Below are 144,179 nucleotides of genomic sequence, written 5' to 3' on the forward strand. Positions count from 1 at the left end.
TATGCATTTTCTAAACCCTCACATCATTTTATTTATTTTTATAATTAAATTTTCAATCCATTTGGAGTTTATCTGTTAGAGTGTGAAGAATAGATCAGTTTTAGTTTTTTTTCAGATGACTATCTGTTTAAACAATGATTAAAAAGTCTATTTTTTAAGCCACAGATTTGAGATGCTGTTCTTTTCATATACTAAATGTCCATATACAATTGAGTATACTGTTGACTTTTCTATTGTGCTACATTGGTCTGTATGTCTGTTTATGAACCAATAACAAATTATTGCCTATTTTAGAGTTTTTAATTTATGGTAGGTTTATCAGCATGTCTCTAACTATTTCTCTTTTTCAGAGGTTTCCTGACCATTCTTGTTTACTCTCCCAAAAGAATTTTGATTCAATCTAATGCATTTTTTAAAATCAACTTTCCCAATCTCAGGGGAAAAGAAACGTGACATATTTTTATGGAGATTATATTAAGTTTATTAATTAATTCAGGTATAACTGACATAATGCTGAATCTTCTGCTCTAAGAATATTGTATAACTTTTCATTTGATTCAGCCTACTTTTTAAAATCTTTCAGGAGTAGTTTTAGTTGTTTTCATTTAGATTTTGTACATTTTAGGTTATGTTCATACCTAAGAATTGTATTATTTGTTTTTGGCTACTGACAAGGGGACTTTTCTTCTATGACAACTTCTAAATGATTTGTTGTTAATTATATGGACTAGTGATTATGTGATATTAGAGTTAAAAACCACTACTTTAGTAAATTCTGCTTCAGAGATTTTCCAGTTATATACTTGTATTATATGCAAATAGAAATAGTTTAACTTTTAAAATTCTTTTGACTATGATTGATTTCTGTTGCTCAATTGAATGGCTATTACTAATAAGACAGTGCTCAGTAACTGGAGATTTTGGTCATTCCTGTCTTATTTCTGATTTTCTTTTTTAAGCATCAAATAATTCTCTATTACATAAAGGTGCTAACTTGTGTGATATATATGATATATATACTAATATAATATAATATATATAATTATATATTTTTATCCTATTTTATTTAGTAATTTTAATGTGAATGGTATTGGTTTAGTGTTGCCAAATGCTTTTTCTGCATCAATGAAGATGATTATATTATTTTTCTCTTAGTTCAATCATACTGATAGAACATGTTAATGGATTTCCTAAAATTTAATTTCTGAATAAACTCCATTTAGTCAAAGTGCATTGTTTAAAAGGACATTTGGATTTTGTTTACTGCTACTTTAATTTCTTTACATCAATTTTCACAAGATTTGTCTGTTATCTCTCTCTTTTTGTCTCCTTCAACCTCTCCCTTATATAATCTGTTACTACATATAGCCATTATATAATAGTTTCTCTGAGACTATCAGGTAGTCTTAATTTCATAGGTAACTGCCTATGTAGTACTGCCATCATTGGGTTTGTCTAAATCTTATTTCCTGGTAAGTTTCTAAGGGAGGGCTTATGTAATAATATTCTCTGGCTTTTTGGATTCACAAACTCTTTTGTCTGGAACCTTTGTACATGAAGGTTAGTTTAGCTGGATTCAACAAACTTGGTTCACATTTTCTTTCTTTGATTATCTTAAATATTTTACCTAATTGTATCCTCACATAAAATTCATTGTTGAAATTGGCATGATCTTTTTCCTACTAGCAAAAGATATTTTCTTCAAGTCCAATTGTTTAGAACAGGTTATTGCATTGTCCATTCTGGATTGACTTTCTCCTGTGTAATTTTATGATACGTATTTTCAAATCTTTTTGGTTTTGTTCATTTTATTTTCAAACATTTTCTTAAATTATTTTACTTAGTGGGTTTATTGTTCTTGTCTTTGTTGTTCCATAGTTTGAGTTTCTTATTTGGGGAAAACTGTTATAAACTTGTTGGATCTTCTTTTCCTATTTTCTGTATTTATTATTTTTCTTGAACTCTTTTTACTCATTTCCTTATATCTTCTTATTTATTGAATGCCCCTCTTTTTCATCTGATATTTCTCCAAAAGCATTATATGTTGCTCTGTTTTTCTTTCCAATTCAGTATCATTTCTGAAATAATTTTTCTTTTTTTAAAAAAAGATTTTATTTATTTATTCATGAGAGACATGGAGAGAGAGAGAGGCAGAGAGACAGAGGCAGAGGGAGAAACAGGCTTCATACAGGGAGCCCAATGTGGTACTCAATCCTGGACCCTGGGATCACGCCCTGAGCCAAAAGCAGATAGATACTCAACTGCTGAGCCATCCAGGCGTCCTTGAAATAATTTGTCTTGTCATCGTTTTTTTCTTTCAGATCTTTCTTTTCTTGAAACATATATTAGAGTTTGTCTAATTCTGTTTTATGATATTCTTTCATAGATTCAATTTTTAAAATTTCCTTTATCATGTTTTAGGAGATTAGTACACTGTTTTGTGTGTTTATTGGAAATTGCTTTTTGGCTATTCTAGTACTTATTCTCTTTTTTCACATATTAAATTTGCACAGGACTGGGCCACAATCTTCTTTTATTGCTTATTTTTTAAGTCAAGTAAGTTTTTCTTTGCTGTTCAAGAGAGGATTGGGCCAAGATAACCTTTCCAGCTACATTGCTCTAGCACTCCCCTTCTACTGTGTTTATAGAGCGATTTAAGAAATGCCCTATATTGTTGATATGTACTTCTTCCCTTTGCTCATTTTCACCTAGGCTTTTCTTTTTGTCCCAATTGTTCCTGGCCAGCTCAATTTGGATTCTATTTCCTAAGTTTTTCTTCATTGTGGAACTTTGTTATTTGATTTAGAGGCTGCAGCACCCATTCCTTCCTGGTTATGTCTACTGTTCTCAGATTGGCTGTACTCTTGCCAAATAGGACCTGATGGAGACTTTGGAGTTCTCTGTTTTTAGAGCCTCATTTCTTCCCTCAAAGTCAGTTTTCACAGAAATTGATATTGTGTGGGCCTTATATCGCTTGGTGATTTTGTTCACTCAGCTTATTGCCTGATTTTGCTCTAGATGTCACCTGTGAAGTTTATTATTGTTGTGGTTGGGATGGTGGTTGGTTTGTTTGGTTTGGGTTTGGTATTTTAAGTGTCTTTTTTTCTGGTTTTGTATAGCAGGAGTTTGAAAACTATGCCATCATATATTCCTAGACTCTACCTTCAAATTTTTACCTGTAGGCTTTTTGAAGAACACTAACCCCTTGTGTGAGGGCTTATTTGTTTGATGTTTATTGCAAGCAATAGAACATGGGACAAAATCAGGACAGAGTGAATGAAGAGGGAAGCAGCTTGTTGAAGCACCATTTTAGAGAGCCAGGAAAAAAGATGCAAATATTGTTATGGTGGTAGGCAGTCACAGAAGCTAAAAGAAGGGTAAGAACTGAGGTCCTGGGATTTTGTTGCAATTTTTTTTCAGCTAGGCAGAGACAGTTTGAAAATAAAGTGGTAGTAAGATTAAATTGTGTGGCTCATTTCCAAAGCATTCTGCACATTCATTAGACTATTCATAACACTGTTTATCTGCCTTTGTTTCTGAGTGGTTTGGAAAAGTTTTTACAGTAGGCTTTGTTGCCACATAAGCAACCTCTGCAGGACGTTAACAAAGAGAGATGGCTCCTGTATGGAGTTGGGTAAGGGAGAACTTTTGTTTTTGTTTTTAAATCCTTGCAAACTAGGAGTAAGAAGTATTACAGCATCTGCATGGGAAGAATAGATGAATTCTTTTGTCAGGTATCTCCCACTCAGTTAACATTGGTATAGGAAAGGTCTTTAAACAATTTTCTCCAGAAAAGTTATTTTGTAATAATCTCTAATTCTTCATCTTTCTTACTATTGATAAGTATACATTACTGCCCTCTGCTGCATGAACTTAGACTTTTTCTAGTCTTTGGATTTTGATAATAACTGTGTAAGATCACTGATTTTTTTTTAAATCCATTTCTAATAGTTGACAGGAATTCTTCTCTTGTCAGAGAATAATATCATGATGGGTCACAATTTGCATTCCCCATATTTTTGGATTTACTTAAAGACATTACTTAGAGTGGTTTCCTTAGAGACATTTTCGTATTAAATGGCCATTGAAAAAGAAAAGCAGATGATCATGTCTGCTATATTCAGAAAATGGTTTACAAATGAGTGTCAGATAGTATACAAATTAACTTATAATTAGCGGTCTTAGTATCTACAATTGACTAAAAAGAATGAAAAGTGGTTGATTTTCATAAGCATAACTTTTAACCAGAACTTACAACTGTGGGCTTTTTAAATGAATCATCTCCTGGAATTATGCAAATATGTAGAAAGAAAATCAGATAATTCTGTAAGTTTGAAAGTAGTACTCAGGAGATTAGAATTGTATCTTGCCTTTTCATGTTAGAAAGGGACCATGTTAGCTCCAGTATTAAGTAGAGGAAAGAAATATATTCAATATTGTAGAAAAAAAGGATAGTTTTCAAAATTTAAATAATTCTATTCCATGCTAAGATCTTATTTATAGAATACATGAGAAGAGACTTGAGAATTTCATTTTCTTATTAATTAAAATACAACACTGACATTGGAAAATAAGGCTAACCGAATTTTAGAATATGGAAATAGTTGTTATGTTCTTAATCTTATTCGATTTTAGATATATACAAATCTGCACATATATTCTTGACACTGACAACAAAAATAGCATTTAATGGATTTCAGAAAGAACAATAACCAAAACTAAACCAAATCTGAGCTTATTCTCAGATTTCTTGATAATTTAAAAGCTAAGTGGTCAAAGTGCACATATATTAAAGTATGATTTCATGAGCAGTTTCAGTGAAATTAGATATTCCCTCTGCTTCCACATATTTAGCACTGCCTTGAATTAATTAAAGGTACTGTGATTCCAGCTGACTATTAATTTACTGAGTAAATGGAACAAATCAAATTAAATAAATGGACAAATTAAGTTAGTAACAGAACAACTTGCTGATTGCTAGACCACTCTATTTTTGATTGCCGCTTCCTTTTTCTTTGATCTACAATGATTTCATTTTTGTATCATATACTCCTGTATCTTATTGTTTCCATCTTTCATTAACAAAGTGCTCCTTTTGAATGTAAAAATGACCTTATCTTCTTGGCAAATAGCTTGTATTCTTTGTTTTCTTTTTCAGGGCCCCAGGGGAATCTTGACAATCATATTCAAACTCAGTCAGCTGGGTTCATATTCAGCCATAATTCACACACAGAAGGATGGTGAGGAAGTTAATATCATTAACAAGGCCAAAGGTAAAATGTAATAGGACAAATTTAAATAACATTTTTAAGTAGACCTATGACACATCTCCCACATTAAGTTTAGGAACTCTGGTAGAGTTCCAGAAATGTTACTCCTTCCCCAAATGTTTTAATATGCACTGTGTCTATAAATCCATCTGTTATGGGCTGAATTATGTTTCCCCCACAAATTTGTATGATGAAATCCTGACCTCCAGTACCTCAAAATGTAACTGCATTTGGGGATAACGTCTTTAAAAGTGTTGTTAAGTTAAAACGAGGTCTTTAGGCTAGGCCCTAATCCAATGACTTGTGTCCTTTTAAGAAGAGGAAATCTGGACAAAAGAAAAAATGGACAGCCATTAGAGGACACAGAGTGAAGGTGACCAACTGCAAGCCAAGGAGAGTGGCCTGAGAAGAAACCAAGCCTACCAATACCTTGATCTTGCACTTCTCACCTCCAGAATAGTGAGAAAATAAATTTCTATTGTTTAAGCCATCCAGTCTGTGGTATTTTGTTAGAGCAGAAGACTAAGTGCAAAATAAGACACCATCTTTAGAGGAGAGAGCCTTTTCTGGTTCTCTGATAAATGATTACTCAGTTTCCAAACGGCTTTACTACATTGGACAAAGCTGCAATGTATGTGTTCATCTACTTCTATTCTTGATGTTATTTGTAACCATGTACTAAGCTCAGCTCCTGCAGAGGAATCAGTGTTAAGTTCTGTTGCAATGATAGAACTTTCTCCTTTTTTAGGTGTGCTCCACATTGTTGCCATAACTGGGCTTTATATCTAAAATGAGAGTCTGCTGTGCTGCCAGTTACTCTGCTCAGTATTATTTTAATATTGGACATCGTTTTAAAGGCATGAACTAAGGGACCCAAATAAGAGATAATACATGGAATGCATGTAGAGTACTTAACAAGCTGGTACTTAGTAAACATTTAATATATTTTGCTTATTACTGTTGTTTTTATTACTACTATATATTCCAAGACAGTTATCTATAAAATGCCTAAGCCAATTGTAGTTTAATATCTTGACTTTTCACACCTCAAACTGTTTTTTGAACATTGCAGCCTATTCGTACAGTATCAAAAGGTATGATCTATTACAAAACGATCACCCAAAAGTAAACTAAACACAGTTTACATTCTCTGTGACCAAATCCTAGTTACGCTTCAAACACAGGTTTTAAATTGCCCCTTGGGAACCTGTTTTCTTATTTTTTGCAAATAGTCTTCACATTATTTTTCAATCTGTGCCACAATTTATTTTATAGCTGAAGTTTTTCCATGGTCATTAGTCATAGGTTCAGATAACTGACAGGAACAAACACACTGTACCATGCCTGGAATAGCTACCCTGCCCTTCCATTTTTTAATACTCTCTACTTAAATTAACCAAGTCGTTTCTGACTGAATATATCACCAGATTTTCAATAGTTTCCCCCATTTGAGAAATGTTTGTTTTGGAAATAATCTGTAATGATAACAGGGTAGAAATCAATCCATTTTGTTGTTGGCAGGTTGAGGGTTCATAGGATATTTTGCTTAACTCACTGTGGCTTCCAAATCATAGCAGTTAACAGTTGATTAAAACTAACGAATCAACCAACACATCTCTCCCCCCCCCCCCAAAAAAAAACTATAACAAAAGCAGACATTTAAAAAGTCATGTTTCTGGACCCCTTTCTGTTAAAAAAAAAAATATGGCAGCTTTAACTTCCTAGAGCCCTGGAGACCTAAAGAACAGAGTTTGGAAGCTCCTGGTCCAGATTATTGGGAAGTTGTTTTCTTGCTCATCAAGATGAGATTTCTTACAATGAACTTCTCTTAAGAATTAAATATGTTTCTCTTTTACAGCCACATGTAGTAGTTACCAAAGACAAATCTTGAAACAGCCTGCCAGAATTCAGCAGTGGGAATAAGTGGACCACCAAGAAGGATTTGCGGTGTATAGGACCAGCAGAAATTGTGCATCGCAAAGGGAAGGCCTGGTGTTCAACTTTTGGAGAAGGTTTCTAGTTTCCATTTCACCAAAGGTCTCTCACATACACAAGAATCAGAATTTTATCCCCTTGAATTTTTTGCTATAATATTTATGCACTTTTTATTAGTTGGGTTCAGGTGCTAGGGGAGGGATCTGTTTAATAATTCTCTCTCCTTTGAGTGGCAGATAAAGTATTGAGAAGATGAGTAGTATTTCAGGGATCAAAAATCAAGCCTTTAGCTAACTAAGGAATTATGTTTCTGACTGTTTCACTGTGAAATACCTTAAACCCTCTCACTTGTGTGTGTTTGTGTCAAGTATAGCCAGTGCCTCAACTGTGAGTGATTGAGGCTTTTCCTCATTAGCTGGTCTTGTTATCCAGGAAATCAATATAGAAAAGAGTTAATAGCTGAAAATATGGCAGAGATCAAATAAGAGATATTAATTTCATATATGGTATGGAAATTAGGCTTATCAAGAAAGAAAAAATGTTCACAATACCAGTGCTACTTATATTTACTAGAGGTTATGTAAAATGTGATTGTTAGCAATACATGGTACTATTATTTCATAATAATAATGAATAATAATTTCAATTTTACAGAGAGCAGAGAAACATGAAATTCTAATGTGATAAGATCCAAAGTGTAAGTACTACTAGAATAGAGAACCAGGTATCCTTGTTTACTGTGGAGAGAGGAAATCCTCGTAACCATATTTTCCAAATCTTTTAACATCCAACAAGAAGAAGGTATATCATGTCCATCCTGTGTGGACAAGGTGATTTGAGATTCTAAGGAAGTTACTAAACTATACTCTCCCTTCCCAAATTTGCCATAGTACCATACTTCTATAATTACTAACCTAAAATGACCACGACTAGTGGCATTTCTTTGGGTTCTACTACAAATGTAGGAGTATTTGTCTCCTAGTACACTACAAAAGTGTACATGTAACTTATGAGAAAAGAAAAAGCTATGGGGGACATCTCTAATTTCTTTTATTTGTGCAGTCACATGAATTCAGTCCAGTTCAGAAGTTCTAGATACCCTGTGAGAGACCATGATTGGCAGGATTTAGTAGCAGATGAGAACAGAGGAAGGTTCCTGACAGGGGTGAGAGGCAGATTTCAGTAAGGTAAGGCCTTGACAGTGGACCGCAAGCCTCTCCATAATCAAGGCCCTGACTTACACACTTTTGTATTCTCAAGACCCTAAACTTAATAAATATACAGTGAAGTTCATGAAGAACTGTTGAGCAAACTTATGTAAGGAGTGGTTACATACAATGTATATGCACTTAGCTCACCTTAGGGCTAAGTAGTCAGAAGGAAACAAGGATCCAGAAACAACTACTGAGACAGTTTGTTTTGTTTTTGCTTTTGGATGGAAGCAAGATGATTGGCAGAGCACAGAGAAGAGGGAAAATATGGCCAAAGGAGAAAATGTCCATAGAGGTACTTTCTTTTGAATAAGAAAACCGGATCCTTACTTCTGTACAGTTTTGTTGCTTTGATGTATTTACTCCCTAATGATGTTATTGCAAAATGCATAAAAAATGTTTTCCCAAGGAGAGTATGAAGTTTGTATCTTCATGCTTATAAAAACATACATGAGAAAACACATGTGTGGCTATGACAGTAATCCAAGGATTATGTTTATTTGCAATTAGTTGATTTTGTGTATGCATATCTACTTGTCTACATGTGGGTTACGTGTGTCTGTCTCTGTCTGCTGTACAATTTTACAGAGAGCATTTAGATCATGAATGCAATTAGTTTTTACCTCCTTTTCAGGTGTAATTGTGTATGTTGTAACATCTGATTCCATAGTGTGATTTAGTTTTATGTATGTGGAAGAATGTTAGTGCACACAGAAGTGAACTTTGACTTTCAACTTTGATTTGGAAAAATTTGCTTGTCAGGTATTGTGTAAGCCTCTGCGATAATCTCTATCATGATACCCAGAGCTGAGGGGTTTCTTGAGAGTTTGCTGAGCTTGACATCATTTTTCTTTTCAGCAGAGCATTGACAGGAGTTAGGTATGACTATATGGCAACTTACTCTGGTTGGAAATAAGGAAAGAGGGAACTGATGGAAATAGGCAAAGACTTTTCAAATTCTCTCTTGGTTCATTTGTTCTTTCTTTAGCTCATGGTGGATAGTTACAACCTCCAAATGGATGTAGAGTGTTTTTTTGCCCACATATATAGCTCTCTTTTGTCTTTTCCCTTTGCTTTAAAAGACTTTTGAAAAGTCCCAAACCAATAGATTCCTAATCTAATTTTTCTCCTTTTCTCTAATGTTTTCTGATGGGCATATCACAAAGAAGGCAAAAAAAAATATATATATATATATACTTTCTTTAAGGTATAAACCATGAATCACAAGTACTTATTAATAGAGTTTCCTTGCCCTCCACTTGTGCCTGGAATGCTTCCTTTGTCCTTACAAATCCATTCCTAGGCATATTTTTAAAAAGTAGGAAAATATTGAGCGTGAGAATCTCTATCCTAAGAAAGCACAAAGGCAATTCAAAGATAAGAAAGATGCCAGAGGGTTCTTTAAGTTTTAATGCCCTTTTGCTTGTGTTGAAAGAAAGAAAGAAAGAAAGAAAGAAAAAAAGAAAGAAAGAAAGAAAGAAAGAAAAAAGAAAGAAAGAAACAGAGAAAGAAAGAAACTGAAGCATTCCAGGCCAGAGAGATTCACAGATCAGGGCAGGAAATACGCAAAGCTGGTGCTGTCTGGGAGAACCCTGGCATAAATTCACACTTCAGAACTCGGTCCTTTCTTGGGGGAAATGAAGAGTCACTATCATTCTCCCTTAGCGACATGTTGAATGTATACTCCTGTACACCCTGGGGTGCGTCTGCATCGGGTATGGAAACTGAAGAACGAGGGTCCCAAGATCAGATCTACAGTGCGGTTCGGGAGATCAGCCCCGTTCTCTAGCTGTTAGCCGCCAAGTTGTGGCACTGCCTCAATTTCTCTGAGCGCAGGCGTTAGAGCCTGAGAAGGACAAATACAGCAACTTCCAAACAACCCTCCTCATTGCATTAGAAACACTGGCGCTGCACGGCCGAGCCGCTCCACACCCGAGCCTCGGGCTTGCCTGGAACAGCCAGTCTCCTGCCAGGACCTCCGCGCCCCGCCGGGCCGCTGCCACTGGCGCCCCCAAGCGCTGCGCGCCCGCGCGTCCCGGCCCCTCTCCGCACCTCCTCTCATCTTCTCAGAAGCAGACCCGACCTGGGGAGTCGGGGGCGGGCAGGAAAGGCTTCCCTTGGAATTCCCAGAGGCTAGGAGGCAGGAAGTTGAGGAAGGCAGGACCTCAAAGGCTCCCCTTCGCCTCAGTTCATTCTCATTTGGGATTTTCTCTTCGCAAAGGGGCCAGTTGCCTGCCATGGTAAAGATGCCCAGTAGAGCTGTAAGATCGAAACCCTCGGAGCCTACTAAGGGCACCCCATTTCTCCCAACTCCTGGGAGACAGAAACTTACCAGGCGGGTGTGGTGGGGGTTCAAGGGTTGGGGTGGGGGGGAAGGAGTGGTACAAAAGGCGTAGCCTAGAAAATCCTAAAGTTCTTTCTCCCTTTCTCTCGTCGTCTTCTCCCCAATTCCAAAGCCCCCATCCGCGTCAGTTGGGCACCACGCGGCGCAGCCTTACACACCCCCTGGAAGGCACAGCCTCGAACCCAACCTGAGCACTGGGCGTCCACAGACCACAGCCTTAACGCCCAGATGCTCGCTTCTCCCAGTCTTCTCTAGGGCTTATCTAGGAGTCAGGCACTGGAGATGGGGGGTGGGGGGGGACTTCCAGAAGTCGTGCTGGCGGTCCCCAAGGGCGGGGGCAACCTGCTCCGCTCCACTTCCACTTTTGCCCTCCATCTGTTTCCAAAGGTCTTTCCACCTCCGGGGCTGCTGTCTGGAATCTGGAGGCCTCGCGTTCCTCCGGGAATGAATCCCATTTTCCCAATTGTTGTGGAGAGCAGAGGGGTGTGGGAGGGGGACAAGAGGGAGAGGGGCAGGAGGGGGAGCCGCAGAAGGAGCAGCCGCAGAGGGAAGGAGAGGAGTGGGGCGGGAACGTGGGGGGTGAGAGGAACGTTTTCACTCTTTGTCACTCTTGAATTGGGGGCGGAGGGAAAAAAAAAAAAAAACAACCCCACTGTGGGAAGCTATAAAAAGCAAAGGGGGCGGCGGCGAGAGAGCAAATGCAGAGAGCGGGACGGCGCGGCGCGCACGGCCGCTGCTAGGGCTCTGCTGCGTCCCGGGCAGCCCCGGGCTGCGGGGTGGGAACCGCGAGCATCTGCGCCGAGACGGTGCCTGCGCGCGCGGGAGACCTCTGCTGGCCTCAGACTCCGGGCCGGCCTGGGGCGTTCCCGGTCCCCGGTTACGGCGCCCGCTGGCATTGCGTCCTGCAAAGGTTGAGACGGGGAAGGGAAAGAGGAGAGAAAAGCAGCTGAGCGGAAGGGAAAGAACTGGTGTGGCCCTGCAGAGCGAATTAGGAGACTTGGAGCGCGGAGACCGGCGGGAGCGCGGTGGTGCGCGGGGCAAGGAGCCCCCGAAGCGGTGCGGTCCGCGGGGCTGGGTCTTCTGGCACCTCGGGTCACGCCTCCTTGGCCAGAAGGCGCCTCGCCTTTGATTGCTTCCAGTTACCGCAGAACTTCCTGCCCTGGTGGAGAAGCGGGTCTTGCTTGGGCCGCTCTCGCTCCGGGTCCCAGGCGTGAGACTGAATTCACACGGTGCTGGGCGCCCCCCCGCGAGGCCGTGTGGGGTTGGGGGGAACAGCCGCCTCGCCCCCGCGCCCCGAGAGAGGGGCCTGGCGTTGGGGTCCTCCGTCGCCTTGCGTCCAGCCGCACACCTCCGGGCTCTGCGCCTCCCGGGGACCCCTCGCCGGGAAATGGCCGCGTGGATGCGGGGCAAGGACTCGTCCCGCTGTCTGCTCCTCCTGGCCGCGGTGCTGATGGTGGAGAGCTCACAGCTCGGCAGCTCGCGGGCCAAGCTCAACTCCATCAAGTCCTCTCTGGGCGGGGAGACGCCTGCCCAGGTCGCCAATCGATCAGCGGGCACATACCAAGGACTGGCTTTCGGCGGCAGTAAGAAGGGCAAAAGCCTGGGGCAGGTAGGAAAACACTCCGAATACCCTCCACAGCCAGAGCGGTAGCTGCCAGCGCTCCTGAGCGCGTCGTTTGCCTTTGCACCCCTCAACCTTCCAAGGGCGCCCCCAGGTGGGGCGCGTCCCACGGCTGGGGAGGGGTTCCCAGGAGCAGATCGCCCTGGGTGGGGGTGGGTGGCGGTGGCTGGTGCTGGAGGGCTGGGAGCCGGAGGGTTACGGTGCCCCCACCTTTGCTCTGGTGCGTGGGCATGCACAGGATCCAGTGCGTACTGGTGGGGAATGGTCCTTCTCCCAATTTACCACGGCAGCGCTCAGGAGAACGGGAACCGCAGCCAACGTAGAGCAACGATTATGTGTCAGGCGCCGGTGTAAGCGTTCACCTCTATTTAGTCTTCACAGCCCTGCTGTGAAGGCGCTTTTCCCCATTCTGCCGATGAAAAACTTGAGTTACGGAGTGATTAAGCGCTTTGCCCGAGGCACGCAAATTAGGGTTTAGTGGGAGTGGGATTCCAATCCGAACCGTCTGGGTCCAGGTGCTGGTCTCTTAACCGTTACGTTTTACGATCTTGAATTGAAGGGGCAGTTTGCCCCCTTTGGGTCCTGTTTCCGTCCCGACCACTTTCTGCTTTCAAAGGAGTGAGGTCACAGACAGAAAACTTCAATAGACGCGCCATTTCTCACTTCTGTAGCCTAGTGACTAAGTCATCCAGGAGGCAGCGACATGATGAAGCCACAAGCACAGCATCAGATCAGGGTGTGTGTGTGCGACACAGCAAGGTGGATGCTGGAGGCATTTTTGCAAGAGGGAACTTTCGGAGCGCTTCTGTCCCTCTGTCACACAGACAGATTGACAGTCGCTTGCAAAGAGTTATGCAAACCTACACACAGGGTAAAGGGAACGTGGACATTGGGCACGCAATGACCGGGGTGGGGTGGGGTGGGGGGGCTTGTGGGCACCGGGAGCTGTGACAGCTCCCCCTTTCTGCTCTTTTTTGTAGGAAGCCAAACTGAAAGCTAGCTCGCCAAACAGCACGCGCACCTCTCAGCACAACTGTCACCCCGGGAAAGTGGTTCATTGCCCCACAGATCCTGGGATTCCTCGTTTCATCAGAGGAGAGCTCGCTGCAACCTCTGTTCAGGCTCTTAGTGCCTTCCACGGCCCTACCCCTAGCGCGGGCGGGAGGCAGGGTGAAGGGTGAGAGCAAGGGACAGTCCTGCGTGGACAGCGAGGGAAAAGTTGGCCAGCGCTTGGCCCCCTACTGCCCTCTCACGGGGACAGTTTTGTTAGTTTTGTAGTTCTAGAATGCTTTTTTTTTTTTTTAAGATTTTATTTATTTGTTTATTTATTTATTTATTTATTTATTTATTTATTTATTTATTTATTTATGAGAGACACACAGAGAGAAGCAGAGACATAGGCAGAGGGAGAAGCAGGCTCCTCTCAGGGGGTCCAATATGGGACTGGATCCCCAGGCCCAGGATCACGCCCTGAGCTGAAGGCAGACGCTCAACCGCTGGCCCACCCCGGCGTCCTGCTTCCTAGTCTTTAAAATGGTAACCATTTCAGCTATCTTTTCAAAGGAATAAAAAGTCTATAGTCAGGTTTTTTTTTTTTTAAGGTCTCGAGGGAAATAAACTATATATACTATATACATACATACTACTTGCATGCACATCCTGCACATTCTCACACAAGTGCACATACCTCCGTATGTATGCAACCATTCTCATTCCGTTTTACTCTTCCCTCTGAAACACCCTGACACTTTCGATAGTAATGGGCATAACGTTCAATTTTTAGATATCCATCATGAGATGAGGCAAAGGTTAGAAAAAAAGGATGCTGTCAATCCAAATCATAAGACTTTCCTCTATTGCTTTTGACTTCAAATTCCATCTCATCAGTTGTTAAAGAGAGCTAGATGTTTCTTTAGTTTAGCTAAGGACAGAGGGATGGATCCAATGATCTTCTGAGGTTTCTTTCGATTCTAATCCATGTACAGTCTGTGAGTTTCTGTAAAAGACTTTCTCTTTCTGTCACCACTGGGCCCCAGCACTTGATGTTCCTGAATCAAATTATCGGTTATGTCAGAACTGTCATTGGCCATGGGGTTACATGGACTAAATTTAGGGTTGCATCCCAAAATCTAGCTTATGCCTTATGTTTTGATATGTCTATTTTGCTCTCTTTCCAAATATCTGCTCCTTCAAGAGATTGCAACTCTATTTGGATGTCTTCAAATGAAAAATGTATTTATTTTACAAATGAGTTTAATGTCTTTTTCTTTCTTTCTTTCATTTTTTTCTTTCTTTTTGAGTTGAATTTCTTATACACTCTCCATAACTTAGTGGTTCTGTGGAATATATTTCATTGTATTTACTTTACTGTAACACCGTATCCTTCAGATTTGATGCTGGATCTGTAAGAAAATTGTAATTTATGAGAGATAATGGTAACATAAAATAAAACACTGAGTTGAATAGAAGTAATATAGCTGGAGAATGAGAGGATTATCTTTTTTATTTTCTGGCTTCTTGCTTTCATAGCGGGTGATCTATAATGTATGCTATTGAGAAGAAACTAATAGAAAAAATCTATCTTCTATGAAGGAGAAAGAGGAATTCTTTGAATGTTTACGGGTCTCTTTACCTTCGTTATTCTACTAGTTATGTGGTTTCTGAAATTCTTAGGACCCTCATTTTCAATAACTGAATGGAAGCTAGAAAGACTATTCAAACAGAAAGAAGCTGCATCCTTTTTTGGAGAAAAAAAAATCTAGAAGTGTATCTTAGTTGACTTTTTATGCATCAGAATAGAAAAATATGATTGATTGAGAAGATTGGAAATAAAGTGCCAGCTGATCAAACTAGCTAATTAGGTAGTATTATCCTGAGGACTGTTCATTGGATTTTTCTCTCTCTCCCCCATCCTTGATTGCTGATGCTAAAATGTATGTTTCTGAGATATAGGAACAGGAACCGTAGGATACAAATTCAAGTAGGCATTTTAGAAATTTAGTCTTTGTTCTTCTTGAGTGAAAATGGAATAATTGTCTATTTTTTTCTGATTTACTTTCCAAATACAGAATTAAAAGTTTTATTGCCATTGCAGAAAGATAAATTATTGAAGGAATTTATTAATTCATTAATCTACGAAAAGTGAAAATGAGATAAAATGGGCCCAAGGTTTTCTTGATTCAATGTAGTCTGTTTTCATTTGAAGAAAGCATTCTTATTTATAGGAATTCTATTTGTTCTGTAGGCAAGGTGGATTATTTGTAAACCACTCCTGAAAAAGATGCCTTTGAGTTTCAGGAAAGACTTAGCCCAGAAAGAGAATGTACTGTTCTCCAGAGGTGCTACAGTTCTCATTTTTAGGTTTGCTTTCAAAGACGGTTATAAGTTATGATGGAAAATGACATAGAAAATTGAATATGGCAGTATTCAGGTGATTGAAACAGAAGCAGTGAAAATGATTTTGCTGAATTATTCACATATGTGTTTTCGTCTGACTTTCTGTTTTCATCTATTGCTTACGAGTTTTAAAAGATAGTGTATGAACGTATATATATATGTGATAAATTAAGTTGTGGACTGTTACTAATGTATATATATGTCAATATATTTCAATTTCTAAAGAGATTATTTCAAACATTCTAAATTAAAAACAATTTTAAACAAAATCTTCAATAACACATGGATACATATATTCTGAATAAGTACACTGTTGCTCGACATCACCTCTGGAGTTTGAGGTAATGAACTTTTATGGGTCACCCTTAAGAACAACTTAAAAAACAAGCAATTTAAAAAAATCAATTTACCTTTGCGGTTGTCACTCTCTCTCTCTCTAAATATATATATATATATATATATATATATATATATATATATATATATATATATATTTTATAAATGGAAAAAGACCTTTTGGATTTTTTTTTTTTTTTTTTTTTTTGTAAATAGAAAACCTTTTGGATTTGTGCTTGTAATTACTTCTTATAGTCTTGTTTACTCCTTGCTTTATCTTTTTTGAGACAAGGTTAATTTGAATGCAATGCTATAGGGTTTTAAAATATTTTTAAAAGTTATGATTAGGACAGTAGAAAATAATTATGTTTTACATGTAAATAAGCTTCCTGGAAGGTGTCTCTACAAAAAAAGTTGGAAACTGGTATAACATAAATTTAGATTTCTTGATTTTCTCATATAACTTGGACATTGAGACAGGTTTGGAGGAAGTGGTGCTGTAAAAAAAGAATGCTTGAAACACATTGAAACAGAAGTTTGAGGGAGTTGGTTAGAAAGTACTAATATTTGTGTATTGCATTTTCTTTAATAAAAGTGCCACATCTATTTGTATGTGTTAACACTCATGGAAGTGCTCACAAAAATCAACTATACATAAACTAGATAATCTATTTTCTATAGATAATCGCCTCACTTTTTGAAATTATCCATGACTTTTTTTTTTAACCCCAGCCCAACTTTCTCCTGCTAGAGAGTAAATATCTGTGATTTCCTCTGGACATCAACTGATGCTACGTGTAATCAGAAAAGCAAATCATTTTCAAAATTTGGTATTTCTAAAATAGATTTTGAAACAATCCACAGTAAGATTCCTCTTACTTCACTGTGAATAATAGAGAATTGATAGTTGATACAAGTGGAAGGTGACCTTGTGAATAGCAAGAAAAGTATTTTAACGATAATATAACTATGAGCATCCATCATTTTATTTTTGTGCTAGAATAGAGAGAGCAAGGGACAAGTTTACTTAAACTCACTCCAGCTGTGACTTTGACCCTACCAGAGTCTTCTTTAGTACTCCCCTCTAATGCAAACTCCTTCCAGGATGTTTCAAATCTTATAGTTTTTAAAGTAGAGAAAGTAATGTAATAGAAAGGTAACTGATATATTCTGTTCTAGGAGAATACTGCCATTTCTTCTTTTCCCCACACAATAATTTTGAATGGATATTAAAGCAACCTGTTATATATAGAGGTTTTTATAACACTCAACATATTTACCGTTTTAGATTTATTCTTCTCTGGCTTAGATTTATTCTTCTTTGATATTGATGTAACATCAAAATGAATTACAATTTATTTCTATTGGTGATTCCCTGATAGCCCTTTAAAGTCATTTTACTTCGTTAGACTTCTAGTTACTTGTACTCATCAATAAAGGAAATAAAGCTGCTTGTAGTTATTTGTTTGAATATTGAAAAGATTTAAGCAATAACTGTGTCTGTCCATGACTCTTACGGAGTCTTTTTTTTTTTTTTAATTTGAGGCAGAACCCAAGAGGAAACAAAATTAATAATAGTTAATGGATAGATTTTTGCATTGTGTAGGACTGCTTTAAGACAATACAGAAAAATTAAATATGGAATGAATAATGAAAATTTAGTATTACCATGTAAGGTAAGCAGAGGTTAATTTTCTCTTCCTTCTCTGTCCACTCTTGCCAGGAACTAGAGAGCAGCAACATATTTTTCTCTAATTGTTGTTTTTTTTTTTTTCAGGACAAATATAAATCATTCTCCCAAACGAAGAGGTCAACTGATATAAAATATGGGAGATTTTTTTGATAGGAACATCTGTCCACAGGAAGAAAAGTCACCACCCAAATATTTTAAGTAGTTGTTTCCCAACAAGTCTCTCATGCTAGCAACTTTGGGTCACTGCCCACTTCTTTGGGTTCAAACCAATGATGGAAGGTCATGAATGATACCAACATCTAATCAAATGTCCCTAGGGAGAGCTCATCCCATAAATCCTTGTAAACTGAATCAGAGAAAAATTTAATGCAGAGGGAGTTCAGTATCAGATCTAAAACGCTGTATTTTAACTCAAGTAATTAGCTTGTGTAGCACTAAAAAACTGAATTATCACTTCAATACTGATTCCACATTTACTGAATCTATATAACAGATTATATTTGTGGGATCTCAATACAACTTTAAGTTTATCTATGTGCTCCAAATAATAAATGTAGAAATGAAATCAGAAAAAGCACAAAAGTAGTAAGTTTGTTAAAACCCTGTTACTTCTCTCTTCTACAAATAAAAGGGACAAATGTTCATCAGATATCCTTTTAAATATATTACAATCTAATTTAATTGATTCCACTTATGTGCTATAATTTAGTATAGAGAATAGTTACATATTTCATAGTTGTACATATTTTAGCTATCTCACCCTATCTAAAACAAACAAGTATATAAAATCAATGAGTGAATAAGTACAGTATGTGGTAAAACAAATCAAAGCATCATAATTAGGAGGATTGATTTCTTAAAATGGTAGATCTATCCAAACATTTCCTAAAAGATGTTAGTTCTCCATCTTATGCTTTATCATTCCAAGTAAGAGTATTATTTTTTCTTTCTTCTTTTTAAATTTTATTTATTTGAGAGAGAGAGAGAGAGAGAGAGAGAGAGCACAAACAGGGAGAGCAGCAGAAGGAGAGGGAAAAGCTGCCTCCCACTGAGCAGGGAGCCTGATGTGGGGTTCAATCCCAGGACCCTGAAATCATGACCTGAGCCAAAGACAGAGGCTTTAACCAACTGAGACACCCAGGTGCCCCACCATGTTCTTTTTTCTAGGGACTGAAGGAAGTGTGTGATCTTCAGAGATATTGTTTCCTTAACTGGCTTACAAGTACTTATGAGCACACATTAAATTATAGTAGGAGGTTCCATTTATTATTTACTCTGTGGCATGCATTGCTCCAAATGTTTCATTTTAATTAACTATTTTGAACCTCTTAACATCCCTTTAAAGAGCAAGTCCTATTATCATCCTTATTTTTAGAAATGATGAAATGTTTTTGAAATGATAAAACAATAATTTTCCTGAGACACAGAGAGGTTATGCAGTTTGCATAAGTCACACAGCATTAAGGGGAGAAAGGCAAAACACACTCCCCAGTATCCATCTCTCTGCATCTGAATGCCACCAGGTGCCTGCTGACAACAGGCAGGGGCCTTCTCAGTGACTTCTGTACAGGTGGACTGTGAGGTATGGCATCAGTCATACTCTGCTCAAATAGATAAAAATTATTTAGGGTGAGAATCTACTATTATTTTCACTTTTTCCTTACTTTTGGCTCCGTCTAGCTGCCTTTGAGAGAATCAGATGATCTGTAGCAGATAGTGGTAGTTTCCAAATAGGTTCTCACCTCTGACTTTCTACTAACCAGCTTAATGTTTTTAGAATAGTCATTTAAATATCTGGTTCTTTTTTCTTAAAAATATGTCGAATAAGATACAATAATGATAGCAACCATAAGAGTAATAATACTAATGTTATTGAGTCAAAGGGAGAGGAAAGTACACTTATTTACTGTGCTAACGTCATTATCACTACTACCATTACAGAAATAGGTAAGGTGAAGTGCTCACGCACAAAATAGGAAGTGGCTGCTCAATATTACCCCCAAATTGGGAAGGGGTAACTAAATAAATGCATGTAATGTACATGAGGGAAGCAAATGAACTCAATTTTACCAAGGCCAGGAATTGTAAGACAAAACAAGACAAAATAAATACACACACAAATATGTTAATCAATGTTAATTGTATCGAATGTTAACATTAAGAGGGATGGTGAGTCAGTCCTGTCTTGTACAAAGTAAGAAAAATAGCATATAATTGGGTAATTGGTAAAATTACACAAAAGCCAGGGTACAGCAGACATTAAAATATAATCACAGTAAGTGAAGGTCCTAACTGCCATGGCAATATTAGTTATTTAACCACAGGAACCAAAGTAATTGAACAACATGTTAGAGCCTGCTGCCAACAGCATTAATTTGATATTCTCCAAAGTAAGATAGTCCTTGCAAGGGCAAGTTTCTTGACACTTTCTGCACAACTCGGGGCTCAGAGAGCTTACTGAGAATTTGGAAGGTTTACAACCCTCTCTGAGTGTCAGCTGTCCTGCTAGGAGGACTCAGAAATTTGGGGCTCATTATTCCCATTTTATTCCCTCACTTTCTTTGTTTTATCTGAGCTATTTCTTTCATGATGCAGGTAATTTGGAAATATTTTAACAATGTTAAATGAAGAGTGAAAGTCATCTCATTGAAGTATGTGATAAATTTCTTTTAATGTATTAGAAACAAGCTGTTTGCCAATAGGTGTTTCTGATGATGAGCTAAAAAAACTGCATTCAAATGGGAGGATGGGTGAGGGAGAATTGTCACTTAAAACCAAATGACAGCTCACATTCAAATAATGGTCTTCATTTGCTCATTCTAGCTTCATTTCATCTTAACCCTTTGAAACTTGGCTCAACAGGCATTGGATTAATTTATCTCTTGAAATCCAAGATCATCCTTCCAACAGTCATCCTCTATACTCTGTAGTCTTTGTACTTAATTTACCCCTTATTTCTGTTGCTACATATTTATTTCCATGTTCCTTTCTGGGTTATTCCTTTCTCTCTGTTTCTTTTCTGTCTCTCTTTTCTTTTCTTTTCTTTTCTTTTCTTTTCTTTTCTTTTCTTTTCTTTTCTTTGCTTCTTTTCTTTCTTCTTTCTTTCTTTCTTTCTTCTCTTCCTTCCTTCTTTCTTTTTCTTTCTTTCTTTCTTTCTTTCTTTCTTTCTTTCTTTCTTTCTTTCTTTCTTTCTTTCTTTTTTTTCTTTCCTTCTTTCCTTCTTTCCTTCTTTCCTCCTTTCTTTCACTAGCCCTTCTACAAACTTCTGACCGTAAATGTGGATATTTCCTCAAGTCCTTTCCTTAGTCTTCTTCTTTTTCTGTTCCACTTTCTCTCCATTGCTGATATGACTTCCCTCTTTGGAATCATTTGCCACATAGGCAGAAATCTACCCTTAGTTTGTTTTGATAGAACTCCTGAGCCCCTTTACCTGCTCTGTAGTTTTAGAAGACTTTCCAGAAACAAACAAACAAATCTCCATAAAAAATATACATTTTGTGTCTAACTTTCAATTGTCAGGAGTTAGGCAACCAATTCTTTATGATTTCTCATAGCTATCAATAAAACCTGGTAAAAATTGCCTTAGGTTAGCCTAATGAAGGCCACAAGAATTGAGGATGATGCCCAAATTCTTCTCATACTCTGGTCTGTTCATCACTCACTGGTGATGAAAGAAATCAGTGTAGGTTCCCATGAACCCTACATATTTAAATGTTTGAGATTTAAATAGCTTCCACTTTTTTCTCTGTGATAGACCTGTTGTTAAAACAACTCATGTCTGATTAGAATATGCATAAATCTATAATTTACGCTTATAAAACATTACATATTATGATATGTACATACACATTTTAAGCAATATATAATGTTTATTTTTATAGCTTGAATACTTACCACAGTAATTCTTTGTCATTGTTATTTTAGAAATAATTGTTAATTTTTAGTGTGGAAACACTTCCTTAACATTTACTTTCAACCTGGCAAATGTTCTTTCATAACTGTGTAAGAGGATTCTTTAAACATACCTATTCATTGTTATTCAAGACAGAGAACTTTATAGAAAGAACCAAGAGAACCTTTTATCATCTACAAATTTCAAGACCTTGTACAACAGACTAACGTGGGCATACTTGAAGCTGGCAGATACAGTAAAAATCACCTAATTTAACTCATTTTATGTATGAAAGAACCACACTAGGTTCCTGATCTGCTCCCATGGACTACAGTCAGTGCCTGTGACAAAAGAACTTCTCCTGGAATTTGGATTTTCTGACTTCTAACACAGGTCTTCCAAATAATCAAAAGCAATGTTTTCTGTTAAATACATAATAGCAAAGCTTTACAGAAGAATTAAATTCAGTTGATTCAAAGCTAGTGGAAGATAAATTATACAGGAAGCTCTTTTTCAGCTCTGAATTTTGTATGTCAAAATGTATTATCAAAGAATACGATGTAATGATGACAACTGTGTCAGTAGGATTTAAACAAAATTAATGAAAGGGAGTGGCTTTGCATGTATTGCCCTTGCTCATTTTTTTCAGCCATGATACTTAGTGACATGATTAGCAAGAAGCCTGGCTGAAGAGAGTTTGTACTGGAACAGCAGGAGCATATAAAAAAAAAGGAGGAAAATAATGGGCCGCTGAGAACACAGATTGCTTGACCTTTGTCCAAGCATCATCTAGGATAGAGGCCAATGCCTTTAAAACTTCTGACAGCGATGCACAGAAAGAGAAATACTTAATGTTGTGATCCAGTACACACAAACACACACACACACACACACACCCCTGAAAAAAAAAGTTTCAAAAATAAATATTCTTATGATGAGTAATGCAGGGAGACATTTTAAAAATATTAGTCCTTTCCTTCTGTTCTGTTCTATGCTAGTCCCTTATTCTGTTCTATTCTCTTTCTTTCTCTGTTTCTTTAAAATGCTGGTCATGACTCACTGAATTGATTGATCAAAACCTGTGGTTTGAAAACCTCTCAGTCATTTGATACTCTGCCCTGAACTCAAGGTACTATGCTTGAAGATCAGCAGTACTTTAGGATCAGCTCCAGTGAGGGGATGTAGAAAGCAGACAGGTAGGTCTTCATGGACAGAAGCATACATTATCTCAGACCACTCCCACTTTCTCTTCTGCAACAGCGTGTCAGCCTCTGGCCTCAATGAGATCTCTTCATTGGAGATGTGCTTAACCTCTGCCTCCCTCTCCACTTCCAGGAATAGGTGACAACTAAAAATGCTGTACATGGTACTTGGATGTTATAGACATGTTTACTCAGAATCTGTTATCCTACATTAGTATTGCTCTTTTGGGTGTATGCCATGTGCACCGTCTTACTTTATTTCTAAGAAAATGCAGTTGAAGATGGTTACATTTTCTACATGGGACAGCAGGTGAACCTCAAAGAGCATGGGATATAGATTCAGAAGACCTGGTTAGCCTATCTTTGTATATACTTGCCCTTGAAGAAATTCTGACACTTTTAAACCTTAGTTATATCATCAGTAAAATGTTAGTTCATATCATATTGTATTTTCCTCACTCTTTACAAAATATATTGCTTATTTAATTAACATCATTAGAGGCTATTTTATTAAAATTAAGACCTTTCCACTCTGAATTTATGAGGGACAAATATGAATTAGTAAGAATCAACCCAAGAATGAAGTAATCTAATTGGATGTTATGATTCTGGAATCACAAATTCAATTTTTGTCTTCATAGATTACTTTTTTTTTAATAAGTGGGAGGATTGAAAGTGGAAGGTATTTTTTGGTTTGTGTTCTTTTTCCTATTTGTTTTGATTTTCTTGGATTTATTTAAAAAATTTAGTGCCAGTAGTAATACTTTCACCTTTCTGCTTAAAACTTAGTTTTTGTTTAATCCTTGCATACCACAAACTGTTCTCTTGCTTGCTGTTAGAATATCCTTTCCATGATATTAAAGGAGAGCTCTCTCCTTTTTTTTTTCCTATCACGGTGGAGATGTATTACTATTTATATGTTTTTAATACATCTTTAAAGGCATGATAAGGGTCTTAATAATAGAAGTGGGTGTATTTTTAAAGCTCTGAAACTAAACTTGTGGGTCATATTTTGGACATATTATAGGATATAGGGTTCAGAATGGATAAAGTTCAGGGAAATAACCAATTGTAGTCAAGTTGTATGATGTGAAATCACAGGGACTGTGACAGAGGAAATGCATTTTGTCAAAATTCTTCAAACAGGAAAATGGGTATTTTCATAGCTGTTAGAAGCATATTGTATTGCTAAGGAGGCATTTCCTAGTGAACAATGTAATAACTCTGATCATTCATGTTACAAGGGCTGGAATCTCACCCAACCATTTGTCCAAGCTAAGAATAGTCTAGACTTCCTGCTTTCTATCCCTGCTCCAAAGCAATTATTCCCTAATTTATAGAATTCTACTTCTTCCTTAATATTGATCTCTTTTGCTGCCTTATTGCCATCCAATTGTCATTGTTTTGACTCAGACCATAATCATTTCCTGATGGACTATTACAGTATTGTAATAGTTTTGTACTTCTCTAAGTCATCCTCTATATTACTTCTAAAGTGAGCTTTTTAAAGTAAAAATCTAATCATCTCATGTCCATTTCTAGAGCATGAAGTCTAAACTTCTTGACATGGCATACAATGTCATTTTTTTTTTTACTTTGTCCCTGAGGCCACACAATTGTTGAGTGGAAGAACTGGGATTTATACCCAAGCAGTCTTACTGGAGTCTGTCTACTCAATCACTGTGCTGTATGGTTGCCTCATATAAATTGGAAGCCAGAAACCAACTAGGGAATTTTTATTGGTCCATTTCAGAATTCAGATGTGACTAAATTCTTCAGACTAACTTGCTAATTGCTTACTTAAATGTACTAGATGCTATAATCACAGTAAACAAATATTTGTTTGACACATATGCCATGCTCGGTCCTTGGAATAGAAAGCCATAAAAACAAATATGGACTTCTTGTGGAATCAGTTGGAATTTTAAGATTGGAAGAGTTATCCAAAAATTATACAGTTCATTCTTCTATTTCCAATGCAATGTTAAAGTTGGACAACTTGCTGTGCTTTCCTTTTTATAAAGAGTTCTGAGAATGAACACTTGTATTGAATTGCTTAGTTATCTCATTATCTTAACTTTAATTATGTTAAGAAGGGAAACATTCTGAATTCTGTTTTAAGTGAAGCATGAATAAAACAAATGTGGATATCAATTTCTATGTAAGATCCCTTCCTTATTAACAGAAAATGTAATCAAATTATTTTAGTCATTCTTCACAGATTACACTCTGATTCTCCTGATGGACAGTCAGGCTGACCTGGAAGAGTAAGACCATCTCTATAAACAATGAAGAAAAAGGTCTGTTCATGCTGGACATTATGGTGATAATGTAAAGAGGTGGAGTCTGCTTTTTCTTTTCTAAATATTTTAGAAGGAATTAAATTTTTATTTTTTTCCTTTGTAAATGCCTCACTATTCCCTGAGGAGGTCTGATCCTAATTTTATCACTTGTAAAGCACTGAAGAAACATTAGTGGGAAGAGGCAGGCTTAGGAGGAATTAGAAGAATGGTAAGAAATAACAAAGTTGCCCTAGTTGGAGGGTAGGAGTCTGATGACCTAAAAATGGAGTTACAGAGGGAGTGTGTTCATACAATAGACAAGATCTTACCTCAGGTAGGGAAAAGGAATGGAATTTGTTCTAACATACATCAAAGAAAGAAATTAGATAAAGATACAAGTTTAAAATGATGTTGTAGATTTTTTTAGACAACCATACTTGAAATATTATTTTTCCAAATTAGTCACTGCAGAAAACTCATTCTTTTGATGTTGTCACTTAGATTTTATGTTGGAACTAACTTCAGAAGTAGTTTACATGTTTATTTTAAGCTATAACTTTATGACCACAAACAATGTTATACTTATTGTTTAACATACCACATTTAAAATACTTGGCTCTGAATGACTTTATGTTGTTTTCATAAACCAAAAATCCCACAGAAGGTAAGGATGTCAAAGAAATGTGGTGTAGTTTCTGAAAGCAATTCCAGAAAGTTCCAAAAGACATTCTGAGTCATGGAATCAGTATTGTGGTTTCAATTGTAAACCCTTCAATGTTGATTACTTTAAGGTGGAAAGCCATTAATCGGGTTTATGGACTTAAAATTAAAATATATATATATATGTAATATTATCTTGTAATTAGGTCTTCTCCATTAGAAGAACCTGGTCAGAATTTATGTAATATAGTTACTGTTTCTCAAAGGAACATGGTGTTCAGGAAGCTGTTAATGAGTGTGAGCCAGCAGTACATTCTCCACCTAAAACCCACTCTTTTCCTGAAAGAAGAGGCAGGAACAAATCAAACCCAGGGCAATTCCCTAGAGTCCGTCTGGTGACACGCATTACTTTATATGCCACTTAGTTAAAGTGTGTGCACTGAAATGAGAAAAACAAAAAGGACTGTCAAAAGTTATTTTTTAATGCAAACATATTCTATTAAACTGAGAATAGCTAAACTGCTTAACTCAGTAAAAATGTTTTTGCAATTGTTCAAATTAATCCAATGCTTCCAAAATGTTTTTTGGAAATCCTTGTAAATTTCCTGCTTGCCTATTTGCCCAACTGCTATCTTCCCAACACTTTTCAGAGGGAAAATTTTCTTTTTAACAAGAAAAATCTTTTTGAAATTACATTTCCAGTGAGGTCCTGGCCACACCAGCTGCAACACATTGTAACTGAATTTTAGTCTCTGATGGCTCTTATTGTTAGAAGCACAAGTGACCAGCACTCAGGTCTTATGCCACTGACATCTGAGTGATTGATTACAAATTGGATTGGAGTGTGTGCTGTGAATTTTCCTGTTAGTAAAATACAAGCTTTCAACACAAAAGAGCAACTACATTTGATGGCCTGGCACTTAAAAAAATTAAGTTAGACCAAAAAATATAATTCTGGTTCTTAGTAAACATCAATAAAGAAGAATGTAATCCAACCTCACCAGTAACTTTGTTGTTATTGTCGTTTTTTAAATTCACTTCTGGGAGAGTCAGAGACTAACTGGACGGAATGCCCTGATAGTTGGGGCCAAAATGTTCTGAATTTTCAAGGGCTGTTTACAATGTCTTAGGGAATCAGGGCAGAGTGATCAAAGCAATGAACAAAGTATTGAATTTGAATACGTGCTATCAGACTTAAAGACTCTCACACTCAATGATGAGCCCATTGCAACCATCATAGTGAGGTTTAGTATAAGGATTTGAAAGAGTGATGATCTGCATCTAAAAGGCATGAAAAGAAAGAGCACAACTCAGCTACTTGTGACTCACAAAATCAAGCAGCAAAAAAGGTTGACCTTTCAATCATAGTCATTGCCTATCCATGGATAAGGTAGTCTGATATTAAGTGTAGTATTACTATACTTCTACAGTATACTCCTAGCAATATCCTACAGCCAGCATTAGTGAGATCAAATAGCTAAGCAATACACGATACCTTACTTCTAGAAGATAGGACAACTAACATTTGATAAGAACCTACTTCATGCCAAGAACTTTATATCATCTCACTTAATCTTCTCAATGCCATATGAGCTTCTGTCATGTGCAGAGAACTCAGTAAATGTTTGTGAAAGGCAGTAAGGCAAAAAAAAAAAGTGAACATTTACATTGTGAGCAAGCTCAACATATGGTATCTGTGGTCCTGTGATGGTTTAGCTTCAAATTCAGAGTTATTTGATTACAGTTTTACTGTAGAAAAGTTCTGCCTTGCTGAGTTAGTAGGGGGGAGATCACTTAATTTTTTTAACGAATGAGATTTAGATGGCTATCAGGTTATCAGGCCATTGTATACATAGCCAAAAAGTACATAAAAGGTGCCCAACATCATTAATCATCAGGGAAATGCAAAACAAAATCACAAGGAGTTATCCCCTTATACTTGTTAAGATGGTTATTATTTAAAAAGGCAAGAAATAACAAGTGTACATGAGGATGTGGAGAAAAGGGAACACTTATGCACTGATGGTGGGAATGTAAATTGATTCAGCCATTATGGAAAACAATGTAGAGGTTTCTCAAAAAGTTAAAAACTGAACTATCATGTGATCCAACAATTTCACTTCTGGGTATTTATCCAAAGAAAACAAAAATACTAACTCAAAAAGATATATGCACCCTATGTTTAATGCAGCATTATTTACAATAGACAAGGAAACAACCTAGATGTCCATTGATGGATGAATGGATAAAGAAATTGTGATATATATATATATATATATCATACATATACATATATATATTTATGACATATATATATAAAATGAAATAATAATCAGCCATCAAAAAATGAAATCCTGTCATTTGTGACAATATGGATAGACCTCAAGGGCATTACGCTAAGTGAAATAAGTCAGACAGAGAAAGAAAAATACTGTATGTTATCTTTTATATATGGAATCTAAAAAAGAAAGAAACCAGCAAGCATACAAACAAAAACCAAGCTTGTAGATACAAAGAACAGATCGGTGGTTACTGGGGGGTGGGATAGGAAAATATTTTAAAAATTAAAACACATAGTCCAATCACAGGCTGGAAACTGGCACAACTCCATATGCAATTAGTTTAGCAAGTGTGTCTGATTATTTTTTATGTGCTTCATTTCTTGTATAAGATATTTTTTAATTATACAGGAACAGATTAGCATGTTTTACTGTAACAGGCCCTACATGGACTGAGAAAGAAAAATAGTCAGTGGCATTAAATCTGAATTGCAAATAATTTCTCAAGTCGATCTACATTATTAGTTTAGTTAAGATTATGAGTTGGTTCCTGTGCCTGAAATTTAAGATAAATGCTCTGATCTGGGCCCAGTTGGAATCTGTCAAGTAGGTTTTGTAAAATCCTTGTTATAGTTACTGCATTTTCAAGATGATGCTGCAACTATTTTTGTAACTATATTATATGTTTATAACTATATTATAAAATTTAAGCTTTCTTGCCATTTTCCTAACAATCTTGTAAAAAAGTGAATGATTTTATTTTGTCTTGTTTTAGGAGTTTAATAACTTTATAGAGCTCTGCCTATAAACTCTAGAAACATTATCAAAGTGCTTGTCTTCTCATCTGAAGAATAAATCAAAATTGCCATAATCTTTAAGAGGAGTAGACTATAAATATTAATTAAAGGAAAATAATAAATGTTTAAAATTATCTGATAATTACTAATGGCTGGTGAAAGGTAAAGGATTGCTAAACAAGTACTTAATAAAGATAATTTGTGGGAAATCCAGTCCCCCAAATTTCAGAGAAGTGTTAATTTATATTCTTTTAAACGTCAGTTTTATTGTGGGGGGGGGGGACAAAGGCAATTAATACTAATTGTTCAATAGATTCTGGATTATCCATCATATTTTTTCTGACTAGATTTTCATTAATGATCAGGAAGTCAAGGTGTGGGCCAAATGTCTCATTATGTTTCAGAAAGACTAGGGAAGAGAGATATTCCCTTGTTGGTCTGATTGTTGCAAACCCAAGGACAAGAACATAGAGCATTTTTGGAATGTGCACATGCTTAGCACCTGGAATTTTCTGAGAGTTACAGTCATACTTCATCAGTCACCAGAATGAAAAGCCAAATGCTGATCTGAAGGGGAACTTCTGAGGCAATTCTTCTGGAGCTAGCCATATACCCTACTTGTCATCTCTCAGACATAAGCCTTTAATCCCCTCTTCCTAAAATTGTTTATTTTAAAATGTGAGAAAGGCTAAGGATGTCACAGTCGAGCTGTGAGCTTCCTCTTTAAAGAATCCCATCCTTCAAACCCATCTTCGGCAAAGGAACTGGCATTCCATGTGCTGAGCAGATGGCGTCCTGCAGCCCTGGCCAGCCCACATGTGCAGCTGGGCCTATCTGGCACACAGGTGTCCTGATTTGGACCTTCTTGAAATTCTGACACCACACTTTCCTCCATGGGGAGGTATGACTTGGCTATGCTGTTTTCCAGTGACAACAGATATACTGGCCTAACAATAACAGCTCTGACTAAGGTGATAACATAACCCTCTAACTCATATTTAGCTGGGACCCAGGACATAGGGTTTGTTCTAAGAGTTTGGGCCAACTTTTTGGTTTTGATTTCCTCTTTTATATTGTTTTTTTGTCATTCATGTCTCCTCCCTTCACCTCTTCGAATTTTGGGTACTTCTCAGAAGGGTGGGAAAGTCCCTTGGAGGGGAAAATGCTGTTGTAATAAGCAAACAGAGCTAAATGTTCTACATCAAATGGGTGGCTTTTCTAATCATTGGCAAATATCAGGCAACCACATTCCAGTGTTAAGTAATCTTCAGGGTTTAAAAATGACAAAAACTAGACACATTCATTAAACTTTTCACAACATTTGACAAAAACTACTGTGAAAGTAAAAGGCAATTTCAAAACTGTAGGCAACAAAGAAGTTTGGTTGATGTTCCTTCTGCATAATCTCTTACATAATCATTTTGGTCTCACCAAACATATTTGTCAGTGCAGAGCCCAGATGTTTTGAAGTTTGTTTGTTTGTTTTTAAAAGAAAGCAATATTTAAGAACTTTCCCATTTCTTTCCATCTTAGTAACAGCTGCCTTTAGTAACTGCTTATAATGAATATGGCTAGGTAGGAAAAACATTTGGGGAAATAATAAAGGAAGTAGGTGATATCACATTATTGAGCTTTAGATTGTGTTCTTGTTTTCTGTTTCACAAAACATAATTTTGAAATTTATGTCTCATTTATGAAAAGCTACTCATCTTCACTCAAGTATGCCCTATAAAATGGATTGGCCTTGCCTTTAGATAAGCAGATATAATTATGCAGCTCAAGGGGGAACTAAAAATGTATTACCTAGAAGTGATTTTATTCCACTGTATTAAGACAATTCAACCATTCCTGTTGATCTAAAAGGGATAATATAATATGGAAGAGAGATTCTGATTTCCAAGAATTAAAGGCTTATTCTGTAAGGATGACTGGTTTGATCTTGATTCTGGACACATTACAAAGCAGATTGTGAAACTCAGTACTTAGGGAAATAGATATACTCAAGAAATAACACAGGTTACTTAGAAAATATCATGGCAGACTAATTTTATTATTTCTTGAAAAAGGGAGCTGGTCTGGTATCAGTATGATGTTTAATCCTTACCAGCTACAGTCATTCTGTTCGTGATTTAATGATTTTAGGATGTTACATACCACTCTATGCCAATGCCTCTTATATTTGTATCTCTAGGCAAAACCGCTCTTGAGCTTTGGAATAATATATCCAAATGCTAAGTTAACATTTCTACTAACAGATATTTCATACTGACCGTGTCAAAATCCCATCTTTTACCTCTTGCTAATCTGTTGCCCCCATGAACTCCTCATCTCAGCTGATGGTAAATCCATTTTTCTAATTACTCAACCAAAGGTCTTGGATTCCTCTGTAACTTATCCCTTTCCCCCATACATCAGGAAAGTTCCTTAACTGTATCTTCAAAATATATCCATAGATCAAAACAGGCATCTCAGCAAAGGTATGAGTTAATAGCAGTTCACAGAAAAGTGACTTAGGAATTTAAATTCAGCTGAATAAGATACATACGGGGCAGAGCAGACCTTCCAAGGAAAATAACTTCATACAAATGTGAGAAACATACTTATTTTATATTCCAGGAGGTGTTTTATCTCTGTAAATTCAGAACTTTAGAAAAATTTGGAAACCAGGGTGCCTGGGTGGCTCAGTCGGTTAAGTGTCTGCCTTCAGCTCAGGTCATGATCCTGGAGTCCTGGGATCGAGCCCTGCATGGAGATCCATGCTCTCAGCTGGAGAGTCTACTTGTCCCTCTCCCTCTACCTGTACCCCAACTTGTGCTCTCTTTCTCTTGCCCTCTTTCTCTCACTCTCTCTCTCAAATAAATAAATAAAATCTTTATAAAAATTTTGGGAACCAATTCAATCATCAAATCTGCCTTTGCCAGGGCAGGAAAAATTACTCAAGTGGCACCTATTAGCTACACCCTATAAAAAACAAATACTTTGTAAATACTGTTCTTTGTTAGTAAAACTGGATACCTCAATAATTTTTTTAGTGATTATATAAACACCAAATTAGAGAACATATATAAGCTATTTTGTCTTGATATCTTCCAAATGTTCTTGTTTATTTAGTTTTTCTCTTCACTGAACTACACATATAGTTAGCAGTAGACCCTAAACAGACCAGGAGAATGATTTCTTAGATTGGCCATGATGTGCTCTGTGGTATGTTCCAATGAGAGATGAAATGGTTACTTAAGAGTCCAATATCTTGGAACAAAGAGAGGCCCGAAGGGGTTACACTGTCAGGCACCGCCAAGAAGTGCAGGTGCCGAGGTGAAGCCCAGAGTCCGGGTTGGCTCTAGGTTTTATTACTGTAGGCTATGAAGTATGTGGAAATAAGGAAGGAGAAACAACTCAAGAAACCAATCACATGAGGGAACTGCATAGGTGACTATCAACACAGGTCTCAGAGGAGCATTAACTAGGGGGTTGCGGGGGATGAGAGAACTGACCCCAGCAAGCCTGGCTATCTATCCACTATCATTGCTGTTTTCATCATGTACTGCTATCAGTATGGACGATAGCAGGAATAATTGGCTTTTGTCGCATGCATAAAGCTGTTGCCATTTATGCGGGTCCCTGTTCTTATTGTTTCTTTTCCCTACTGAGGTCTTGCTCTCCAGCAATGATGTTCTTTTTATATTGAGATGCGACTTAGCTTCCCAAACTCAGAGTTTCAAATCACTTTGCTTTAATGAGGCTTTTTGTGAGGGCAAAGCTTATTTATTGTCTAGGGAAAGGGGAAACAATGTCACACAAGTGGTGTTATGATATGGTCACACCATTTCTCACAGTCCCAATTCTTATCATGAATATAAATATTTCTCCTTTGTTGTTCACTTGTATTACCAATATGATTTATCTGTCACACTCACACACAGACATTTGAGGAACACTGTGTTTCATTTCAGCAACTAAAAGTTTCTTCTGGGCAGCTCTGGTGGGTCAGCGATTTAGTGCTGCCTTCTGCCCAGGGTGTGATCCTGGAGTCCCCGGATTGAGTCCCACGTGAGGCTCCCTGCAGGGAGCCTGCTTCTCCCTTTGCCTGTGTCTCTGCCTCTCTCTCTGTGTTTCTCATGAATAAATAAATAAAATCTTTTTTTAAAAAAATAAAAAAATAAAAGTTTCTTCTTTGGTCTAAAATTCAGGTTATTCTGTAATCCCATTTACAGGATTTAGTATCTGTGTCTCAAAAAAATAAAAAACTCAAAATTAACATTGTGGTATTGACAAATTAACGAAAGAAACAGACACTAGAGCCTAGATACAGATTGGAACATCAATCATTAAGAGAAAGAGGGACTATTTAAAAGCTAATGCTGGAAAAATCAAGTATTTATATGGAAAAACCCTGATATTGTAATACTACCTTACTTCATATAAAAATCAATTCCAAATGGATGAGAGTTTATAAATAAAAAAGAAAAAATATATAAAAATTATAGAGTAAAATACAGTAAATATCTTTTAAACCCTAAGAAGAGATTTTCTTAAGGCAGTAACCAAAAGGAAAAAAAAAAAAGATAAATTTGGCTGTATTAAAAATAAGAACAGTGGCCTACCTAATGACACCATAGAGAAAGTAGAAAACAAACCATTGGCTGGAAGATATGTGAACATATACATCCAGTAAGGATTGGTGTCTGTATTAATCAACAAAGAATTAAAAGGGAGGTAAACTATACTGGAAATTAAATTAAATTACATTAAATTAAATTAAGTTAAAAAATAAAAGAAAAGGGAGGTAAACAATCCAATAAAGATAGGAAAAACACATGAACAGGCAATCGACAGAAGAGTAATAAAATGGCCAAGAAATATTTGAATAGATCTCAATCTTATTAGTTGAAAAGAGAATGCAAATTAAGATATTGACTTTCCATTTGATACACATTGAGTGATCAAAAATTAAGACCTTAGTGATACCAAATGTGCAGAAATATATGAGGAACTTTATTCTATTGTTCATGAGAGTATAATTACTACAACTACTTGGCAAGACATTGTTAATTCTGAACATTCATACATGCTCCAATCTAGTAATTCCATTTCTAAGACTCTCACTCAGAGAAATGTTTTTTTTTTCACTTCCATCAGAAGATATGTATAAAAAGAATCATAACAGAATTGCTTATAATATCAAAAAACCAGGAAACAACCCAGTTCATCAACAAGAGAATGCATATATAAGTGATGGGAGATAATTGGAATGTTATAAAGCAGTGAAAATATATAAATGAACTATAGCTAGAAGTAAGCATGAATGAAGTTTTGATATATGATAGTGACAGAAAAAATGATATAAGTAATATTGAAGATGCTGTTTATTTTGAAGGGAATCAGGGAATCAGTATATCAGGAAGACAAGTTATTGATATTGTTCTAAATCTTGGGTTGCATGATGGGTTTACAGTTGTATTTGATAACTTCCAAGTACTTAAATATATTTTGCATGTGTCAAACATATTTTAAACTATTTAAAAACAAAACATTAAAAGACAATACAAAGGAAAAATGAGAATCTTAATATAACTTAAGGATTTTCCGTTCAAGTAGGATACCTGCAGATGAAATTCAAGAGAAAGCTAGACAGACATCTTTGAGCATGTCCTCTGAAAAGTGTTATTACTCTAAAAGTAACTTTCAGAGGTCAGATGTTGGCAACACTATGGTAAAAGTAATAGGGAAAGTTGTGTAAGAGTGTTAAGCTAAGTGAAATAAGTCAATCGAAGAAAGACAATCATATGGTTTCACTCATATGTGGAATATAAAAAATGGTGCAAGGGATCATAGTGAATGAGGGGAAACTGGAGAAAAATCAGAGAGGAAGACAAACCATGAGGGACTCTTAACTCCGAGAAATAGAGGGTTGCTGAAGGGTTGCTGAAGGGGAAATGAGTGGGGGATGGGAGAACTGGGTGACAGACATTAAGGAGGGCATGATGTGATGAGCACAGCATGTTATACTATATGTTGGCAAATTGAATTCAAAGGGAAAAATAGAGTAGGACTCACACCTTAGAGAATGTAGATAAAACTTTTGTGAATTTTCCTCAACTAATGATGAACCCCTTTCCAACTCTCCATATCCCTATCTCCTAGAATATGCCCCTTATGTACAAGCTTGGATATACAGCTTACTCATCCGTCTTTGAAAACATCATGGTTTTGGACATTCTCCCCCAATTCAGAATGTAGAGGGTTTTTGTTTGTTTGTTTTTTCAGAAAAAGCAATAAACACCCCTTCAATAAACCCTCCTTCTGTAAAACATATCTCTATCTTATTGCTGTCATTTCCAAGATAGTCAATAGAGATGAAATTACTTATAATGAATGAGAAGAATAATGAATTTTAAGATCTCAGCCTGGAACTAAAAATACTAGATGATATTTATTTTAGCCACATTTACAAAAAATTGTTGCTGAATGGTTCTACTGGGAATGTTATTAAACTTATTCACTCCTTGGGTACCTTGCTTGTAAAGTAGCTTATAATTCTTAAGCTGCAGTAAGACAGGTTAAAATTGCTTTAAAAGCTGTGTGTAAACCTTCCTACAGCAATATATATGCTGGGATATATATCCTATATATGCATGGGATATGAAATCTTTCAGTTTAGCTTTTGATGCAGTCTGTATCTTGGAGAGAATAGTTTAAATGATATGTTATTTAAATGGTAAGTTATATCTAGTTAGCAACTTCTTGTTCTAAAGATGATGGGGATGCTATAACTCTTCTTTAAGAGCAAAATAGGAAATTAATTTTTCTAATTTATTGACATAAAAAATTGCTTTATGCCAGTGGTGGTTCTCCAAGTTTGGTCCCTGGATTCCTGGGTATGTCTCAGGACCCTCTCAAGAAGTCTAAAAGATCAAAACTTTTTTCATAATAACACTAAGATGTTATTTTCTTTTTTCACTATGTTAACAATTTGTTATTGACAGTACAAAAACAGTGGTGAATAAAATTGAAGGTACTTTAGCATGAATTATGATAATAGTAGCACCAAACCGTACTAGTAGCCATTGTATTCTGCATCAATACCTTCATAATAAAACTATATGTACATAAATACATATGCCCCTTTTCCTTAGGAATGTTCTTGATAAAGCAGTAAAAATTAATCAATTTTATCACATTTGGACCCTTGATAAGCCATCTTTTAAATATTCTGTGTGAAATATGAAATAGAAAGTATGCATAAAGTACTTTTGCTGCATACCATGATATGACTGCAATATATGAGTTGCAAGTTGAACTAGCTGTTTTCTTTTTATGAAATATTGTTTGTTATTATTATTATTTTTTACCTAGAAGAATGACTGAAAAATCAACTGTGGTTATTCAGATTTAGCAAGTATTTGGCAAATATTTTCTCAGAAATAAACAAAGTGAACCTGTTACTTCAAGAAAAACAATTCATGATATTTGTTGCCATGATAGCAGAGCTGTCAAAGACTGCATAACTATACAAACTAACATTTTCTAAGTGATCAAATGGATAAAATTGCAAAAATCATAATGCAAAATAGACCAAAGGGTTTTAATATGATAAAGTATTAAAGGTTCACTGACATGGTTTCAAATTCCATACTGCAGCTATCCTTTAAGAAACTACTGTCAAGTTCTGGTGTAGTAATCAAATAGTCACAATTATATGAAAAAACTATTAAAATACTCCTCTTTTTTCAAATTGCATATCTGTGAGAAGCCAGATTTTTTTAAATGCATTTCAACCAAAACAACATATCACAAGAAATTAAATGCAGAAGCAGACAAGAGAATCCAGCTGTCTTCTACTCAGATGTTAGATTTTCAAAAATATAAAAATGATGCCATGCTTCTCACTACACTTTTCTTCTGTTCTGAAAAATACAGTTATTTTTCATTAAGTATATAATGAGATTATTATTATTGGTAAATGAATTAATAATTTTTAAATATTTAATTTCAAATATGGTCAGTGTGGATAGATACAACAAACATTAAAAAAAGCTTTTTGAAGACCTCAAAAGACACCAGTAGAGTCCTTAAACTGAAAACTTTGAGAACTTTCTTATGTAAATTCTCGGTTAGCAGCAAAGTAAACAGAATACTTTCAGGAGTGTCAGAATTTAAGAGGAGAACCCAGAAGACAACTTGATTTATTCTCTTTAACATTCTAGTTTCTAAGGCTTAATGCCTTTTACTTAGGTTGAACCCCACATTTACTCTCTTTACCAAAATTTATTGAAAAACTTCTATGGCTTAAGTATTGCCCTAGAACTGGAAATACAGAAAAAAAAATATAAACACTCCTGTACTCTCCTAGAAAGGATGTTTAGATTCAATATTGGGTTTAGCTTTAATTGATAAAAGTAAAAGATTGAATTATATATTTGATTTAACTTAAACTAATAACAGTGAAATATTGTGTTAAAACATTGATATGTACTTAGTAGATTATTTCAAGTCAGAAACTAGGAATAGAAGTATTTATCTTTTTTTTATTGCCGACCCATTATTATGTTTAGCTGTGTTAATAAAGAGTTAACCTATAACTCTAAAGGGAATCATTAGACATTTTATATTTTATTTTTTAAAAATATTTTATTTATTTATTCGTGAGAGACACAGAGAGAGAGAGGCAGAGACATAGGCAGAGGGAGAAGCAGGCTCTCACAGAGAACCTGATGCAGAACTCAATCCCAGGGCCCCGGGATCATGCCCTGAGCTGAAGGCAGACACTCAACCACTGAGCCACCCAGGCCTATCTCATTAGGCATTTTATAGTTTTAGTAGATGGGTCTTTAACCAAGAATCATGCTGTACTCTAACTCAGAGTATATGTACTCTGAGTATAGACACCATCCAGTTACCCCTTTCCCTTGTAGTTACCCCTTTCCCTAGCCTACTTGTAGGTAAATAATTGAACTGGAAGGGGAAAAAAACCCACAAGTTTGTTTTGTTTTGTTTTAGTGTAAAAAGCAGCTCCTTTAAGTCTATAATATGATGGTAAACTTTACAGATGGCAAAATGCTTTGGGATCCTGAGGGGAAAATAAATCCTTTTGAAGTACAAATTTGAGGAATTGAGGAACCCTCACCTGGGGCCAAATTCTTATTCCCTGTAATTCAAGATGAAGTCCCGTAGAATTAAAGAGATTTAGAAACTGGTTAGCAAGTACTCATTTAAAGAAAAATATCTATTAGCCAAGGAGCCTACAATTGTTTTTTGCGTAACAAAATGCCTTATTCCACTTTGATATTGATTCAAGAATGTCCCTTCCAATACTATGTCGAAGTGAGGGCTTGCATATTTTATTAAAGTGACTTACTTGAAAAATATTGCTGTCCCTTTGCCCTCCCCCAGCTGCAAGTTCCCCTGCTGAAGCATGATTTCATAAATTTATTCTGAAACAAAATTTTATTTTTCCTTTGCTCTATCCCTTCCAGCTGCAAACTCCTACCTGCCTTTGTGAAATAATTAATACATATGTTTAAAATAAGAACTCATCTTCTCCCCTCTACTCTTCCAGCTGCACATTTCTAGCTCTTTCGTGGTTTTTTTCAGTTTTTTACTTGTAGTAATATTTCATAAATACAGAACAAGTTCAGATTCTGCGGTACCTCATTCCAAGCCTACATGTTGTCCTGACTCTCAGAGGTTCTGATTCTTGCCAGGGAAGAGGAGCCCAGGCTCTTCCTCAGTCGCAACATTTCTTTTAAATTCCACTATTTCTTATTTTATTTTTGAATCTTTCAGTCCTCAAAACATTGGCTAAATGAGTGTTAGCCAAGGAAGGGCATGTTATAATATCCTAGTTTTGAAATTAAGTGGAATTTTTTGTCTGTGCTTGAAGACAATGGACATCCTACTTTTTAAACTAATCCTATAGTAGGCAATCTATATAATTCCTTCATATTAAAATTTTAAGTATATGAAAGCATTTCAGTTGTTGAGAAGACATGTTTGGTTCTACTTTGATAACGCTTGATGTTTATGTTTGTTTTCACTTGTCAGATTTGCAAGTATTCTGTTGCTTGGCAGTTTATGAAAAAATATTACAAATAATCAATGTTCTTGATCATGGAATAATAGACTGATATTTCTTTTTTACAGCCCAGTTTTGATTATATTTGTCATCTTTCTAAGTATCTTGAACATTTCTGCTTAGTAAAATATCAAGTCTAGAAAATCCTTCTATATTATTACTATATCATTACTATAGTTGACCCTTGAACAACAAGGGTTGGAACTAATGGCTTCACACATATGTGGATTTTTTAAATAAATACAATACAGTACTGTAAATATATATTCCCTTCCTTATAATTTTTTTAATAACATTCTTTTCTTTAGCTTACTTTATTATAATAATACAATATATAATACATATAATATACAAAATATGTGTTAATTGGCTATGTTCTCAGTAAGACTTCTGGTCAGCGAGAGGCTATTAGTAGTTAGGTTTTGGAGAAGTCAAATGTTATGTGTAGATTTCTGTGTGAGTGTTGGCACCCCAATCCCCATGATGTTCAAGGGCCAACTATACTATTATTTTTATTTGGCTTATAATTTTCTGAGGCTATTAAACCGTAAACACTTGGAAATAAGTGTAAACCTAATTAGACATTAAATAAATAATTTGAAGTCTAGAGAATTTTTAATCTGCATGTGTGTTTGTATATGTGTGTGTGTGTGTTTGTAAGATATTGCGTGTATGAAACATTAAAAGAGCTTTGACTTTCTCCCTTTGCTTTTCCACTTCATGGCTGGTTTGAGCTTTCCAAATTACAAATTTGATGGTGCCTCTTCCCTTTAATATAAAGTTCTAACAGGACTCACAAGCCTATGATTTACAGGAGCACTTATCTTTACCTAGTATGTGGTACTTCCTTTTTTTTCCCATTACATGTTTTACTTGGATAACTTAGTTATCTTTCATGCCTTACTGAACTTCTCAAGAGAAATAATGTTACTAGGTTCCAATAGCACCCTATTTATGAGTATTTATTCTCACTGTAACTGTTACTATTCTGAGTATCTTGGGTAGTATTATCTCTCACTGCCCCCATTCCCACCCAAACCAAAAGATCCTATCTTTTCCATCATTGTATACCCAGTGTCTAGCACAATAACAGACACATAGTGGATGTGTAGCAAATATTACTTAAATGAATGAATGTTGAATTATAAATCCTTTGAAGTCCCTCTCAATCCTATGCAGTGTGATTCTATATTGCTTTTTATGGAGTCCATTTAGCTTTTAATGGTGGTAATTAGAGAATACTTACTTTCTTTTGACCCTATCTTAACAGAGACTGAAATATAGGTAGGGACATAACTAATGGAGCGTTTTGGAGTTGAATCAAAAAGGTGCAGCCAGAAAAGGAGAAAGATAAGGAGATGATATGGGGGTCTAGTTTGGGAAGTTTCTCATTTTGAGAGCTACTATTTCCCAAGGAATTAACAAAACTGTATAATGACATGCAGTTGCCTCCTGCTGTTTACCTTGAGTCTTAACAATATCAAATATGCCATTATATGTCTATACTTAGCATATGGCATGACTTCATCCACTCATACACCAGTTCCTAAACTTAACTATACACTAAAACTAGCAGATGCTCAGGCTCCCCTTCAGACTAATTAAATCAAATCCCCTGGGATCCCTGGGTGGCTCAGAGTTTTGGCGCCTGCCTTTGGCCCAGGTTGCGATCCTGGAGACCCGGGATCGAATCCCACGTCGGGCTCCCGGTGCATGGAGCCTGTTTCTCCCTCTGCCTGTGTCTCTGCCCCTCTCTCTCTCTGTGTGACTATCATAAATAAATAAAAATTAAAAAAAAAATCAAATCTCCTGGTGTAAAATCCAGACATTCTTAGTTTTTCTTAGTAAACCTCTTCAATCAATTTCAGTGTGAAGCCAATTTGAGATCCATTGTCCTTGAAAATGATGACAACAGAAATGTTGATTTGGAATCACTGTAAACTCCATGTGCATGCTCAAGGAAAGGCATCTGGGTTAGAAAAGCACCTCTAGGAGTGAGCCATGGCACCAGCGCATGAAGGTGTTTGATTTCTTAACAAAACATTTCTTTTTTGTAGTGGTACAATTTAAACTTATGTTTATTTTAAGATACTAATGAAGCCTCAAATGAAGTCACTTTAATTACTTTCAGGAGTGCTGAAATATATTGCTACGTTGGCAAGGAAAAGCAATACATCTGAAAACATAATCTGCTTCCTTACTGCCACCTTCCTTAAACCCACGCTAAAAAAGAACTTCAATTTTCTGTGACTACATAAAGAGGAAATAGAGCTTCTGTTACTCTTGAGTCCACAGACACAGAAAAGATATTGAAGCTCCATGCAGGAGCATCAATTTAAGCACAAACTTAAAAATCAGTGCAGACCTCCTATTTTTAAAAATGAATTCAGGATTATTCTACTGGGGAAAAATCATTAAGCTCAAAAAAGTAAAGTTACCATGATAGCCATTCTCATAAGAAATTTTACCTATTTATTTTATCCATTAGCTATGGACTTTGGAAGTGAAGTTTTATTTTAAAGATTTTTTTCTCTTTACAACATTTAAAACACTATCCCTTTGAAAAGTTTTCACAGTCCATCAATATTTGATGTATCTGTCGTATTAACACTCCTTATTTCCGTCCACTTTCCCCTTCAAAATAATTACAATGAAGAAACTTAAGATTTCATTTCAATTCACTCTCAAAATGCTGTACTTCTCAATCAAACTTAAGAACAATATTTTTGCCAAAAGTTTATTTAACAGTTACATGTTTTCTTAATTTTCATTTGGTTTTGCTTTGTACAAAAGCAGGACACAAGCCAGAGATTGTCACTGGCTCTTTCACTTTTCTCTCTGGGGTCAAATTGGCAGGTACACAGTTTGAGTGTGGGGTAGGGGATGAGCAGAGATTAAAAGGAAAAGTACAAACCACTTGTACCCAATTCAGGCCATCTAATGAATCATATAGAATTTAACACTTGACAAATACTGTGCACTTAACATGATCTGGGAATCACTAAAGATTTCAACCTGATCCCCGAAATTCGACCCAGACAAACAAACTTTCTTGGTTACTGAGAGATTGCTGAAGGTGTTCTTTTTTGTATAACCAGCTGCTGCTAAGCATGGAAAGAGGCTCTGAAACCAGAGAGGATTTCCTGCCCAGAGTTTGGTTAGATATATAGAAAAATCAACTGCTTTGAAATTACTGAGACATTGAAATTTCTCCATCTGAATTACACTTTAACACTCTTACATCACCAAAGTTATAGATTCAAACATGATTATCATTAATAACAGAAGAAAACTGTTTTTTTAAAAAAATCATAATGTGAGCCCTCAAACCATTACCTTCTAGCCCTTTAATTTTTATTTCCAACATTTATCTTCTAGCTCATTTAGCTACATTCTAGTTTTTTGATTACCTTCTTAGCTCTTTAGTTTTTATTTCCAAAATTCTCTTATATGTTGGAATTGCTCTTTGAAGCCACAACTGTTTTGTTTTGTTTTGTTTATGCAGAAGGGTGCTATTTATTTTAAACTCCCATTGGCATTGTGATTCTAGTGTCCGTATAGTTAGTGCTGTTTTAAAACGGGAGCCTGGGGCAGCCCGGATGGCTCAGTGGTTTAGCGCCGCTTTCAGCCGGGGTGTGATCCTGGAGACCAGGGATCGAGTCCCACTCGGGCTCCCTGCTTGGAGCCTGCTTCTCTCTCTGCCTCTCTCTCTCTCTCTCTCTCTCTCTCTCTGTGTGTGTGTGTGTGTGTGTGTGTGTGTCTCATGAATAAATAAATAAACTCTTTAATAAATAAATAAAACTGGAGACTGGTCTTCCCCAAGGAGTTTCTGCAGTGATTCTGGTATGCTGCCAGATTTGAGAGCCACTGCTCTAAAAAACAAAGGTGTTTCTTAAATGGGATTTAAAAACTTCGTGTAACTAGTGTGCTTTAATCACCGGAAAGAGATTCTTCATGGAACTCCACTAATTGTATGATCATGAATATAATTTGTTTAATAAGGAGCTATGTGTCCATAGAAAATAAAACCAAAATAAAAAAATAAACCTCTGCATTTTATCTCCCCACTTACAAAAATCTTTGAAAATACCCTCTACCTCTTTAACTGCAAGTTCAAAATAATAATGCAAATGAGATGCATGGGGTGTATAAGCAAATTAAGAGTGTGGTGGACACCAACTACCATGTAAGGAAGAAAGAATGAAATGGTAGCACATCATCAAAATATCTCCACCTATTTCAGGAGAACTATGTTAAAGGCATTGAGATGGAAGAAACAGATCTCCTAGGTCTTTCTGCTGTTTCACATTTTCAAATTTTCACTTTACTATTTTTTTGTTTTCTCTTACTGCCATAACAAATGAACAAACTTAGTAGCTTAAATAAACATGTTAATTATCTTACAGGTCTGGAATTTTGACATGGTCTCATTGAGCTAAAATCAAGGTGTCAGGGCACCTGGGTGGCTCAGTGGTTGAGTGTCTGTCTTTGGCTCAGGTGGTAATCCTAGGGTCCTGGGATGGAGTCCTGCATTGGGCTCCCCGCAGGGAGCCTGCTTCTCCCTCTGCTTATGCCTCTGCCTTTCTCTCTGTGTCTCTCATGAATAAATACATAAATCTTAAAAAAAATTAAAATCAAGGTGTCAGTAGCCCTGATTTCCTTTATGGAGCTCTGGGGGAGAATTCATTTCCTGAACTTTCCCAGTTTCTATAGACGTTCCACATTCCTTCATTCCTGGGATCCCTTTCCTCCATCTTCAAAGCCAGTATCAGAAAGTCTACCTTTCACATTGCATCTCTCTGACCTTCTTCCTTAGTAACAAACGTCTTTAAGTTTTATAGTCCTTCTGACTCTAGCCTGGAAAGCTTTTCCAGTTTTAGAAGCTTATAGGATTGGATTGGGCCTGCCCAGATATTCTAGAATAATCTTCCCATCCCAAAGTCTGCAAAGTCCCTTTTATCATGTGAAGTAATATATTCACAAATTCCAGAGATTAGGATGCAGACATTGTTGTGGGCCTTAATTCTGCCTACTACAGCATGTATGACCTTTAGGCAGATGTATACCATATCTTCTATAATTTTATTGGATTTTAAGAATTGTATGGTGAAGTAAATTTAAAAACGTGATTAGAAGTATATTTTGTCAACTGCCGATGATTTGTGGCTAATGGTAGAACAGATGTTAATAGATTCTTAATTGGGGCTTTGGTCTAAATCATCCTTGAAAATTTCTAAGGAATACATTATTGTAAATCCTAAACTAGGTCTATCAATAATAACCAATATAATCTGTTTTTTATTCACTACTGGAATAGATCACCAGCATTGTGATCTAAGTATTGGGTACAGTAGTTAGTAGATGAAAACTGTATATTTCTAAACATTTGAATCACAATGAAATGAGACACCATCATATCACAATATAGAGGAACTTTGGAACTGAATGAGTAATCCAATAACATATTCACACACCAATCCCTCACTCACTCTGATTATGTGGTCTGGAATGGTGGGCTTAATTTAAATTGCTCTCTCTTGCATTCTATTTTATAGATTCTCACTGTCTCCCTCAATACACATAGTATCATAAATACAAGTTATATTGAGCCATGTTGCTTCATCAATTTTAATTTTGGCCATCGCTCATAAGAAAAGAAATAAGTAAAACAAATAGGGAATATGAACTCCATCCCTGTGAGTTTTTCCCTGTTTAATAGTTCAGTTTGGAATAGACTTAAGCAACTTCTAAAGAAAAAAAAAAAAAAGACTTGCACGACTTCTAGAGCTGTGCTTCCCAAATTATAATGTGCATACAAATTACCTGGGGATCTTATTAGGATACAGATTCTGATTCAGCAGATCTGGAGGAGAGCCTAATATTTTTTTATTTCAACAAGGTCCCAAGTGATGTGATGATGATGATGGATCCAGTTTGAAATATATTAGTTGAACCTTGTTAATGATGTGTTGTTGTTATGGTAACCCAACTCTGTAAGAAAGGAAGCTGCAGGTACATGTATTTGGTGTACATGGTTGACTGAGGAGCCACAGGGGCAAAACTACCATCTGTGGGATTAGGACTGAATGCCTCTCAGTCAGAACCCAACCAATGCAAAGTTTAGGGCAGTGTCACCAAGCCTTATATAGCTCTTGGCTCAATGATAGCGAAGGCCAGTGGCATTGCTTTCTGAGATGGAATCTCAAGGCCTCTCCATTTGGCGAAGGGCACCTAGGTGATCTGGGAGGGAGGGGGCAGGGTGAGGGACTGAAGCATGAACACTTCTATTTGGACTGGAATGATGGCAAATGATACCTGGGCGGAGCGAAGCCAGAGGAAAGTCTAGTGGAGAACAATAGCAAGTTCTATGCAGATCCCTCATTTGACCTGGGCAAAGGGGAGAAAGATTGAGTCACCTAGTAGTTGGTTCCCTTCTAATTTTCCCTCAGGATAGCAGGTACCATGGAGACTGCCATGTGAAAAGGAAAGCAGAGATCTACAACCCAAGGACTTTAAAGATTGCCAATAACCATCAGAAGTTATTGGAGAAGCAAAGAGCAAATTCTCCCTCAGCACCTTTGGAAGGAACGAACTCTGCCACCATCTTTAAGTAACAAGATTTTAGTGGATGTGAGCTATGAAGGATCTTACCTTCAATCTATTCATAATCCTGTAGTTAGTGTGTGACTTATATCCAATAACCATTTATGGACTGTGATAAGTTATCTAACCTATACTAAGCATTTAGTATGTTATCTAATTTAATCCTACAATGGTGCCAAGATATAGGCATTATCTCATTTTAAAGAAAAGGAAGCAAAAGGTAAAAAAAAGTCAAATTATTTGTCCAGGATCACACAATTTATAAGTGGCACATCTGAATTCAAACACCTCTATATTTTTCTAGGATCCGGAATTTTAATCACTGTGCTATGGTAAACATTTCAATAGGGAGTTGACCCAGAACTCCAACTCCAGACATTAGAATATTAGAACGAGATTGATTTTTAATTTTTTATAACATTTTTAGGCCATATCAACTTTGCTGTTGGCTCAACATTTGTTCAATGACTAGTAGTTTTCTCTTCCTTTTTCTTTTCTTCTTTTCCTTTTTGGCAGTAGAAATCATTGAGCCAGCAAAGCAGAAGCATGTGAAGCCCTCTAGCAGATAAACATTTTCCATTCACATTTTGAAGAGAATAAAAAAGCCAAATAAAAGAACCCAAATGGCAAACACTGTAAAGCTATTCCTTCATAAAAATAAATTTTTGGTGAAGAGGTCTTTCATTTGGAAATTAGATCCAGCTTCTGCTTATGGAAAAAGCAAGTAAAAGGCAGGGAGAACCAGTAGGTCTGCTAACTGTATAGCCACACGGTGATACTTAGAGTTCCAGAATGCAAAAATGTAGACTTAAAAGATTTGAACAATTTGTTTGCATATCTATGCACTGTGAAATCAGGCATTGTAAAGAAACAGTGTCTTGTAGCTAGTTCAGAATGATATAATTCAGGACAGATTTTTTTTTCTCTCCAACACATGGTTTTGAAATCGAAGATTTCTTTTCTTTGAAGGAAGATGGAAAAGTCATTATGGACCAAGTGCAAAAAATTAAGCTCAGAGTAAGATTTTCATGGCACGTAACATTTCACTTCCTGCTTATCTTTGATTGGATGGGCATATTTCTTGTCAGCAAAGACCAGTAGGTTTTCCAGAGCTGAGGTCTGGTAAACTGGTAGTACACTGAAGGTGATATAATGATAAGGCTTTCCTGTTCCTAAGGACAATAATGATTTTTGTCTGTTATGAATTTGAAATGTTTTCCTAATTATTCTAGCAATTGTCTTTTGCATTACTATATGCCTTGCCTTATGGAAGACAAGTAGCTTTTCGTTCTTTTAAGTTAAAAAAAATAGTTCATTTTCTTGTGTGCATAAGCAAGACAAGGCACTGAGTGGTGCCTTGACCTCTGCCCTCTAGGACTTAAAACCTGCAAATAATCTAAGTTAAGAGAAATGAAAGAGAATGCATTACTATTCTTTACTGAGCACAAGACACTTGCCAGATTTGGGGCTAAGAGCTTTAAATATATTACTTAATCCTCACAACAATCAGTACTAATTGATTTAAACCCCAGTTTGGGGGCATCTGGGTGGCTCAGCCAGTTGGTTGTCTGCCTTGGGATCAGGCCATGATCCCAGAGTCCTGGGGTCGAGCCCCACATCAGGGAGTGTGCTTCTCCCTCTGCTCCCTGCTTGTGCTCTCTGTCACTATCTCTGTCTCTCTAAAATAAATAAATAAATGAAATCTTTTTAAAAATACATAAACCCCAATTCATTGCCTCAAAAGACAATTTCCTTAATTTAGTCTTTAAAGTATAAATACCATCATATTAGAGTTACATTGTTTATTTAGAAGATTCTTGGAAGACAAAAGCCTTAGGATTACGAAGATCTATCTATTCATTTCTTAGGACAGATGTAACAAAGTATGACAAACTAGGTGGCTTGGAACAACAGAAACATATTCACTCATAGGTCTGGAGGGGAGAAGTCTGAAATCAAGGTGTTGGCAGAATCATGTTCCCCAAGAAGGCTCTAATGAGGCATTCTTTCCTGCCTCTTCTTAGCTTCTGACTTGGCAATTCTTGGCATTCCTTAGTCTTCTATGGACCTTTGCATGTCATTCAGGCTGGGAATGCTAGAGAGTTATAACAACCACTGGTCTCTTTGGGGCTTTATGTTTCTACACTGAGAATAAGTTTTTATTTTTACATTTTTGTTTGTTGCATCTTTAGCAGAGAAAAGATCCCTGTCTATATGATATGGGAGAAGAAAAGAGAGGTCAATCCACAGGCCAGTCATACCTGGTTTCTCCTCCCAGGAAGCTTCAAGTCTACGATCTTAGAACCAGTTGCAGTTACTACAGATCAGGTAGTTGTGGGACTAAGAATAACTACTTATGTCAACGTATGGATCTAACCTTCCTAGTTGTGTTACCATGGATAAGAGACTTAATTCAAATTTCAACTCCTTCATCTGTAAAATGGAGATAATATGCATGGAATACGGATTTTATGAAACAATACATTTAAAGGGTCCAGTATCATACCTGACACATAATGGGCCATAGAAGTTTGTTCTCTTTGACCTTTGGCTTAGGTGGGTACAGTATATCTCAAAGGGATCACAGTGAAGGAACTCTGATACAGGACACCTTTCTTACCATATAGAAGGAGGATAGAGGTAAAATGAACCACGATTAGCATATAACACAACAGAAGATACTGAATTGTGACCAAATAACAAATTGATCTACGTGGGTCCAAATGCCCTTTTGGTCCTTGAATAGAAGCCTCAATTAGGTGCAAAAAGTAATGACGTGTCCAGTGTTACAAAACTGATGGTGTACATTTTACGAAGATTGAAAAACCCATAATTATTTTATCCAATATTGTAAAGAGAATTCTTTATTCTAATTGAAATAAGTGCTATACCATTGATGAGTTAAACAGAAACACTGTAATTTAATCTCTAGGCACTAACATCATTTCAAATCTATTGAGCTGTGGTTTTGCAGTTTATAACACTAGCAAAAAAAAATCCATATAAAAACAAATTTCCCATTCAAATAGGAGACTACTCTTCTTAAAAGAATTTATGAGATGTATAACAATACATGTCTGATTATTCATAAAACTGTGCATTGTTTTAAATATTTTAGTCTGTTGATCTTTAGATTTCTATTTTATCAGCCCTTTACACACTTTCCTTTTCTCCAGTTACATATGTGTTATCATCCCTTTAGGTATTTCTTTTTACATTACGTATTTCATCATCACACTTATTCATTTTCAGGCGATAAGATTTCAAAACATTCTACTTCCATTCACAGACACCATTCTTTCTACCATAATTATTTGAAGGGTTGAAATCTTACCAATTTAAAATACCCCAGTTTATACTTAAACTTCCATGATACATTTGTCTACAGAATATTAAAGTTAAAAAGATGAAAAAATACAAAAATTTGAACTTAGAATTTTTTAATTAGCTATTTGTCTTTCATGTAGCCATATCCTTTCTAAGGAAAGGAAGATTGAATTAGGAAAAGAAGTACCCTTAAAAATAGATATATACATATATATGTATGTTCCCATACACCTACCCTTCACAAAACCCTTCATAAAGTAGGGTGACATCTAATGCATTCTTAAAACCCTACAATCTGCAGTGACTCAGGTCTTGTGCTAGGTGATTCACATATTTCGGTGATTATTCTTATAGCAAATCTAAACAGTATGCATAGGATTATTATCAGGAGAGTAAAGTAATTTGCCTAAGAACACAAAAGCTAAGCACTGAGGTCCAGATATTAATACAAGTCTTTCTGATTCCAAAGTTTCTTTTTTTCTTTTTTAAGATTTTATTTATTTATTCATGATAGACATGGAGAGAGAAACGCAGAGATACAGGCAGAGGGAGAAGCAGGCTCCATGCAGGGAGCCCGACGTGGGACTCAATCCGGTGTCTCCAGGATCATGCCCTGGACCAAAGGCAGGCGCTAAACCACTGAGCCACCCAGGGATCCCCTGGTTCTAAAGTTTGTATGCTTCCATGTAGCCAATTCTACCTATTTTTCCCCCAAAAGAAACTTAGATTGGATGACTTTAAGAAGCCACTTTACTGGCATTTTGGTTAGGTCAATGATTCCCATTTTTTAATGCTTCAGTTGTTCCTCTGAAAGTTTTTCACATAGTATTCAGGAAGCTATTTTTATTAGTTGAAAAGTTACATGCTTATTATAATAGGATCAATTTATGTGACAACAAAATTACTTGGGATTTTATTGCCTCAAACATAAGCTTTTTAATATGGTCCTCAATATGAACTACTATTTAATGCTTTCTGTAATTTGCATAAATAAATTGATTTCTCTTTTAAACAGGATATAGGGTAATTTTTCTGATTAGCTATAAGCTATTTGATACAGCTCATCTTAAATGCTGACAACAAATTTATCGAATACATTCTTTTAGGAAGTATTATTGATAGATTTTTTAAAAGATTTTATTTATTTATTTGACAGAGAGAGAGAGAGAGAGAGAGAGAGAGCGCGCTCCTGCGTGCGCACAAGTAGAGGGAGCAGGAGAGGGAGAAACAGGCTCCCTGCTGAGCAGGAGGCCAATGCAGGGCTCTATCCCAAGACCATGAGGTCATGACCTGAGCCAAAGGAAGACCCTTAACTGACTCAGCGCCCAGATGCCTCATAGAAGTATTATTGATATTTTGGGTAGCTCTGGTGGCTTAATGGTTTAGCGCTGCCTTCAGCCCAGGGCGTGATCCTGGAGTCCTGGGATCGAGTCCTACATCAGGCTCCCTGAATGGAGCCTGCTTCTCCCTCTGCCTGTGTCTCTGCCTCTGTCTCTCTCTCTTTCTCTGTCTCTAATAAATAAATCTTAAAAAAAAGTAAAGATCTTTATCTTTTAAAAAATAAGTATTATTGATATTTTATAGAACTGTTCCTTTTATGGGAGAATCCACTGAAGATTTTCATTGAAAATTATTATTATAATTTTTAAAATCACTGTTCTTTTTTGACAAGAGCTATTGAATTAAATGAGATTTATTGTAAACTGCTGCTGGCATCCACTCCAGAGATTGCTTTTGGAGGACACATTGACTGATTGTCTCTGCTCAAGTAAAGGAAGGGCTGAAAATATACCTTTATGCCCTTGTATAAGCCAAATTAATTATAATAATTTGACAGAAAAATGTGGATATACTTTATGTAGTCTTCTTCCAGAAGAAATTTAAGCAAAATAATTTGTTTGGTGGCCAGATGGATGGCCACCACATTGTGAGATTGAAACAGAATGGACTAGAAAACCCAGAACATTCAAAATAGCTTAGAAAATATGATTCATTTTATTTTGTGGGAAAACAGGATGTCTTGACAACTGAGAAGAAAAGAAAGTGTCCCTTTGCTTGGATGTTCAAGTTCTCTATGCCAGTTGCTTAGCATTCTCCTGCCTCACCTACTTAAATGTTCACAATAAAGGTGTTTCATATGCCGAAGGAACTCCATATCATTCTTATTCTTGAACAGTCCTGACAGCTTTAAGAGTGTAATTCTAGAAACAGGAGCCTGGTATTAAGCATCTGCACATGTTCTCCATTATTACCTCCAGAAGAAAACAATAGCTGGGTAAGATTACGCTCTAATGGAATCCATTTTCACTAAATAGGTACATTTAGTCAGATGTAATTTGGTAGACCATAAAAGAGAAAAAGAAGAAATTATTTAAGATGAGAAGGGCAGGTATAATACCCGTTGAAAAGTGTCTGAGTAACTGATTATGCATATGTGCATAACTACAGACATGAATATTTATTTCAATACACTTGAGTCTTGGAGATTTTTCAGAACAAAAATCAGTATTTCAGCTACCACGACCTTTATCAGGGATGATTTTGTTTGTCCACTTATTGAGTTTCCATCCTCCAATAGTCTTTTTGAATGAAATTACAAAAAAGGTTTTTCAGTTGGCATGGTGAAGGAAAAATTGAACTCCAAGGAGATTAAAGAATATAACTCGAGGGTATCTAGACAGCTGATTGGCCCCAGATAACCTTGATACTTTTGGTAATTTCCTATATTTCAGGAGGAATTGATACTATTCACTTGAAATCTTTCATTTGAAAGTCATATAGAATGTATAAAGTATATTTGTCATTCTGGATCTTCAAAGTCACAGCTGGTAGAAAAAAATCTGAAAACCATTTTACAGAATGAAGGAATAATTGAAGCTTTGTAATCTGGAAGGAATGTCTAGCAATATTTTAGTATTGCCATGGGGTGATTGTTTATTCATTCATCGATTCATTCATTCAACCATTTATTTAACAAACATTCCTTGAGAACCTACTGTGTGTCAGACCTGAGTTAGATGTTGAGGATATAGAAACAGCTCTTGAATTATAGCTAGTATGATGGGGATAGTTATTCTTGGTAACTGGAAGAAAGAACTGAGAATAATGGGGTGATATTACAGAGATTCAAGCTTGCATTTTGCATAGGGTAAACATTTCTAAAAATCAGAGATTTTATGAAAATAATGGGCTATTTCATGTTATAGAACTATGTAGGTGCATCCTTAAGGTAATTGTGTGCCAATTTGTAGGGAATAGTTAATATATGATAGTTGGTGAAAACTTCCATGCTTCCTCTCAACTCAATGATTTATTTTTAAAATCAAGTATAATTTATTATTAGTAAGATTAAAATGAGCTTTTCAGAGTTAACCTTGGCTTACAGAAAAAGCTAAACTAGGTGTCAGACAGACACTTCAGAGAACCAGGAAACAAACCTACCCGTTGTACTGCTCTCACACCTGCCTTAGAAAGTAGAGAGCCAATGTTGTGCAGCTGTTTTCCTGCCCATCCTGTTAGTTTTTAGACTAGCAAAACAAGTCACCAAGGGAACTATGAAAACTTGTCTCCAGCCCATGACCCAGTAATTTTGTGTGTGAGGTTAATCACCAGACGTTGCCCTTTCTTTGATGTCTTGGAGTGTGAAGGTAGTTGTGGTCTCCAAGATCTGTCAACTTCAACACCCACATAATTTCATAGTTTACCTTAGAACTCTGACCTCAAAATAACTTCATTCAAAAACCTTTCTTCCTAACGTACTAAACTTAAATCTGCTGTCTAGGAGAAGTGTTCGGTTACCTTTCCTAGAAACAGAATGGAATCCTATTAGAACACTTGAAATAAGAAATCTCTAAGTTTATACTTTTCCCCCTACATTTGCATATTCTGTCCTCCATAAATCAAATCATAGGGTATTTTCAAAAGCTGATCATAGGGTATTTTCAAAAGCTGATCTACAAATTATTGTAGGTGGGGCCAGGTTTGTATTTGAACACTTATCACTTAAGAGATTGTGATGTGGAAGATCCAGAATGACAAATATACTTTCCTTCTATACATTCTATTTGACTTTCAAGTGAAAGATTTCCAAAGTAGACTTTAAAAAAAAAAAAAAGATTTTATTTATTCATTAGAGACAGAGAGAGAGAGAGAGAGAGAGCGCGCACAGAGACATAGGCAGAGGGAGAAGCAGGCTCCATGCAAGGAGCCCGACGTGGGACTCAATCCCGGGACTCCAGGATCATGCCCTGGGCCGAAAGCAGGGGCTAAACCACTGAGCCACCCAGGGATCTCACTTTTCTGTTTTTTAATGCATTCATTTAATGCTTCATGATGCTCCCTCCATCCCCTTAAGAGCTCTCAATATCGCAGAATTAAGAGTTTGGGACAGATATTCACGTGGCTAAGTAAAAGTATGAAAGTAATTTTTTAAAAGTTTCTCATGGCAAAAGGGTACTTAAAGGTACATAGAGTCCTGTTCCTCAGTGACCTCATCCTACATGTGAGAATGGTATGTTTCTGCTACAACATTATGTAGGATTATGAAAAATCATATTGACAAATTTATTTATTTATTTTTTTGGGGGGGGCAAATTTATTTTTTAAAGACTCCTTCAGCAAAAAGTGAGCAAGTAAGAGCAAAATAAATTCTTTTTTTATACTTTATTTCATGAAAAACAATAGAACAAATATCCACTGAGATTTGTATCTAATCTGAAAATGAAAAGAAAAAGACAAAAATAGGACATTGGTGAAATTTCTGAGATAAGGTTTAATTTTAACTTATACATTCTTATATAAAGTAGTTTAAGTAGAAAAAAGACTTTCAGAACTGTAGTCAACATATTTACAATAATGCGTATAACTATAGGAAAATGAAATAAAATGATCGACCAGAGTACTATATACTTTAATTCCTGAATCAATAATTCTCAAGAGTATTGTCTTAGAAAATGAAATTAGGGCTATAATTAATCTTAATATAACATTTAATAATGTTAAAATCTTGAAATATGAAAAGGGAAATTGGATTATAGGAAATTAATATCTTAGGTAATAGTTCTAGTATTATATGTAACTAATACAATACTGTTAATGATGTTAATGTTATCTATAACAAACCAATTTTTAAATAAAATAATATGCCAGTCTTGAGAAATTTTCTGTGGTAGAATAAGCATACTACAAAATTAAATGGGGAACTTTTACTACAAAAATGAATGCGGAAATAAGAGCTAACATCTCCCTAAAGCTGTTTGAGCAGAGTTAACTGCATGTGCCCATGTGTGGGTCAAACAAGAGCCCTAGTATTACTTGCTGTAGTTTCAGGTGTGCAAGACAGTCCTTGGAGGGGCACCATGACTTCAAAGGAGAGCAGCTGGGGGCCAGATGGGGCCAGGGGTAGCCATGAAAGTGTTCATTTGATAAGTTCCTTAGCAAGGTCTTCTTATTCTTCCCTAGTTACTTTCCTATTATTTACACAAGGAAAGTCATGATAATGAATGATAACAGAGAAAAAAAGAATATATCTCTAACCCTCAAATTATTTTTTTATCTGCAACAGTTGGTTCATTTAGAATAACCCACTCTTTGAATTATTTAATTCAGAATTATTACAAACTTTAACTGTGAATTTGCAATAAGAAGTGTGTGTGTGTGTGTGTGTGTGTGTGTGTGTGTGTGATTGTTTTGAGAGACTTCTTTATGGGAGAAAGAGGGATGGATGTGTCTAAATGCTGGACTGAAATTGTATAAATGGACTTTGAAAAATTATCTTAAGCAAATGTAAGCTAACTTTCAGATGTGCGGTGTCCGCTCTGGTGTTTGGAAGTAGCCAGCAATTCATGGACATTGCATTGCAAGCTTTGAAAGCTTGGCTTTTGTCCTTAAGAGGTCTTGGATGGATTGGTAACAACTCAGAGATAAAGAGAGCTAAATGGCCTCACTTGGTGAGAAGAGAAGAAGGCATGTAAATTTAAGAGTGGAGAGGCTGCTAAATACAGTGTCTGCTGGCAGTTTCCATAAACCACAAAATACTCTTTAAGTTCTTCAAACCAAATTACCTCAACCACTAGATAAGGTTTCAATGCATGATATTATTATGCTGCAGGCTTTTTCCCCCCTTCCAAGTTAATATCTTTGTTTTGATTTTGGCTGGGGAAGTTCCTTTGTTGGTCAGCCACAACATTTCCATTAACTCACAAAAATTCCCCATCTCACGACGTCTGCCAGTTTTCTCCCTGCCCAAACAGGATAGATAACATTAGCAGTGTTGCGTGAAACATCTAAAATTAAAATTATTTTTCCCACAGCTTCCGACCACTGGATTGTGAATAACTTCAGTATTATTCACTGCCTTCCTAATCAAAGCAATGAACTTGGTAATACTTTTTAATTTTAATTAGGAGCTAAACCTTTTTGCATGATATTAGAAATTGCTGACAGGTTTTTAAAAAGAAAGGAGGGATGCCTTGGTGGCTCAGCAATTAAGCATCTGTCTTCGGCTCAGGGCATGATCCTGGAGTCCCAGGATCAATTCCCAAATCGGGCTACCTGCATGGAGCCTGCTTCTCCCTCTGCCTATGTCTCTGCCTCTCTCTCTCTCTCTCTCTCTCTCTCTCTCTCTCTGGGTCTCTTATGAATAAATAAATAAAATCTTAAAAAAAATAAAATAAAAAGAAAGGAATACTAGATTTGCTTCCAAGATTTCCTTTTTGATCTTGTGAAATCTAGTGTACCTGTCCTGGCTGCCCAAAGCAGTGATTATTGAGAGCTTGTATGGCTTCCCCCCTCACCTCCTAAAAGCATGGAGTTACTCTTTCCGCTCAGAGGCCTAATCCGGTAATCCAATTAGTCCACAATCCAAGTGGCTGACATATTTACTAAATTGCTATTGGATGAGAAGCAAATTGGTCCTGTGGATACTGTGGCAGTGACTATGGGGGTAAAGTTAGCTAGCTAACTAGCATTTCATGGCTTAAATTAACTCAAGGAATGAGTCTATTACTGTGATATGTGGGAACTTCCATTTGTTGAGCATTTCACCATGTATCGGACATGGACCCAGTACTTCAAATACATAATCTTTTGAGTTACTGAAAATAAGCCAAAGAGATTAATATTATTTTTAAAATTTTATAGATTATAGGCACAACTCCTTTAAACAGTTAGCCCAAGGGTATATTATAACAATAAAAGAGCCAAGATTTAAACAAGACACCAAAGGCTATACTCTGAAGCATTACTCTGTGCTATTTAATGGAATCCCAGATAGCCAGGCTGTGGGAAGAATGGAAAAGAATAAACTTCTTTGCACTTGAACTGGTTTCAGATTCAAAAGATCCCAAGGAGAGGTTCATACTTGTTCTGTGCAGTATTCATATGGGATCTTCAAAACTCCTGAAAAGATTCCCATTCAATTTACATACAACTTTGTTTCTTTCTTAGAGGGACAGGAACACTTGGTGAGGTCTCAGTTACACATGCTTGTGACAACAATGTTAGCAGTAAGCCCAAAGAATTTTCATCTCCTGCCAGGTGCTGTTCTAGTTGTTCTCCATGCAATAACTCATTCAATCTTCCCAAAAACCCTATAAGATAAGTTCTCATATTCTGGGGGCAGGATATAGTGAAGGGACATTTTCCTATTCAAATATGTTTGTGAAGTGAGACCTACAATACTCTCTTCTTAATGATTCACATTTCACATCAGCCTAGTAAAGTCTCTTACAAGTTCTGCAGTAAAGAAACTTTATCTTTGTTTTAGCCAGCATATCCTGAATTTATTTTAATATATACCCCCATCTCTACTAACATCTATTAACATCTCAGAGTACTGATTGAGGATTGCTGGTCCAGATATTTGTAATAGCCTGAATTCAGAAGCAAACCTTTGGGCAAACTTTTTTTTGAAGATATTATTTATTTATTCATGAGAGACACACTGAGAGAGGCAAAGACATAGGTTCTGCTGGGAGCCTGATATGGGACTCTATCCCAGGACGCCAGGATCATGACTTGAGCCAAAGGCAGATGCTTAACCACTGAGCCACCCTAGGCCTCCCTGGGCGAATGTTTAATGGCCAGGAAGAAGGGACGAGGCAGCAGGTGGGAAAGAATGTTATTCTAGCAATTCTAGAGACCATACTAAAGACACTGGGCTCAGGTGACCAAAGTGGCATTCGACATGTCAATCAAAATGCTGTCAATCAAATGCCAATGCTAAAATAAATTTAGGAAAAGTATGGCACTTTACCACAACTTGGCACTTAACCAACCCAAACCTTTAGTGTTTCTACTACTTCCTAATTCAAATCTTTCATCTAATAATATGGTGTTTCCAGGATTTAGGGCAGGCGGGCATCACACATGTAACTACAGATAATAGGATCAATGTGTTCAAGCAGAAATCATATTATTACATTTACTGGTAAGAGTTGTTGGTCTTTTACTGTTGGTCATTTCATTTCATGTCATTGTTGGTCATTTCAGGCTTGCTGCTTATCTCTGAGGAGAAGTTCAAAATCTGGTCATCTTTCTGGCTCCTTGGTATCACTTTAGGGTGTAGTATTAGGATGGAAATGAAAAGGAGTGGTGCAAGGTCCTTGGAAACAACTGGAGAGAGGAGCCAGGTGGCAAAGCTAGTGAGGGATTTAACTGTCACTGGAGTTCAGGGTTTGGAGCTGAGGATATGGGTCAAATGTTTATGTAGGCTTTGAACAGTTAGAGCCTCAGTGATGAACTTCAGTAATGGGTGGGATATGGAAAACTATAGATGAAAAAAAGTAGGATATTGGTGTGTGTGCATGTGTGTGTGTGTGTGTGTGTGTGTGTGTGTGTGTGTTAGAGGCCAGGCAAAAAGGAGTCAATATGGAACAGAAGCACTGTGGCAAACTGAGCCTGTGTTCCGGAGATTGCAATGATTTGATCCAGCTACATGGAAGTGCTCACGTGAAACTTCAAAAAAGTAAGTTAAAATCAAGTTATGGGGTTCTTTGAAGGCAAGGCGGAGATTTTGGATTTGTTTTGATAGTCAAAAGAGAGCTCCTTAGGTTCTTGAGCAGTGAGGATGACATAAAAAGTGGTGTCTTAGGAGGAATCACCTAGTGGTGCTAGGTGGAGTTATCTGGAAATAGAGAAGGCAGATGGCCATGTAGCCAGCACAGGCACCAGTGAAGCATGATGAAGACTTGGATTCATAATTGTAGAGGAATGGAACTAAAAAGGAAGGATTTGAAAGATTCCTGGGTATAAGGGTGAAGGCAGCCATAGGAGAATGCAGGCATATCAGCCTGCATGATTCCTAAAATGGAGGCTGAAATAATTGACTCTGAACCTCACTTTAAATGCACATCAATTTTGTCCGTATACTGAATAATTATACTATTAATATACATAAGCACATTGTTTCATACCCCAAAAGTAACATTTCAGTAATTGTCTGTATAAATTCTTTTCACAAAGGAGTTTTCCTAATCCACTGCAAAAAGAGAAATGTGCTCTCTGATAATTTGTGAGGCTACATTGTTTTTCCCAAATGGTATCCACCATAGGTTTATATTGGAAGGGCATTTTCCCTCTGCATAAATTCTATACTACCAGAAGACAGAATTTTTGAATCTAAAAAATAAATAATCTGATGCCTTTCCTTTTTTTTTTTTTTTATCCGATGCCTTTCCTATTTAACATCCTACCTTCAAAGTCTGTGCCATAGATTTCAGCTTCCTGGTGGTCATTTTCTTTCTATATTTGCAGAAATAAATAAAGAAAAAAATGTAGACAGGTCTTTTTTATTTAAGCACTGAGTATATTTTCCACTTCTTTCTGATCCTTCAATAGCCGGTTCAGTGCCCTAGGAGGCTGACCTGCCAGAAGTGTATTAGGGGCATGCTTGCCTCCAGTTACCAGTTGAGTTTGGTCATCAGAAAAAACCAGCAGGAGACTGAATGATAGGAAGAGATTCAGTGGTATGTTGGAAAGAGCCAATTTTGCACATTTACCCCCAATTTTGCTTACAGTGGCATCATGCTGTTAGCTTGAAATTAGCCATGATAGTCCTATCCATTTATACCATGGAAGTGAGCAAATGTTATAAATCAGGATTTTCATTTTTGGAAAATCAAGTTACCAGCATGTCACTAGAAGAGTGTGGGTCTGGGTATTTATCCCTTTCATTCCCTCTGTTTCCTAGCCATCTGAGTTGGCTATGTACCTCAACCAAAGGTGGATGAAGGGTCTCGCTCCATATAGCAACACTATTCAGGTTTCTGTAACCATTGCTTCCTCTTCAGGCTGCAAAGAGATGATGGTTTCTTGCCCTGCTCACCTCAGACTACTGCACCATCTCCTTTGCTTCTCTAAAGCTGCGCCATCCAATTTGGTAGCTACTAGCTACATGTGGTTATTGACCATTTGATGGTGTGTGACTATCAAAATAGTGTATTATGATACTGATGAATTGAATTTATTTTATTTGGTGAAAATTAACAATTAAAATTAAAATTTTAGAAATAGAAATAGTATAAAACATTTTTCCATTAAATATAACCTTATTGTTTTGATAGTACTTCATTTACTTGAGACATTATTTGAACTGAGATAGGCTGTAAATATAAAATACACACCAGATATTAAAGAATTGATATGAAAAAAATGAAACACATTTAACTGATGACTATTTCATATTAAAATAATATTTTGGCTATGTTGGGTTAAACTAAATATATTATTAAGAGTAATGTTACCTATTTTTGTTTACTTTTATAATGTGGTTATTAGAAAATTCTAAATAGTGGCTCCTCCTACTGTTAGACTTTCCTACTTTCCTACCTTGCCCACACTGGTGTAAATAGCCCCTTTATACTCTTTTCAAATACACAGCTTAAACATACCATTAGCTTCTGACTGGTGGGATCCAACTGATACCACCATCACCAAAAGAAAAAAAAATCTGTGATTATTTCATTTTAGTCTTTATGATCTAAATCACCTCTCAATTTTTTAAAGAAAAGAAATAGGCTTACTTTAGAGGATTATATTTAGTGGGCACTATTAGATAGGTGATACTTCTTAGCTTCTAATGATGTTTCCTAATCAATTTTTACAATATAGTCTGGTGGAATAATCCTCAAAAATATTTCCCATATGGAAGTAAGTATTAATATTGTTAAGTAGCTATCATACGCCAGATAATTTTTGTATAGACTGTCTAATTCAACTCTCTCAATAATCCTAAGAGATAGGAATTTTGAGATACCTTCATTTTACAGACCAGGAAATTGAGCCATGGAGAAGTTATCTGCACAAGGTCACACAGCTGGTTAAGCATGGAGGCCACATTGAAGCCCAGATTTACATGACTTTATAGCCCAGGGTCATTCTAACACACTAAATATGAAATATTGCTTACTCTAAGGCATATTAAACAAAATTTAGAGGACAGAGTTGTTGATTTTACTTGATACTGATTTTTAAGCTTTCCCTGCAATGCAGATGGTCTTTAACCTTCTTTTCCCTCCTATTCAAACTCTCAGACACATTCCACTTCTTCCTCAGCTCCCAGGGTAACCATTTTCAAACAGTTCTAGAAAAGGCCATAGCTCACAATATTTCCATGAAAAATTGCTTCTAGGGGTGGCTAGTCAGGTCACTTGCAGGGGAGAACTAGAGGTTGGTGGAATAAATCAGACTAATTTGGGTAGGCTGCATTTTGCTGAACCCAGCCCCAACCCCAGGTGCTGTCTCACCCCCTCCTGCTCTTTATCCTTAATCAGAGTGCTACATAGACCCTTAGATAGTCGTACTTCCCTTTAATGACACTGGGAAAGGATGGAACAGAGGCTCAGAGGTGGAAATGGTATCCAAGTCATGAAAGGGATGAAGGTCCTCGACTTGGGGTTGAGCTATCAGAGTGCTGCCTCCCATTCTTATTCCCAATCTATGCATAATTTGATCCTCCTGCCTTGACTTCAATTTACAATGTAGTTCTTCTTGGGAGTTTTAAAATGATGTTTACACACATGTTAGCACTTGTTGCATTGGACTTCACATATCCTCTCTTGCTAAATGGGTGTGAAATAAAAATATTTTTTAAAATGCAGGTAGGGACTGTACTTAAATCCATGTTAAACCTAGAATTGTACACAGCTGTATGACATTAAGCACTAAAAAAGGAAATGACAGGAACCTCCAGGATCACTGCAAAATTGGTCATGGTTTTATATTCCTTATTTAGTGCAAGGAATCCTTTTGATGCATAATAAATACCAACTACCTGATTAAATGTAAGAAAGGGATGCTTCCTCTATATCCATTTTATTCTTTGGTCTGATCTAATATAACTGTGTGACCACCTAGATATCCTCTCATCTAAACTCTTCTGAAGATGAAAACAGAGTCAATGTTACCTGGGATTAAAAGCCAAGCTCAAAACCAGACAGATGTGAATTCAGCTGCATTACCTAAATGCTGCAGGATTGTGGACTAGCTCCTTTGTCTCTCAGCACCTCGATTTCCTTATCTGCAAAACGAGGGTAACATCATATCACTTAGATTATTCAGCTGTAAGCAACAGAAACCATCTCTTAAGTAACTTATGCAAAATATTTTTTAAAAGCGAGTTTATTATAAGAATATGAGGTAGCTGAAAGAATCCAAGGAAAGAATGAACTGGGCCTCAGAAGAATATGAACTGATGAGTAGAAAACAAGGCTTGATGGGTTTTATTAGGGTACGTCTACCAGAATGAAAAAGCTCTAATCAAATTTCATCCTTTGGTCTTTCTACCAAGATGCAAATTCCCACGAAGGGTTTGCATGTCCTGGTTGGGGTCCTGCATTCCTTTCCTTGGCCAACAGAGGGCAGAAGGTAGGGTGCAATAAATAAGAGACTGAGGTCTCTCTCTCTCTCTCTCTCTCTCTCTCTCTCTCCCCCTCCCCCTCTCTCTCCCTCCTTCCCTCCCTCTCTCTCTCTTTTTTAAGAAAAAGGTTTTATTTATTTGAGAGAGAGAGAGTGAGAGATCTCTGGGAGAGGAAGGGGGCAAAGAGAGATGGAGATGCAGACGCAGACACCGCCCCGCCCCCCCCCCCCCCCCCCCACCTCGCTGAGCAGGGAGCCCAACTCAAGGCTGATCCCAGGAACTGGGATCAGGACCTGAACCGAAGGCAGGTACTTAGCTGACTGAGCCACTAGTCGTACCCAGGCATCAGCCAACCTGAGGCACCCAGGTGCCCTGAGAGACTAAGTTCTTAAATAAAATATTAGGGTGATGTTACCAAGGAAAGGGACACGAGTATTGAATGAGTTAAAGAAATGAAGTGTTTTACAGACTCTTGACTTATAGAATCATTATGCCATTCAAATGAGATCATTGGCATAAGTACACACAGTGGCAGTACATGTAAGTTGTCAATAAAGATGATAGAAAAATTGTCATTAAGAAAGAGGTTATAATCCAGTATATTATTCTCTATTTAGAATGGTCATGTTTTCAAAGAACATTATTTTATACACACACACACACACGCGCGCGCGCACACACACATACAGCAGTCCCTTAAGTTATACTAATGGAACATTGTAACAATTTGCTATCTAACCAGATGGAAATACATGGAAAACAAAATAAGTAGTAATTATGTCCCAAATAGTTAGCATGCAATTATTTAATTCAAAAATCTGCCTTTGCCATTTCAAACACAAGCCAACAATAAATCCCACGCCATCTATTTTAGTTATGGTAAATCATAGTCATGTGTGGTTATGATTATGGCTAATTGTGGGATAAAGGATTTAATTTTAGAGTATGAATGAAATACACTCTTGTTGACATTTGTGCATGACAGTCTGGGAACAATAGGGGAAGAGCTAACAGCTATGTGATATAAATTCCCCAACAGAGGGAATAATAAAGGACATTAATTTAAATCAATGATTCTGATTCTTAATGATGGTACCGATGATTCTAGAAGCTTGGATTCTCCGTATTTAGAATACTAGCAGCTGCTTCAAATTAGAGAGACTGTAGACTCTTCTGCCATGGGTTCATTGATTGTGTATGTGTGTGTGTGTGTGTGTGTGTGTGTGTGTGAATAAGTCTCTCCAGTCATGTGCAAACAGAAAATCTAGGACAATTACTTTCCTGAAATAGTTTATAGAAGAATATATTCTGTGGTACACTGCTATGACATACTAAGATTGCCAATGTGCGTAGATATTTGTAACTTTTTAAAGAACATTAAGAAAGATTCTAGTTACATTTGGCCTAAAATTGCTTAGGGACTGCATGATACCACCAGGAACTTAAAAGGAACCAACACTGTATTTTTTTTCATTTAAACTTCTGCTTTCACTTCACAACAATGTCTTCCATTAAAACAAAACAATTAGCGCTGTCAAAGCAAGGCCTCAAACAATTAACATGAGATTCAAAGTTATTTCCCTCATCATAAATCTTCAGTAAAAGACAAAATATGTATACAATATGAAGATGAATAGAGTGTGTTCTTTGCTTCCATAACTGGCCTTCCCAGTAAGAGAAACTCCTCTACACTAATGGTAGGTGTTTAGTGTCATGATATAGCTCCTGCAAAAACTTGTCAGGAAATTCTTTAAATAAATGCAGCTGAAAGAAATTTAAAATAGTGTTGTTTGAGGTACATGGGTGGCTTAGTCTGTTAAGTGTCTGCCTTTGGCTCAGCTCATGATCCTGAGGTTCTGGGATCCAGCTTCACATTGGACTCCCTGCTCAGCGGGGAGTCTGCTTCTTACTCTCCCTCTTCCCTCCCGTCCCGCTCATTTTCTCTCTCTCTCTCTCTGTCTCAACTAAATAAAATCTTTAAAAATAAAATAAAATAGTGCCATTTCAGCCATTTCATAACTGTACTGGGTGCAGTTAACTGTGGGTATTAAGCTGAAATCTGAGTCATCACCCTTTCCATTCTGAAAAGATCTTAAAGTTCACACAGCATCTCTGGGCCTCCATGGGGGCAATGTGCGGGGGACTTGGCTGATGGATCTAAACTGTGTCCCCATCAGAGACGCAGGTTGAATTTGCATGTATATTTGTATATCTGAACGAGATTTTTTTTCCTTTCTCTTATCCTCCTTCCTACATTCCTTCCTCCCTCCCTCTCTCTCTCTTTCTTTCTTTTAGTTAAACATTTTATTCTGTGATAATTGTAGATTCACATGTAATTGTGGTAAGTGACCTAGAGAGATTTGGGGTACCTTTTGCCAACGTTCCTCCAGTGGTAACATCTTGCAAAAGCATAGTACAGTATCACAACCAGGTTTTGACATTGATGTAAGTCAAGATACAAAACATTTCCATTCTGCAGTTATCTATCATGTTGCCTTTTATAGTCATGTATACTTCTCTCCTAATTTTGTCACTTCAGTACATTCCATAAATGGATGCATACACTATATAATATTTAGGAGTTGGGTTTCTTACTCAACATAATTCTTTGGAACTTCATAACAGGCTGTGTGTATCAATTGTTTATTTTTTTATTGTTGAGTAATATTTCATTGTCTGGAATATCTGTTTAACCATTGATCTGTTGGAAGACAGGTTTGTTTCCCATTTTGTCCATTAAGAATAAAACTGTTTCATACTTGCATACCAATGTTTATAGCAGTGTTATTTTCAATAGTCAAAAGGTAGAAATGAACCAAATGTAAAAGGGTAAAGAAAATGTGGTATATGCATTGCATGAAATATTATTCAACCTTAAAAATGTATGAAATTCTGATACATGCTACACCATGGATGGACCTTGAAAACATTGTGCTATGTTAATGTGCCAGACACAATAGGATACATATTGTATGATTCTACTTATATGAAGTACCTAAAATACGTAAATTTGCAGAGAGAAAAAGGAGAATAGAAGTTACCAGGAACTTAAGGGGAGAGGAAGATGGGAAGTTGGTATTTAATGGGTATGGAGTTTCCATTTGGGTTGATGAAAAAGTTCTGGAGATGGATAGTGGTAATTGTGAATGTACTTATATGTCATTGAATTGCTCACTTAAATATTAAAATGGTAAAATTTATGTTATGTGTATTTTACCACAATAATGAAAAAGGAATATATAACCATTTGTGCACAGTTTTGTGTATGAACAGAAGTCTTCATTTCTCTGGAATTATAGCCCAGGAGTATAACTCCTGGGTCATAGGGTAGTTGCTTTTTAAAAAATTTTTTTAAGAAAATGCTAAACTGTTTTCCCAAGTACTATGCCATTTCAGTCTCATCATCAATGTGTGAGTAATTCGGTTTCTCTGCATCTTCACCAACTCTTGGTGCTGTCACTAATTTTTTAAAAAATTTTAGCCATTCTGATAGGTATGTACTGATATCTCACTATGGTTTTGATTTGCATTTCTCTAAGAACTAATAATGTTGAACATTTTTCAGATGCATTTTGCCATCTGTATGTCTTTTATTTTTTGCCATTTGTAGATCTTCTTAAGTGAAATGCCCATTCATTTCTTTTGTCTACTTTCTAATCAAAATGTTTGCCTTTTTACTAAGTTTTGAGAGTTCTTTATATACTCTGTGTACTACACTTTTGTCACAGTTGTAATTTGCACATTTTCTCCTACTCTGTCACCTGTCTTCAAATTTCATAGAACAAAATTTTTAAAATTTTTATGAAGTCCATTTATCATTTTTTTCTTTCTTTGGATTATACTTTGGTATCAAGTCTAAGAACTCTTTGCCTAGTCCTAGATCTCAAAGATTTCTCCTGCTTTTTTTTTTTGTTGTTGAAGTTTTATGGTTTTATAGTTACATTTAAATCTATGACTCATTTTTTTTTTCATATGACACAAAATTAGATATAATTAATTATGAAAGCTCCCCAAATGCAATAATAACATAGGATAAAATGATTCTTCATGCAACCAAGTTGCTACACAGGCAGGCTTTCAGGACTTCAGTCTCTTTGGCTGTTTTATGGCACATACCACCTCAGGCATCTGACAGAAAACTAAGCTTAACTGTGAGAAACACACTCACGTACACAACTGTGCAATCCATATTAGGGGAGGGTGTTATGGATTCCCCACACCACATCTATAAATCTTCCCCCTGCCTGGGAGTCTGTCAAGCCCAGATTAAGATATTTAACATTGCTAGGACTCTGCTCCAAATATAAGAGGCTTTGCTTCCTGTAGTAAGTGTTGGTTTCAGCTTTGGTTGCAACTTTCTCTTAAAAACTTATCTTCTACTAAAATCCATCATGAACCTTTTCTTATCAAGAAGATAGCCTAGTTTGCTCTTATACATTGTTTTTTTCTTTGCTCTTGCTGTCATCTCTCAATTATGCATTCACACATATTAGTGGTGCCTCAAAAAGGCATAATTTGGTGCCTCACACATATATATGGTGTACTGGGAAACATCAATGAATAGACGGACCAAAAGCCCTGTCTTTGTGGAGGTTACATTCTACTCTACAGGAATAACTGACTTCTTTTTTTTTTTTTTTAATTAATTTTTATTGGTGTTCAATTTACCAACATACAGAAAAACACCCAGTGCTCATCCCATCAAGTGTCCACCTCAGTGCCCGTCACCCATTCCCCTCCAACACCCGCCCTCCTCCCCTTCCACCACCCCTAGTTCGTTTCCCCGAGTTAGGAGTCTTTATGTTCTGTCTCCCTTTCTGATATTTCCCACACACTTCTTCTCCCTTCCCTTATATTCCTTTTCACTATTATTCATATTCCCCAAATGAATGAGAACATACACTGTTTGTCCTTCTCCGATTGACTTATTTCACTCAGCATAATACCCTCCAGTTCCATCCACGTTGAAGCAAATGGTGGGTATTTGTCGTTTCTAATTGCTGAGTAATATTCCATTGTATACATAAACCACATCTTCTTTATCCATTCATCTTTCGATGGACACCGAGGCTCCTTCCACAGTTTGGCTATTGTGGCCATTGCTGATAGAAACATCGGGGTGCAGGTGTCCCGACGTTTCATTGCATCTGAATCTTTGGGCTTATGACTCATTTTGAGTTAATTTTTGTATAAGGTATGAGATTTTGGTTAAAATCATTATTTTTTTTTCTCATGGATATCCAGTTGCTCTTGTGCCACTTATTGAAAACGCTATCCCTTCTCCACTAAATTTTTTAAATTACCCTAAAATGATCCTTTTTCCTTCCTTCTTCCCTCCCTTCCTTTTTCTCTTTCTTTTTGGTTACTGCTTTATATAATGTACAGACTCTCACTGTGGCTGGTTTTTCTTTGTGTAAACTAAGGTTTCAGCACCTTTGTGCTATGAAGTTTGATGCTCAACATGTACACAGAAGGCACGAATTTACATTTTCTTCTATCTTTACAAAACACCTACATCGACACTTTACTGGTTCAGTAATGTACTACCATAGTTGTCATGTTAACTCATGAGCAAAAGAGAGATGAAAACAGGTAGAATATTTTAGTCCTCTCTTTATTACTCTGTGTACCCAGTGTTAGCAGCACCAATTCCTCTGGGTTTAGTACTGTTCTGCTGTATTAGGAAGCCCAGAAACTAGGAAATGGGACACAGGAGACTTTCCAGTCAACAAAAGTGGTGAGAACAGTAACTGAGCAAACAGCTCCCGTACCTTCCTCTGTCTTTCCCTCCCTCCTTACCTGAACAAAGTAGCCAGGTCTTTGCTTTCATCGAGGTCTTATTCTAGTAAAGGAGGAAGAAATTAAGTACATAAATGAAATAATTACAGACTAAATGCCATTTCATAAGACTTTATCAATTATACATGAAAATACTCCAAATCTTTGAATATTTGTTGTGTAGATTGTAATATTAGAATTACAAAATGTGTTATTAGAGAGATATTTGTGTTGAATTTATGGATAATATTTTATTGATTCACCCAGTATTTTTTGAGTATGCCAAAATTGTCCTAGTTGCTGATACAACCCTAGAGAAAAAAAAACTGCATAAGTTTTGATCTCCAAGATTTTATAATTTACCTGAGGAGATAAGAATATACATAAAACACATAAATATATTAAATAAGTGTCATGTAAAGAGAATGAAAGATACATAAAGGTTAGGGCAGCCTGGGTGGCTCAGCGGTTTAGTGCCACCTTCAGGCCAGGGCGTAATCCTGGACACCCCGGGATCAAGTGCCACCTCCAGCTCCCCACAGGGAGCCTGCTTCGCCCTCTGCCTGTGTCTCTGCCTCTCTTGTTTCTCATGAATAAATAAATAAGATTTTTTTTTAAAAAAAGATAAAGTTTAGAAACAAAAATAGTTCAGTGAGAGGAAAAGCCCCTTCTATTGGGAGTGAATGTGGGAAAGCATCACTGAGCAACAAAGATGGGCTTTGCTAGGAACTTTAAAGTGGAGATAGGATTTCAAATAAAGACCATGAAGAAGGTGAAGGACAGTGAAGATGATTGCCCTAACAAGGATTCAGTGTCCAGAGAAAACACGGCTCCTCTGTTTCAGGGATGACAGACCAGTTTTGACATTATAGTTTAAAAAGAGATGAAAAAAAAAAAAAAGTAAGAGATTCAAAGAGAGTAAATGCACAGTAACACATATGGAAAGATGCCTATTCATACCTGGATCCTATATTCACAGTAGCTTCCAAAAGAATTCAAATATTTAGGCTTTAAATAGGATGGAAGAATTTCATTTGTGTAATTGCTTCTTAAGATTTTAGACTGAATAATGGATACAATGTAGTGGTTTATATAAGAAAAATATTTATTTTCCCAATTAAAGGCTAAAAATATTTGTTTGCATAATATGTCAACATGAAATTACAGTAGTTTTATTGTCAGTTCGCTTTTAAAAAAATTCAGACCACTCCTTCATGAATACATGAAGGGCACAATCTTGCTTTACTCAGATTCTGTCCATTTTTCACATATAGGCTGACCCTCTGATAATAGCAGTACATTCAAAACTTGGAGTCCTGACAGTACTGAATCCTTATTCATGTCACTTGTCATCTTTGAGGGGGAATAAGAATAAGATTGACTTCATATTGTTGTCATAAGGATAAAATGACATCATGTATGCATTTTTTTAAAGAAAACTAGTAGAGTGCTAACCTAATATTATTAAGTAATAAACTTCCTTATGGCTTGGACTACCTCTCAGGTATCTTTGCATTTCCTGAGTGCCTTCTGCACTATGTAGTACATAGCACCTACTTATTCTTGGTAGTATTACTGAAAATAGCAACAGTACCAGAGTACACATATTTCCCTTTACACACAGAATCTGTTTAATAAGTTTGTTGATGCATAAATAAATGTTCTACAAACTTATTTACAAGGAATTTAGCATGTGGTTATCTTACTGAATCATAGTAAAGCATCTAGAATAGAAAAGTCATATTACTTGTGTCCAAAACTATTACTTGTTATATTTCTGATATCATATATAGTGTCATGCTGAATAAAAGTCAAATTACATGTCTTCCATTGGCTTTACTTTGTATGTAAGCAGACATTATACCTGACATAACAGTCAGTATATAACATGAAGAAAAGTCAAAAAGTTTAAGTTTCAAAGTTTTGAACCTAAACTTTTATACTTGGTCTTTGATACCATTTAGAAAGGTATATGCATATGTGCATGTATATATGTACACACAAATACATCTTTAGGTACATATCTATATATGTAATGTATCGATGGATATGCAGCCATATTGTCTTAGTTAAAGTTAATAGTACTAGTGCCTCAGTATGTGCTGAGTATCAAATCATGTTAAAAAAATAAATGTGGATAGCTCTACAACAATTGTCTTGTTAAAATTAAAACCATTCCAAAGTTCTTATAGCATTCTAGCTGGGAGAAGCCTTCTGTAATATAGACTGGTGTACCAGAAACCATAATGTAGATTGCAAAATGAAACTTTATGTGTAGGTCTGTGGATGAATAATTTAAGACATGGTAATAAACTTAAGTGACTAGTTTTATGAATTTCCCCCTTATGAATCTATTTGACCACGTATACAAGTCTTATGTGGTTAAATGTCAAAGTTTAACAAACAAACAAACACCTGGATACTGTGATGGATGAGAAAAGACAGAAGTGCCTCTGTGCACAAGTGCAGTGAATGCGAGTAAGTCAGTAGTAAGGCTGGGAATAGCACAGCATTAGCTGAGTGTGTTACACACTTAGCAGAGCAGATCCTAAACACGTGCGAACCCTTATGGTTTTGGTCAGCAACACTATCCAACAGTGACATGGGGCTCCTTCTAGGATAAGTCACAAGTATGTAATTTACCATGGAGTGGCCTATTTACGGTACACAAGAGGATAGCTTGCTGGTTGTTTTTTCTACGGTTATTAAATCTTAGCAGCAGTCACAATCCCAGATACTGTATAACTTTGCACAAGATGACAAGATGCTTCCTACAGTCTTCCTGTCTTTGAAAAAAATGAGATTAAGTAGTCTGATCAGAACTCGGAATGAGAAAAATGTGCCAAATGAACTTGTCTTCAAATCCTGGCTCTTTGTTTAATTTTTGTTGGCCCACGTTTTAGGTTTTCTTTGCACAACAGACAAAACAGTATGTACCTCGCATGGTTATTTTGAGTAGTAAGTGAAATAACGGATGCAAATATACAGTATAATAATGCCCAACATCTATTAGATGGTCACATTCCCTCATAGTCCAGTACCATGTCTCCTATTTCCTATCATACCCAGAGAAATTAACAAAAGAATCTTAGAGTTTTAAAAATTCTAAAATTAAAAACTTTAAAGCTTTTCTGATTGAAAGTTGATGCTAATTTATTGAGAAGAATGCAACAGCTTCTCTTATATTGGTACCAATAAAAAAAGCTAGCAACTGTTCTGAGAAATATTTATATATATATATATATATATATATGTACACACATATTTTAAGATTTATTCATCTTGGGGGGGAATTAAAGAGAGCATGAGTGGGGGAGGGGCAGAGGGAGAGACTCTTCAAGCAGACTCCCCACTGAGTGCGGAGCCAGATGCAGGGCCCATCTCACAACCCATGAGATCATGACCTGAGCCGAAACCAAGAGTTGGATGCTTAACCAACTGAACCACCCAGGTGCCCCATAACTTTATATATTTTAAGATTTGAATACATACATTGATAAATACTCCATCCAGTAGATATTATTGTATTTTGCAGATGCTCATAATAATCATGAGGGAAAACGTACCAACTTACTTACATTGGTTTTTTTTTTTAATTTATTATTTTTTTTAATTTTTTATTTTATTTATGATAGTCACAGAGAGAGAGAGAGAGGCAGAGACACAGGCGGAGGGAGAAGCAGGCTCCATGCACCGGGAGCCTGACGTGGGATTCGATCCCGGGTCTCCAGGATCGTGCCCTGGGCCAAAGGCAGGCGCCAAACCGCTGCACCACCCAGGGATCCTTACATTGGCTTTATAACAAGAATGCAAGCTCCATAAAAAGAAGACATGTTTACCCTATTTGTATTTTCACAGCACTTTGTTTTGCCCTTAATAGGCAGTCAAGAAACATTAGCTGATTTTTTTTTTCTCTTGAAAGGTTTCATTGCTAAATCCAGAAGGATGGCATGATAGAAACTCTGCTTCTCTGATCCAAGTACTAATCAAGAAGCTCTAGTTAGTAAAGGCCTATTTAGGTAGCAAGTGAAAAAGCAAGGATTTTGCTCTGTAATTTGTGAATAATTGATAAATTTTGCTTCTGTGAACTGGTTTGTTCATTGATGTAAAGATGGGGGTGAAAAAGGAGAGGGAGAAGAGAGAGGGGGAGGGCGGGAGATGCCACAATTCTTTAAATTCTCAGGTGTGAGAAATTACTAGTGAATTATCCTTGAAGTGATCAGATTGCATTTCAGGAGGTTGCACTGAAAAAAGTCTATTAGTAAAAAAATTATTATAGCATTACCAGCCTGAGGCACTTACTTCTTTGTACCTATTAACTAGCATCACAAATGAATGGACGCTCCATTACAATGGATTTAGAGTACCAAAGAAAGTAGTCTCAGGTTGCTACATCTGGATTTTTTCCAAGGGTAGAAAATAAAACAATGAGGATACCAACTGGGCCACCCACTGCAAAATGTGGGTGACCAAATGAGCCAACAGAACCTCTAATGAGTATTTACTCCAAAGGACTCTACATGTAAACTACTTCCAGACTGATGTAGTGCCAAGCTTAAGGGATTACGTCTTTCAATGGCTTTTGTTGATCAGCAGCCATGGCATCTAGGAACAAAGGAGGGGTCTCCTTATTAAACATATCAGGAATATTACTTTCAGACAAGAGTAATGCAAAGGATGGATCAAAGAACACTATAAAATAGATGGAAGACAGTAGAAATAGGTAATAGCAGCATCTTTCATACTCCAGATTTAGGGTGATTTTATTTAGTTAAAGCATTATTTTTCAGAAGACTTTAAAGCATCGCTTAACATTTATGTGGTCTGGCCTCCATTATAGGTAGTTGTGTACAGGTCTTTGGTTTTGATGATCTTGGGAGCAGGAGTTTCCTGCTCTGTCTCATCAGTGTGCCATTAATCTTCTGGTCTTTTACTCCTCCAGCATTAAGCAGAGTAGAGACATCAGGTTTTTTAATAATTATTTTTGAAACATACTATATTGAATATTTACTATTGATTTAATAATATAGAAAGCATGAAGAGTAACATAACATGGTTTTCTTTTACAGAAAGGAATCTGTGATACAAAGAAATTGGATATCTGGAGGGAATAGCTCAATATCACTTAGAAAGTTAGTGGCTGGGTTTTTCCTGACTCAGGGATCTTGCATATCTCAGACAAATCAAATCCCTCAATGCAATGCAAATGACAGGGTATGTATGGAAAATCACATTCTCAGTATGTTTACACAGAGAAAACACAAAGCAAGAAAATGTTTGCACACTGTGACAAAAGTCAGTGTTAACAGTAGGTTCTAAGATGGCCACCCAAACAAATGTTTACTTCTGTAAAGGAAAACAAAGCAAAACAAAACAAAACCTAATTTGGTATTTTAAAAGGTTGAAACATAATAATAGCAGCTATTTTATTCCTTTTTCTTCCTGTTTCTAGATAGTTGTGTTAACATTTTTAAAAACTTTACTTTTCTAGTCCTTCTCAAAGAAGTAATCAGGTTGCATTTAAACAGCAACATTTCCTAAGAAACACTGTCATGTAAATTGTGGCCATGTTTCCCCCTCTTCAGGTACCAACTAGTTATATGGGTATAGGAGTTGACCTGCAATTTTGGAACTGCACTATTTTGAATAAAGATTTTCCAAATGATCAGCAATGCCAATTTTGCCACAATCCTAACATTCTGTGAGTCCAATAGACCCCGTGAAGATATAGCAGTTGACAAACTAGTAATAATAAAAATAGTACATGATGGTATTGCATGATATTGGCGATGATGGTAATAGTAATAACAACAACTGTTAGATTGCTTTCAGGAGATTTTCACATATACCATCTCACTGAATCTTCAGAATGGTAATGGCAAAGATAGATAACCATTACCCATTTCTAAATGGCCTACAGTTGTATGCTTGCTTACATATAGTCAGAAGGCTTCCAAAGTTTCTGTTTATTTACATTCTTAACTTAGCAGTTCTATAAAGTGCCAGAAAATGTTCTCATTTCTTTATGTTAATTGATTCATTTAATCCTCACAATAACCATATGAAATGTATAGCAATAATGTCCCTATTTTATAAATGTGAATGGGGAGCTAAATTAACCGTTACAGGTCATATTTCTGAATAGTGATAGAATTGGGATTCAAATCCAGGCCATCTGACTAGAGCACACTGATGTTTGACCCAAACTCAAAAATACATGTTCTAAGGAAAATAATCACAGTGGCTGAGTTTTTGTAAAGTTCTATCCAACTCAGTGTCTCTGAAACGGGGTAATAAGCATCTCTTCCTTTGTTCTGCAGCCAGCTCTGTAGCAGACACAGGAAGTACCCCAGGGCTTCCATCCCTCGGTCCGGTCCCCCATCGTGGAGCAGACAGGAAGATTGGAATGAAGGTGGGGGAGACTTCTGACCAACCTGAACTCCTGGGGATATTTCTGTGCTCTTGAGGATTTTGCATCTTTGTCAGCTCCTTCCCATTGCCACCATGAATCATTCCAAGTTGTTTTTTTTCCCCTGCGTTCTTGAGTTCAAAAGTGGTAGAGTATTTCCCACACCTGAAGCAAGCATTCAAAGTAAATGTGAAAAGCCTTCAAAGGTGGTATGGCCAAGGACCAGAAAACAAGAGGGGGTGACAGTATAACACAGGGGAAACATATTCCTTCTTTTTTTTTTTCAGCTATTCTCCCCCACCCCCACCCTCCAGCCCCCTGATACACACACTCAAACACTATACTTGGTACAAGTTATGTAATTAATTTTCAGAGTAAAACTTTACATTTTGGAGTCAGCATGGGGCTAAATTTCCTGGGGGGGGGGGAGGGCTAGGAAGCAAGGGAAGGGAGAGGTGTGAAAAAAGGGGCATCGGTACTTCTGATAGAATATGTCCTAAGAGTGAAGAGCCCAGGAAAATAGTCCTGAAGAAAGAAAAGTGGGAGTGCCTGGGATGACCTGGGCTATGTGGGACAAGACAAAGGACAGGGATCTCAAATAGGAGGCAAAAGTTTTAGTAGAGGCAGAGTGAGGGAAGCCAGTACTCAATTCTAAGCAAAGATCATGGAACTGCTTCTTTGGGGTAATTGATTTTTTAAAAAAAATGCATAGCCTTATTCTCCAGGAACCTAGCACTCAACTCAATTCCAGAAAGGAACTGGGATTTGTTTTAGGTCAAATGCTAAAATTTCTTCTTGAGTAGCTTTGTTTTACTCTGGGAGTGTCTCTAAGTTGACCAGTTACGCTTCTGTGAAATCCAAATTGGCAACGTGGGGAAGGGAGGAAGAATATGACCATATATCTTGAGGGAGTGTCTTTTTATCTTCTCTTCAGCGGGGGAGTCAATAATATTAACTCCTTTCGTCTTAACCTGAAGGAACTACAACCAGAGCCAACTCTTCAATTTTCTGTAAATCTCAAGTGTGACAACAACTCAGGAATCTTGCCAACACATTCAAAGACAAACTGCCCAGAAAGCCATATGGAAAATGAGAAATCAATTACCTCATTATGCAGTCCATTTTATGCATTATGCATTTCTGCTATCTGTTGGGCACACTATGTTTCATACCAACTTGAATTAAAAATAAATATATTTGCAATAATTTTAAGAATATAAAGCATGGCCCCAGTATTTAGACTCTTACTTTAAATCTTAATCACAATTAAGACCTGTCTGGGTGGAGAGAGAGAAAATGAAATATATGTGTGTGGGTGCACATACACACACACACACACACACACACACATATTAAGATGCTGGAGAGAGGGCTGATAGGAGAACTGGTTATATCACCTTAACCAAGTTATTTAACTATCCTGGGTTTATCATCCTCATCTATAAAAATGGTGATAGCCACTTTTGAGACAATCTCTGGAAAATTTGAGGGGCCACAACAGTGGGTGGGGGCTCTATTCAACCTAGTTATCTCCAAATCTTATATCACTTACTCTGTCTTGGTCTCTGATATTTCCCTCCCACTCTCCTCCCCTTTTTTCTAGCTTTTAAAAAATATTTATCAACTCTATTAAGTTGATAAGTGTTGGGCATTGTGTTTCTGGTATTTAAAAAGACCCCTGGCAGGGAAGACAGATCTGTGCCCTAGGATCATGTCATCCTTCTCCTCAAAATGCTTCTGTTACTTCCTGTCTCTACCTTCAACTAGTTAACTCCTAGGCATCCTTCAGATCTCAGTTCAAATATCACTTCTTTAGAAAAACTTTCTCTGACCGTTCATCTGGATGAGGTTCTTTTGCTATATGCTTCTGCAGCACTGTGCCACATTTACTCAGTCTTATCTAAGCTTAACATATTTATTATTCTCTACCCCAGAAAACAGCAAACCCCATGAGAAAATATTGTCTTCTTCCACCCTTGTGAAGCCAGTGGCTCCGACGGAGCCTGATTTAGGATTATTGCTCAATATTTATTATTTGAATGAGTGAGAGAATGAATGTATGAATGAGTAGATCCACCAAGACACTCCATTGTCATGAATTCCTGTCCCTATCAGTGCTTGTAATGCTTAAAATAATAATAATAAAAAAAATCAGTCCTCCTTTAAAGTTAACTAAAATTTAAAAATGTGCTCTTCTGCACTCTGCAAACGGACTCTAATAATGAAGATAATTCTTTGAAGACAGTTCCTTAGTGTGACCTTTCTTCTACTTGTAATCTATTATTAACCAGAAACCTATGGCTGAAAAGCCTGGTAGTTCTGAGACAGCCTCCAGAGAATTATGACTTGCAGGCTGTTCATTAACATGCATATTGCCCAAAGAAAAAGAACCCAGAGGCTTAACAATATGCTCTTTCAAACATGACTATTTGTGAACAATGGTCAAGACATTTAATTTACTTCTTAACAGATGAGATTTAAATAAAAACCACGCGTACATTCTTGGGAAAATTAGAATGGCTGAAAATTTAAAAGGGATGGAGAGTTAGCTACTAATGAGAAAACCTCCAGGATATTGATGAGGTTGCTATTCAGCTGCTGCTCTTGTGACTGGAGTTGAGAGTAAGGCCATGTACATTTTGGCCTATAATGCATATTCCCACATAAATTCCATTGTGTATGAAGAAAATGAATGAACTGCATGCTCTTCTTTAAACTTAGAGTCTCAGGACGCCTGGGTGGCTCAGTGGTTAAGCGTCTGCCTTCGGCTCAGGGTATGATCCTGGAGTACACGGGTTGCGTCCCACATCAGGCTCCCTGTAAGGAGATTGCTTTTCCCTCTGCCTATGTCTCTGCCTCTCTCTGTATCTCTCATGAATAAATAAATAAAATCTTAAAAAAAATAAAAATAAACTCAGAGTCTCATTACAAAGTTTAGAAACATTTACTGTTTTTCTTTAGTGAAGGAATATCATGTCATAAAAGGCAACTTTTTACTAGAGTCAGTGTATTACCTACTGCTTTTCTAGCAAATTATTGTGTTAAATGACTGGTCATTATTTCATAATTTCAATTACCTGACATCACCTTAAATTAATTATCCATGTCTTATTACAAAGATCTAAACCTAACTTCATTTGAAACTATGTACTTAAAAGCCTTTGTATTTTTCCAAATTATTTTTAAATCTTAAATTACTATGTATCACTGGATTTTTTCACTGGACTTCAAATGCAATCAAGAACCTTTCAGTGGTATTAATATTCTTTGGAAAAAATTGAAAGAATTATATAAAAGATCAAAAGCAAGCAAAATAGCTGCACTTATAAAATCTCATTTTTGGTGGGATGTTTCAAATAGTTTTTATTGCTTTTTAATTGGGAAGACCTGCATAACTCTTGACTTCGACATTCTTGGGAAACCTATTCCTGCCAAACTTAAAAATAATTCATTAGGCTCACAAAAAGATATGTTGCCATAGTTTTAACACAATGATTAATATTACCTATTCCAAAAATATGTATATTAATTATCTAGATATTAACAAAACATGATAAGGTGTATTTTTTTTTGTCTTTAAAACTGCTTTTTCCATGGTATTTGAATGTCAAGAAAAAATTATATGACATAAAGTAAAAAGAACAAAGGAGTATAAGAAAATGTGGAAGAGAAAAAGCCTTCTTTTACCTTTATTCTATTTTAAATCCAGTAGGTTGAGTAGTAATAAACATAAATCAATCAAACAGAATAGGGGATATATATAATATATATATATTTCCAGGTCCATCATGGTCTTTTAACTATTGTGTTATGTATGGTAGTCCATGGTTTTGCTTTTTGTGTTTTCAGTTGCCAGCAGTCAAATACAGTCCAGCAACAGATGGTCCTCCTTCTGACTATAAGTAGCCTACCTAACACTATGTCACAATACTTATACCTCATCACCTCCCTACATCTCATCACTTTGGCGTTTTATCATCTCATGAGTGTGAGAACAATAAGATATTTTGAGAGAGATGGGGCACATAACTTTTATTACAGCATATTATAATTGTTCTATTTTATTATTATTTGTTATTGTTAACCTCTTACTGTGCCTAATATATAATTTAAACTTTATCATAAGTATGTATCTACAGAAAAAACATAGTATTTATAGGGTTTGGTACTATCCACAAGGAGTCTTGAATGTATCCCCTGTGGATAAAGGGGGACTACTATAATTCATAGCTTGTTTCTTTGTATTTGCCTGAGTTTTATGGTAAATAATGGGCAGGATTATGTGAGAAATTTTTTTCTATAGAAAAAGTTATAAAATATTTTGAATATTTATAAACTTGCACAAGGGGTTTAGTGTTGTCTAATTTATAAATTATTGTGACTAAATTGTTCATGTCAGAAGCACAAGAAAGAGAAAGCCCATGCTTACAAAGAAGTCAGAGGCTGTTAACTATTAGCAGACTTTCTTCTTTTCTTTTAGTACAAGCTGTTAGTGGTTGCAAATGTAAGAGTTCGAAATTTCTTTGTAAGGTTAAAGCATTTTAAAATTTATTGTTATATGGTTGTTTGTTGGAATTCTAGAACCACTTTGTAAAAATGTTAAGATCTTAGAAATTTTAATAAGATTAAAAATTAAAGAAAACTGACATGGTGTTAAAACATAGCTACTATAATTAAATATTAAATATTTTTCAACTCTAAAAATTTTGTAAAAGAGACAACCAAAAACATGTACCAACTTTTCAACGAAGTCAAAGTACTTTTTTTTTCTGAAAGATTTAATGAGTTTAGGTTTACTGTTTTAGAACACATAGAAATTTAGCCAACTCTTAATTTTCTGGAGAAAGGGGAGGTGAGATAGCATGAGGACTCATAAGTACTGTCAAGCTAAAAGTAGTACTTAATATAAACATTCTCCTTTACCAAAATATTAGTTAAGCTTCTAACAAATAGATGAATTGTTTAAATGGAATTAATCTCTTCATTATTAACTGGTCAAAAGAGAAAAATTTGTATAAAGTCAGGAAAAAATTAAATGCTTGGATTCCACAAATATGCATAATTATAAAGAAAAATAAATATACAGTGACAATAGTATTAAATTCTTTTCTTCATGTAGAGAAGGCCAATGGCAGGAGAATGGAGAAACCAGCAGGGAAGAAGAAAATAGGAAAAATATAAACCTGGCCATTTTCTTGTTTCTTTACAATTTAATTAATCATTGTTGTTAAGACTCATAGGAAAGAGAATTTAATTAGCAATAAGCATTTTTTCTAATTATAAATTATAACTGATGTGAAGAAAAGTTTACAAATTTTATAACAATATGAGTCAACGTAAAACATTTTGAAATTTTATGCAGTGTGTCTTAAGGCTAGTTGGCCATTTATTTAATGAGACATGAATCACTGTTTATAAAATAAATTTGTAATGGATATCTAGACATCCAAGTTCTTTCTGCACTTAACTAGTTTTATCCTTTTGTTTAAGCTTGTGTTCCCCTCAGTTCAGTTTTCATGCCAGTGAGCAAATTATTTCATAATTATTTTTAAGATTTTATTTATTTATTCATGAGAGACACACAGAGAGAGGCAGAGACACAGGCCACAGCAGAAGCAGGCTTCCCTCAAGGAGCCCGGCACGGGACTCGATCCCAGATCCTCGGGTCACACCCTGGGCCAAAGGCAGACGCTCAACCACTGAGACATCCAGGCATCCCAAATTGTTTCATAAATTGGTAACATGTTGAGCAAACTCAGAAATCACATTTTTAAAATTAGTTGAGCTTCATTGTGTCCGAGCTTAATTGAATATCTATACACTCTAGGGTAGGAAGGGCAAATTGGTTTCGCAAGGGACAGAAGAAATTGTTGAATGAAGGAAGGAATAAGAGAAAGAAGAGTGGACTTCTGCCAACCATAACTTTTTGAATATCCTTCCTTTTTGCAAACTACTACTGCCATGGATTTGCTCGTATTTTTTTACCTTATTTTTTATTAGGCATATTCCATATTAAATTTTTAAAATTCCCATTAAAATCTGACCATTCTATTCTGGGAATGAAATTACTTATGGGAAATTTTTATAAATTGTGGTCTAGGTCCCACTTAATCTCTGCATCCTTTTAAGAGTCATTTAAAAAAAATAGGCATAAAGAATCAAGTAGACTTCCCAGATAAATGAAGAAATTTACATAAAAGGGAAAGGAGTAATTTCCTTGTGTTGAGTACTGCAAGCCAATCGTTTCTTAATAGCATGGAAGACCAATTTTCTAGAGTCCCTGAGAAAGAAGAATGAGATCAATAAAGAACATAAACTTATGTGAGGCAATCAGGCACTCATAAAAATAGCTTGATGTAATGAATTTTTGTGATGTGGATACTTGGGATATTTCATTCTTAATCCACCAGGAAAAAACCCTTTTATATGTTTAGAATATTTTCCCACACAGACAAATAAAATCTTTTTTTAGACATCTTGTAATTTTAGAAAGTCAAATACAGTAATTGGGCATATACATTTGGCTTTTCAAAATAATGTCTGCTTGATATGATCAACTATTGAGAAGGGAAATATAAACTTATATCTGTATTTAATACCATTTTTTCATCTTTTTTAAAAATATTTTATTTATTTATTTGAGTGAGAGAGAGCAGGAGTGGGGGAAGGTGCAAAGGGAGAGGAAGAAGCAGACTACCTGCTGAGCAGGGAGCCCCACTCCAGGTTTGATTCCAGGACCCTGGGATCATGACTTGAGCCTGAGGCAGATGCTTAACTAAGCCACCCAAACACCTTTTTTTTTTTCACCTCTTAAATTCTGAATAATAGCCTTTCCGGTCATTTTGTTTTATTTGAGGAATGGTGAGAACATGAGGAAAACTGAATCTATTGGATAGGAGAACTATTGGTTGAACTGGCTACCAAAAATTAGAAGTAGCATAAACCTGGACAAGTGCATAATTTTTGCCCTCTGTGATTACTTAAAATGTTACCAAACTATAATCTTTAGAAATGATGCCAGGCATACATCCATGAATTCAGATTTCCATCACAGTGCCTACCACATATTTAGTCAGTATAGTAAGACTTTGTCCTTTTTAGTTGATATGTGTGGTTTGAGAAGAATTATAGATGAGGAAATTAAGAGGCACAGTATCACACTTGTTTCTTGAATACACATGCAAATCGTGCAAATTATAGGTAATATGTAATCTAGGCATATTGTCATAGATCCCAGTTTTGCATTTATTTTTTATTGATCCCTTAAAAAAAGGATTGTGATTATTATTTATACTTGAGCTTGGGATAATTGTATTTTGTTAATAAAGCTCCCAACAAAGATAAAAGTTAACCAATCCATTCTAAGGATCCTATAATACAATTGGTATATAACCTATATATCTAATATAGCTTTTAATGTACATTATCATGTTATCAATCATATCCATCCTAGATCATAGAAATTGCAAGAAAATTTTGCAATGCAGACAGTTCTGAATAAATTCTCAGTGCCTTTACTTTGATAGAAATGGTCAGCTAAATTTTTTGAAGAGTTCTTGCTCCTTTTAAAAATGCTAGGAGAGTATCATCTTAAAAAATATGGACTACAAAAAAAATACTCCTTAGATTAAATGATCTTCAGAATTCCTGTATCCAATAATTATTCACTGATTCTCTTCTGTACACCAGAAACTACATCATGAATTCACATATAGAGATGAGCTAAACACCTTACTTGCCTTTAGGAAAACTTCAAAACAACCACAGTAGATTGTGATAAATGCAATAAAGGAAAAGGAGTTCTATTGGGAGCAGAGATGGGAGTTCTGTTTCTGGGGTTGGGGTGTAGGAGGAGGACATGGAAGAGAGGGTTTCACAGGGGGGTAATATCCACTTAACTCTTCACTGGGCTATATTGTAACTTAAATGTAGGATTTCTATATCAGTATTCTGTGGTTAGTAACAGTGGTTTACCACCAAAAAATATTTTTCATTTGCTCTTTGTATTTCTGATTATGACAAATAAAGCCATTTGACATATCTAGGTTCAGCTGTAATTTCACCAAAGTTTTGCATGGGTTGTTGATGTATACTGGAAAAAAAGTAATAATTTACTTCTCCCTTGGTATTGTTAGGTGTGGAAAGATGAATTGTGGTGAATTTATGGATGATGTGTTATTTGTGTTGGGTGTGATTCCACAGAAAACAATTATCCAATACACACAGTCTGGTGTGGTAGTTCCTTTGCCTACCCAATAAAACCTTCCCAAATTTCATGCTCTAGCCTAATAAGTGGAGGCAGTGATGAGTATTTTTTAAATGTATCCATCTTACATTTACTTTGAAAGAGTTTTAGCCATATAGATGCTTTACTTTTCTGACTTTGGAAGGAAAGGAAGAAAATATGGGTAAGGAAGAGGGCATAAAAGCCACTCAACCTTTAGTTTTGAGGAGGGCAGAAGTACAACATTAAAAGAGAAAATAAAACCCGTGACATTTCCAGTAAGTTATTTTAAAAGATAATTAACTTTAAATCTAGCACACTATATCTTGTTCATTATTACTTGATTTATGAATAAAAACATTTCCATTGAGAAGACATGCAAAGTTGCCTCACTGTGCAATTTCCCAAGGCTCTCCAATTGAAGCAAAGCAGTGTTATTAATTATGAACCTGTGAGGTCATATTCCACAATGGGGAAACCCCTCCACATTGTTCGGAAATGTTTCCATTCCAGTTTGTACAGATGTGACCTTTTATTTAACACTGATGGTGGTTTCTGTATACCATGAACTGCCAAAGACCTGCTTTTCTCTATCACATAAAAATGGGCATTTCTCGGGCAGCCCTGGTGGCTCAGCTGTTTGGCGCCGCCTTCAGCCCAGGTGTGGTTCTGGAGACCAGGGATCGACTCCCACGTGGGGCTCCCTGCATGGAGCCTGCTTCTCCCTCTGCCAGTGTCTGTGCCTCTCTCTCTCTGTGTGTCTCTCATGAATAAATAAATAAAATTTTTTTTTAAAAAATGGGCATTTCTCAATTTTGATTTAGGCTGTCATTTGAAATAATGGAGTGGTATATTAGAGAATGTATTTCGTTTTGATTAAATGCAATTATAGCAGTCATCTCTTCTTCCTCTCTCATCTTCCTATGATAAAAATAAACTCTTAGGTAGTCTAATTGGAAAATATAAGAACGTGATGATAGTATTATGTCAGGGAAAATGAATCAACCAACAAAACAACAAGTCAAAACTTCAAAATTCATATGCACAGTTCTAGCACTTTTGGATAATAGCTTGCTTCCTAAATCTTTTATCTGTGACACTTTAGCTGGCACAGTGGTGACTTTGGTAACATATGGGAGAGGAAACAACTTTTCATGATTTTTCTATTTTAGGGTTTTTATGTAAATTGTTGAGAATACTAACACTTTTACAACATTTGCAATGTACTTTAAATAACACGTTATCTCATTTGACCACTCAATAGTGTAGTAAACAGAAAAGTAGCTACTATTATACTCATTGTGTATTTGTAGAAACTGCAGCTTGCTGACAATTTGCAGGAGATATACTTAGACTCTATTTGTGACTTGGATTTTCCTCATCATACTGCACAGCAGGATTTTTATATGGTAAGAAAACTAGACATCAAGAGCTTATTAATAAATTGTCTAGAATCATAAAGTTAGTACAGATTTGAAGTCTAAAATATTTGATTTCATCACCCGAAAGTGATAGGGTTGTGCTACATAATCGTATGTCTTATGAGTCCATGATTCTAGAAGGTCATAAGGAGGCTCAAATATTCTCTTTCCTGCAGAGAACACTGAATCCTCAATTATCTCTTTGCTGGGCTATATTGTGATTTAAATGTAGGATTTCTCTTTTTAAGTGAGGAATTGCCTCTCATGGACACAGAAAAAAAATCACAGTAGGCTCTGAGCATCTGAAGGAAGGGAAGGTGGGATAGGAAATCTCTAAACTTTCCCTTTTCATCTACTAAGTGAGGCAACTCATCTATAATCATGAAAATCACTAAATGTAATTGATTCTCCAAATGGTTATGGTTAAAGCCTTCGTCTCCCATTTTTCTTTATTAAACACTTCTTACTTTGTTCTTTTCATGTAGAGCAGAATCACTGGGAAGGTATGAACAGGATTTACACCAGAAGGGTGTCCTAGCTACCTCTTTAAATTTATGCTACGAATATGTTTTTGTCTGTTTTATTTCCATAGAGAAAGGTGAAGCTCAATCCCCCCTTTGGAGTAGTGAATACAGTGATGGTGATGGCCAGCACTCAATGCTGGTTGTCCTGGTAACAGCATCTCAAATCTTACACTAACATCTGGTGTTCTTAAGCTTAACAGCTGGTTGTCTACAGAAAATTCTGAATAAGGAGTTGAAACACAAATGGGAATACCACAAAATAAAAGTGGTTACCTAGGAGGAATACCAAGAAATAACTAAGCTAAAGCAGGAAATTAGATGCAACTTGCAAAGGACAGAGAGAAATATATCAGAGATTTTAAAAAATGGATAAAAGATAAAATTAAATAAAATGAAGATTGTGAGTTTTAGTTTTATATTATTTTGTAAGCAAATTGACCAACATATTGGGAAGATGAAAGATCCTGAATAAATTTTAGAGAATTTGGACTAGCAGAAGCAGACTGTTTTTTGGAGTCTCTATGAATGGTAACAGAAGTGGTAACCATTATTATCAGTTCAGTTAAGCCTCTTGAGAACTCATTGTAAGGTGTCCAAAGATCTGAAAATTCTCGAGACTTCCTTTAGAAGTGGTTGATCAATATCTTTTAACTTCTTGCTTTTACTCATGGAATTAAACATGGTATCATTATGTTGGAAGGATTTGAGGCTCTTTTTATTTTTGAGAAGATTGTACTTTATGGACTCACCAAATACATACTAAAATTGAAGTAGTGCCAATTTTAAATCATAAATCTAATACAAATAAAGAGTTTTGGTATCAACATTACTCTTCCTTTTAAAAGGCACAGGACCAGATTATTTACAAAAAGTTGTTAACAGAATCACAGTGATTGTTCTTCATCTTCATCTCTTAAATTGGAAAGTTCATTAAATTCCCAATTTCTTTGGCTAGAAAAATTTCTGCTATGCCTACTCTTGTACTAGGAGATATCAGAATATTTAAAATAGAAATAGGTCCTTGCCTATAAGGACTTTGACTAAAACCAAGTAGAAGCTTTCTTGTCTTTAAGATATAATTACAGAAAGTTAAATAAAGCGATGCCTGGGTGGCTCAACAGTTGAGCAGTTGGCTCAAGCAGTTGATGCCCAACTGCCTTCTGCCTTCTGCTGAGGGCATAATCTGGGGATCCTGGGATCAAGTCCCAAATCTGGCTCCCTGCGAGAAGCCTGCTTCTCCCTCTATCTATGTCTCTGCCTCTCTCTCTCTGTGTGTCTCTTATGAATAAATACATAAATCTTCAAAAAGAAAGAAAGAAAGAAAGTTAAATAAAGCCACCAGACTAATAAGGGTAAAGATTACAGGGAGTAGATTTAATAGGCAGAACCGGAAAAACTAAACAGAAGCAAAAAAGGAATTAGAATTTTACCTGATACAGAGAGGAACAGTTTTGGAATTTGTTTCCAAGATGGAATGGACAGCCCCTTGAGGTTATAATTTCCTCACTGGAGCCAAGGCTGGATAGCCACTTGTCAAAGATGCTGAATAAACGCTTCATATTGTGTTAAATAATTGATAAGTTCACATCAAATCCAAGATTTAGTTTTCTTGTTGTTTACTGAATGCCACACCAAATATGTAGCTATTTCCAAACTTGTATTTTTGTGGACATTTAGAAAAAATAAGCAAATAATTGATTACATTACTTTCCGATTAATACAAGCAAATGTTTTCCCAAATGGTAGGCATACTACTTTTTCTAAGAGCCATATTTTTGGAGAAAATTTTAAAGCACTAAAAATTTTAAAGAATAATTAAATCCCTGATTTTCATCACCCAGAATTAGGAGCTTTTTAATGTTTTTCCACATTTGATTAAAAAATAAAATGTTAAGAGTTTAACATGTTTAACTTTATTGTTAAGGATACTCTGAACACTGCTTCCCTTCCCTCCCTCTTTCATCTCATCTCATACTCCCTTAGTCAAACATTGTACTGGTTTCCTTTTAAACATTTCGAACCACTCTTTGTACCTTTTTGGAGGATGTTTAAGGAAAAGTAGGAAAATCATGAGGATGAGATGGTACCGAATGAATTTTAGTGAGGGTAAACATAAATACGAACACTTAAGGTACCACAAGAGATCCAGAAGCTGTTTAGCAGTAAATGGAAAATGTCTGGAGTTGCAATAGACAAGTTTTAATCATCATCATTTAGAATGCCATCTGCACAAGACAGTCCAAAGCTATTGACACAGATAGGGTTCTGGAGTGAAAAAAGATTCTGTAAGAAAAATTGAAATTGGAGGCCAGAGCTATTTAGAACTACTATGTTAGGTGAGAGAATGGAGAAGATTCATGTAAGACAGGGTGAAGAACCAGTATGATGTGTGCTAGAAGCTAAGAAAATGATTGTTTATAAAGGACAATCCTGTCTTGCAGAAAAAGTAGAGAATGATGCCTTGGGCTGAGCCCTTAGATGGTAAGTACACCCAGGACTGATGAGTTTCTGCACATTGGTAGCATCAGGTTTGAAGTTACATGATGAATTAAGAAATATATTAGTGGCCAGAAAGAGAAGACTACAAGTGTAAACTACTCTCTCAAGAAATCTGCCAATGAGGGATGCCTGGGTGCCTCAGTGATTGAGTGCCCTCCTTCAGCCCAGGACATGATCCTGGGGTCCCAGGATCAAGTCCCACATTGGGCTCCCTGCATTGAGCCTACTTCTCCCTCTGTCTATGCCTCTGCCTTTCTCTCTTTGTGTCTCTCATGAATAAATAAATAAAATCTTAAAAAAAAAAAAAAAGAAATCTGCCAATGAAAGAGAGAAAGAGCATTGTTAGAGATTTGTTTTTTAATAAGAGCTTTTCTCAAGGGAAAGAAAATCTGTTAATGGGGAAGAAAGAAAAATGACATCTCTTTTTAGCAAAACTCTCACTAGTCAAACTCAGGAAAACAATTTTTTCTGGTGGTGGGGCAAAGTTTTACAAGAGAAAGGAAAAGTAACTGGAAGAGGGAGAGTCTATGAGGCCTAAAAGAGAGAGCGAGAGGGAGGAAAAAGACCTCTTTAATGCTCCATGTGCAAAACTATGTTTATAAAATATGTCCATTTACTCATTCATAAAGCATTTACCCTATGCCAGACATACTCCTAGATGTTGGAGGTGCAGTCATAAAACAAAAGAGAAAACATCTCTGTCTTCTTTATGCTTGTATTTCAGTGTGGGGAGAGACAATAAACAAGTAAACATTAAAACCGTATAGCATGTCAGCTGGTATGAAATGCTATAAACAGGGGAAAATAAAATGGTAAAGGAGGTGATAGATGGAAAGAGTGGTGTATCAGGATGGCCTTGATAAGATGGTGACTTTTTTTTTTTTTAAGAAGGTGACATTTGAACAAAGATTGATGGACAGGAAGGTGTGGGCCATGTGGCTTCTAGGGAGAAGCCTTCCAGGCAAAGAAAAGAGCTAGTGCTGGGCCTCACATTGGAAGGATGCCTGGTGTGGAAGAATGATAGCTGGAGCAGGGTGACCCAAGGGGTGAGAAATGAACAAGAAGCACAGGGCTAGTTCATGTCCAACAGAAGGGGCTTGGGCTTCTGTGCCTAATGAGATGCAAAGCCCATGGACAGTTTTGAGCCAGTAACTGACAGGATCCAGCTTCCCTTTCAACAGGCCCACTAGGACTGCGATGTTGAGAATAAAAGTGGTCTAAGAGAATTCTGGGATGGAGGGCGAGGATGGGAGTCTTGGAGAAGCATGCAGCAGTGCAGATGATGAGAAGGGGTTGGATTCTACACACTCTTTGAAGATAGAGCTGACTGGATTTGCTGATGCATTTGAAGTTAGGAGTGAGAGACAAGAATCCAGGCTAGCTTCAAGGTTTTCAGGCTGACTGCTCCCACTATCAACTTACCATTCACTGAGATGAGGAAGACTGCTGTGAAGAAGAAATAGAGCAGCATTTGCAGCATTATTCGAAGATCTGAACAATCATCACTACCTATGTGGACTTTGTATCTACTGGGACTTCTTTGGCATTCCAGTTTGGAATGGAATTGCAACTCGAGACAGGTTTTGCACTATGCAAGGAGCCTCACGTGCAAGTTGTTGCTTACAAAGCACTTAATACAGAGCATGGAGTTAGCTATTATTAGAAATTTCTCATAATGCCAAGCTGGGTCAATAATGATGCTATTTTGTATTTATCAAATGTTTTGTTTAGATATCTAGTTTGTTTTACTAGATGCAAACAAACCATGAAAGGAGGCGTCATATTATTTCTATAAGGAAAAACAAAGAACAGATTAATGACAAATCGCCCCTGAGAAATTGGTCATTTTTTGTTGGTTGCAATGGATAGTTTGTTAAAAACAAAAACAAAGTAAAACTTTTTTGAGGGATGGTTTCCTTCATTCTACAGATGACAACCTAGAAGCCCACAGTGATATGTGCAAAGTCTATATGCTAACTGATGTCAGAGTTAGGACTTGAACCCAGAATTGAACCTCCCGGCCCTCAGCTACTTGGACCACAATATATTATTTCTTTGGTTTGAATCAAAAAACCATTTGTATGAAGATTCTACGTGTACAACTGCCTTTTTTATTCATCGGAGTGCTCAAGGCGTTTTCCCACCTCCCTCCCCCAATTGTTTGTGCTGATAGTTGATGTATGGGCAGAAAATAAATAGAAGTCATGGCAGTGTGACCAGAGCTGTCATCTTTTTACCCAAAGTTAAAAAGAGTCAAAATAACCACCCACCCACAGAGCAGAGATCTAGAAATGTGTGGGTAATTCAAGTCACCTGGTACCATGGGCTCTGCAGGTGTTTGTAACACACACCCTTTACTGGTAAATGGTTTCCTGGTGTTTCATTTAGTCCCAGTGTCACTGCATAAAGAAGGAAATCTCAGACATCAAAGGAAGAAAGAAGATTAAAGGATCCCAGCACTTTAGAAACAAGACCTTGTCAGCTCTACCGTTTACTCTCCTGCAATGCTCCTCCTCACCCAACCTCAAGCTAAGTGACCAGGAGAGCGTGCACAGATCTGGTAGGCAGATGTTGGAATATATGTTGGCTATATTACAACTTGTCATCTGTACACATATACACACATGAGGGAGGGCAGGCAAAGAAAGTGGTTTGGGGTTGATGCTGAAATACTGGCATCAACTCATGCAGAGATCCAGGAGAGGAGGGGTGTCCCCACTGGTGCCTATAAGACCTTTTAGAGCAGTTAGACTATGATACCAACCTGAAACCTGACTTGGCTGAGAATGTATGCAGAAAGCCCTGTCTGCGGTGTCAATAACCTAGGTGCCATACAGCCCTGTATTTCAGAAGTGCCTCAAGCAATGCTAAAGGAAGCCCTATTACCTTTGATATGTAAACTAATTCATTCAACATGAAGGACTACTCTTTTTGCCAGGCATTCTGTGTCAGAGCCCTGATAGGAGATAACTCTCATTCTGGCAGTTTGGAAGTACACAGTTTACATAGAGAGAGAGGCAGTGACATAGGCAAAGGGAGAAGCAGGTTCCATGCAGGTAGCCCGATGTGGCACTCGATCCAGGGACTGACTCCAGGATCACACCCTGGGCCTAAGGCAGGTGCTAAACCACTGAGCCACCCAGGCATCCCAACATCCCTGTTTGAATTAGCAAAATCTATAATTAGAAAATAGGAGACCAGGCAACTCAGTGTAGCAGTGTAGGCTCTGGACAAGCAATATCAGCATCACTTGGGAACTTACTAGAAATGCAACTCTCAGCCCGTACCCCAGACTTAGGCAAATCACAAAACTCTGAGGCTGGTGTGCTGCAATCTGTGGTCTAACATGTCCTCCAGGTGATTCTGATGTAGGCTAGTTTGAGAACAACTTGTCTGGTAAAGAGCGCAAAGTTAGAAAATCTGGGTTTTATTTCTCGATCCAAAATTTACTATCTACAGGTCACTTAACAGCAGCTGAGGAACTTCCTCCCCTGTGAAGCCAAAGTTAGTAATGCCTACCCAAACTGCTTAATGAGTTTGGGGTGGAAGGGGTGTATTTTGAAGTGATAGAAATGTTTGGAACTGGATGGAAGTAGTGGTTGCACAACACTGTGAATATACTAAACGTCACTGAATTTATTCATTCTATAATGGTTAATTTTATAAAATGTGATTTTCACATCAATAATTTTTAAGAACTGCCTACCCAACTCACCTCCCTAATCGGACGAGGAAATATTCCTGAAGGCTCTTTGCCAACCAGAAGGTGCTATACAGATGTGAGTTTGTGGGAAGGCTATTCAGAGAGTAACTATTCTTAGCTACTTTTATTTTTCCTGAAAAACAGAGAGCCCTATCATTTCAATTAGACAGACATTTAGCAAGTGTTGCCAAATAATGTGGTATTTTAAAGAAAACATTTTATCTTTATAGTACCTCTCAAGCAGCTGTCATGGGATGAATTTGGGGTGGGCGGAGGGAAATACCAGCTGCAACTGATGTAGTTGGTGTCAAGAGATACAATCCTACACCTCCAGGTCATACATATCCCTCCACTTATTCCAAAACCAACAAGTTAAAAAATTCCATGTACTTAGAAAACTTCCACTCAGTCTGATATCAGTTCTTTCCTCTTGTTTGCCTTTTCTAAGATAATAGGGCTTCTGTGTGCTTCCCTGAAAAGATGGGCTGAGAGTGAGTTTATCATTACCACCTGGGTGTGACTACCCACACAAGCAATGGCTTGTTTCTGCCCTGTATGATTATCTTAGGGGCAGGAACCACGTCTTAGGCATCTCTACCACCCCTAAGATGCCCGGGTTAGCAGCAGCTCATCGGTAAATAGTCAGTGGATGGCAATGGCCTGGAATGGGTATTTTCCTGTGGGCTCCTGGGATAATTTTCATTCTAGAGATTGGAGCATCAGAGGCTAGAGCACTAATTCATGAATTCAATGAATGCAGAGCCACCTCCACTTAGTAAATCATGAATAATCCAGTTTGGGGAAGCACAGAAGTTTATTCACATTATCAGAGGTCTTGTCAGCCTGATGCAGCCTTATCAGAGCGAGGAAAGAGGGAGAGAGAATCCCAAGCAGACTCCCCACTGAGCACAGAGTGCAACTCTAGACTCAATCTCAGGACCCTGAGATCTTGACCTGAGCCAAAATCAAGAGTCAGGTGCTTACCTGACTGAGCCACCCAGGCACCTCAAGAGAAAAGAACTTCTTAAAAGTAAGTGCAATACTATTATTAAAACTAAATATAGCAATACTTCCTTAAAACCATTAAATATCCAGTAAATAGAATTCTTGAATGCTTACAATTTTGGAAATTATCAAGGAGAAGTGATTACCATCAAAATTTGTGATTTTGATGACCAGCAGTTGGTCTTCATTCGTTTATGAAGTGACATAGCGATCCAGTACCTAGGCAAACCATGAAATCACTTTTGTGGAAAGCACATCTGCAAAATATCTGTAGTTTCCAGGAGCCTATTATTTTCAGGGTCTAATGAAAAGTTTGTAGAGTAGCTCTAGCAACTGTGGCATCTGTTAGCAGGAGGAGTCTTTTTGGCTGGTAAGATGGTGGATTTAAGGATCCACGACTGGGTTGAGGTTATGTGGAGAGTTACTGAACTCTAGTGAGAAATGTGAAAAGCTCATCCTCACCACACCCAGGTTATGCACCCAAATTCCCAGACAATTTTTGTATTATTTTCGGCAAAGTCTGTCCTCAATGAAAACCATACTGTTCTATCACTGGAAACACATTTTTGCCTTTGATTGGGTATTGGTTGAGGACTCAGCAGCAAACTAGACAGACAGTAGGACATGGGTGTGCATTCTTACCGCATCTCTGTACATTCAAACAATGTTTATCTAATAGCAGAATGATTGCCCTGCAGATATCACCAGAACAGAACACATGGATGTTAAATAAAATCCTCCCTCGAACTCTCCAAACGTATGTTGGCAGTTATGACAGAGAGAGTTAATTTGTTAATACTTAAGGAGTTCACTACTTTGAAGACAAATAGCTCTATGTGTAGTTATTGTTAAATGTTATTATTATTATTAAATAATCAGTAACTGGCTGGTTACTTTTTTAACTGATTCATTATGTGAAACTGTGTTTTAAAGAGCTGTGATTTCTTTTTGGAAGGTTCCCAGAAAGCAGAACTGGACTTTTTTAGCAAATTTGCTGTTAGTTATTAATGTGTTTCTATAAGAAAGGCATTCTAATGTTTCTTGGAATCATCATTTGCAAGTTGTAAACAGTTTTCAATGTACCATTTACAAAAGTACAGCTCCAATTCTCGTTACTATGGGATGAGCAGTCTTATTTCAAGAGCTTATTCTTGGCTTTTCCAGACCATCCTGTTTAAGATCCCAGGCAGAAGTTGATCAGTGTGTATTATTAGGCAGTGCTGTGCTCAAGGAGGGAAGATGAAAAGCAGCACATGACCAGATCCTTATGCTTTTGATCTGCCCTCAGAAAAGAGCCTGGCTAGTGGTGGGTTTTGTAATAAAAATCACTTCATCCAATGTTAATGTGGAAATGACTTGCTTGTGTGAATGAAGTTCTGGTGATCTCATTTAAACCCAGGAAACGTTACAGTCAGACTGTAATCCATCCTGATACCTGCTGTGCCCAGGTGTGGCTGTGTCTTTCCTCTTTCTACAGAACAAGGGGATCCAATCACTCTAATCTCTAGACTGTGAAGCTAAACCGTATGGGAATCTTACAGAGACTTGCCTTTTTTAAACACACAGTGACATCCCTGCCTAGACTCAAAACAGGTAGCAAACATGTCTAACTTAGAAAATTTTACCTAGAAAGTAGAATTCTTATTTCTTACCTCTTTGGCCCAGGCAATAGGCCCATCTCGTCATTTTATAAATACAAATTTGCACCTATGTTAGTTAGGCTGAATAAAATCCTTCATAAATTTCTTTAAGTTTTTAAACTTGGGTGTGGTTATGTCTCTAAAATTCTGATGTATGGGCATAATGAGGAGAGTTGGGTGGGTTTGTACAAGAATTATAAAAATGAGTTGAAATCAATTTGGTGCAATATCTAGAAACACTGTCCACATTTTCTGATAAAAATTGACATGCCCGTAAGACTTAACTAATTTAACATGGCTGGTGAGAATTTATTTAGCTCCATTAGTTTTAAAATCATAAACAAGTCAGAAATCCAATAAATGTTTTGGTGAGGAATTCGATGAGGAACACATTTGGAAAAAATGCTTTAGTTGTTATATGCTGGTTGCTATATTACTGTGACTACTAAGGTGTATCAAGAAACTGAATCCCCTTAGTATTCCATCTATGTACCTCCAAAATGTTTAAAGGAAGCCATCATGAGCTACTCACTTTCTTTGCAATAATATGTCATAGTGGTGGAGGTTAAGTAGAAGCACTATCAGATTTGATCCACCAATGAGAAAAATATTAAGAGCTAAAGGCAAAGAAAAGTTAGAAGTATTTAGGATGGAATGTCACCAGCCTCATCTGATCCTCAGAAGTACTCAGTCATAGTTTCCAACCCACCAATAGCCTTAAACAATTGCCTGAGGACAACTAGGAAAGAGGCGAGATCCAGAGCCATTGCTGAGAACAGCTACTAGGATAGCATTATGGCCCTGGTGGAGACCACTGATACCACTTAGAAATGAGAGAGTCTACTTTTCACTCAAGATATTTTACATGTGAAAAATATCATCAGCTATAGGAATGTAATGTAAAGGAGCTGATAATAGTACTTGGAAATGTGAATCTGAGGCTCCATATGAAACACGAAGCCAGGTTGCTGACTGGAAAATGACTCATCAACCAATCTCTGTTCTTCTGAAACACATATGATGTCCCTAGTTATGTAGTTCTAAGATGGTTTATGTAGAACATAGATAGCTGATTTCTAAAAATCCATTTCAAAATATGTAAAAAATCACTGTTTAATTTTCAATTCTTGTATCATCTTCTGACAGTACTTATGTGGGTGTTTTTGTCAGTCCATGGTACAAATTTCCAAACACTTTTACAACAAAACCTCATTCATTTATTTATCACTGGACAAAATATGGAATACTGTTATTCCAGGCATGATGTGACCATTGAGGATACAGAGATGAAAGATGATTTCTGTAATCAAACAGTATAAAGAAGGCAAAGGAAGAATGTAACAGAGCGTGAACTATATCATGCTATAGACAAGCATGAGGTATTAATGGGGTGCAGGTGAAATGGGACATACAAATCAGCTGGAAGTGAGGAGCCAGCCCAGAAGGTTTCCCAAAAGTAAAGTTACTTGATATAGTTACTGGACAATGAGTTGGATTCATTCTGATGATGAAGTAAATGGAGGAATGGTCCTTTGGAAGAAGAAAAATGTGTACAAATGCCTAGTCATGAGGGAATGTGGCTAAAGGATGTACAAGTAGCCCCATATAGCTGGCATGTGTAATCCAAGTGCTGGGGACGTAGATGGGGATCATATGTCATGCTGAGAAAAAATGTTTTCTGGTCATCTTTATTGCGACACAGCTGCCTTCTTGAGTTAAAACAAACAGGACAGATTTCAGATAGCATTCCAAACATAGTTCTAGAAACACTTTAGCATTACATAGGGGGGAAAAATTTGAAAAAAGTATAGGATTACAGATCAACCCTAGCAAAGATGTATAAAAAGTGTATCAGTCATTTGGCTAGTGAATTCTATTCCACTTGTTCTCCTCAACTTCTGACTAGCCAACATAGCACTGGGGTTGTGCTGAGGCAGGACAGCTCTACCATGGTTCCTGGGGGGCAGGTGTATGTGTGGTGGAAATGGTCCTCCCTTTCTTACTTGCACTCCACTTCTCTTTCCCACCCTTTCTCCCCCACCTCACATTTTAAAGCCCCATATTTTCTACAGAGTCTGCTGAAATGTGAGGCCAGACACAAAGATGTTAAAAAGAGTCCAATGCCAGTACATCTGGGGATTCTTAGCAGCAAACAAGGGGCAACAAAGGAAGCAGCAGAAATACAGAGGAGCATACTCTTTGCACAGCCTGGAAGGACCAAGGGATGGAGGGGAAATGATTTAAGCCTGGAGACAGAATTTCTTTTCTTTTTTTTTTTCAGCTAGTAACAAATCATCTGACCTCCCTTGCACTATGGAGAATGTACTGGTCACCACAGTAAAGCAGATGTATGGGATGTGGGTGGCGTGGGGAACCAACTTCTTCAATGTGTTTTCTTTGGGATTACTAACACATTGAGTATGTCATCACAAGATGTACCACATTTCTGAGGCTGAGATTTGAACACTAGGGTCACACAAACCAAAGAATCTGTCATCTGGCTTATAATTTCCTCCCTTTCCAATGCTGTAACAAAGCATTTAAATATAATCTTTTGATAGAAGATTATAAGACAATGAGTGATGTCTTTATGCCACGCTGTTTGCTTGACACAGGTTCCTTTGTCCTTGTGTGCTGAACTTCTCTCCCTTCTTCCACACAATAAGAATTTAAATTGGCTCATGGGGGTAGAAGGCTGGTAAGTAAGACCACTAATGTATTGAGTTATCAATTTTTTTTGGAAAAGTATTTTATTTTAACAAACAATGTGTGGTCACTTAATTGCTATTATCAGACACTAAAAATAAAAATACTCTCCAAGCTGGGGCTTTTGAACCCAGTCATCCTTCAAATGTCTGAAATAAATGAATATCCTTGGCTATTGTAATTTCATCCATCAGGAAGTTAGGCAACTATTCTACCCAGATGCTTTAGCCCTTTTGTTATGTTAGAGACTCTGAGACTAAAAAAAATTAAAAAAAAAAAAAAAAAAAAAAGAGAGACTCTGAGACTGGTTCCAACTCTCTCCAACACAGTTTTCTAATCTTTGGAACCCAGAAATGATGATATGAGTCTATATAGAGTGCTCCTTGCATGAATCTCTATATGAGACCTGTCCCAAAAACTGAACATTCCATAAAAATAAAAATGAAGTCCAGGCATGGGGCACAGATTCTTAACCAGTTGTATATGTTATATAAATGTTAGCATGAGATAGTTAGATAAGGACTCAAGATGGCAAATGGGAAAGAGTAGGGATGGCAAAATAATAGATTAAATGATTTCTATTTCTTTCTCTTAGTAACAGACAAGTTGGCTTATCCAAAGCTTAGGAGTTAAAGTCCTTCATCCTGCTGCACATGTAACTTGCACTTTAGTCCCTACATATGTCAGTAGTGTACAATGTCCTAATGATTCTAGTCCAAGAGTCTTCACACACTATTTATTTTCTTCCAAATGACAGAGGCAGAAATAGATGAGTTGTTTAGGTAGGATTATTGTTAGAATTGTGAACCACCTCTGTATCATACTTTTTTCCTTCTTTTCCAATAGGTTTTTTTTTTTTTTTAAGATTTTACTCATTTATTTGTGAGAATGAGAGAGAGAGAGAGAAAGTGCACAAATGGCGGGGAGGGGCAGAGGGAGAGGGAGAAGCAGACTTCCAGCTGAGCAGGGAGCTGGATGCAGCTGATCCCAGGACCCTGGAATCATGACCTGAGCTGAAGGCAGATGCTTAACCCAACTGAGCCACTCAGGCACCTCTGCATCCTACTTTTTGAATCAAAAGGTTTTTAGTCAAGTCGATCTTTGTGTCTATCATGATTAAGTAAACCTCTTGCTCCAATCCTCTGGGGAATCATATTGAGTCATGCCCATACTTCTTTTTTTTTTTTTCATGCCTGTACTTTTCAAGTCATTGCTTCTCCTGGCACACTTGGAGGTGGAGCCTGCCTTCTTGTTTCTGACTCTAAATTAGAATGATAACATTTTATATTTTCAAGCAATATTTATACAGAGCTTAAAGTAGTTCTTAAATAGAAATTGAATCTCTTCACTACAAAAGAACATTGAGGATTATATTTTGCTGTGAGTTTTTTTCCATCTTGACAACCATAAAAGAACAAACTTTTCAATTTTATTGGCTTCTATCAACTGTTTCCTCAAAGTCAGAATAGAAGTAGCCAATTTATTATTAGTCTAGCCTAATTCTTAGAGGGAATGGAAGAGAATTAAATGAGAATAGAGAAGTGTAAAGTTTGCATGTTGCATACTAAATGAACAAGACAATAAACATTACTTCAATTAAGTAATTGTTGGAACAGTGGGTTGTTTATATGTAATTTAAATGTATTAATAGTCTGATTCTGCTAATAAGGTAACATCAATAAAAGAAAACAGAAAATTTATAATTAAGAAACTTCCATCTGGATTCTTGATACTCTTGCAAGAAGTCCTGGCTCTAGGAAACCCAAGTTCTTCTAAACCTTTCTAATGCAAAAACTATGAAGCATAAATTAGCAAGGAATAAGAAACTTCACTTTGAATCTCATAAGATTAGTTCTTTTAAAAATTGTATTAATTTTAATAGATAATGCCTTTATCTACTGCAAATTAGAAACTGTTTAAGGGATTTTACAAGGAAACCAAAATTTTCTTCTTTCCTCAGTTCTCAATACTCTGTCCTACCTTCCCATAGATAAATTTTGCTACACATTTCTTGGGTGTACTTCCTGAAATAATGCATTCGATATATATATATATATATGTATATATATATATATATATCTGTAAACTCTCTTCACTGGATTGATTTTTTATCCTCATTGATAAACCATGATATTAGAAGTGAAAATGGCTCAAACTCATGTAACATTTAAAAATTACAAGTGTTTTCACTTGGGCTCAGATATAGTTACCAACCCTGACCTATTCTGTAACTGTAAGGAAGGTCTTTCATAATCAGAAATTTGAAAGTATGTTAAGTTTTTATATCTACTTGGACATCAGTATTTGAATTTTGAATGTGATTTTTCACTGGAAAGGAATTTGATGATCTGCAAGAAATAGGAAGTAATAAACTTCCTAATAACACACACATAATCTATTTATCATACTTGATATGGGGAGGAAAAGTACTTGTTTTGTAAAGACCCACAGGATACAAGCTGCAAAGAAAACTGCAAAGGTGTGTATTGCCAACAAGACACAGGTGTATACCACCTGAGGATATGAAACAATCCAACCACAATGAATGTGTTAGCAGCTCTGAGTCTATATTGTGTTTCTCCCAAAGTGCACTGACATGTTTGTTATGTGTTACTTTATTTTTTCATATAGTTTCAGAAATTCTCAAGTCTATTCCTAAGCACAGTGGCTAAGTAGTAGGAGTAAAGATGAACCTACCTGGAAATAGTTGTTAGTGAATCTCTTACTTAGGCTCATGTTGATGTCAGGGAACCAATTTCCCACTTAGACCTCTGTCCCTCTGGGAGATAATATTGAGTCCATATATCACTTAGACCAGAATTTTTTTGTATAAGATATATACAAGAGGCATCTTTAATTTTTGCAACAATTCCAGAGAGCAGTGTTTCCCTATCTTACCTTATCTATGATCACCAGGACAGTATTTTATTAATCATACAGAATCCTGGACCATATCCAGTTCTGCAGAATTAGAATCTCTATGAGAAGGAGTCTGTGAATAAGTAGTTTTTAGAGACCCCACGAGATTTTAAAGATTAGGTAAGTAGGGAAACACTGCTGAAGGTAGGAATGATATCTTATCAAGGAGGAAACTGAGACTCTGTTAAGTAACTTACAACAATACATTTATTTTTATTTTTATTTTTTTTAAATTTTTTTACAACTATGAATTAATTGTGGAAGCATAATTCAAACTGCAGTATGACTCCAAAATTCTTCCTACCACATTATCTTTCTGAATGTCATGAGGTCAGGAAAATGTGGAAGACTACATTGAAAATTTTATATTAAGTCATTCAATCCAAAATTTGGAAGAAAACTTGAAATTGTGTGGTTTCTTCCTCTGTTTTGGTTAAAACAATTACACTCCCCTGATCACCAAATTACAAAGAGCTTTATAATTATATATGGAGTATAAAGAGCTCCAACCATTGCTGCAAAAGCACTCCCGAGATGCTGCTTTTTGAGCATGGAACAGAAGTGCTTTTCTCCTAGCTATCCTAAATGAGGGGAAAATGGGTCAAAACCAGGAAAAATATTTAAAAATCAGGTAATCTACAAAGTGTAGATTTCTCTAGGTGGTGAGATTGTATGGAAAGGGTTAGCTCTGCCCATTTGTTCCATGATCAATAGCAGCAATGTACATGTTACAGTTGAGAATATGGTCTGTGTTCAAAATCGAGAATTCCCTGGAATCTCCTTTCTGCATAATTATATACAGAGAACAGGGTAGAGCAACCCAAGTTAGTGAGGACCTTGCCTTGATTTCATAGAATTATTGTTTCTTAGAATTTAAGTGGGGCTATCCGAATACATTGAAGAAGTTAATGGACCACTGGCAGAGATCCAGCTTTCCAAACTTATCATCCAGGCAGCATTAGCAGAATTCTCTCAGCTCCAAACTTCTATGTCAAAAATCAAATATCTAACAATCCCAGCCTTAAAATGAATATGTGGAAAAGGTACTCAAAGGTTTTCCATGGTGTGCACAGCATGAATTGTTTTAAGGAAATCAATTTCCATATCCTTAACTTCCGTGAGTTTTTTTTCTTAAAATTGTCTGGGAATGTGCCTGTGTTTACAATAAGTCTTTTGCCATTTTATGTGGAAAGAAAGGCAAAATCGTCATGCATTCCAAATCTTGATATACTGCATTAACCCGCAGTATAAAACTTTTTATGGATGACAGACTAACGTAAAATTTGGAGTGCTGGTTTTAACAAAGATATTTGTAGTGGTTGGTTAGGGCATCCTAAACACATCTTTCCTTGTCCTGTCATTAATCCTTTAAAAGTGAAGCTTGGCCCTGGTTGGAAAATTCTGGATACAGGACATTAAAATAGTTTTGATGATGTGTATATTTTAGAATTTAACTGGATGTTTTCGAAAATTAATTTTTTCAAAGAAAAACATCCATAAATATATTGTGGCTTATTTTAGGATCAGTATGCATCAATCAATCAGATGGGTAAAAGCTGTTTTAGTGAATCATGTCAATTACTATAATTTCATCTTATAAAATGTTTAATGTTATCTGCCATATTAATAAACTAAACTTATGCTAAAAAGTTTTACAAGTCAAATGTGTGAGAAGACATATACTTTTCAAAAGTATTCTAGGGATAGTGCACTGAAAGCATTTGTAGATCACAGAACTGGTTGTGTCTGAATTGTAGTTGGTGTACAATAAATAATTGCTGAATAAACAATTATTGAATATTGAATAAATACCCAAACGGCTGCCTTAATGAATCTATGGCACGCATCCAGAACATGAAATATCTGAACTTCTCCCCTCCAATTTAATATAGCTCAATCCTCCTGGCCTTATGTTCAGGAATCCTCAAAGATACACCCTTATCCCTAGAGGAAATTGTGGAAAAGGGGAAAGATCCAATTGCACAGCCTTTGGCATGTAGTATACAACTGCACATTTGCCAGATTGAGTTCTACGTCCCTGCACCTCCTTAAGTTGCAATCTTATGGTTTGACTTTGAAATTACTGCCTTAAAGGCTAGCATACCTTGCATATACATTGAAACAGAAAACTATCACATGGAGCATTGGGGCAGGAGAAATTAATCTTCTCTCTAGGGACCTAGGGGAGGCCAGTCGGGCCTGGTTTCCCAAGTGTAATTGCAAATCTTCTGCTGTGTTCTCTTTGAGACCTCAGACATTCTAGTCCCCAGCCTTTTGCTGCTACCTCCTTCTATCCACTCGCCCCAAATGTTTTTCATTCCCACAGCTGGGTCGTCCCCCTGCAGGCTTTCTTCTGCCTGCCCAGCTGATGATGTTTTTCTGGCTCCAGAAAACTTCCGATTGTTGCAAACAGTGCTTGCGGGGACAAAGGATTGTCCCGATTAAAACAACAACAACAAAACTAGGACGGTCTTGCAAGAATCCGGATGGGTGGCCATCCCACATGAACACTATGTGATGTTTCTCTCTTTTTTTCCTCCCCATCATTAAACAGGAACAGCATCATTATTTTGAAAACTCAGGAGTTAAACTGAGGTTTTAGTTGTGGCCAAGGTTTGTTCTGTAGCCGGTATTGCTGAGATCCCTAAAACACTTTTTTCTCATGTCATTATTCTTGGGGGTCTGATTCTGTCATTGTCACATTTTTGCGTGTTTTAAGGAGAGAAAATAATGAATAAGAAAATAAGAAAAAATTATTTCTGAAAAATAAGAATAAATTCCACCTGAATCTTAATCTCGAATTAGCAGGTCTTTTTCTCAAAACTGCAGTTTTGAGAATAATCGAAAAAAATAAAAAGTCTCAATTAGTTCAAATAAGATGCAGTAACATTTCATTTTATTTCATTCATTAGAATGTTATTTAATTTCATTAATTACATGATGGGCTCCTCTAGCCCTGATTATGCTGAGTTTAAGTGGACATAAAACTGTTAAGAAATGAAATGAAAAAATGTTGTTTACGGTATTGCCCGTGTTGTCCGCCAATATTCTATCTTTCCAACAGCTGCACCAGGACATGCTATTGGTATTTGGAGGCTTCTAGAGAGAGAAGTGGCCAAGTTTATTTTTTTAATCTCTAAATTCGGCACACAGGTCAGCACTGAAAACCCCTTACCTACGTGTGCATCAAACCATCACTAGCAAAACCATCACTACTTGCAGGGAGGCCTGAAAGCCAGAGCAGGACCCCAAATCCCAAACTCTCTGCTCCTGAGCACACTGGGCTTATTTGCAGAAGTTACTCAACCTCTCTTTACATCATCACTAAAATTTTAAATAGTGATTCCAAATTAGCACAGAATAAGTGGATATAAAAACAAAATCCTTTATACTAAAAAGAAATGCTCATTTTTAATGGACTTTATTTTCAAGCTGTGTCCAATGTGTTCACTCTTTTTTTCAGTTCATGTCATGGTTGTAAGGATAACTAACACTGCTATTTACAGAAACCACTCTATTTTAAGCCTAGAAAGGGGATTGGGCAAAACTTCTTTGGTTTTTGGCCTGATCATGGACAGACAGCTCTCAAACATTCTTAGTTCATGGCCCATCATCTGCTATTATTAGATGTCTCCAATGAATCTCTCTCCTAATTGTGACTGAGGCTAAGTTATGAATGATTTTGCATGATGGGAAGTATTCCTGGATGTTTATGCAGCCAAATTTCACTGTTCCTCAGACTGTTTACCTAGACAAGTCAATGAGGAACGATGCAAATTCACTATCAATAATTTCCCTAGCAGGTAAAAAAAATCAGTCTCCTTATTAATTTATACAAATAAGTCATAGGGAAGCATATTTATTGGCTTTGTTAAGTGGAAAGTTAATACTCAAATTCATCTTTTGTTTATCATAAAACCATCATCAGATGGGAACAGGAACAGGCTTTTGAGGCCAAAGTTAGTGGAAAATACAGATTTTTCTATGGGAAAGTTTCTGAATGGCACTTTTATGAATGCATATAATTGTCTTCACTGGTCTATGAATGTCACAGTCCTCACTTCTTCAGGATCCTCCATAACTACTTTAACCATGTGCTTCTCTCTCTCTTCTCTATCTCACTCCCATTCTAACTCCCTTCCTCTCTTTTCTACTGTGATACCATTTCCAGACATTTTAAAGGAGAAAGGTGGAAAGAAACAATAGCAAGCTGCAGAGCCCTCATCCTTGAGATTAAAATGTCTTATTTAAAACTCTTTATTGAAAAACAAAATAAAACAAAAACCTCTTTATTAAAAACTAATCTATTAGGCTGAAAATCCAAGAATTGCTATTAATGGTTCAGATCCCTATTTTCTCATGTTCTGTGGTTTGTTGCTAATGGTTACACCAAAGGAAACTATATGTCTGAGTATATCTGGGGCATTGATTTCAGAAAGTAAGGAATGCCTCCATATTACTTGCTTTTCCTAAAACCTGATTCAATCAATTTATCTTATCATTTTTTATTTTATTTGTATTTGACGGCTGCTTATTGGAGCAAGGAGTTTCATAAGCATACTAGAAGCTATATAAGATAACCTTGCATTTCAATTATTAAATTTATTTATTTTTTAATTTTTTTAATTTTTATTTATTTATGATAGTCACACACACACACACAGAGAGAGAGAGAGGCAGAGACACAGGCAGAGGGAGAAGCAGGCTCCATGCACCGGGAGCCCGACGTGGGATTCTATCCCGGGTCTCCAGGATCACGCCCTGGGCTAAAGGCAGGCGCCAAACCGCTGCGCCACCCAGGGATCCCATTAAATTTATTTTAATTGTCAAAGAATTGCTCTTAATGTTATATTCTGGGATTCCATTTCAAGTGCAAGATCACATCAACAATGATCTTGCACTACAGAAAATTTGGTATATTTTTTTCTGCCTCTGTCATTTCTATTTAAATTGGCTTTAAATAAAAAATATTGACAAAAAATAGCATAGTAAAACTACATGTTCCCATTTTTAAAAAACGTTCATTTTTTAAGATTTTATTTATTTATACAAGAGAGACACACACACACACACACACAGAAGCAGAGACACAGGCAGAGGGAGAAGCAGGCTCCATGCAGGCATTCTGACATAGGACTTGATCCTGGGTCTCCAGGATCAAGCCCTGGGCTGAAGATGGTGCTAAACCACTAAGCCACCTGGGCTGCCCAACTACATGTTCTCTAATATATCTTATCTTTTAGACCAATGGAGCTTTCATCTGAAAAAATTGTGAGAATTTTATTTATTTATTTGAGAGAGAAAGAGTAGAGAGGAAGAGGGAGAGGCAGAGAATCTCAAGCCGACTTCATGCTGAGTGTGAGGCATATACTGGACTGGATCTCAGGACCCTGAGATCATGACCTGAGCCAAAACCAAGAGTCAGATGCTCAACGGACTGAGCCACCCAGGCTCTCCTTGCATCAAATATTTTCCATTTCAAGCATTTCCATTTCCCACAAACTGAGAATGGGAAGTTAATGATATGCTTTCCACAATTTTCTGCAAAATGAACTGCTACTTTTAGCAAACAACTTGTTTACCTTATAGACTATTTTTCTTTTAGGAATGGAATCAAGTATTATTCTATATTCAGAATCTCTTGAAGATTTGTTTGTGTTGTAAATTGCACATGATGTTTTAGGTGGCACATGTTTATTTCCATTGAAAGAAAATGTCCTATTTTTGAGGAAGAAAAGAACTTGTAAGACATCAAATGTTTCTTGCAAAACAATTTGATGAAATAAATGTAAATGAATCAGAAACATGTGAATTGTATTTCAATTAAAGTAATGAGTTTAAATATGAAGGGAGTAAAGTGCTTGGGGGAAAGAGTGTGGCAAGGCGGGAAGTGACATTTGTTTTCATCAGTCTTGGATTCTTGAAAAATGGCCTAATACTCTGAATTTAACCTCATTCAGATTCTCTCTTAAGCCTGATGATGGAGATTCAGAATGGGATAATAATATGCAAATTCATTTTATAGCTTTATCTGGCTCCAATTATAATGTAGGCATCAAACATGGCCGCTATGCAATCCTTCCCAAAAGCATTTTTAACTCGAAATTTGTGATTTTCCTATTTTCTTTTGAGGGTCAAAAGTAAATTGTAATGATGGCGAAAGTGTATTTTTCCCCCATAGAACATGTAAAGTTTTCAGACTCCCATGTCAGCTTCACATTTATTTTCTCTGTCCAACTGAAGAGGATCAGATCTAAACAGGAAACATGAGGGCACTGAATGCAGCCACACATAGCAGGAGAAGGGCAGTGGGGGAAGAGAGTAGGAAAGGGTGAGAAAGAAAGAAGGAAAAAGAAATAGACCATGCTCACAAACCTAGGTCATCAAACCTCATTTCATAAGCAAAGCACTCAAATCACACTAATTATTTGAGAGCCACAAAAAGTTTAGCCCAATGGTTTACATTCATACCGTTTATGTGTGCTTAAAAACAATTACATAGCTTCTTTTTACTTTTTGTACTTCTCAATTAAAAAAAAAAACATGCATTGCTCTGAAAACAGGAAAGAACTACAAAAAAAAAAAAAAAGAACAACTTATAAACAAGTCTCCCTGTCAACATGCTTCAAAATATGAGGAAGTTTGATGTGTGGTATGACAATTCAGTTTCCTAACTTCCATCTCTGCAAACAGGGGCATTTTAAATGTCCCCCAAACTTCCAAGAGGCAAGGAGAACATAACTGGAAAATGTATTTTTATTTTGGGAGATGATCTAGGGCACTGCTTCAGTAGACTCAAATGGCGAGAAATGTAGGCACCATGTCTTTTCTGTATAAGTCAAAGGTGCAGTAGCCCATAGGACTGTTTTGTATGTAAAGAGCCTGCCTTTTTTGTTTCCTGAGAACACAAAGTAATTGGAGTTGAGCATTTCTCTGACCACTTAGGTCTCCACTGCTGCTCAGCACTGAGTTTGGAAAGAGGACCCTGTTCCTTGATTTCTTTTTGCCAAACAGCTCACTCCATCAAATGGTTCTAGAAGTGGCTCTCTGCTGCGCTCCTCACAGGCAGGAATTGTGGGGAGTCACTCTTAAAGAATTTGTTCCATAACTGGGCAAGGGATGTGTTTCAGCTTCTAGCACAGCCTTTGTTTCATTGAAACTTCCTCTCATCCAGTTTAGCAGATGAAAAATGCAATAGTGAGGCTGTTTCATTTACACCTTAAATCCCAAGCAGAATAACAATTGCGACTATTTCTGAGCGCCCGGAGTCACTCTTGGAAGCTCTACTGATCCACACAAAATGTAAATCCCAACTCCAAGGTTGTGCCAACAAAAATACTTGAGAAGCATCAACTTTATCTTCGTTTCTATCAACAGTACTTATATGGTGCTTGATGAAGTCAGCATCACTATATAAGATCTATGCTCAGAACATGGATTCAATGGCATATTTCCTTTGATGAGAAACCTAGTGTGATTTATTTTCCATTGTGATTTGCCATACGAACTCTTCATGTAATGGAATCTAATCTACTCTGCTTTTGGTGTTGTTCCACTTTACAGGCCTACCCTTGTAGCAGTGATAAGGAATGTGAGATTGGTAGATATTGCCACAGTCCCCACCAAGGATCATCAGCCTGCATGTTGTGTCGAAGGAAAAAGAAGCGCTGCCATAGAGATGGCATGTGTTGTCCTGGTACCCGCTGCAATAATGGTAAAGCTCTAGTTCAGTGTTGATGGGCCTCTTTCTTTTTATGTAGGAGACTTTTCTAGTAAGTTCGACTACATTCTCCTTACTTAGACCTCTGAAATGCAAGGATCCTTTCAAAATTGTCAGGGATTGGATCATGGTTTAAATATGTGTACCATTACTTGGATTGCCTCCTCAATCCTAGTTTTCCTGGACTCTGATCACCTTCCATATTTTATAATCTATGGCAATCTAGGACTTGCCATGCCTAGCACTTGCAATGCTGGATGTAAAGAGCTATAAACACATAAGTGAATATATGTAAAAGACCCAAAAAAGAACTTCTGTGAGTCCCTCTTGCAGTTTCATACCTCGATTCGTATATTCGAGGAGTCTTCTTTTAAAGGCCCCACCCTGCACCACACTCATAGTGAGGGAATGATTGGTTCCTCCAAAAGGAGATACGAAGAGTCTATTCCCCAGCCTTTCCATAAGCATGACTTTACCCAATCTCAATGAATTTACAGGCAGACAATTCAGCATCAATGATGAGATGAAGAATCACACAAAACGCATGATAAAACCATTAAATCATTATAGAAGGTGATCAGAAACATGAATTTAGTCATATAAAGCAGTATCATCAGACTCCTATCCCTGTACATGCTCCTGACCTCTGGGAAGAGTCCTATTGGAAGTACTTTAGACAGGTGAAGGGAAGAAGACCTCATACCATTAGTGATGTTTACAATGTAGACTAGAGTTATATTGTTAATTGAACAAAGGATCCTGAAAACTGGATCCTGAAAATGGATGTCTGGTCAGACATTTTAAAAGCCCGAATAGCTAATACTAGTTTAATGCTAAGTCACTATTCCAAACACTTCACACATATTCACAATAACTTAATGAAGTATTTTTATTCCTTTTTTTTTTTTTTTTTTGCCCATGGCCACTTGGTCTTGAGAGAGACAAGATTCAAGTTAAGGAAGCCTGACTTAGGCCAAACTATTTGATTCTATTTAATATTAAGCAATATGACTCAGTATTATTTATGTAAATAAATGAATGGCTGAATGAATAGAGGCTAGATAGATTAGATAGAGAGATAGAAGATAGCTTCACACCTCTCATCAGCAGAATACTTGGCTAAGAATCATACTTTATCGAATCAGATCAATCTAACAGCTTACTTACCATCTCCAGGCATCTGCATCCCTGTCACGGAGAGCATCTTAACCCCTCACATCCCAGCTCTGGATGGCACTCGACACAGAGATCGAAACCATGGCCATTACTCAAACCATGACTTGGGATGGCAAAATCTAGGAAGACAACACACTAAGATGTCACATATAAAAGGTAGGCTATCTGTAGTTCTATGTTTACTTTTTCTGGTTTTAAAAGAAGTAAAATTAAAATATAGGTAATTCATTTTATTGGTTTTAGAAAAAATACAAGGAAGATACTTCATTGATAAGATTCTGACTGAATTTATTAATTCTTAATTCTGAAGATGCTGAAGATTTCTAAGAGAGCTTAAATTGTTAGGAAATATATATTATGAAAATTGCAGCACCCTTGATCAATCATGCCATTTTCTAAACAGTCCTGCCTTCAAATGTTTGCAGTCATATGATTAAATCCCTAAGCTTTCAAATCTTTTTCTCACCTTTACAGAAATTTTATTTCACTGAACAACCACATAATAGACTATTCATAAACCAACTTATTGGTTTCTAGTAGGATTATGCATGGTCATAAAATCTTCATACTTGCATCAAAATATTTGGGAAGCCTAATCACTAACAGTAAAATTTGAAAGCATGAAATTATTGAACTTTATTACTAACAGTAAAATTTTGAAGGCAAGAAACACGTCCATTTTTAAAGGAGGTTTTTCTCAAGTGTGTTCTGTGAAGGATTACTCTTTCAAGACATGCTGTGAATAAAAGTGTGCTGTATTCAAGAGTCTTAAAATAATGCATTTCCTAGTTTCAGAACTTTATATAATTGATATATTGAGGGCTCTGAGAATTCTGGCAATGAGGAAAACTGGTTTTTAAAGTATGGGGCAGCCCGGGTGGCTCAGTGGTTTAGCACTGCCTTCACCTGGCAGGAGACCACTGCCAGGTCTCCTGGAGACCTGGGATGGAGTCCCACGTCGGGCTCCCTGCATGGAGCCTGCTTCTCCCTCTGCCTGTGTCTCTGTCTCTCTCTCTCTCTGTCTCTCATGAATAAATAGATAAAATCTTTAAAAAATAAAAATAAAATAAAACACTGTATGTCCCCATATTTCCTGACCACATAAGCATTTCCCCACATTTTCATGTTCTGCAGAGCTAGTATCCTATAGAATATCTGACCTGTTAGACCTAGAATATTAATGTTGACATGGATAGCACTAAAGAGATTGACAATTCCTCTTCAGTTATCCTCTGTCTGTACTCCCTGAAGACCTATGTCTTTACCCAGTATCCTATTTCTATCCCACCAAATTCATATGCATTTATTATTACAGGAGTATCCTTCCTTATTCAGTAGATAGCTATGTCACAGTACAGTTCCAAATTTACTAACATTTTTACTAACATTTTATATAGTTTTATGTGTAATTCTCTGATGGCATGGAGGAAGAACTCTCATGACATGGGCTAGTGGGTCATATCCACATATAACTACAGTGGGACTGGTTATATCTGGGATGACAGATAATCCTTTAGACCATGATTGGCATGTTATAGCCTGTGAGCCAAATCTGTCCTACTGCCTGTTTTTATAAAATGATGTTTTATTGGAACACAGACTTGCCTATATTTAGGCATTACTTATGTCTGCTTTTGTGACAGCATAATTGAGGAGTAACAGATCATATGGCCTAAAAAGCCTAAATATTTACAATCTGGCAAAAATACAGAGAAGTTTATTGACCCCTTCTTTATATAGGTTACACATCAACCCAGCTGTGATGCGTGTTTGCTCTTTGCTGAATCAGTCATTTTTTTCTGAATTAAATATCCAGATTTGTTCCTTTACATGTTTTTAATGATGGGTTCTTGGTTGACTCTGGGGTTGTCTGTCCCTTCTCTACTCCACTCTGAATCACAGCTCTTTACAGACTACCCGTCCTAGGCTCCCTGTCAGGTGGCTTCTGGCCATGTGAGTTTGGTTGCAGTGAGAGAAGCATGGGCAGGAAAAAGCCAACATGGTAGGCCTATCTCAACTAATGTTTCTGGCAGAACTGTATCTCTCTGGCGCTTTGGCTCCTGCCAGGTGGTCTCATTGGGATTCTAGTCCCAGCTAGCAGATTCGAAGCTCCAGATTCTGACATGATCTTCTCCTTTGGATCCTCCTGCCTAAATGTGGTGGTGGCCTCCTACTCTGTTGCTTTATCATCCTCTGGTACTTCTTAGCCCTGCCACCACATGTGTGCCTAGTGCTCTGCATTAAACATCTTCTGTTTTAAGTTTCTGTTTCCCTGGCTAGACACTGATGCATGGTTTTATAAGTCCCTGAGAATTTCAGCTCTGCCTTTGAATCAGAGTTTATTATTTACATCTTCTGAAGGTATCAAATTAATTACCTTGAAAGCAGTTCTCTTTATTTACTTATTTTTCACTCACCTAGTTAAAAAAATGATCAGAGAAATATCTAAAAGTAAAAGACCAAACATAGTACAACCAACGTGTTGTACAAATGCGGTACAACCAATGTGTTTCCATTATGCAATTTGTTAAAGCGAAAAGGAAGCACAGTCCTAGCTATTCATGAAACTTGATATTCTGACAGCAAATAATCAAAATAGACAATAAATGATTGAAATGATTAGAGGGAGAACTGATTGATATGAATCCAAGACTTTCCATTGTATATGATAACTTCATGGAAGACAGTATCAGTAAAAATATTGTACATGCTTCCAACTGCAAAAGAGAATTTGTTTCCAAAGTGTCATGGTAATATCTTTTGGCCATCATCTCTGTAGGGCACGAAGGAGACCCCTGCCTCCGATCATCAGATTGCATCGAAGGGTTTTGCTGTGCTCGCCACTTCTGGACCAAAATCTGCAAACCAGTTCTCCATCAGGGGGAAGTCTGTACCAAACAGCGCAAGAAGGGCTCTCATGGCCTGGAAATTTTCCAGCGATGTGACTGCGCAAAGGGCCTGTCATGTAAAGTATGGAAAGATGCCACCTACTCCTCTAAAGCCAGACTCCATGTGTGTCAGAAAATATGATCACCTCTGAGGAAATTCATCACTAGCAGACTGTGAATCTGTGTATTTAATGCATTATAACATGGTGGAAAATAGGATTTGGATTTCAGAAGAATGGCTAAAATAAGGAATGTGATAAGAATATAGAGATCACAGAGAGAGAAAAAAGGAAAAAAAATAAGCAGATTAGAAAGGGGTAACAAATGTAATACAACCAATGTGTTTCCATTATGCAATTTGTTTATGTAAATAATGTACACATTTGTGAAAATGCTATTACTTAAAACCAAAAAGCACACAGTGAGAATTATTGACGAATACCATGTGACTTTTCAAGAGTTTAGGCTGTGCTGGAGGATTGGTTTCCTTCAGATTGGTGATTGCCTATAGAAATAAACTAAAAGCCATATTTCAAATTCAAAGTTATACTTTAACAAAATAGTCCTTTGGCTTACAATAGGCTTTACATAAAAAGAGTTTTGTTAAATAAGAAACGAAAGCATGAAGCAGTTCATTTGCAACACAGGATCACCTTTTAGTTTGAAGCACTATTCCTAGGACTCAGTGAAAGGCCTTGGTAGACAAGAAAAAAAAGCAGTCAATATTTTCCAAATAATTTCAAAGTAATTGCAAGACTTTTATGAGGACTTTAGGAGAAGCCAAACTTGTTTTTCTTCAAACTGCTTATTTAGAGTTTTCAAAAATTTACTTTCACCGGTAATTACTAAGAACCAGTATAAGATAAAACATTCTAAAGGGATAACATTGTGCCTTTTCTTGATTGTATGTGATTCCTACCTTGAATATATTTTATTCTCCAATTAATTGTGAATAGTACCGAGCAGAATTTCACAGACTGCAAACATTTCTAAGGAGTCCAAGATACAGAATCAACACTAATAGACTGTTAATTTTTGAAGCTTTGGCATTCCCTGTGTTTGATAGAATTTAGGTTGGTAAATACATTTATTCTCTACACTTGCAGTGGTATAGTCAGGTAAAGCTGATAATAGAGACTTGATCTACATTTGTCCTACACTAAAGGATACAAAGGAAATGGAAAAAAACTTTGTCCAGTGCCCAGGTTTTGGCAACATGTCGATCATGTATCTGAAGCACAAACTGACTATTCATATTTGAAGCCCGAGGCCGCAAAACCTAAGTGGAAGTTTTCCACGGGATTTGCTATCACAATATTTACAATACAGATGAGTTCTGTGTAGGTCACTAGTTGACCTCAAAATATTTATTTTTTATTTTTGAGGTCCTAGAATAATATGAGGAGTTCTCATGAAGTGGACTCCCAAAGCGGGTAGTATAGTAAGGTTCCATTGCCCTCCATAAACTTCTAACTTGCCAATGGCACCACCTGAAATTTCTGTACCAAACTCTCTGTGCAGCAGCTTTTTTTTTTCCCCAAAGATATCATTTCTGGAATGAAATAACTTGTAAAATCTACATATTGCTAACCTATAGAAACCACAGTTTCCAAATTCTTTGAAACCATTTTATTACTTTTTTTTTACTTTACTCAGTTCTAAATATTATGTCTAGAGCATAAGGCAAAAAAGTTATCTTATAGTTGTTACTTTTGACCTTTTCTTTTATAGACTGCAAGTCACTCCTTAATTTTCTTTTACTTAGACCCCTTCTGCAGTTTCAAATTCAAGTTTTCCCCATAGAAATTGAATCTGAGCCTGCATGTCTATTAAGAGTTTCAGCTTCCCATACACATTTACTAGGGCGAGTAAGATTTACATTCTTTCCACATGTCTGCTAAAACAAAAATTATAAGCTGATCTATCCAAGAACCAAAGTCTGTGCAAACAGGTTTCTATAAGCTTGGCAACATGAAAATGGAACATTTCAGTCAAACATTTCCTCTATAGCAATCACATTTACAATCTGGTTTTTGCATTATTTCCCTTATGTACATCCCAAAATTATTATTTGAAGTAATTTATTTACAGGAAATGTTAATGAGATGTATTTTCTTATAGAGATATTTCTTACAGAAAGCTTTGTAGCAGAATATATTTGCAGCTATTGACTTTGTAATTTAGGGAAAATGTATAATAAGATAAAATATATTAAATTTTTCTCCTTCAAAAATGGAATTCAAATTTCCTTCTGTTTTGCTTGTGAGAAAAGCTTTCATAGAATCAGATTCTCAGAGTTCAAATGGGCTTGATCTGATTTGACAGTTGGGGTGGGAATCCTTTGGAGGACATCACCATGAGATGATCTAAGGCAGTTTACTATTACTAAAGGCAGCTTATTCATGGCAGGACAGATACAATTATCAGGAAGTTATTTTTTCATTAAAATATCCCAGAATGTGCTCTCTATGCATTTATTCTTACTTTGTGTTCTGGAACGTCTTGGAATAAGGGCTTTCCACAAACTTCTTCAAAATGCTTGAAGCCACCTAGCCTATTTCCTATAGTCTTCTACTCTGATTAAAGTTTCCCCAAATAGAGATTCCAACACCGTTAGCATATTGGTTCATTCCCCTATGGCACAAGGAAGCCACAGAATATCTTTATCCCTATATGGATACAGACTGAGTTACCTGGCCCTGAAGTACACTCAAAGCCATTTCATGGGAAAGTCTTTTCTCTGCTCCTAAACACAGAGATGTCAGGAGTGTTTGAAGTTTATCAAACAGTACTCACCAATTTTGAGACTGAGAGCGATTGTAGAACCTCATGTTGTATTAGAGATTTTAATGGGCTGGAAATGTGGAAAATAAACATTTGGTGACAGTGGAATAGATTAAGTGTAGCTATGGCAGCATAATGAAGCTGAAACAGTCCCATAGCTAGAGGTCAGAGTTGAAGATACCTCAAGCATTGCTGAAATAACTCCCACATTATTCTAATTAGTCACTTAAATAGTTATTCTTAAATAGTTATCCATTTCCTCAAATTAAGAACATTTGTATTTCCTAGCTACAGTGTATTTTTAGACTATCACAGTCATATGGGTGATATTTTTCTTTTCCACTGAGCTTAGGGAGATGCTCTGAAAACTGACAAATTGTCCTGACTTCCCTTTTAGCCAAGAAACACAATGCCCTATCACAGCCCTAAGATTTGAGTGGGGAAACAATCAATTACACTTTTCTCCACGCCCTAAAATCAGGCCATTTGAGAAAAAAAAAAGTTAAGAAAGAAAGGCAGATGACAGATTACCCCCAGCTGATAAAGTTACTGGAGAGTATGGTGTGTAGCATGGGTCAGAGGAAGCTAGAAAGAGCCAGGTTCCAGAGCAAGATACTAGAAAGTTGCCATTCTCAGACAACATCATTTCTGTCTGTGGCGGCTGCCCCTATAAAATTTACTGCATGGATGGGAAGAACAGAATGACACACTTTCTTCTGGCAATTTGTGCCAAAGAAGAAGGGTGGGGAAAGAACAGAACTATGCATTTCTCCTTCAAGAATCTCATTTGAATTCTGCAAAACTGGATAATTCACAGCACATGAAAGGAGTAAGTGAGGGATAGAGACAAAGATTATTATACACTGCACATTCAACTAATGTTAAGAACCAGAAAAGAATAAACCTCTCCCCCACATCATTCCCCAGATCTTTATATTCTTAACACATTGTACATAGCCATTTATTTATGATGAACATACCATCATAGATCAGCTGTCTATTAAAGCAGCACCTGATAAAGTCTTTCTCCCAATGTTGGTCACTCCTTTATGGATATTCTCAGGACCAGGGGTGGAAAATTTAGATTTTTATCCCCAGAATATGGCAAGATGGATGAAAATAATTCATTAATTCAATTGACTTTAATTTAACCACATTAAACTCAGGGTTGGAAAATAATTCCTCTTTCTTTTTAGCATCTCAAATTATGTCCCTCATATTATCCACCACAATCTATCAGTGGTTCTGCAGTGAGATTAAATGACACATTGGATATCTGAAAATAAAACATAGAAAAAGTACTCCAATCATAAAACTCCAACAACCCAAAGACTTTTGAATATAAATCCTCTTCCATCAAGAAGTCCCTAGGTGAAATTATTGTATGAAGTAAATCCTCTTGCATGTTAAAGTCAAAATAAATTGAAGTCCAAAGAATTTAGAGTCTATATTTGTTATCTTCCTCTTTAGAATAAGGAATCCAAAGAAACTGAAATTCTAAATCTTTAAGTTAATGGCTTAAGTTTTCCTCCCTCATCTCATATTCTGCTGTCTTAGCTGGAGGGTTTATTGATGCCTTGGTAGAGTTGGACTCTTTCAGCAGCTATGGCCTGGATAGTGTCTCACTAGACGATTCAAATTTTTTTAAAGATTTTATTTGAGAAAGAGAAAGAGTGGGAAAGAGAGAGAGAGGGCACACATGCACAACGGGGGAGGGACAGAGGTAGAAGCTGCTCCCTGCTGAGTGCAGAGCCTACCTTGAGCTAGACTCCAGGACCCTGAGATCATGGCTTGAGCCAAAATCAACAGTCCAATGCTTAACTGACTGAGCCATCCAGGACCTGCTGAGAGACTTAATTTTTAATAATATCAAATCAGTTTTTGGGTGCATATGATTAATTCAAAGATATCACTGCATTTAGAAAATAAGGCAATCTCTAGCTCTTAGATATACTAGGCAATATACTGTTAACAAATCTAGGACCTGGTGTTGTCAAAAGCATAGCAAAGATGCTTGGAATCTGAGTGAAAGAAGACAGATGGGGGGAAAAAATCTTTGTTTTTGCTTTGTTGAAAATGTCAACTAATCCCTCCCAAAAATGTCTACTAACCCAAATAAGTTATCTAGAACCCAGGACCCATGTACTTAAACTTAATTGGGAAAAACATCACATCAAGATTTTAGATACAGCGCTATATTTTAACATGTGATAGGGTGGGAGGAGAATTCACCCATGTAGTCCATCCACTTTTAGAGTGAGTGGTATCTGAGGCATTATTGCTTTAATATAAAATTGGTCAAATTTAGAAACTCCCAACTAGGTTTTAGCCTCGTTGGGACTTCTTTTTTACATACCTAGCTTATTCAAAGTATCCCCAGTGCTTGAGAATAAGTTTGATCTGGTGATATGGGCTCCATAATATCTTACAAGTTGATCTTTTTTAGGAGTGTGCCATATGGATGCTTTCCACCACTTCATGCATTACTTATTTCCTCATCTCTGCATTTATTCAATCTGTAGAAGCGCGACAAATTCCTGAAATAAAACTGCTACTGACACTCCTGAAAATTATTTTAGCAAATGGTGCCCCAAGGCACAAAAGACACTTCCAGCTTACATTCCTTCACTCAACACATACTCACCCAGAATGCCTTCTATGTGCCAGGCAGCTTTGTAGGCACAGTGGATAGAAGCAGAAAACTAAAGCAAAGTTCATCCTTTCATTGTTTTTATATTCCAGTTATTTAAAAATAACTGGCAATAGCTGGGAGGCAGAAAATAATTAAACAAAAATTATATAAATACTATAGGAGAGAGAGGATGAGCCCTATGAAGAAAATTGAAGCAGTGTAAAGAAACAGAGAGAGGCAAGTAGTGCCATTTTAGATCCCGTGGCCAGGCAAGATCTCTTAGAGGATGCAAATATGAGGAGAAACCTGAGTGAAGTGAGGGGTTGGAAATAGGAATGTCTGGAGAAACAGAAGAACAGGAAGAAAAATATGGGCAAACATTTGGCATTGGGAGGAAGTTGAACGGGAGACTCCAATGGGATGGGTAAGGGAAGAGAGGTGGAAGATAAGGTCAGAGAATGAGTTGGGCCAGACTGTGTAGAACTTTATTGACTACGTATTGTAGTACCTTCATAAGCATTTTTATTTTGAAAGAGAGATGGAGCTGGTGAGACCTTTTGAGCAGAGGAGTAGCCTGAGTTAACAGGTTTTCAAAGGTTCTCGCAGGCTACTATGTAGAAAGAGAGAACTGAATCCAGGAAAGAATCACTGGAGGCTTAGATTTGTGAGGTAAGATGGAGGTCATAAGAGGTAGTTGGATTTAGGGTATGTTGGGGCAGAGCCGACTAGATTTGCTGCTGGACTGGATGCAGGCTTTGTGGATGGCAGGGCCTCTCCAGCCTAGCCCAAGGTTGAAGATCATTAAGACATTGTTGGTAAGGAAAAAAAAAGGTTTAGAAAGCTCTTTCCTGGGTGGCTCGGCCAGTTCAGTGTCTGCCTTTGGCTCAGGTCATGATCCTAGGATCCTGGGATTGAGGCCTGGGTCCGGCTCCCTGCTCAGTGGGGAGCCTGCTTCTCCCTCTGCCTCTGCCTGCCACCACCCACTCCCGGCCCTCTGTGCTCTCTCTTTCTCTCTCTCTGTCAAATAAATAGATAAAATATTAAAAAAAAAAAACAAATAAAACAAAAACAAAAACCTCTTTCCTGTACAGCACCTTTGTATTTAATATCCAAAGGAAGAATAGTCCTCATAGAATATTGACAACTCTTTAGAAAATTGTCCTTTGCAAATTTCTCACCAGCCATCTTGAGAGCTTGAGAAAAAAAATTATACAAAGGAGAGATCAAGTCAACAGAAAGAGAGAACTTGTTGGATGCATTAAGAAAAGCAGTTGCAGACAAATGGGAGAATGAAAGGGTGGCAGGAAGACATGGAAAAGGGTATAAACAGGGGCCAGAGCACAGAAACTGAGCAGAGAGAATTTTAAGACAGGATGTAGGAAAGAGATACATCAAATAGAATGCTAGAAATCCTAAAAGGTACAAATAAGAAACCTCAATTTGATACAGATGTCAAATAGTGTCAAGGAAAGCTTATGGGAAGAGAACAGCTGACTCACAGCAGTAGGTTTAGAAAATTATTGAAGCAAAGGGTGTAGCCCAGGCAACACTCCCATTGACTTTGGGCCAATGAGTTGCAGTAAAGGCCAATTTGTCAAAGCAAGCCACAGTTCTCTTTGAGTTTTAAGTAATTGTAGAGGGTAGGACCTGGGAAATCTAAAGAAATAACAATATGCAAGTAATTGAAGTACTTTCATGAGAAATACACTTGCCATCATACCTCTCACACATACGTCATGAATACCACAATGCACAACCTTTTAAAGTTTCCTGAGGGTCAACATTTCTTATAGATGCCATAGACTTGTTTTATTTGCTCCACACCTTCCCACTTCACTGCACCTGCTACACCAGTCATCATTTGTGTTTAATGGCCAGTCAGCCTCTGGGGGCTAGTAACAGATGGAGGACATCAGATCAGCTAATGCACATAAAATACTCTAAGTCCCACTTAGGCTTTTCAGGCAGACTATGAAATTGAGATCATTTTATCCTCCATTTCTTTTCTACCTTGCCTATCACACCTTACCACTGTGCTCTTGTATGTTGCAATGCACATTTATTCTTTCTCCAATTGTATGACATCCTTAAAGCTTATTAGAATATAGGAAAAACAACCAATGTCTACTGAAATTTCCCAGTAATGCTCAAACTACTTAACACACATCCACATCTTATAACTTTCCAAGACCCAAATATAGTGATGCTACCTTTTACAATGCCTGAGAGGAATACAGAGCAAAACTCAATTTTACATGTTTCAAGGGACCTTGAATCCTCTACGGTGAGTATACTTCCCAATACACCATCGGCTTCAGTTTGGGATTGTTAAAAATCATTCTTAGATGTGGAGAAATGTGAGGAGTTTACACAAAACCTTCCTTAAACTAAAAGCAGTAGGTACAACTTAAAAGTAGTTAGGATTTCCTACTTTAATGAGTGAAAGTTGCTCAAAAACAGTTTTAGAAGAGAATAGGTACGTATTATTTAACAGGGAAAAACAATCTTAAGAAAAATCTGCTAGTGTTAAGAGTGGGACAGACTGAAGAGATTGACCATCTGGGAGAAGGACAGGCAGAGACAATTCAAGAAAATATTCAGGGAGCAGGAAGTGTAAACTTTCTTTGAAGAAACTTTTGTTTTGGTAGTCTTGAAATAAGTCAAAGGAAGATTTTATTTTATTTTTTAATTTAAATTCAATTACCCAACATATAGTACATCATTAGTTTCAGATGTAGAGTTCAGTTATTCATCAGTTGCATATAACACCCAGTGCTCATCACATCACATGCCCTCCTTAAGTTCATCACCCAGTTACCCCACCCCCCTACACACCTCTCCAGCAACTCTCAGTTTGTTTCCTATAGTTAGGAGTCTTTTATCGTTTCTCTCCCTCTCTGGTTTCTTCCCATTCAGTTTTCCCTCCCTTCCCCTATGATCCTCTGCACTGTTTCTTTCTTTCTTTTTTTAAAAAGATTTTATTTATTTTCTATTTTTTATTGGAGTTTGATTTGCCAACATATAGGATAACACCCAGTGCTCATCCCGTCAAGTGCCCTCCTCAGTGCCTGTCACCCAATCACCCCAACCCCCTGCCCACCTCCCTTCCACTACCCCTTTTTCGTTTCCCAGAGTTAGGAGTCTCTCATGTTCTGTCACCCTCACTGATATTTCCCACTCATTTTCTCTCCTTTCCCCTAAATTCCTTTCACTATTTTTTATATTCCCCACATGAATGAGACCATATAATGTTTGTCCGATTGACTTACTTCACTCAGCATAATACCCTCCAGTTCCTTCCACGCTGAAGCAAATGGTGGGTATTTGTCGTTTCTAATGGCTGAGCAATACTCCATTGTATACATAAACCACATCTTCTTTATCCATTCATCTTTCGATGGACACCGAGGCTCCTTCCACAGTTTGGCTATTGGGGACATTGCTGCTATAAACATTGGAGTGCAGGTGTCTCAGTTTTTCACTGCAGCTGTATCTTTGGGGTAAATCCCCAGCAGTGCAATTGCTGAGTCAGGGTAGTTCTATTTTTAACTCTTTTATTAAAGATTTTATTTGTTAATTCATGAAAGACACACACACACAGAGGCAGAGACACAGGCAGAGGGAGAAGCAGGCTCCATCCAGGGAGCCCGATGTGGGGCTCGATCCTGGGACGCCAGGATCACGCCCTGAGCCAAAGGCAGACACTCAACCTCTGAGCCGCCCAGATGTCCCTGCACTGTTTCTTATATTCTACATATGAGTGAAATCATATGATAATCGTCTTTCTCTGATTGACTTGTTTTGCTCAAGTCAATCCATCCATATTGATGTAAATGGTAAGATTTCATCCTTTCTGATGGCTGAGAAGCATTTAAAGAGAAGGATTCACAGGGTGAAAACTGGCTGTTAAGGATGGGAGTTTCACAGAAAAGCCAATGACTTAAGGACTATCCAAACAAAATATTAGACTAGTTCAACATCCCTCTCCTATTCTTCAGGTCATCTGCCAAGAACACTGCTCTTATCTCATCATCAATTGGCAAAGAAGAATGTTCATAGGGACCCTCCCATAGGATATACACAATAGTAATGATAATAATCGGCAACTTTTACATTGCCTCAGGATGCCATCAAGTGTGATACTTTATTCCTTACAATATGCTTGTAACTCTTGTCTTTCTTTAATGTTTACTGTGACCAGGTGGTGGCTTAGCAGTGCCTCTAGTTCATCTCAAAGCAAACCCTCTATAGCCAAGAGGGCTGGAATCAGGATTTGAGACCCTTTCTGTGAGGCAGGAGTCTGCACTGTTATCTATTAGCTTATGCTGCCTCCACTGGAAATAACCACTCCTCTTATAATTTTGGGGATTCTGTGGCTCACCTACTGACACAGAGCTCATGAGCATCAGAGCTGAGGTTAGTCTGTCTTTCATAACTATTTCTTCACACTAGGATTTACTGAGTCTTCTTTCCCTGAAAACATGTTAGTTAGTGTGGGAATTAGGACTAACAATGTATCACTGTCTTCTCAGTAGAGATGTCTCCTCATGGATTTCTTCCCAGTGGACAAAGTTGCGCAGTTAGTATTTGGACAACACTAACAAGAACAGCTTATCTGACTGTAACAGTTTATAAAGTTTACAAATAAATACTATATCAGAGTGGGGTAAGAAAAGACTGTATAATGACCACAATTTGCTGTTTAGAAAAAAAAAAGCCACAGGGGTGCCTGGGGGCTCAGTCAGTTAAGAATCCGACTTTTGATTTTGGCTCAGGTCATGATTTCAGGGTTGTTAGATCAAGCCCCACATCAGTCTTCATGCTCAGTGGTGAGTCTGTTTGAAGATTCTCTTCCTCAGCCCTCCCCCTATATATATTCTCTCCCTAAAATAAATAAATAAATCTTAAAAATACCCCACAACTTTTAGTTTGTAAATTGGTTTCCATAAAAATGTCCTAAGTTGGAAAGATCTTTATTGCTTACTGGGTTGACATAATTATTAAGTTGTAATATACTTTAAGTCACTTTTTAAAAAGGTACCTAATTGATGGTTTTCCTTTGCCCTCTTGTGTCCCAGGAGATTGACTGGTATCAACTACATCAGTAGGTTTCCTAAATCTCTAGTTCCTTGCTGGGTTTGGCTAAGGAAGACACTTGAAGAAGATCTGACAGTGAGAATACAGGGCTCTTGACTCTCTGACACGGCATAGTTTGGTAGTGGTTGTATTCCTCCATTAAAGGCCATAGATGGGGATGAGCACCCTTTTTCTGACTCCTCTCCAGGTTTCAGGGATGACTCCTACAGGCAAAGAAATGTTAAGTCCTATTAATTCTAGGCCTGAGTGCATCAACATCCCTTGGTGTTTTTCCCTACTACTACCTACACCATTATAAATTCACCTTCATCAATCTCTCCCCAGTGACCTGTCTCTGTCTGCCATCTGTTTCCTGCCAGGACCCTGACTGATACTTGACCTAGGTATAAATGTTGATCTGCTTTTCCTTTTCACTGTTCTCCTTCACAGTCTTTGAAAGTCAAGATGTAACATCATAAAGATGGCAAATTATCAAGTCCAGGGCTTCATCTGGCTTCCATTCATGTTTAGTGTTGTCTACTAAACACTTGAATTTAGTATGATGGCTTGTATCTTAATTTTAGGAAAATTTGTACTATTTGCTAACATTGAGAAAATGGAAAGTTCTTACATAAAAATCTGTATTTCCAGATCAGCCTGAAAAAGAAGACAAAACAAAACACTGTGAGCTATAGGAAAATTCTGGTCCTGAATTTCTGGCACCAACGATTGACTAGAGCTAAGAGGGGCTGGAGTTCTCTAACCTCTAACTCTTTGTAGTTCCCATCTCTCTCTGGTGTTTTGAGCATCCATTGCTATATGTGTGTATTTTATTATGGTTGGCCTTTTTTTTCTTATACATTTAGAGAAAAGAGAAATGTCACATTCCTCTACTCCAATAACCAGTCTCCCACTACCTCAGAATACCCTCTAAATCCAGTGTGACCTGGACTCTGCTTACCTTCTTGACCTGTCTCCTATCTCTCTCCCCTTTGGCACTCCATCTTAGATGAGTTTATTTTCTCTTTCCTGAGCCCACCAAGATTGTTCCTATCAAACTCACCTTTTGCCCTAGTATAGTTTCCATATACATCCCCTCCCTATGATTCATAGAGGTCCATCAAATGCTCTCTCTTCAAAAAGGTCTTCTCTCTAGAACATAAAAGTCTCCATTTTGAGAGGATCTACCATGTATGCTCACAACTCTAGTATCTTATTCTTTCTTCTGGATCCTCTACCAGTAAATCCATAAATTGTAGTTGCAAGTGAACTAATACCACATGACCTCTCCCTGGTCCAGATTGCAAATGTTGCTTCAGCTCTGGGATTAAGAGGTAGAAGACTTATTGTGCAGTATTAAAACCAGATGGTGTTATTTTAATTAGAGTAATGGGGGTTTTTAATCAGGAAAAGTGCACTAACAAAGCCAGGATATATCATCATGACCATTTTAAAAATCGGCAAAGAATTGCAAAGTCATTATTTTAGAATATCCCTGAAGTTTTTCTGTAGAAACATGTTTCCATTAACATGTATTTGCAAGTCTTTTCCAAAATTCCTTCCCTAAGCTTTTATTTTTTTAACTCTTTCTATGAAGAGACAAAACCACAAATATCTTAAGGGGCACATAAGCATGCTTCATTTGGGGGTGTGGGTGTGTATGTGTGTGTATTTCTGCATGCCTAAGGTGCGTTCTCCTCAAAAATAAATAAAATAAAAGACAAATCCTCCCTTTGGAACCATTCACCACAAGAGATCCCTATGAGAAAAGTGAAATTTAATTTGGGAGGGATGAATGGAACAATCTGGTCCCATAAGTAGTGCAATATACTTAGCTCCATTCCAATCATTTTAATAACTCACGCCCACTCTTTATCCCTTTCACTTGCCTGTGTTTTAGCACTTCTATGTATACCTCCAGAGACCCCAGCATTCTTTCCATGTTTCTGACACTTGTGCTTATACGTATTGGGGCTGATCCTCTCTCCTCCATTAGATTTTAAATTTATGGTGCACCAAGAACTTTATAACTCCCCACTTTACTTAGTAGCCCCACAGCTGAAGCCTCACCTCTTTCATGAACTCTCCCTTAGACCCTTCTGACCTTTGCTGATCCTGTCCTTCTCCAAAATCATATTGCAGTTTTCACTGCATTACATCCCACAGCACTTTCTGTAATAACATGTGCTGAGCACTTGTTAGATGACACACACTTTTCTCTGTGCTTTATATGCATTACTAAATTTAATTCTGATAATAACCTTGTGCATCAGGTACTATTCTTTACACCAATCCAATGGACTTGATTAAGACATTTGAACAAGCCATACAACTAGTAAATGTTATCCTCATCAAGTTTTCTGAATCTAGAACATTCTTTTTAACCATTCTGCTTCATCATGTTACACAATCTCCCTCACATATAATGCTTATTCATTTATGAATTATGTCCTATAAATTAGTTGAGTCTCAGCCAAATATCATACAACTCCTGCAGTGCCCAGATCTCACTTGGAAGGTACTCAATAAATACATCTGAGTGAATTCAGAAGCAGTATTGGTAACTAAGCTGTCTCCTGAAAGTCTCTATGTCAACTCACCTATTTGCATGTAGCCAACTCTTCAAAATCTATAAGATTTTAACATTTCTGTTTTGAGATCATCAGGATATTTGAAGGAAATGGATTCATGCTATGTAATTAAAGTTATCATTTTTAGGATCTAAGGAAAAAGAAGTAAACCTGCAAAACTACCCATGCACCAACCTGACCAGAAAAAAAAAAATTCTTTTCTGCTGTAGACTGAGTCTGAGTACTAGAAATACTTCATCTTAATTTATGCTGTGGAAGGAAACAGAGATGACAAGAGACAGAGGAGAAAAAGGAACCATTATTTATTAAGCTTCTTTTTATCTTATTACCTAAATTTAAAACTGTATTTTAAAACAATTTAAAGGAGTCAATCATGGGAAACCAATGTAATTGGTTTCCTTTCTCTGTCGTTGTGCAGGACTCCTTAGAATCCCATAGTATTGACAGACTGACTTCAGGGTGTTAAAAAATGTTAAGAAATTCTTTGTAAAATGCTGTGTGTGTCTGTTATTCTGTGGTTGAAAGGGCTCATTATGTTTATCAGTTCCTCAAAGGAACTTTGACCAGTAAGATCTACTGCTCTCCTGATGACTATAATATATTCTACATAACCTGAAAGTTGTTCATTTGTCCATAATCAAGAAGAAAAAATAATATCGAACTTCTATGAAAGCAAATTTTCAGTTTTAATATAAGGAACGTGAAAACGAAGAATACTGTTCATATTTGACAGCAGCAGTTCTCAGGACACTCTGAAAAACGATTGAAGACCGTCCAAGTGCTTTTGTTTACGTGGGCTGTATCTATTAATACTTACCACATTAGGAAGAAAAACGAAATTGTTTTAAGCATACACAAGCACACATTCCATTAACTTTCAGAGAGATGGCGCCATCAGAGTCACAGTCACACAGCCTCTGGAAAACTCCACTGTGATCATGAGAGAATGAAATTAAAAAAGCAAATGATATTTTTGCCTTATTATGAAATAATTTCACTTAGCAGCTCCCCGAAGAGTCTAAAGGATCCTCATGTATACTCAGGCAACATTTTGAGAAGGACTAATTTAGAGAAACTAAAATCTTATAACTGATACCATTTTCCCATTCCATTCTGGCTTTTTGGAAAGATAAGATCCAAATATGAAACTCATCTCTGGGAAATGGGGGAACTTTTATGAAACCGTTAATGCTAATCCTCACTCTAACTTCACCCCTTACTTCCTCTTTGCTTTATTTACTTTTATCATACATTTATTTCATCTTACTACACTGTGTACACAATCGTTTTTTAAAACAATTTATTTTGAAATCACTAAGTTCAGTGTGATGTGATGACACTATTAGAAAACTTGTAATTTTACCAAGTTAAAAAAATTGTGTAATGGAATGATTTTAAAGCTAGAAGGGATTTTGATGTTTTAGCCAAATCTCATCTTTTTATAGGGGAGGAAAATAAAGTAATGTTTTTGCTTCAGTTTCCCTAACTTAAGTAGGGATTTTTTTTTTAAGTTATTTACTCCTTGAATATAGAAATTACCTTGATAGAAATACAAGGTCGCATATTTTTATTGTTAACAGTGATGAATATTTGATAATTCTCTTACACAAATGGACTATGATGCCATTTATCTCATGTGTGTTTGACATATAAGGGCTAATGTTAAATATGGCAGAAAAATGGGGGTCCTGAGTGGGAGCCGGTACAACAGAAGCAACTAGTGTCTGTGTCTGTGTAGTTCGTCATTGACAACAAAATACCGTGTCTTTCGCATGCAACTGGTGGCTCTCTCTTCCTGCCAGTAGGCCATTGTTAAAGATAAATGTTTGAAAACAGGAGATTTCTCCCATGAAACCATAAATCTGTGTTTGTGGTATTGTCTAATCTCTGTTGTGGGAATGGATCTGACATCGCCATCTGAAAATTATGACTTCTTTCAACTCAAAACCAGGATGCAGATGACGATGAAGAAAAATTTCCTCTATATTCAGGCAAATGTCACAATTGTGTATAATTCTGTTACCCATGTTGAGAGGCAAATGGGCTTAGGGTTTACTATTCTTTAATTAGATTTATCTTCCAGAAGATGTCATGGTTTATGTGCTCACTAAAGCAACCAAACTGAGCCCTTACTTCCTCTCTAGCTAATCCTGGGCTGGAGAATGCAAATGTCATCACTGTAATATTACCAGTCATGGAAACAACCCAGAAAAGAAGATTTTCATCCGGGGGTTCAAATCAAGTCCATATTTCCAGGTCCCCAATCACTTCCCCATGTTCTTTCATCAAACATTTCCAGTGTGCATCACACCTTGCTGGAAATATCCTTTAAATTCCACTTGTCAGAGTGATATGATGCAAAAGTTGTGCTTTATCGTAGGAAAACAACCTGCCACCTACTTATCTGTGCACGCTTCCTTCCTTCCTTGACAACATCCTCCAGGAAAATAGTATTACTTTAGTTGTCCTCTCTTCTCCTCCTCCTCCTCCTCCTCCTCCTCCTCCTCCTCCTCCTCCCCTTCTTCCTCTTCTTCTTTTTCTTCTTCTTCTTCTTCTCCTTCTCCTTCTTCTTCCTTCTAATATCTGAGCATATGTTGGAAGCAATGACATCATGTATTAACCTTCCTCTCTCAAAGAGCACACATCTTTCAGGCCAGATGTTTGGAGCAAACATTAAACATGCATCCTACCACTTCCCCAAACATGGGTAACCATCTACATATCATCACAGAGAAGCTCACATGGAGATTACTCCATATAATGTCTGATGGTGTAGGTAGGAATAGAAGCCAGAAGCCTCAGCTCTCTGTGGTGTTCCACCTAGAAAGCATCAGGCCTATTTCTTCAGAAAAGCAATAAAGCACACCCTGGGAACAGGCCAAAGATTTGGCTAAGAGGAGGATGGGTCAGGACTTCCCCAGCCCCGAGTGAGCACACTTCCGGATACCGTCAATGGTTCTTAGGCGAGTGAGTGTGACCTTTGCTGAACAACTATTTCTATTGACACAGAGACGATTCTGCTCTGTGTTTGATAGTAATGTGGAGGCAATTTTCTTATTTCAAAAAAGAGAGATCAAAGCTGGAGGACAAGTGCTACTCTCTCTGGAAAATCTCAAACACGTTTCTTGATCTGTAAAACAAACCTAAATGAACAAACAAAAAACCCATTGTGAACCTCTATAAACATCAGGAAAAATATATATATATCCACTTTTCTTTCCATGAATTACATTTTTGTTGCTGTGGATTGGATTAGATATTTCGGGCAGCTACTTTAGGTGGTACTGCTAAAAACAAAATATTCTGAATTTATTCAGACCTTAAAATCTGAAAGCATCAGTACATCCCTCTTCCATTATGTCTTCTCTATGCCTTTCAATTCACCAGCAGGTTTTAGCTCAGCATCACTAGGGAGAAAAGATTCAGTTAAAAGGAAAACATAATTTGTTTTCTTTTTTTTTTTTTCTTTTTTTTAATTTTTTTTTAAAATTAATTTTTATTGGTGTTCAATTTACCAACATACAGAAAAACACCCAGTGCTCATCCCGTCAAGTGTCCACCTCAGTGCCCGTCACCCATTCCCCTCCAACACCCGCCCTCCTCCCCCCTTCCACCACCCCTAGTTCGTTTCCCCGAGTTAGGAGTCTTTATGTTCTGTCTCCCTTCCTGATATTTCCCAACATTTCTTCTCCCTTCCTTTATATTCCCTTTCACTATTATTTATAATTTGTTTTCTATCTGTATTTCCAACACAAAGTAAGTTCTCGTAAGTATTTATTGACTACAATAATGAAAATTGTTGTCAAAACACTTGACTATGAAGGATGGCCATTTCCTATGCTGGATTTATGGGGGGGGATACATTTTTAGGAAGAAGGGAGTAGTTTATGGGATACTACAGAATAATTTGATAATATTTTACAGCAAAAATATTTTGAGATATATTATTACTCATGCAGTCATAGGTAACTTAATACTGAATTTAATGTTGAACTTGATTTTACTTTCTCATCCTGCACAATTATTCTCCATTGGCCTTACTCTAATTATCCAAGGCAATGAAGCCGCAGTGTCTATTTAAGTTTTAATTTTTCAGAAAGTCAAGACCCAAAGGAGGAATCAGAAATTTTTACTTATATCCATGCAGTATGAGAGTCAGATTTTAAAGTTACTTTTTATTTTTATCAGTAAAATTTTTCTATAAACTAACCCCTCTTAAATAAGTTTAAAAATTTTCAACTTAAATAATTATGACCATATAGAGATAAACAGACATTTGTCAAGTCAGTGGTCTAGAATCCTGTAGTATACAGTGATATACAAACGTGCATTAAGAAGTGATAAATACAAGTTAATTACTAGAACAATGGGAAAGGGTCAGAAGGAGAGGGAAAAAAATCAAAATAATTTTTAAGTTAGTAACCTTTCACCTGACTCACACTGGTTGGAATCCAATATTGACCAGAGGGACAGGAATTCATTCTGATGATGTGATGGTAAAAAGTTGTTAGTTCAATGAGTCTGGTGGTCTTGGCACTATTCCCAGAGAACTAGAGTTCCCAGTATGTAACCGAAGGACAACTTTGGTCCAACTGGCAGGCAGTCTTTGTTGTGTCAAAAAAGACTCAGGGTAGAAATGGGCTATTGGGACACATCTTTTCCTTCCTACTGACAAGCTTCATCTCTGAATGAGTGGAAGGAACTCTGGTGGTCACCTCTAGAGAAGTAGTGGCCAGGACCCTATTCTCAGTCTGACCTGGGATTTCAGTGGACTTGGGTTTTGAAGGAGTACTTCCAAAATCTAATGCTGTCTCTTTGGGAAACATAAAGAAACATAAAATTTATCACTTGGAAAGATAGAATGATTTCATGTGCAGCCTTCATATCAGAGTCCTCAAGGAGAAGTGATGAATAAGCTGAGAAATTTTATTCAGCAGAACTATTCCCTTGGGTATGGGAAAGAGTGAGCCACGGTCATCTTTATTAGAAATTGTGCACCTGAAGGTTCCCAGACAGAGTGAGAGAACATGCACAACCCCACTGTAAAACACTTTTTAAAAATCTTTAGGATGCATTAGTGCGTTAATACACAGGGGTTTAGCTCTGATTGCCTGATATGGAAATCCCAGCTGCTCATCTTTAAAAGTGAACACTTTCCATTATAAAGTGTTTTGGGGTTTTTTTGTGCTGGTCTTCCTCTTTCTTTTAATTTGTGGTATTCATTTATAGAGTCCTTATGTGGTCCCCATGGTTTCTAAAATTACTAAAGAAAAAAAAAAGTAACTCTTCCAAAGTCATTGTAAGTAGCTGGGGTGATTGATTCTTGTCCATGGACTAAGCTCCAAAAATATATGCAAAGAAATGCAAGATCAGTTATGGTGAAATGATTCTAGTCTCTATAATTGTACCATTCCATTGGTGTTCCAATCCAAATGGATTATCTACAAGCAAATGATGCAAAGTTCAGAAGTTCCTTGGAGGGGTTCAGTCTCCGTGTGAGAAGAATGCAGGCAATCAGAAAAAAAATGTACAAAAGCAATTCTATAATAGAGAGGAAAAGGAGCCCGTAGACAATATTCAGACACAAAAACATTATGCAAGAAGGTATGACAATCCAGTCAGCTTCTCCAACTTGTATTTTATTTGGCCTGTTGGTAAAATCTGATACTGTTTTTTATGCTCTCTGTCTTGAAATTTTCTCTTTTCTTGATTTCCACATTAATCTCCTATACAGGCTTCTACTCTGTTATCTTTCCAATTGGAAAATTTGATTTCCTGGGGGAAACTTAGATCCTCTTTCCTTCACATTTTATAGACTCTCCCAGGAAATCCTGTCCTATCCTTAGGCTTTAGATTTCACCCATTTGACAGTAACTCCTAATTGATCAGAGCTCATTCAGAGGCTAGTGACAGAAATTCAAAATAAGCCAAATTATTTTTTTCAAAGGTTATTTATTGGCTGAAACAACCAAAAAGCCAAGGCATATTATTATAAAGATGTTCAATGTATATATTTATTTAACAAGCTTTTACTGAAGATCTATAAGCCAAATATTATTTAAGGATCAGGGATAGAAAAGTGAATTAAATAGACAACAATCTCTGACATCATGTAGTTAACAACATAATAATTCGAAAAGCAGTCAAAATATGTTAGATGCTGGTAAGTAATAGGGAGAGAAATAAGACATAGAAGGAGATAGGGAGGGCTGGGATAGAGTAGGGTTACTATTTTCAGTAGTTAGGACAAAATTTCACTGAGAAAGTAATATTTGACTCAAGATCTTCTGAAGGATCTGAAAGTGTCAGCCATATGGCTAGCTGGACAAAGAGTTTCTAGGTAGAGGGAATGGCAAGTGCAAATACCTTAAGGTAGAGGGTCCGATAACTGAAAAGAATCCAGATAGCAGCAGAAAAAGGGAGTACAAAGATAGTCATAGATGAAAGTACAGAGCTAGCCAGTGGGAAGACTGTGCAGAGCCTTTTGGACCTTTGTAAGGACCTTATTTATCTCTTTACTCCAAATGAAATCTGACTTGTTGCTGTGTTTTGAGAAGAGCATGTGATCTGACCTACATTTTGACAAAATTATTCTGTTGTCTAGTATAAAAGAAGCTAAGTTGGAATCAGGAAGACCAGTTGATAAATGTATCACCCCAAAACTCAGTGCTAAAAACCATAAGTATTAATTATCACCCATGCATCTTTATGCAGTCTGGATGTCTTTTTTGGGGGGAGCTCTAGTGTGCCTACCCACATATCTGTAGTTGGCTGCTACGTGGCTTGGTTGATCTTGGCCATCCCACATTTTGGAAGATTGGCTGACTGTAGGTTGGCCTCTGGATGTCTGACTTCCCATCTTTGTGTTGTTTTATCCTCCACCAGGGTGACCTGGGCTTGTTCATGTGGTGGTGGCAGGGTTCCAAGAGATGGAGCAGGAATATGCCAAGCCTTTGTAAGCTGGTCACAGAACTGTCAGTCACCTCTGCTACATTCTGTTGGCCAAACCAAGTGAAAGGCCAGTCAAAATTCAAGGAGTGAGAACAGAATTCTATCAGCTTATGGCAAAAGCAGTAAAATCATATTGCAGAGGGCATACTGGGAGGCCAATGATCCATAACAGAGTATTATAAAAAAATAGGCAATTGAATTCTCTATATTTTGAAGGTAGAGCCAAGAGAATTTGGCTGAAAAATTAAAGGTAGCATATGAGAGAAAGAGGAGTTGAGATTAACACAACTGTTCCTGTCTCAAACAATCAGAATGATGGAATTGCTGTTAACATGGAAAGAGAAGGTAGCAGGAGGAGAAATAACTTGTCCTTTCTATCAAGATTCTATTTTTAAGCTCTGATTTCCTTAGGCGCTCCTCATATCTAGGAAAAAAGTCATCAACTTTTTGATGACTTTCAGTTTCAGATATATATCTCTTTTCTGGATTAGCAGTTAAGTCAAAAATGAAAGATTCTTTGGACAATTGCTTTATTAGGAGCTCTGTACTGACTTCGTGGATCATTTAAGTCCTTTGGCCTTTCCAGAACCAATCACTATGACTATAATTACTCAGATATGGGTCATGTGTTCCCTCTCAGAGCCTATGAAAGCTATTAGTCTTTTTGAATAACATTATATTGAGAGTAGAGTAGTGGTTATTTCTCAGAGAAATGAGGATTCCATTGCTGGGGAGAATGGATGCCAAAACAACATGTGTCCATCACAAACCCAAAGCCTATATCTATTACCGAGATCTCTTTTTATGCCCTTTATCTTTAAGATAACATCATTTGGATATTCCACAGGCACCTCCAGCCTGACTTACAGAAAACTGTACTCATTATCTTTCTACTTCCCTTGCAAACTCCAGATGATCTAATGTTTCTTACCAGGGTGAATGGCACCATCATCCCTCTATTTGCCCAAGCAAGAAAGCTGGGAGTCATTATTCATCACTACTTTCCCCCTACATTCAGTGAATCATGAAATCCCATAAATTCTCTATTAGTTATCTGTTAGAATATCTGTTAGTTTGGGGCCGTCATCCACAGGATTACTCTCGGGCTGATTATGTTGTCTTTATTCTCATTCTTAGCTGATCAATCCTTTATTCTAATTCATTTTTTGTGTCTGCAGACCGCAGTATTTCCACAACAAAAATAGTTATATGACTTCCTTGAATAATGTCCTATAGTCAGTCCCTATTACTCTTAGAATAATACAGTTTGAAAGTTCCTTGTTTACATCTTATTTCCTGTTCTGTTACTTTTTGCCACCCAGACTGTGTTCTCAGCATACTAAACATTTTCACTTCCTTAAGGAAACTGCCAATTCCCTCTTATCTTGGCCTATTGAACATTCTGTTTCTTTTCCCTGGAATACATATATTTCAAGATAGCTCTCATTTCTTGTACGAAATAATTTTGACCTTTCCTTCCACTGGTCTAGGATGATACTTGACCTCTATACCTTCCCTATCATAACTATTTTTACACTGCATTTTATTGACTATTTATTTGCTAGTCATCAGTCATTAGGTTTTAAATTTCACGAGTAATGGTCATGTCTGTCTTGGCCACTATTTTCTCCCTCAGTAACTGGTTCATACTAGTCAGTTAAGGTTTCATTTGGATCCATGAATAGGAAACTCTGATTAAACCTTGTTGTAAAGAAAATCTTAATCATCATAGAATAAGAATAAACTTCATGAAACTTTGTTGTGGTTGTGGTAGTGGCTGTTTTAGTATTATGGAATTACCTATCAGAAAAGATTCTATAGGGACCACCACAAAGACTAATCTGAAACACTGGAGAAACAGAAGAGAGAATGGGAAAAATGTTATGACAGTGAACCCACTTTTCAGAAAAGATAAGATGGGAAAGTTCCCATTTCATTGGTTAGTATTTAGTGGAGGTAGCAGAAAATCAATGAGTGTTATAGAAAATTCATTATAACAATCATATCTTAGCCAGTTATGGGAGGAGTTGGGGAATGAAGGTCTGGAACATAGGCCAAGTACTCTAGAAGCCAAGAATATCCAACTGCTAATGCTATTCCAGGCAGGGGGGAATTTATGGTGAAGCTGTGGGAAGCTCTTCCTTCTTATAGCTACCACTTCTGTGGAATCCCAACCAAATGTCTGCTGGTGGTCCTGAGGTTACTGTTGGCCAGCAGGACCTCATGTGGGGAAGATCTGAACATAGAGGATAAACCAGACCTGACGGGCATCTCTAAATCTGCCCCTAAAGACATCTGAGTGCAAAGATATCTGCTTCATCTCTGATTTATTTCTAGATTTTATTCAAATGTTTAACCTGGATCTATGAGAGGAGGACATTCTAGGAAATATATTTCCCACCTTAACAAATGTGACCAGCATCAACTACTGAATGCTGGGTGCTTTATTGAGATGCTAGAGTCACTTGTGAATTTACTTTCCACCCAATCTGAATCTGGCAAAAAGCAGAGATTTAGACATTTAGTTGCCCTGTAGAGCAGGGTGACCCTGACTTAGACTTCACACTGAGCAGCTGGAGTGAAAAAGAATGGGTGGAAATGCCAAAAAGCCTAAGTATGAATGGCAAATAATCTTGAAAATCAAATAAATTCATGGCATATGGGAAAAAGAATGAGATCTAGTCTTAATTATAATGGTTTTAAAAATAGAAAACTTGCTGCCAAGAAATCAAGTACAAATATGTTTAGACTGGGTTTCAATTATAGTTAGAAAATGTAATGAGTTAGAAACCTTGTATTTGTCTTATGGACTTGAGATGCAAATTCAACATCTAATAGAAGGTGTCATATGAGTTAGTTAATTTTAATATTGGGTGTCTGTTGCTCATGTTGAGGATGTGTGCTATAACATTGAATTATGTGTTGACACCTTCCTTCTTGAGCCTTATGTCTCACTTCTAGTGAGATCTCCTTTTCTTCCTCCACAAACTCCCTCCCCTAGCCAGAGTTTCTTGCCAGAGGATACTGGGAAAATATTTGACCTCAAAATACTCTCCCTGTAAAGATCATGCCTTCCCCAGTGTTGCAGTCCATCAAATTATTAAACAGAATATCTAACATGCCAGCCTTAAGTATTTGCATTCAGATGCTGTCACCAGTGTCCTGGCCTTTCAAAACACAAGCTATATCAAACAAGATGGCAAAGAGGCTCACCAAACCAAAAACAAAAGATCTCATAGAATATAACTTCTATTGCCCCTCTTTAAAGCTATACAAAGCCGATTTCTGGTAATTTTAGCACAGCTATTACATCCTGGCAGCCAGTCAATAAAACTTTACATATATATTGAGATACAGTCTCAGAACCCTCTAACAGGTCAATGATAAACTTTAATGTTATCTGCATATTGAGATTAAATATAAATTCTCCAAAATCACTAAGACAGTACTTCATATAAACTACCTTAAAGAGATATCTCTCAAGTAGCTTCAAAGTCCACCTTTGTCATGTGTTTTCAAAGCCAGTGCAGGAAGTTTTTAATGTTTCATCCAGGTCATTCCCACAACTGTTTCTGGGCATCTCACCCCAGGAGAATCTCCTTCTTTGTCCTTACTCTATTCTCTCAAATCAACATGCTTTAATATTGTCATTTAATTCCCTATCGGGGCCTGTCTGGCCATTTCTGGCTTTGTCTTTGTTAAGATTTTCTTCATGGGCATATACAAGCAGAGGAGTCAGACCAGAAGATTTTGTGGAGAAAGAACCTTCCTTACTACAGATCCTTACTCATCTTCTGACTCATCCACAAGGCTAAAGGCTTAGAACTGTCTATTCTAATTACAATTAGTTTTTAATAGAACTGAAACAACTGTGTTGAGAAATGTCATTGGCACGTGACATTTCAGTTCAGTGGGGAGGAGGGATGCTTGGCTTTAATACGATGCAGACACTAAAAAAGCTCACTATGAAGTGTTCCTAAAAGTCATTTACAGAACAAACGATATATTATTTGCTATCGATATGATTATTTTAAGAGAGAATTTGGCAACTTTAGCTGAGTAGCTGACACTAACTGAAAGAAAATTTAAGCTGGAAGTAGCTGCAGAATAATGAAGACATCATTCCCTGGAATTCATCTTTTCCCAGCAAGCCAGTTGCCATCTTTGGATGAGTCTCAATGTCAGAAACTGATTTAGCAAGAGGATAAAGAGCATAGGATATTAATGTATATGAGGTGGGAAGCATAAATTCAGATTTCAAAGCTGGAATTAATGCAGATATTATTATTTTTGGAAAGAGGGGTCTGAAATCTTTCTACTAAATTAAAGAAACAAAGTGGCACCCCAATTAATCATCAAACAAAGTGAGACCCTAGATAGATAGATAGATGATAGATAGATGGATGATAGATAGGTATATGGACAACTGAAACAGAAACTGGACTAACTCTTTGAACATATTCCATTGAAATACTTTAACACTTTCTCAACTGAAATAAAGGGAAAAAATATCACTATGTAAGCCAGTGTCCAATTCTATTTAGAGGCTACATTAAGTAACGCTGATACTATTTTATGAGTTAATCGTAGCACATGAGTTTAACTTTGGAGCTCCAGAAAATTAGATCCTCCTTTTAATAGGACGCTAAATGATCGTCCAGCAGAGGGCAATGGTGCTTGTGCACCGTTCAGCTCTGAACAGAGAAAGGGGAAGAGTGGGGAAGGAAGGAAAAGTGTGGCTCTGTAAACACGCACAGCACGATACAGTCAGACTTCGTTATAAAATCTTCATGTTTGTTACTAATGAGATATAAGGCATTTCAACTCTTCAAGGTTTATTGAGATGTTGGTAGAACGAGTCCAGATGCGGGGGAAATCAGCTTTTGAAATGCTTTATCTCAAATTACAGAATCCACCGCTGACTTAACAGTGGTGGGAATTATGCAGCTCTCCCTCGTAACCTTTTTAACTCTGTTTTTACTTTTTTCACTTAACACTTCAAAAAACCATTTTGCCATATTTTGTATGCAATATTAAAAATAGTGCTAACTAATACTTATAGGATGTTTCTAATTTTGTTAGATACTGTCTTAAGGTCTTTACGTATCCTGTATGCTATGGACTGAACTTTGACGTTCCTGCAAAATTCATATGATGAAGTGTGATGGTATTAGGAGGGGAGGCTTTTAGGATGTTATCAGAATCAAATGAAGCTTTGAGGGTTGAGCCCCCTGAATGAGATCCCAGCCCTTAATATAGTCACAACAGAGCTTGTCTCCTCCCTCTGCTCTCTGCCATGAGAGGCTACAAGGAGAACTAGGAGTCCAAAACCCCAGGGAAGGCCCTCACCAGAACCTGCCCATGCTAGCAACCGGGTCTCAGACATCCAGCTTCCAGACAGTGAGAAATCAGTTTCTATTATTTATAACCCCCACCCAGTCTACGGTATTTTGTTAGAGCAGCCCAGACGGACTAAAATACTATATTAACGCATTATCTTCTCAGTAACTCTATTGTATATGTATTCTTATTTCTTTTTTAAAGGTGGAAAAACTGAGGTTAAGTAGCTTTTGTACTTCTAGCTTATCGCTTCTCACTCATGGATTCTATTTTAGAGCTTTTCCTCCACCACATTCTACTTATATATTTTTGTGTTGCAGAGGTATAGATTGCCTCCAACTCCCCACTGTGGCAAGCTCTACTGCAGTGAACCTACTAAATTTTCCTCCTGTTCGGAACTACAAAACATATAGTCTTGCATGATTTCTTGGTCTATGATACAGCAGTACTTAATTGCACAAAAGAACTGCCAACTATGTTCTAGAATGGCTATACCTGCTTACCGAGGGAATTCTTGGCTTCCGGTATTGGCATCAATATTTTAATATGTACCTTTTAAGTGTTTATTAATTTGCATTTTGATCATTATTAATAAGTTGTGTCATTTCTCTAAAGAAACTTGTTGGCCTTTTGAATTTCCCATGTGTCATTCCAAAATAATAAATTCTATGTGGTAAAGTCCAGTTTTCACCTTAGGATTTCTCTTTTGAGATCTTATTCAAGAAGACTTCCCTAACCTTGGATCACAAAAATACAACTTAATATTTTCTTCTCTTAGCCTATAGTTTTACCTTTCCCATTTAGGTTATAGACCACACAGCATTCACTTTTGTATACGGTGTATAGTTGGGAATTGAGCTGTGTTTTGTTTCCTCATGGTCAGCGGTTTTCCCAACACCACCTATTCCGTTTTTCTGTGGTAACTACTCATCATCTAAGTTCTCACATCCATATACATCTCCTTCTAAACTCTTGCTAGTGTTCTATTGCCAGTGGCTAGGTCAGTTTTCTGTTTTTATGCTAGTTTCATAATATTTTTATTCCTATGGCTTTATTATATTGTAATTTTGTAAAGTGCATTAGGGTATAAGTTACCAGCAGTGAAATTCAGCCTCTTAGGTAGAGTTCTATGGCTTTTGACAAACCTATAAGTCAACCTAACTGCCACCATAGCTGCGATAGAGAAAATAATTCCATCACTCCTCCTCCCCAAATACCCTGGTACTCCTTTGTAGTCAACATATATTCCCAATGCAGACTCTGGTAACCGCTGATCTGTGTTTTGTCCCTCTAGAATGCCTTTTCCAAAATGTCACCTAAATGGATCATACACCATGTAGCCTTGTGAGAATAGCTTCTTGCACTTGGCATAATTCATTTCAGATGATACAATCCATGTGTTTCAGTAACTTGTTTATTTTCACTGCTGAGTAGTAAGCCATCCTTTGGATAACCCACAATTTGTTTATGCATTCACCAGTTAAAGAAGGTTTGGGCCATTTTTTGTGATTGTGAGTAAAGCTACAATTAATACTCACATACATGTTTTTTCAAGAACAATATTGCTGGGTTATATGTTTAAGTGTATAATAAACTGCAGAACTATTTTCCGGAGTGGTGTAACGTATATTCTCAACAGCAAGCAGTGTATGAAACTTTCAGGTGTTCTGTGCTGTCTCCAGCAACTGACATTGTCATTTCTTTCTTCTTTCATCCCCTTTCTTTTTGTTCTTGTCTTTGGTTCTTCTCTTTGATCTTGTGTTTCTATAGGTGAATACTAGTAATGATTATATTTTATTTTTCCATTATGACTAATGTTATCAGGCATTTTCTCATGTGTTTTCTTCCTATCCTTTTATCTTCTTTTGTGAAGTCTGTTGAAACTCTTCGCCTCCCCTCTTTTATTGGATTGTCTATTTACTTACCATTATGTTTGAGAGCTATTTATACAGTATGGACACAGATGGGTTTTCAGATACATGTTTTACAAGTATTTTTGGTCAGTTTATGGCTTGACATTTATTTTCCTAATGTTCTTAGAAAAGCAGAAATTTTTTATTTTGAATAAGTCTAAAATATCAAATTTGACTTTTATAGATAGTACTCTTGCAGAGGTTTGTAAGAAATATTTGTCTATCTCAAAGTCACAAAGATTTTTTTATGTTTTATTCTTTTATAGTTTTGAGTTTTACAATGAGACACTCAGTCTATTTTAAATTAATTCTGTATATGTTGGGAGGTATGGGCCAAGGCTTATCTTTCTGCATACTTTATCTGAATGTTCCAGTGCCCTTCATTGAAAGGACTGTCCTTGTTCATTAAATTTTCTCTGTACCTTTCTTGAGAATAATTGACCATATGTGTGAGTCTGTTTATGGATTCTCTATTGTGTTCCTCTGGAACTAGATTACTCTACTTCTGCTGATACCACACAGCCTTGATTAATGTAGCTTTAGAGCAAATCTTGAAGTCAAATATTGTGTATCCATTTCCCTCCTATTTTCAAAATAGTTTTGGATTTTCTAGTTGCTTATGCCTTTCTACTTTAAGATAAGTTTCTATTTCTGGATAAATTTCCATCTCTAAAATTTCTGGAATTTTTATTGGGATTACAATGAGTGTACAGATCAAACTGGGGAGAATTACTGTTTGGCAACATTGTGTCTTTTGATCTGTGAATGGAATGGGTCTGGGCAGATTTAGTTCCTTTCCCATAGCATGTTGTTCCTCAAGCTTGCACTACTGGTAGGACCTTTCTCGCTTTCCTGACTGGCTTTTAATTTTTCTTGGGAGTGCCCACTTGAAGTCTGTGCAGAAGAGTCTACAAGTTCATGGAAACTCTGGGGTACCTGCAGCTTCCAACTTGCCCTTCATACTAACTCAAGGATTTTATATCTTCACAGTTGCCCACATTTGGCAAGTATCAGACTTATCAGTATATATTTAGCATATATCAGTACTTAATTCTTTTTTATGGAAGAACAATATTCCATTGGGTGGATATACCACATTTTGTTTATCTACTCATCTGTTGATGAACATTTCCCCTCAACTTTTGGTTATTATGCATAGCGCTGCTATGAATATTCATGTACAAGTGTTTGTTTGAGTACCTGTTTTCAATTCTTGACTTTCTATCTTGGAGAAGTAGAATTACTGGGTCATTGCTAATTCTATATTTAACTCTTTGAAGAAATGCCAGGTTGTTTTCTACAACAGCTGTACCATTTTATACTTCAACTAGCAAGGTATGATGGTTCCAACTTTTCCATATCCTCTCCAAAACGTGTTATTTTTTATTTTCCTTCTTATAACCATCCTAGTGAATGTGAACTGGTATCTCTTTGTGGCTTCGATTTGCATTTCCTTAATGAACTGTATCTTTTCATTTTCTTTCTTTAAGATTTTTAGTGTTTTTCTCTAAGAAATTTTGTCTCTTATTTACTTTAAATTTTTCTTATTTTTAATAAAATGATATACTTTTAAATTTCTCTTATAAGTGGAATCTCATTTTAAAATTTATTTTCTAGCTGTTTATTGCTAATAATGTCATTGATTTCCTAAGGTTAGCTTTAATCCAGGTGAACTTTCTAATTATTATTAACAAATTGTTTATTGAGTTATCATATAAATTTTTTTTCTCTTCCCTGATGATCCTTATATCCCTTCTGTCTGTTTCTTAAATGCTTGGTGTTTTGCTCCATTTGGGCTGCTGTAACAAAATACCACAAGCAGAATAGCTTATCAATAGCAGAAATTTACTGCTTATGGTTCTGAATGGTGGAAGTCCAAAATCAGGGCAGTAGCATAGTCAGATAAGGGTTCTTTTCTGGGTTGCAGAATTCTCATTGTGTCTTCACGTGACATAAGGTGGCAAGGGGGCTCTTTGAGATCTCTTTCCTAAGGGCATTAAATGTCATTCCTAAGGGCATTAAATGTCATTCGTGGAGGGTTTTGCCCTTGTGACTTAATTACCTCCCAAAAGTCTTACCTACTAATACCATCACATTGTACATTCAGGTTTCAAAATTTTAATTTGTTTTGGGGGGAGAGAATGTGAACATTCAGACCATAGCAACTGGTGAGAATCTTTAATATTATGCTAAAAAGTAATGGTGGTGATGAACATCAATATCATATTCCTGGTCTTATGCATCTCAATTCATCTATATTTCCTCCTTTAAGAAGGATGCTTTCTGTAGGTTTAAGTATACAGATTTTTATTGTTACAAAGGTTCAATCTATTCCTTGTCTTCTAAGATTTTTAAATCATATATAATTTATGAAATGCTTTATATGAATTTTTTTAAAAGATTTTTTATTTATTCATGAGAGACACACAGAGAGAGAGAGAGAGAGAGAGAGGCAGAGACATAGGCAGAGGAAGAAGAGGCTCCATGCAGGGAGCCCAACATGGGACTCGATCCCGGGTCTCCAGGATCACACCCTGGGCTGAAGGTGTCGCTAAACTGCTGAGCCACCTGGGCTGCCTTATATGCATTTGTAATACTCAATTATGTGGTAAAAATGAAGGCAGTTTTAAACAATAATGATAGAGCATGATGTTGAACCACCCTTAGTTTCCTAGTATACTTTGGACTCAATTACATAAAGCTTACCTAAGGTATATATTCTAGATTAAAATAGAAATGGTCTACTATACACTTTTCTTTAACTATTCTTAGCTAGTTTTAGAGTATTCTTTAGGTTTTACAAGGCTATCTGGTTTTGTGCTAGTCTTATAAAACTTATTAATGAACTTTCTCTCTTTAAATTTAAATATTTTATTTATTTATTTGACAGAGAAAGCACAAGCAGGGGGACTGGCAGGGGGAGCTGAGCAGGAGCTCACTCACTTTGGGACTCAATCCCAGGATCCAGATATCATGACCTGAGCCAAAAGCAGACGCTTAACCAACTAAGCCATGCAGGAGCCCCTGAACTTCCCCTCTCGAAACAAAATACATGAGGTATATATCTCTGTTTATTGAAAGTTCAGCAAAACCCAGCTATAAAGCAATACAGTTCTGGGGTTTTGGTGGGACTTCAGAGGTAGGAAAGGAGGAAAATGGTGTGTCTTTCGCTTATCATAATTGAGTATTACAAATGCATATAGTTCTTTCATTAATTCAAGTTTTCTATCCAGGGCATCGCTTTATCATCTCTAGCATTAAAATATAACCTTATACACACCATTGGTAATGTGGCTGTCAGTTTGTAGATGAAGAGACTGAGGCCATGGCTACTGGGTGTATCCATGACAGTTCTTTGGTATATTTCTGGAAAAAAAAAATTTAAACAAGCATCACTTCTAGATTGTGGTGATAGCATTTAAATCCCTGGGATCTGAGCCCAGTAAACAGACAGAAGCCTCTGTAATCATGGTTTTCAGGGTCAGTTCATTTGATTTTCACAACCAGTCGTGAGGCATATAAGGTGGAGTTTAATGTTCCTTATTTTTAGAGGAGAGAGAGAAACAACAAAAACAACAATGACCAGAGAGAGAAAGTGACTTGCCCAAGCTCACAGAACTGCTTGTTGATAGAACAAAAAAATCTGTCCTGAGTCTTCCTACATGTTATTCATTTCAGCAAATATTTACTTGGCCTGTTTGGAGCACTTGCTCGGATGAGAGGGAGTATTAGCATATATTCCTTTTTTATCTTAATAAATCTTACCACAGTTTTGACTTTTTCATCAATCTTTCACTTTGGTGTTATTCTTCTCTTCTACTTATTTAAATGAGTTTTGCTTTTAATTTTATCGTATTCTTATTTCATTGGCCTTGTTCTGTTGTTCTTTTTCAAAATTAAATTAGCATTAGCATTATTTTAATATTTCTAACTTTATGATTAATTATAGTATAGTCTTTATGTAATATAGCCTTTCAAAATTCTACTTTAGCTGTGTATAATAAATTTCAACTGCAATCTTTTCATTTTTGTTCAGTTCTTACCATTTTATAACTTCCCTAAAGATTTGTTCTTCAAATCAAAGATTTTTTTCATAATATATTACCTAGTATTTCTAGACATTAGGGATTTTTAAAAGTTCCTTTGAATTGTTAATTTCTAATATTATTGTTTTATGATCAAAGAACACATGCAGTATAATACTCATTCTTTTTAATGTATCTGGGTTTCTACATGATGTTGCCAAAATTCAATTTTTGATGGCTTCATGTTTAGTCCTGCAACAAATATTTAATAAACACTCTGTGTCTGGCACTCTTTTAAGCAGTTGAGAAAAATTAGTAAATAAAACAGACAAAATCTCTTTTTTCATGGAGTTTACATTCTATCAAAAAGAAAAAAGTAATTAACAATAGCTAAGGGAACCTGGGTGGTTCAGTGGTTGAGCGCCTGCCTTTGGCTCAGTTTGTGATCCTGGGGTCCTGAGATAGAGCCCCACATCAGGCTCCCTGCAGGGACCCTGGTTCTCCCTCTGCCTACGTCTCTGCCTCTCTCGATATCTCTCATAAGTAAATTTTAAAAATCTTTTTAAAAACCCCGATAGCTAATAAATAAATGAAAGTTAGAAAGAAATGGTATGGGAAAGAAAAAACACAGAGTTGGGTAAAGTAGATTAGGAACACCAAAGTGGGTAGGATTTCAATTTTATTTTATTCAGATTTTACTTTTAAGTGATCTCTGGACGCAATGCAAGGCTCAAACTCATAACCCAGAAACCAAGAGTCATGTGCTCCATCAACTGAGCCAGGCAGGCACACTGGGTTTCAATTTTTAAATAGAATAATCAAGGTTGGCTTCAAAGAAAAGATGACACTGAATGGAAAACAAAAGAAGATAATAGATTTAATCATTGGGATAGCTAGAAGAATATCATTCCAGGGAGAAGAAGCTCATGCAATGTCCTGTGATAAAAATATACCCAGACTCTTCCAGGAATGTGTAGTAGGGGAGACCAAATGATGGAGTCTTCTAGACCATTGTAAAGACTTTAGCTTTTATTCTGACAGAATTATAAGTCAAACAAAAGTTTTGGAACACAGTAGTGACATGATTCTCATTACATAATAATGGGGCAAGAATGCAAGGAAGGAGAAGAGTTATGAGACTATAACAATAATCAAGATAATCAGTAAAGATGAATTGCATCATGGATATTGCAGTAAAATGTGGTTGGACTGTGAATGTATTTTTAAGTCAATGCAAACAGGATTTTCTGATAAATCAGATGTGAAGAGTGAGAGAAGGAAGAAGTATAGGATGGGGAAGGTAGGTTTGGGAGTAATACTAAGTTTCAAAAAGATAAGTTTGAGATGTTGACTCATAAACTAAATACACAGGTCAAAAGAAATGAGAAGAGCTGGAGAAAAAAATGAAGGACATATTTTTTTTAAGATTGTATGAAAGCTAAAAAACATACATTTATTGGTGAGTATATACTTTTTTCTTAAATCTTCTGTGTCTATGCTTGCATATGTGTTCATGATTACTATATTTAATAGATAATAGTATGTAATCTGAAACTGTGGTGCGAGGGCTTTATTCTGGTTTTAGTATTTTCTGGCTGTGAGTAAGTTACTGAACCACTCTGGGCCTCATTTTCCTCCTCTATTAAATGTACCTAATAAGAGTACCTGTAACTTCGGGTTGTTATGAGAATTAAATGTGTATGTGAAGTGCTTAGAACAGTACCTGACAATATGATAATCATTTTATATGTATTCTTTAGTATTAGTATCACTAGCATTATCATTTTACCATTATAAACATCTTTTCCCCAGTAATAGTTTTCACTTCAAATTCCATTTTGTTTGACAATATAATTGCTACCACATATTTCTTTGTGCTCAGTACATATTTCTCCTTTTCTTTAGCTTATATTTTCTTTTGATTTAAATATATCCTTCAATTGACAAGATTTTGCTAAACTTGTTTTCCTAGATTGGATTAGACAGTATTGGATCTTTATTTTGATGTTTCATTTAGATTCTTGTGATATATTTTGTAATAATATATATAATAAACTGTAATCTTGTAATAAGATTTATCTACAGCATCATACTTTCATTTACCATGCTCCTTTTGTTTTCTTTCTTTCTTTCTTTCTTTCTTTCTTCCTTTCTTTTTCTTTCTTTCTTTCCTTCTTTATTCCTTCTTTCTTGAGGGAAGGTTACTATTTCCATCATACAGATTGCATTTTCTTATTTCTGCTGGTTTAAAAATAATGTATTAGTTTATTTTGCTATTTTTTTTACCAATTATTTAAACTTCTCATGACCTATATCTTCCACCTAAACGAATGATCTCCTGTCTTTTTTTGTCAATCCCCCCACCCCATTAATCAGGCATGTAAGTATTGTTAATTTTTTAATAGTCTGTGTTACATAAATTATTTTTCTTCTTTCTCTTTTTTTTCTTACTCTTTTGGATCTGTGTGTGTGTGTG

The 144,179-nt window shown here is 36.7% G+C and overlaps 1 protein-coding gene across 1 annotated transcript; it reads left to right on the forward strand.

Moving 5' to 3' along the window:
- The first annotated feature begins 11,228 nt into the window (after positions 1-11,228).
- Positions 11,229-112,624, forward strand: DKK2 (dickkopf WNT signaling pathway inhibitor 2). Its single transcript, XM_026017611.2, has 4 exons — positions 11,229-12,369; positions 106,171-106,321; positions 107,504-107,659; positions 110,283-112,624. Exons 1-4 carry the CDS (start codon positions 12,148-12,150, stop codon positions 110,531-110,533), a joined length of 780 nt encoding a protein of 259 aa, XP_025873396.1. The 5' UTR covers positions 11,229-12,147; the 3' UTR covers positions 110,534-112,624.
- Positions 112,625-144,179: the final 31,555 nt, after the last annotated feature.

This window comes from Vulpes vulpes, chromosome 4 (assembly GCF_048418805.1).
Source record: "Vulpes vulpes isolate BD-2025 chromosome 4, VulVul3, whole genome shotgun sequence".
NCBI classification, from domain to species: domain Eukaryota; kingdom Metazoa; phylum Chordata; class Mammalia; order Carnivora; family Canidae; genus Vulpes; species Vulpes vulpes.

What these genes read in the sequence shown, in the direction of transcription:
- DKK2 (XM_026017611.2), top strand. Translation starts at nt 12,148, where the DNA reads ATGGCCGCGTGGATGCGGGGCAAGGACTCGTCCCGCTGTCTGCTCCTC. An exon ending in TGGTACCCGCTGCAATAATG is followed by an intron (nt 106,322 to 107,503) that starts GTAAAGCTCTAG and finishes TACCATCTCCAG; the next exon opens with GCATCTGCATCCCTGTCACG. An exon ending in TAAGATGTCACATATAAAAG is followed by an intron (nt 107,660 to 110,282) that starts GTAGGCTATCTG and finishes TCATCTCTGTAG; the next exon opens with GGCACGAAGGAGACCCCTGC.